Source organism: Artibeus jamaicensis, unplaced genomic scaffold (genome assembly GCF_021234435.1).
Source record: "Artibeus jamaicensis isolate MK-2021 breed Jamaican fruit bat unplaced genomic scaffold, CSHL_Jam_final contig_525, whole genome shotgun sequence".
Classification (NCBI taxonomy): domain Eukaryota; kingdom Metazoa; phylum Chordata; class Mammalia; order Chiroptera; family Phyllostomidae; genus Artibeus; species Artibeus jamaicensis.
In genome coordinates this window covers 10,580,910-10,704,819 of record NW_026521874.1, presented here as the reverse complement: position 1 = coordinate 10,704,819, position 123,910 = coordinate 10,580,910, and the positions used below count along the sequence as shown (strand labels likewise).

General features: G+C 54.2%; 3 protein-coding genes and 1 long non-coding RNA gene across 9 annotated transcripts; 3 read left to right on the top strand and 1 right to left on the bottom strand.

The window, feature by feature from the left end:
* Positions 1-7,769: 7,769 nt before the first annotated feature.
* PXN (paxillin) lies at positions 7,770-52,506 on the top strand. 6 transcript variants are annotated; one of them, XM_037156149.2, is made up of 15 exons: positions 7,770-7,927; positions 41,127-41,353; positions 41,631-41,746; positions 42,161-42,297; positions 42,397-42,598; positions 43,355-43,490; positions 44,961-45,851; positions 46,734-47,009; positions 47,224-47,535; positions 48,021-48,122; positions 48,346-48,516; positions 48,599-48,772; positions 49,277-49,358; positions 49,471-49,619; positions 50,443-52,506. In XM_037156149.2, exons 1-15 carry the CDS (start codon positions 7,915-7,917, stop codon positions 50,707-50,709), a joined length of 3,255 nt encoding a protein of 1,084 aa, XP_037012044.2. In that variant the 5' UTR covers positions 7,770-7,914; the 3' UTR covers positions 50,710-52,506. The 6 variants fall into 6 exon arrangements, with proteins under 6 accessions (XP_037012044.2, XP_053525759.1, XP_053525757.1 ...); XM_053669783.1 differs by lacking the exon at positions 7,770-7,927 and adding an exon at positions 39,467-39,597; XM_053669784.1 differs by lacking the exon at positions 44,961-45,851.
* LOC128628073 (uncharacterized) lies at positions 32,577-37,156 on the bottom strand. The gene is made up of 3 exons (XR_008392412.1): positions 37,060-37,156; positions 35,317-35,398; positions 32,577-33,315 (listed from the first exon to the last, which is right to left on the bottom strand). It is a non-coding gene; the product is annotated as an uncharacterized LOC128628073 (long non-coding RNA).
* A 3,136-nt stretch (positions 52,507-55,642) lies between the features above and the next one.
* RPLP0 (ribosomal protein lateral stalk subunit P0) lies at positions 55,643-59,332 on the top strand. Its single transcript, XM_037156262.2, has 8 exons — positions 55,643-55,721; positions 55,989-56,090; positions 56,947-57,122; positions 57,229-57,316; positions 57,518-57,664; positions 57,780-57,965; positions 58,597-58,737; positions 59,097-59,332. The coding sequence occupies exons 2-8, from the start codon at positions 56,037-56,039 to the stop codon at positions 59,259-59,261; spliced, it is 957 nt and encodes a 318-aa protein (XP_037012157.1). The 5' UTR covers positions 55,643-55,721; positions 55,989-56,036; the 3' UTR covers positions 59,262-59,332.
* Positions 59,333-60,582: 1,250 nt separating this feature from the next.
* On the top strand, positions 60,583-115,295 carry GCN1 (GCN1 activator of EIF2AK4). The gene is made up of 58 exons (XM_037156121.2): positions 60,583-60,621; positions 64,773-64,875; positions 68,196-68,259; positions 69,044-69,175; positions 69,629-69,737; positions 72,044-72,142; positions 72,237-72,371; positions 73,175-73,243; positions 73,373-73,481; positions 74,691-74,765; positions 75,045-75,173; positions 76,226-76,276; positions 76,619-76,717; positions 76,926-77,099; positions 78,350-78,502; positions 79,692-79,784; positions 81,274-81,349; positions 81,501-81,660; positions 82,654-82,843; positions 82,938-83,062; positions 83,718-83,896; positions 84,354-84,447; positions 85,557-85,670; positions 85,788-85,986; positions 87,151-87,306; positions 87,764-87,945; positions 89,087-89,167; positions 89,542-89,685; positions 90,605-90,729; positions 90,864-91,053; positions 91,264-91,334; positions 91,982-92,147; positions 92,481-92,675; positions 93,680-93,926; positions 94,318-94,439; positions 94,769-94,883; positions 95,848-96,027; positions 98,158-98,378; positions 100,227-100,295; positions 100,499-100,637; positions 100,726-100,922; positions 101,118-101,260; positions 102,323-102,440; positions 102,532-102,747; positions 103,861-104,025; positions 105,370-105,531; positions 105,803-105,895; positions 106,096-106,239; positions 106,330-106,599; positions 106,844-106,957; positions 107,431-107,661; positions 109,278-109,471; positions 109,573-109,687; positions 111,559-111,655; positions 112,035-112,183; positions 112,650-112,757; positions 113,903-114,121; positions 114,609-115,295. The coding sequence occupies exons 1-58, from the start codon at positions 60,604-60,606 to the stop codon at positions 114,732-114,734; spliced, it is 8,013 nt and encodes a 2,670-aa protein (XP_037012016.2). The 5' UTR covers positions 60,583-60,603; the 3' UTR covers positions 114,735-115,295.
* Positions 115,296-123,910: the final 8,615 nt, after the last annotated feature.

The window sequence follows — 123,910 nt, the reverse complement described above, 5'->3', positions numbered from 1 at the left end:
GAAAGGATGTGGTCACTAAAGTGGGTGACCGGCATCAATTGGCTCAAAGTGGCACTGGGGTCCAGGGACCTCACGGTCTTGATACAGACGTCAAACAAGTGAATACACATATAAACTATTAGGTAATTACACATTATTTCAGTGCTCTGAAAAAATAAACGGAGATACAATGAAGCCATCCAGACGACCAGCCAAGTTCCAACAGCAGCAACTACTGACCCCTGAGTACTGTGTGTGCTAGATCCCATGCAAAGTGCTCAGTATGCTCCACTGTATTTAGTCCTCACAGAAACCCTTCTTCCCATTAAAAACACACACACCACATACACAAACCTATTAAGTATACCCGACATTCAATAAACTGCACATACTCAAAGCGTACAGTCCGATGCTTTGAAACACGTACAACCATAAAACCATTGTCGCAATCCAGATAGTGAACGCATCCACCACTCCCAAAAGTTTCCTGTGTGTTTATTTTGTAATCCATTTGTCTTTCCCCAGTCCCCACCTCCCTTCTGTCACTATAGATTAGTTTGCATTTTCTAGAGTTCTGTACAAATGCGATCTTATGTGCTTTGTTGAGTGTGACATAGCATATAGGTTTAGTGCTTCACTACACATAATGTCCTGGAGGTCCATGCAGGTTGTTGTAGGTATCAAGAGTTCATTCTTTTTTTCCTGCTGAGTAGTAGTCTGTTAGGGATGGGGAAACTGTCCCCATTCATTCTTCCAGCTGGTTGAATAATTCAGATGACATACAGCAGATGAACTGGAGAAAGTCAGGTTTTAGTACATGTGCACCAGGAATTCACACTCGTCCGAATCCCCGCAATTCCATTGTACGGAAGTTCCAGACTTTGTTCCACTATTTCCCCCATTGAAGGACCTTGGCATTGTTTCCAGCATTTTGCTATAATGATAAAGGTGCTAAGAACATTCCTGTACACATTTTTGTGTAAGCATAAGTTTTTAAGTCCCTGGGCCGTATGGTAAATTGCATGTTAAGTTTTGTTTAAAAAAATACCTGATTAGCCTTGGCTGGTGTGGCTCAGTGGATTGAGTGCCGGCCTGTGAACCAAAGGGTTACGGGTTCCATCTCCAGTCAGGGCACATGCCTGGGTTGCGGGCCAGGTCCCCAGTTTGGGGGCACACAAGAGGCAACCACACATTGATGTTTCTCTCCCTCTCTTTCTCCCTCCCTTCCCCCTCTGTCTAAAAATAAATAAAATCTCTCTTTAAAAAATGCCAGATTATTTTCCAGACCAGCTGCACCATTTTACATTCCATCTGTAGTCTTTTATAACTGATTTTCAACCTTTTTCATCTCATGGCACACATAAACTAATTACTAAAATTCTGTGGCACTCTAAAAATTATATTTCTTGCCAATCTAACAAAAAAAAGTAGGTATAATCTTCATTCACTCACACCAGCAGGCTATTATTGTGTTCACATCCCTTGTTCTCCGGAACGCAGGGTAGGTTTCCTGGGATCAGGGCCTGTGACCAGGACCTGTGGTCTCAGGAAGTCAAGAAGTGCTCCCTGACAAGCCAATGTGTCAGAACCCAGCACATGTGATGGACAGAGTGAGTCACTGATAACTGTTCAAAGGAGCATCCTGGAGACTCTACAAGAGTTGCGGGTTTGTGCCGCCCAGAGGCTGAAGTTTCAAGGAGCTATAAATACCCTTCACAGTGTGGTCTGAAAATGCACTCCAACTGTTTCTTTCCACTTCAGCTGTTAAGCTGGTTGTCAAAACAGCCCTGAGAAAATAGAAGAAAAGGGTTTCCTCCCAAGGCAACTTTCGTGGGGATGATGGTCTGGTGATTTCCGTAGGTGTAATTTTTCTTAGAATTCATAACAGCAAGTAAATAAAATAATGACTCATTTGTAAGCAAACACAATAAAGGATGGGAAAAAAAAACACCAAAACGATGAACAAATAGCTGAAGAAAAGCAAAACAATAAAAAAAAACTGTAAAAGTTACAGAACATACCTGTGATATTTTGCTCTTGGCTCGACTGGAATCTCCCTTTTGGCTGGGTAGTTTGAGTCCCAATCACTACTTTTTTCAATGGAAGTAAAATTTCACATAACATAAAATTAACCCTTGTGAAGTGGGTTCATGTGATTTTTACATAGTATCATTTTCTGTTTCACAACCTAACTTTTTTTCTGTGCACAAAATTATCGGGTGTTTGTATATAAAACCTAAACATTGCGTGTATGAAGCAGCCATAAGTCCCCTTGCTGTGATCCCATTTCCACAGTTTAAGGAGATAGTCGCAGAGAGGGAAATTATCCCTTCAAATTGCTCTATTTGCCAGCGGAAGACACGTCCAAACTGATGGAGAATTTTTATAAGTTTAGTTGAGCCAGACCAATGACCTAGGCTGGCAAGCAAGATCCCAAATGCTCCCGGGAATGAGTTTTGCAGCTTCTTTCTATGCTTTTGAGATTAAGGAGAAAAGTAAGGAAAATTACATGAAGGTGGGAGGAAGCAGTATGGGGATGGGAATTCAGGATAGCTAAGATTATGTGCTCTCTTGAGCGACTGAAGGGGGGAATTTCAAAGGTGAGTTACTCTAGATGCCCAGAAACAATAGACAGGGCTCTCTTAAAACCGTTTCCTAAAGAAGTTACAGGCCTGGGGCATGGCTCCATACCATGACCTGCCCAGTTAGGAATTTATGATCAGATCACCGTATGCAGTGCCTTTCCATAGAACCCCTTTTTTTGGTCCACTTATTCATATGTCAACATAATTATGAAATAGCCTCGGGGTATACTCCACATACAGTTCTGCTACTTTGTTTTTGTTTCCGCCAAACAGTAGCATATCATGGACACGTTTTCCACGTCAGCCCACAGCTCCCCTTACGGCTCTAGAGCACTGCAGTTAACCACTCTCCTGTGGGTGAACGTTGGGTGGTTTTTCCGGTTCTGAACAATGCCGTGCTAAACATCCTTGGATGTGCATCTTTGCCGACTAGCGGGATGTCTCTAGGGGAATTTTGCCCATTCGTGGGGTGGTCCTCGGGGAAATGTCTGTAGGGTTGTCTGCACCAAGGCCATGCATACTTTGCATTTAAAGAGGTGTCCCTCGCCGCCTCGCTTTGCCCCACATACACTAAAATTGGAACGATACAGAAATTAGCACGATGACATGCAAATTTGTGAAGTGTTCCATATTTTTTTTGGGCTTTATTTTGGCATCATGAAAGTTTTTTTTTTTTTTTTAAGATTTTATTTATCTTTAGAGGGGAAGGGAAGGAGAGAGGGAGAGAAATGTCATTGTATGGTTGCCTCTCATGCATCCCCTGCTGGGAACTGGCTTGCAACCCAGGCGTGTGCCCTGACTGGGAATTGAACCACAGTTGTTTGGTTCACAGGCCTGTGCTCAATGCACTGAGCTACATCAGCCAGAGCTTGGCATCATGAAAGTTTTGAGTGGTGCAATGGATGACCTAGACAGAGACCTCCCCCAACACCACCACCAAATTCAGAAGTAGCAAAGCCTTTTCAAGGCATTGTGTCCAAGTCAGCTAGAAAACTTGAACTTGCCAGGGGACTGTGAAACAACCCCCATGCTCCCCTTTATGAACTGCACCTGGATTTTGGAGTCAGACAGTCCTGGACTTGAATTCTGACTTTGCCACTTTGTACCTGTGTGACATTGGCCAGGTGACTTTAATTATGAATCTCAGTTTCCTAGCCTGTAAAAAAGGCTTAACCCCCATTGGATCTTTGCAAGGATTAAATGAAATAATAATGTAAAATTATTTTAATATAATCATTATTAAAATTACTAATAATATCCATGACATTGGTTCTGCAGCCCCTCAATCGCTGGATAAATGCCCAAATCTATCCTTCGCTGTCCTAGCCCTGAAGTTTCACCTGGGTTTTCCCATTTGTAGCTACAGCTTCTCAATTATTTTCCTGCATTTTGGTTGCTGTTGTTGAATCCACATAACATTTTATCATCCGGATTTTACAATGAAGACCACTGAGGCTCAGTGTAATGAAGCCATTTGCCACAAATCACCCAGTTTAGTATCAAACCTGCAGAACCTTATGCCCATTGTACTGATGAGAAAACTGAGGCTCAGAAAGATGAGGTATTATGCCCAGGGCTGCACAGTTAACAGGTGGCAGAGCTGAGATTTGAACCTTTGTCTGTCTTGGGACTTCCAGACCCTAAAGGGTTTCCCCCAGAGGGCTGGAGTGCCTTCTAGGACCCATTTTCTGGGTCACCTGGCTCATCCTTGAGACAAGCAGGGGAGTCTGGAAACTTAGTTTTGCACCCCTATTCTGGGGCCCGCCGCATGTCCGTTTTCCAAATGAACATCAGTCCCTCCTTCTGAAGTGCCCTTCCCATGGCCTCCTCTTCTCCAAAAATCGGGTCAGAGTTAGCTCTTTTCCAGGAAACGCTTTTCGAGCCTCACTTGAATTACTCTTGGGCAGTTGATTCATGTTGATGTCTGCGGTAGCATTCTTACAATGCAGTTGTATTTTGTTTTGAAAATGCAATTCGTTCTGAGTATAGGTGAAATTGCATGTGTGGTTCAAAATTCAAAAGATTCCAGAGGGTATTTAGTGAAATCTCCTTCCCCCGCCGCTGACACCTGTTTCCCCACTCACCCCACCCCTGCCCTTTGCCAGGTGACTCTGAATTTTATTTTTCAGAGCTCCTCCAGCATGTATAAGCATCTCATAAACAAATACATTGTTTCCCACTTTTCTCCATAAAGGCACCCATGTTACACACACTGTTCGGTTTTAATGTTTTAGATCTTAGAACTGTTTCATATCAGTGCCTAAAGAGCTTCCTCGATCTCTCTGTGGCTACATAGTTTTCCTTTGTAGAACTGATTGTAATATATTTAACCAATCTCCTATGGATGGACATTTGGGTTGTTTCCAGTTCTTTGCTCTTAGAACCAGCACTGCCGCTAAGCACCCTGTCCTTGAGCCTTGTCATCCTAGAAAAGCTCTGTGAATGGCCTGTGACAGAAGGAAGAGGTTTGGGCTTGGAGCCAGGTTCCTGGGGTTTGCATCTCAATCCTGCAGCTACGGAAACCCCACAGCACAGTCCACTCCTCTCTTTGTACCCCTGTATCCCCAGCCTTTCATTCTTTCGAACAGTTTACTGAACAGCCTCCATGCTGGATACTGGTGAACAAGCAGCGAACACCATAGGCACAGTCCCTCATCTGAGTGCTAACTTTTTAGTGAGGGAGGGACAGACAAATAACAAACAAATAAATACTGAACATAATGTCAATGTCAAATAAATCAATCAGGATACGGGGACAGGGTCTGATGAGGGATGCAAAGAGTTTAGAGAAAATGTTCAGGACCTGCGGACGTGATGCGTGAACTGAGACTACAGTGATGAACAGGAACAGCCGTGCCAAGATCTAGGAAGAACATTCCAGAAAGGGGCTCACAGCTGCGAAGGTTCCGAAGTCAGAACTAGTTTGCCGTGCTCAAGGGACATAGTGAAGACCAGTGGGGCTGGGATGTAATGACCAGGGGAGACCGGAAGAAGACAAAATCTGACATGGGGCCTTTGAGACCGTTGCAAAAAGTCTAGATTTTACTCTGAGGGCAACAAAAAACGCTGGGGCATTGAAGCAGGGGAATGAAGATGAGACTTAATATACATTTTTAAAACATTATCTGTGACCCCACTGTTCTCCTCCGAGGTGAGTGAATGAATTATTTCCCAATCTTAAATCTTCAGTGTCTTCTATTAAACTGTGAAACGAAACGGACTGTGGTTTGCACAATGCCTGCCAGGCATCCAGCAAATGTATACTGAGTACCTTCTGCCATACACAGACTAAGTCTGTACACTTGGTGAGCAGGAACAGACAGGGTTCCTCCCTTCTGTGTGTTTAGCCTGATAGGAAGAGAGACCTTACCTGGTAATCCTGCCACGGAGGGTAAAGTGCAGCCGTGAGGAGTGTCCTCAGAGAGGTGCTGGGAGGGCAAGGGCAGAGTGACTGCCTAGTTGGGGAGCAGTCTGGGTTCTTGAAAAAAATTTTTTAATTTATTTATCTTTAGAAGGGGAGGGAAGGAGAGAGGAAGAGAAATACCAATGTATGGTTGCCTCTAGTGCGTCCCCTGCTGGGAACTGGCCTGCAACCCAGGCACGTGCCCTGACTGGGAATTGAACCACGGTTGTTTGGTTCACAGACCTGCGCTCAGTCCACTGAGCTACACCAGCCAGGGCTTTGAATTTGTTTTAAAAACTATTTTATTTATTTATTTATTTTTAGAGAGAGGGAAAAGGAAGGAGAAAGAGGGAGAGAAGCACCAATGTGTGGTTGCCTCTCATGCACCCTCAACCTGGGACATGGCCTGAAACACAGGCATGTGCCCTGACTGGGAATCAAACCGGGAACCCTTTGGTTGACAAGCCGGCACCCAGTCCACTAAGCTACACCAGCCAGGGCTGGGTGCTTGAGTTTTAATATAGGAGGAGGTGGCAGCTGCAAAAGCGAACCTCTTGTTTCTGCCTTCAAAAGAAGGAGTTTGCTTTCCAGCTCGAGGAATGACAGCTTCTAGACCCAAGGCACTGGGTGCCACACTGCTCCTGGGCAGCCCCAGCCAGTGGCTGAGCATGGTGGGGAATGGGGCCTAGATGCTTCTGCCCAGTAGGGACTCCTCTCCGACTTTCTGTTGCGGGGCTCCCTGTTTGTCAGACCTGGGTCTCTCCTGAGCCAATCCTGCTTCTTCCCCTGTCTCTTTTTTTTTTTTTTTAAAGATTTTATTTATTTATCTTTAGAGGGGAAGGGAAGGAGAGAGGGAGAGAAACATTAATGTATGGTTGCCTTTCATGCATCCCCTGCTGGGAACTGGCCTGCAGGGAACTGGCCTGCAACCCGGGTATGTGCCCTGACTGGGAATCGAACCGCGATTGTCTGGTTCGCAGGCCCGCGCTCCCCTGTCTCTTTCACAGGCCTAAACGCAGCTCTCTCTCAACGTCTGCTTCCCAGAGGACCTGGCCTGATACAGAGGGTCTCAGGGGTTGCATTCTTTTGGGAAGGGGCGCTTGAATCTGTGCTCACAGCTCATTTATATATAAAATCGACAAACCACCATGGCCCATTCCAAAACGTGGGGAAGGGCTAATAGTAATAACTGCCTCTATGAGAATTAATTCAGGTAACAGTTATATGGTATCCGGCACTCAATACATGGAGCTGTTATTATTACCGGATTTCTGAGTCTGTAGGAGCGGAGCCCTCCGGGGTCTGGAGTGGCAGTAGGTGTTCCGGGACTCTGTGCCTGGCGCTAGCTGTAACCTCCCTGTAGTTTTTCTTTTAATGTCTAAGGTGGGGTCCCTTCTGCTCCATGCAGAGTTTTGGAACTCTCACTCTGGAGAGGGTGGGCATGTGGAACATTAAAGGGATTGAATCTGACCCCAAAGGCCGGGCTTCGAGTTACACTGCCATGGGCTCTGATGGGTGGACAGACACAGATCAGACCGAGATATCCAGACAGGCTGATGAGTCTGTCATCCAGACTTTGACAGGACAGACCGACTGGAGGACCTTAAGGCGGGCTGGGCCGCAAGGGGGCGCCGCCGCCCCGCCCAGCTTCGCCCCCCTTTGGGCTGGGCGCGCGCTCGCGGGCTCGGAGGGGACCGGGCGGGCGTGCGCACGGGGCGGGGCCAGCATGCTCGCGGGGACAGCCGGGGGCGGGGCATACGGCGGGGCGCGCGTGCTCGCGGGGACAGCCGGGGGCGGGGCGCGCGGCGGGCGCGGGCGCGCGCGGCGGCAGCGCGTTCCGTTCCGGGCCGGAGCTCGCGGCGGAAAAGTTGCAGGGCGGAAAGGAACGTCCCCGGGACGGGCAGCGAGCGCGAGGTCGAGTCGGTTCCCGGCTCCCACAGCCCCGCCATGGACGACCTCGGTGAGTGAGTGGGAGGCCGAGGTTGGGAGGCAGCGAAGGGCGCGCGGCCCTGGGCCGGGCGGGCGCGAGCGACCGGCCGGGGCCGCGGGATCTCACCCTCGGCGGCTCGGGTCTCCGATCTGGTCCCGGCTGGCCGGGGTTCCGCACGGCCGGGATCCCGGACCGGGCCTGAGTCCGGGACGAGGCCGGCCTCGCCGCGGTCCTCACAGCCGCCACCCCCGGCCTCGGGGCCGGCCCCACCTCCGGACCCCCAACCTCAGGAACCCACCCCCATCTCTCATACCAGCCTCAGGGACCAGCTCGCACCTCAAAAACCCTCCCCGTCCGCTTCAGGGGCAGAACCCTCACTGCCTGGGCCAAATCGCCTCCCCAGCCGTGGGACCCTCACTGCACAGAGCGCTCCCCACCCCCACCTCGCAGATTGGCCGATTCGGGGAGCAGCCGCCTAGTTTACAGGCCGGCCCTTCAATTCCAGGGCGCGCTCCCACCCGCTCCAGGACCGCTGCCACTTCAGCGATAACCTCTCCGAGCCCATCCCTTTCGGGTGACTAGTCAGACTCACAAGTTAGAGAGGAGCTTCGCCCCTACAAAGACAAGTTTCCCGCGTGCCCCACTAACCCCCCCGGGCCAGGTCTGGGCGCCCTGTTTCACGGACGGGTTGCTCCCTTTCACTGACTCCTGTCTGTGGGCCACACTAACCCGGGGAGACAGGATTCGCACCCCACTCCCAGACGCTGGTGAGATGAAATGCCAGGGGAATGAGGAGGGAAGTGGGCCTCAAGGTATGGCCGTCTTTGAACTGATCTAGGCTGGCAGTGTCCCTTCCCTCCACCTAGCACCAGGCCGTGCTGGAAGCCACACGGGAAAGGAGGACAGGATGCCCGGAACAGAGTTGTACTGTTTTCGTGTTATTGGAGCTCCAAAAGCACTCTTTTCACTCCGGTCTTGATTTGCTGTGAGGGCAGGGAGAGTGTCTCCTGGAACCAGACACTGCAGCCAAGGGGGTTGGTGCCAGGGTTCTAGGAACGCCTTGGGCGGCGTGAACCCTGGAGTGGGAGGATTCACTCTCCCTGCCCTTCTTGCCTGGAGCTGGAGGGCCTCTGAGCTGGGGAGGTAAGGAGGGGGGGAGTGTCTTCTCTGTAGGAGCCTTGTCTTCCCTCTGGGGACTGTGGGTGCCTTGTGCGACCCGTGCTTCCTCTGTCGCAGGCTCTGAGGAGGGGATTCATCCACTCCTCCACTGATGGGCCTCCCCCCAGGGCACAGGGCACTAGGCTAAGGCTGGCTCTTTGTAGGCACTGGAGTTCCAGGGGGCCAGGGAGGAGGACTGGGACTTCCCTGCTGCCTGGCTGCTTCTTTGGGATCATGTACCCCGGCCCCTGACCCTGACGCCCCCATCTTGGCTCTGGGGATGGTGTGTGTCCGATCCTGCCTGTTTGCAGAGTGCGATGGCTGCCAAGCTTAGGTCTGTCTTCGGGGCGGGCTTGGCACCCACTTTTCCAACACACTCAAGGTTGGCATGGCTTCCGGGCAGGTATTTTTTTTCACATAAAAATAAGTAAGCTGAAAGGAGGCTGGGAGATATTTTTAAAACCAGGATCTGAAAGTCTCCAGGTTTCTACACAGTTCCTGTGCTGTTTGAAGGAGAAAGGCTTTGGAGGTTTGCAGCTGAAGCCCTGAATTCCTGTCTTCAGCCAGTCTTCCACGTACGGCCAGGAGACTGAGTTAGTCTCCGAAGGGAAGGAGAGAGTACTGGCAAGGGGCACCGCAGGGCTTCAAACTTGCCGTCCGTGGCGTTCTCCCCCGTACTTCCACTTGTGCTGTCCTGGCAGCAGCCTTTTATAAGAGCCCCTCAGGGGCACTGCTGTCATTACCACCTGCCTTTTACAGATTGAGAAAACTGAGACTAAGAGAGGTTGATTCACTTGCCCAAGGCTGCACAGCCACCAGACGACAACCAGGACTGGAAGCCCAGATGCCAGCGCCTAGATGTGCAGTAGTTTGTACCGAGAGTCCCTTCTTCCTGAGGGGGGAGCGAGCCACACAGGAAGGAAGGGTCCCAGCAGGGTGAGGGCTGCCACCTGTAACTTCTGTCGCCCTCTGCCACCTTGTGCCACAGCCTCTCCAGTTATTTGGATCCCAGCTGCCCGGCTCGGTGGCCTAAGCTCCCAGGCGGCCAGCCACGCCTGGCTGACCGGAGCCTGGGGTGGGAGGAATGAGGCGTGCAGGAGGGGAGAGGAATTCGCCTCTGTGCTCAGGCCCCTTCAGCTGTCTGGCCGACTGCTCAGCACCCTTCCTGGCAGCTGTTTTCCTTAGTTAGGGTGGACACAAAGGCCAGGCCTCTTGTTTTCATTTTCCTCCTGAGCGTGCCCTCAGCTGGGGGCCTCTGCGGGAGGCTCTGGGTCCTTGAAACAGGGAGGAGCTGATGGGCATCCTGTGGCAAGGCCAGAGGGGGCAAGAGTCCGCGCTGGGGCTTTGCTTTTTGGTCTTAAAAAAAAAAAAAACCTGGGGATGCCCTGGCTGGTGTGGCTCAGTGGATTGAGTGCCGGCCTGCAAACCAAAGGGTCGCCGGTTCAGTTCCTAGTCAGGGCACATGCCTGGGTTGTGGGCCAGGTTCCCAGTTGGGGGCATGCAAGAAGCAACCACACATTGATGTTTCTCTTCCTCTCTTTCTCTCTCCCTTCCCCTCTGTCTAAAAATGAATAAATGAAATCTTTAAAGAAAAGTTGGGGAACTCACCCCTCCCCGTGGCTGCTGGTGACAGTCTCACCATGTGCTACTTAATAAGTTACAAATTTATAGGTGTTCGGGCAGAAAAACATAGACACAGCCTTTCCCTGTGTGTTCTCTGCTTTGTGCTGGAGGGTGGCTTTTCTATTACTGTTCAGACGCTGGTTTGGCCGAGAGTTCGCCCTGTTCTCTGGCCGGAGTTTCCTGGACAGAGTCCCACAGCTCTGGGGTGTGCGCGGTTGCACTTTCTGACCTGACTCCTTGCACGCCCCTCACTCCCATCCCCGGCTTGCGTGGGGGCCTGTGCCCACAGCTGTGGTCCACCAGTGGCGCCCTGATTGACGGGAGACAGGCAGTGGAGGAGGTACTCGGTGAGTCTCATCGCGGCCTCTGTGAGAGGGAGGTGTTGTATCTCCGTTTTACAGCAGATGCGGAATCTGGCAGGGTCGGTGGGGGGGGGCGGGTGGAGCTGGGATTGGAACCCAGACTGATCCCATTCAGGTCCTGGTACTTTTCATCATCATCAGGTAACAAGTGATCAGTGACTCACCGGGGGAGATGAGCCATGGGGTCTGCTGAGAGATTGCTAGTTACCTTTAACATTTCCACCCTGGGGGCCATCCCCAGAATGTGGCCTCTATGGTGGTGTTGGGTGGGGGGCGTCCTTATGGTAGAGGCCAGGGCAGGCAGGCCTTGGTAGCTCTGCTGTCCTCCTCTCCCAGGGGCACAGCCAGCTGTTGGCAATGCCCAGCCACCGCCGGAGTCTGGACATGTCTTCTCTGGGCTTCTCAGCAGTCTTGACCCTCCAGAAAACAGTGGCTCATTGTCCTTGGAGGGGTGCAGCGGCTGGGGGGGCTGGGGAGCAGGGGAGTTGCCTGGGGCATTCGGGGCTGTGGAGCCTCCCTGTTTCCATGGAAAGTCTGAACTTGAGGCTCGCCTGTCTGTGTGGTGCCTGTGTGTGTTAGGCCAGGGTCAGGGCGCCCAGCTGCTGGGCCTGTGGCAGAGGTCCTCCTGGAGTGGCCGGCACTCCCCGGGGGCTCTGCGTCAGTGCCAGAGCGGCTCTGGGCTCTCCGCGAGTGAGGGGCAGAGCTGGGATTCAAACCCTGGTGTGTCTGATTCTTAGCAGGTGCCCTTTCTGCTGCGCTAAGTTGTCTGTTGCCTGGGCAGCCATAGCTTGGTGTGGAAAGGTTTGGGGTTCTGGGGGCCATAGCCCCACCACCGTGAGTTTGGGGTCTTCCAGGGGAACGTCTCCATCTTCCTTTCTTCCAGCTTCCCTCGCGATCGCCCTGCGTTGGTAAGACTGGGTGGGCCCTTAGCTGGAGGGGCCGGTGGAAGGACAGTTACCACTGATGCTCTGAGCAGCCCTTTTCCTCCATTAAACAAAAGTTGATTCTAGAGAAAGGGGGAGGGAGGGAGAAAGATGGGGAGGGAAACATTGATGCGAGAGAGAAACATCCGTTGGTTGTCTCCTGCATGAGCCCCATGACCAGGGACTGAACCTGCAACCCAGGCGTGTGCCCGGAGCAGGAATCAAACCGGAGACCTGTTGATCAGGCCCCTCTTCCTCCGTTTAGTCGCCAGGCATGAAGTGTGTCTCCCGCCAAAGCTCCCCTTGGGCCCTTACCTTGTTTCCAGATCAGAGTTGTTCAAAGCACTTTCTCTCAGCTTCATTCTCATTGTCTCCATTAATTCTAAGCCTCTGTAGAACACCTTTCTTCTTTACAGTGTTTGCAGAACTCTTTCCGATAATATTTATTGAGCGTTTGCTACGTGCAGACACTGTGCTGGGCGCCTTACCTGCATTGTTCTGTGATTGTTACTACCCCCCATCTCGTAGGTGATGACGTAGGCACAGAGAGGGTGAACCCACTCGCGAGTGGCAGGGCTGGGATTAGACCCAGGGCTGAGATTTTCATGCAGAGTTGAGCTTGTAACCCGTCCTTATGCTTCAGTTCGTGATACCGGGTCAGATCTCGTTTGCCTGTTGGCTCCATTGCTTTCCATTCTCCGTTCAGAAGCCCACATCTGTCCTTCTCCTCTACTCCGTGGCTTCTTCTTTCTCCTCCTTTGTGCTTTCTTGGGGACCCAGGACGGGGTGCTGGGTGCCTATAGCAGTATCTCTTGCTTGGTGGAGGGCCTCACTTCTCCACCTGTCACCAATCCAGTCACCCGTTACCCTCCAGACAGAGTTGCGAGCCTACCGCACAGATGTGCAGGAGAACCTGGGGTGGTCCTTTGTGGTCTCTCTTCTGTTTGTCCCTTCTGGGTAGAATCGGAAGTCTCTTTGTCACACTCCCCCTCCCGCATACGAACACCCTCCTGTCTGTTCAGGTGTTCGTTCATGGCTGCCAGGAGGAAGTTGTCCACGGCCTTTCGGGTGGAGAACTGAGGTTGTCCTGTGGGAGAAGAGAGGGAGAGGAAGAAGTAGGAAGCTGAGTTTTCCCAGAAATCTCGACCAAGCAGCGGGTCGTAAGGGGCACCTGGGGTGGTCTCCTCACCTGGGAGAGGCCCGGGACCTCCACAGCCTCCCACGCCCACTTTGCCTTTTCAGGTGTGGTCTCCTTGGGACTCTCACATCTGGCCTGGAGCATGCCTTCGAGTCCCGATAAAGCCCTCCAGCCAGCGAACGGATTGCCTAACCCGCGGGCGCAGGGCCGGCCTCTCCAGGGAGGCCTGGACGCTGGGCCAGCGGCAGGCAGAGTGTGCGGTTGGCCTGGCCCTTCGGAGCCCTGGTGGCCAATTTTTCCCTTAGAGACGGCCTCTTAATGCTTCTTTCTTGTGTGGTTGTGGCATTGTGGTTTTACGGCAGAGCACTGTTGATGTTAGGTGCACACTGAAGTATTTGGGAGTGAAATGTCACGATGTGGGCAACTCAGTTTTAAATAATGTAACAAGGGGGGACTGCGTGAGTGTGTGTACAGGGTGGGGCGGAAGTAGGGTCAGGGTTCATACGGGAAACGCTGCAGCAATTAACATAGTTAACAGTGAATGATTCGAGAGGAGACTCTTCCGCGTACTCACAACTCTACACCTACTTTTGCTCCACTCCTGTATATATGGGGGGGGCACGTGTTTTTATACAAAATGGCAAAATGTGAATTTCGAATCTGGGTGGAGGGTATATGATGCCTGCTTTAAATGTCTTTCCGCTTCTCTGTGTTTAGGTATTTTCATGGTAAAAAGTTAGAGAAAGGAAGGAAGCCTTGCTTTCCCACAGCGGGCTCAGAGTCGTTCGGCCAGGGGGTGCCTGTGGTGGGCGTGAGTGACCCTGGGCCCGCGGTGACTGCACGGCTGGTGTAAAGATCGGCCGGGCAGAGACACAGCCAAGCAGGCCTGGCATGATCGTGACCGGCGACTGTCAGCTGCCACGGGGCCACACGGCCACCATGACCTTTGCAGAAAAAACACAGGGCCAGCCATGGCCAGGGAGCTGCCAGTGTTTGCAGGTACACTCTGGGGTGTTTTTGGGTGTGGCGACCAGGGTCCGGGCCAGGGAGGCACTGGGGTTCCGAAGGGGCTGCCTGGGTGGGGAGGCAGAGCCGGTCTCCACAAAAGGCAGAGAACAGCCCGGGGCCGCGGGAGCCTGGGGGAGGGGATGAAATGCTATTCAGTCTACGTCATAAACCTCTTATCTGTGGCCCAAGGAACGCCACTAGCCTGTGGGCAGCGTGGGCCTGGGCGGTCCCAGGCTCCTGCTTACAGCGGGGACCAACCTCTCGCTCGCCAGACTTCGGGCTCCCTCTCCTGGAGTCCCCACTCCTAGCCAGGTCCCTCTCGTCCGGTTCTGTGCCGACTCAGAGCCAGGCCGCTTGGGTCTCCCATCTGTGTGAGAGAAATAGCTGGACTCGGACACCGGCAGCCCCCTTGGCCTTGAGGGCCCTGCTGCCCACTGGGAACGTTGTGGGCAGCTGGCAGGCCCTGGGGAGGAGAGGGCTTTGTGCAGAGCTCCTCTTGGACCCTCACATCTGCCTGTCAGCGTCCCAGGATGCAGGGGCTGGCCGCTTGGTGGGGCTCCCGGGATCTCCCTAGTGTGGTCTCAGCGTGGTGTGTCATGGCCTGACTCTGCCTGTTTCAAAAGCAGCATGATGTGTGTTTTATGGGGGGAGGGGTGGTGCCGGGAGGAAGCTTTATGTAATTCTTGGCTGGGACTCAGGTAATTGTTTTAATGAAATGGAATGCAGCTTATTCAGAACTCACTTGGCAGAAGCAGCCATGTTCTGTTCTGTTTTCTTGCTGGGGAGAGTGGTACACACACTTCCAGCTGTTTCGGGTAGTGGAGCCCCCAGATGAGCAAGGGCAGGGTGGGCGGGGCCGCCGGAGAGCGCCTTTCAGTCAGCCCAGGGACCCTCCGGCCTCTCCATTCTCCGCCGGCCCTCAGTCTGCGTTTTCTCGAGCGAGCTGCGGAGAACTGGGCCTCTCGCTGCAATAGAACGCCCTGTGTTGAGAAGGCTGTGCCGTGGGCCCAAACCCTGCCTTCCGGAGGTCAGGCGGCCCGCGCGCTGAGGGTCTTGGAGGTGTCTGGCAGGGAGCAGGCGGACCCCCAGGAGGCCCTCTTTGTCCATTCGCTCTTTGCTCCACCCCCCACGCGTCTTTCTCCACCTCCACACCTTGTACAGCCCCAGCACCCTCCCACCCCATGTCTCCCATCAGTCCATCTGCAGGTTCACCTGGACCCTTTTTCTTCTGGTTCTCTGGTTTTACTTTTCTGATTTCCTTGGTTTGCTCCTTTTTCTGTTTTTAACACAGTCGGGGCCCTTCTTCCCTTTTGCTAGGCACACCTCCCCTGCTTCGGTTGCCGTATCCCCCCTCCCTCCCTGAAGTGCCGTTTCTTTTGCTCCCCCCACAGCTTTCGCTGGGCTCCCTGTCTCCCTCCCAGGTCCCCAGGTCAGTGTATCTACTCGCGCGACCTCTTTTCTCGCTGTGTGTTGGCAGCTCCTAAGTTTGTGTTTCCACCCCTGACGTGGATTCCATTGTCCAGAGCCTTCCGGTCTGCAGGCCAGCAAAGACCCGACTCACTTCCTTCTCCCTCTCTCCTGGAGGCCTCCCCTATTGTCTGCTGTCCCCTCTCTCCCTCGGCCTGTGTGAAGCCACCGGCACTTAGTGTCACACTTCCAGGTTTGGGCAACATTTTCATGGGCTTTGTCATTTTCGATGATTCTGAACCACCCTTTGGGGCGGATGGCAGTTTTCCCCATTTTACGGATGAGGAAGAAAAACTGAAACCCAGGGGACTCAGAGGAAGGGGACACACCCAGTGTCACCACAGATGAGGGTGCAAGAACTTTATCTTAGATCTCGTGCACCCAACCCACCGTCTTTTTGCTTCTTTGTTCTGGACACCTCCAGGCAGAGGCGAGAAATGGCAGCTGGCTTTGGCCGGCAGACCCGTGTTGCTTGGCCTTAATGGTGTTTAAAAAGATCCCGAATTAGCTGCTAACATTGAAAGCATCAGGTGATCACATCTACAAAATCCGTATGTCGTTTCTTTTCTTCTTTTTTTAAAATAGGATCTTTAAAAGAAAGTTGTATTCATTTATTTTTAGAGAGAGGGGAAAAGAAGGAGCTTGAGAGGGAAGAGAAATGTGTGTGTGAGAGAGAAACACTGATTGGTTGTCTCTCTCACGTGCCCTGACCGGGGACTGAACCCACATCCCAGGCACGTGCCCTGACTGGGAATCGAACCCTGACCTTTCACTTTGTGGCACGACCCCCAACCCACCGAGCCACACCGCTCGGGGTGGCCATTTCTTTTGCAAAGCCGGGGCTGGCTACCCTGGTTGCCCCTCTTCCCTGCACCACTGGGTTGGCCTCCCGGGGTCCAGCCACCACCTCGGCTCCATTGTCTGCAGAGGGCCCAGCTCCTGGGCGCGTGTTCCTACCTGGTCCTGATTTGGGAGGTTCTGAGAATGCTCTCTTTCTGCCCTATAGTTACAGCAATGACACAGCTGTTTGCCAAGTCTGGGGACTTCCTTGAACTGTATCCGCTGAGTTAGATTTGACTCCTGACTGCTCCGAGCGCTCACACCTCTGCCTGCAGTCTGGACTCGTGTCCACGTTGCTGACGGCAGCCTCCTCCCCCTTCATCTCCCTCACCCTTCGCCTTTACGAACTCAGCTTAGCCTCCTTCTGTAAGACTTCTTTCCGGGTAAAACCCCTAACCTCTTGACCCTCCCACTTTGGTAAACTTCACCGATTTATCTCAATCAGCTTCTTCCCTTTCGTCCCTCCCCAGCCCATAAGCCCCCTGAAGACAGGGATCTTTTCTACCTTTCAGGTGTCTCTTCCCACCCAGTATGGCTTGGGTTCTCCCTGCAGCTGCTTAGTAAATGGTGGCGGTTAGTGATTAAACGGGCGTGGACCAGGGTACCTACTCTGATGCCCAATCTCCAGCACACGACGTCCCCTGGAGACGACAGCAAGGAGGCCTCTGGGTTCCAGGCGGGTGGGAGGCAGCGTGGTGCCCGGACGGAACGCAGGCTCCGCTGTCCGCCCGCCTGGGTCCGTATTGGTGCTGCCCCTTGCCGACTGTGTGACCGTGGCCCATGACCTCTCCCCTCGAGACTTGGTCCCCTGATCCGTGACACGGGTGCATTTCCTGAAAAGGCTTTAAAGTGCTCAGTATTTCTCCTCCTTGGGGTAATCTAGGCATTGCTCTGGGGGTTTGACTTTCTCTGTCACCTCTCCACGAAGCTGCTGCTGGCATTTGCTGTGGCCTTGGTGGCGAGCACTGAACGCAGATGGACCTGGTTGGCCGTTCAGCTGGGCCCCGGAAGGCATCCGACTCTGGTTACCTCCGGGAGGGTGTGACGTGGGACTCCTCCTGGCCCCGCGGGGTCGGGTGTCGGGGGCTCTGCTCTGCAGGTGAAACGGTCGTACCCCAGGGCCAGCGGAGTCTGTTGGGATTTGGTTTTGTGATGTTTCGTCTCCCCTGAGCCTCTTTGGTGGCTTTGAGGAGGAAGTGGCTGGGGGAGGAGGTTGCTCGGTGGCTTGGTTTGTACTAATCACTCACGTAACACTAATATTAGAACTGCCGCAGAGGCCCCGCGGGGACCCGCGTCCAGTGCAGCTCGGGCTTCTCCCAGAACCCGCAGGCCTCCTGCGGTCAGGGCAGGTTGTGGAGGCTGCCCCGTGACACCCGTGAGGCCTCTCAGGGTGGGGCCAGGCCAGTGCGGCTCCTGGCAGCATCAGGAAAGGAACGGCTGGTTTTCTGGACCACGAACTGTGGTCTTTGTCAGCACAGCGGGCTCGGCCATGAGCTGGAAGCCCACCTGGTGACGGGCTGTGCTGCCCGCTCTGTGCCCTTTTAGGGGCGGTCCATCCGTTGGCATAGCCCTGAGCCCCGTCCGTCCGGGGCTTGAAGCGGCTCCAAGAGTCCCGGCCAGGCCTTCCCTCCCTCCGTTTCCAGGAACGTCCCGCTTCCTTGGGTGGAAATGGGCGTGTCCCACGGCCTGCACACCGCCTGCCCCGGTTTCCTCTGGATTTGCCCTCCCCCACTCCTTGCCCCCTCACTCCCCGCCCCTCCATGGACTCCTGGCTCAGCTGGCCCTCTGGGGTGGCTCCTGGTCAGGGGTGAGTGCCAGGACAGTTGAGTCCAGCTGGCCCCTTGCAGTGGTACCTGGGACACCACGCTGCGGGCAGACCCCACCTGGGTGCCCTCCTGGGCTCACCTGGTCACGGGAAGCCCAGCTTGGAAAGTCCTCTGGGCTCACTGGTGGCTGTGTGGTTTCCTCACCCTCCTGACAGTGTCGGCCCGGCTGCCTCTTTGGGGCAAGGTCGCTGTTGGGATGGGCGGGGGGCCCTGTTCCCTCCCCCGTCTCAACACCTCGGGTGGCCTCTTCTGCTGGGTCCCGAACTTTCCAAGACTTCCTGCCCCTTTTCTCTCTTTGGAAGTCAGCACTTGACGTCTTTTTCTTTTTTTTAAATCCTCACTTGAGGATGTTTATTGACTTTGTGAGAGAGAGACATGGGTCTGAGAAACACTGATCAGTTGCCTTCCACACGCACCCCGGTGGGGGCTCGAACCCGCAACCTAGGCATGTGCCCTGACCACGGAGCGAATCCACAACCTTTCGGAGTACGGGACGACACTCCACCCAACTGGGCCGCCTGCCCGAGGGCAGCACTGACGTCTTCTTTGCCTGGCCTGCTGAGATAGTCACGCAGGAAACAAGCTGGGGGGAGAAGAGGAGTGTTACCTGGGGGTGGGTGGTTGTCATGACTTCCTGTGGTCACTTCTGGTCATCTGTTTCCAAACATCCTGTTCGTGCCCCGAGAGCAGCAGGAACACTGACCCGGAAGTAGCTGTTATCTGCCTGACCTTGACAGAGGTGTGAGGGCCCTGGGCGGTCCTGGTCCATCTGCCCCCGGGACCTTTGGCTTCCTGATCACCGGCTCTTGATGGCGTTACTGGTAGCAGCTCCTTTTGCTGTCACTGGCTTGGGCTTCCCCCCAGCTCTGCCCTTTTCTCTTCTGCCCACTTTTGTTGCTGGGGAGAGTGTTCCTCCGAATGAACGTCTTGTTGGGGAGTTAACAGGCAACACTCGCTTCTTTGTGGCTCTGGTCTGACTCAGTCTCTCCCGGACCGCTGCACTTCTAGGGCTTGTTGGGGTTCAGAGTGTCACCCACCACTGTGGTTGGGGTCGGGAGGTGTCTCCAGCCATCACCTTTTCAGTTAGAACTGCTCACTTTTTATCTGTTCATGTGTTATGACTGTAGAAGAAGTTCGGTGGCTTTTTAAACATCTGAAAATTAAGAAATGTAAAAACATTTGAAGATCACTTACGAGGTTCCACTCACCCATTTTACAGATGGACAGACTAAGGCCCTCGAGGAGAAAGCACTGGCCCAGGACACTGCCGCAGAGCAGGCCTGTGCTTTTTCCTCGTTCTGTCCCTTCTGGGGGAATATCCGGGGTCCTTCATTTCTAGAATTACAGGTCGGCCACAGTGTAACCTCAGGCCTTGTTTTTTTTTTCCCTAGAGACCTCTTGTCATTTTGTATCTGATATCATTTACTTTTGTTCAAGTCTTTATGTCAAAGAAGATACATGCTTTTTGTAAGAGAAAGAAGGGGAAAAAAAGGCACAAAGTCCTGCCTTCCTTTCCCTACCAGGCAGCAGGAACCATTGTTAATAGTTTGGTGTGTGTGTTTCCCAGCCCTTTGTTACACATTGTAAACACAGAAGCGTGTGTGTGTGTGTGTGTGTGTGTGTGTGTGGCTGATACACATGTCCTTCATTGTTTTAACTAAGGTGAAATTCACATCACATACTGTTGTAACCTGAACAAGCCGTGGCATGTAATACATTCAGTGTGTGTGGCCATCGCCCACCTGGTTCTAGAACATGTTCATCACCCCCAAAGGGGACCCTGCACCCCATGTGAACTCTCTTCCCCGTACTCCTTCCTCCAGCCCCTGGCAACCGTGAATCAGCTTTCTGTCTGTATGGGTTTGCCTATTTTGGGCATTTTACATACATGGAGTCATATAAGACATGGGCTTGTGTGACTGGCTTCTTTCATTTGGCATAATGTGTTTGAGCTTCATACATGTTACAGGGTGTATCATTGCTTCATCCTTGTTAATGGCTGGGTAATATTCCATTGTAGGGATGTCCATCTGTTGGTGGACATTGGGGTTGTTTCCACCGTTTGGCTGTTGGGACCAGTGCTGCTGTGGACATTCCCGTTCAGATATTTATTTGAACACCTGTTTTCAGTTCTTTGGGGGTTTATATCTTGTCACTGTTTTTCAAGTTTACTTTCCTAGATTGTAAATGGCTGTTGAAAGGTCTCACTACGTTCACGTTCCTTTTAACATTTAACGTTTTCCCTACTGATTCTCAATGTTATGCATGTTCGTTGTAGGAGATTTGAAAACCACAGAGGCACACAAAGCAAACAGGAATTACAGACTTTGAGAGGTGACTGTCCAGTCCTGCCCGCAGTGAATACTTCACTGCGTTTCCATAAAGTCTTTTCAGTGTCTGTGTGTTCATGCAGTTGGAATAGTGACTGCCAGCATCGACGTCCTTTACTCTGTGCTGGACTCTGTCGCGTGCGTCCCCTTGTTTTGTCCTCACACCGACCCTGCGAAGTAGGTGCCCTTATTGACGCGGCTGCCGAAGCGCCGAGAGGATGCGCGGCTTGTCCGCGGTGAGTGCCTGTGAGTGGCCGGGCCGGGACTGGGGTCCAGAGTGGCTCCGGTCCCCTGTGGCCGCTTTGGTTGTGTTATGGACACCTTCCGACTGCCAGTCTGCGATGCCACTCAGGGCCAGTGGGAAAGACGGGGGCCAGGGGACAGGCTGGTGAGTGTTCGTGTGTGTGATTCTTGTACGCGATTGCAATGTGCTTGGGAGTGCAGTGATTGAGACCACGGCCAAGCACGCGTGTGAGGGGTGGAATTGAACACGGCCTCCCACCGAGATTCGTCAGGGACCGAAAGCCACTGGGGAGTGTGGTGGGAGCTGGTGGGTCTGGGTTCCATCAGAAGGAAGGGGCCCTTTCCCACTCTGTTGCCGCCCTCCCAGTCCCCTCGGCTTCAGTGAGCAAAACCCAGGGTCCCTCACCTTCCCACACCGGGGCCTCTGTCCACCCTCCGTCCTGCTGCTCCTCAGCCCATGGGCTATTCGCTTATTTCTTCTCTGGCTGTTTTTGGAAGGGCTTCCCCTCAGGTACTGAGCTTTCTCAGAGTTTGAAACCTCGAGCTGTGACTGTAGGTTTGTCTCCTCTTCCTTTCAGTTCTGTCTGTTTTTGCTTCGTCTGGTCTGAAGCCTTGTCATTGGATGTATGTGCGTTGAGGATGCTACATCCTGACCTTTTTATCACTACGAGATGCCCCCTCCATCCCTGGTAATGATGCTCCTACCTGGAAGGCTACCTCGTCTGATGTTAACAGAACCGCTCCAACTCCCTGTGTGTTACTGTTGGTGTGGTCTGTTGTTCTCCATCGTTTTACATGCATCAAACCAGCAGGAACCACCTGTTTGTGTCTTTATATCGAAAGTGTTTCCTGTAGCACCGACGGGTGTGGCTCCATGGGTCGGGCATCACCCTGCCAACTGTAAGGTCACCAGTTCGATTCCCAGTCAGGGCCCATGCCTGGGTTGTGGGCCGGGTTCTCAGCTGGGGCGTGCTAGAGGCAACCAAATTGATGTTTCTTGTGTAGATTTGATGTTTCTCTCTCTCTCTTTCTCCTTCCTTTTCCCTCTAAAAATAAATAAATAAAATCTTTAAAAGAAGCAAAGTGTTTCTTATAAGTAGTCTATATTAAATCTTGCATTTTTATCCAGTCTGACAATCTTTTCCTTTTAATTTGAGTATGTAGACCTTCTAACATTTAAAGTAAGTATCTGTGTGACTGGGTGTGTGTCTAGCATCTTAAAATTTCTTTTCTATTTGTACCATCTGTTCATTAGTCTTTTTTTCTTTTGCCGCCTTCTTTTGGATTCATTTAATATTTTTGAGGATTCCATTTTCTCTCTGCTGTTGGCTTATTTAGCTACACCTCATTGGTTTGCCATTTTTTAGTGGTTGCTGTATGGTTTTTAAATTTTCTAAATTGCATTTATTGGGGTGACATTGGTTAGTAAAATTATACAGGCCCTGACTGGTGTGGCTTAGTGGGTTGGGTGTCGTCCTGCAAACGGAGGGGTCACGGGTTCCATTCCCCATCGGGACACATGCCTGGGTTGTGGGCCAGGTCCCCAGTAGGGGGCGTGGGAGAGGCAACTGATGTTCTTTCCCTCTCTTTCTCCCCCTCTTCCCCTCCCTCTAAAAATGAACAAAAATGTTTTAAGTAAATAAAATGATACAGGTTTTGGGGGCACATCACCCATACATTGTGTTGTGTGTTCACCACCCCAAGAGGTTGCTGTGTGGTTTTTGGTTTAACTTGTAGTCGATCTTAAAATCATGTCACACGATTTACGTATGATGTAAGAGCCTTACAGCAGTGGGTTTCCATTTTTCCCTCCGGGCGTTTGTAATTGTCATAAATTTTATGTCTACGTATATCATAAAACTCAGACCACATTTTTAGCCTTTTATATTTACCCACAAATTTACTATTTCTGGCATTCTTTGTTTCTTTATAAAAAGGGCCTTTTAAAGTCGAAAGAAATGAGCAAAAAAGTTTGCAAAACAGTATATTTTGGTCTTCCTGTCCCTTTCAGTTTCTCTTCCAAACCCTGTCCTCCTCCCCTTTCACCTGGCCAGTTGTCTCGGCGGGCTTCCCTCAGCACCGCTGACCTTGGGTCCGGCTCACTGTGGCTCAGTCCTGAGGATCGTGACGCCCCCGGCCACTCCCCGCTGCAGAGCCCCTGGCTGGTGTTGCTCACACATTCCACGGACGGACGGACGGACGGACGCAAGTTTCAGAAAAACCTTCCCGTTCCAGCTCCCGTCCCAGCTCCCGTCCCCTGCCCCTGCTGCCTCCCCTGCCCCCACCCCACTGCCCCATGCGAGAGCTGTGACAGATGAGGTGGCAGGACACCGGGCTTGCCATTCCCCCTGCGCTTGCTAACGCCTCTCCTCCGCCTCCTCCTCCTCCAGCACCGAGTAGAAGTGCCGTCCCGTCCCTGGTCCTGACTCTGCCTGGGACCCAGACTCCCTCCCAGCTGCCTCACTCCTGTGGGCCTCGCCCCCTCACTGGCTGCCCCCCACCCACCCACAGAGGGAGCCAGACAGGCCACACATGAGTTCAAACCTTAGGTGCCCACGGGGGGCTGCTGTGCTGTGGCCACAAAGTCTTGTGGAGTGTTCCTTTGAGATATACATATATACATATATATATATATGGCTAGGAGTGGTACAGGCTGGGGGAACTAGATCACAGCTGAGGGGGTTTCTGGGTGAGAGGAAACAGGGAGGGCCTGGACCCTGTTTGTGCTCATCTGCGGCTGTCCCCCATTGTGGTTTGCCTGTGGCCAGCCATCGAGGAGACCAGAGGTGGCTTGGGTGCAATGGCGGGGGCCAGATCTCCACAGCACCTGGGCTCGGACGGGGGGGGGCGGTCATTCATCCAGTTGTTGTCCACAGAGTACCTGTGTGCCAGGCACTGTCCTGTTCGAAGACTTGAAGGTAGACAGTACAGCCACACTCCCAGCCCTTGCAGAGCTGTCCCCGGCTGGTGAGACACAGGCATTTGCATAGACAGTTTCCACCAGTTTGATAACGTGCTCTCAGAGGAAGCGAGCAGGGCTTTGGGAATTCAGAGGAAAGGGGTCTTGAACCCTGTGTTGGGAATGTGGTCAGGGAGGGCTTCCTGGAAGAAATGGCACCCTAAACTCTCTGCTGTGCATCTTAATTGAAAAAGCCCTAAACTGTCATCCTTTGTATAGTTAATGAGCATTTCCTTAGTAAGATTTGGGATTCTCCTGCAGAAGAGGCCTCCAGAATAAAAACTACACATTCCCCTTTTGTAGGTAGGCAGGGTGGATCTTTTTATTCCTATGTTGCACAAGAGGCGGCTGAACTGTGATAAGTCCCGAGGGAAAAGAAAGGACTTGCCCGGTGAGGAGCCAGGAAGGTGGTCTCGGCGGAGGGAGCATCACACGCAGAGGCACGGCAGCCGGGGCTCCCGTGTGCGCGCGCCCAGCTCGCTGGCTGGTGACCGTCGCCCTGTGTCCTCCCGGTTGATTTTACAGTTAAACTCAGCTTGAGCCACAAGACCGAGCACAGTGGCCAGCCTGTACTTCCTCAGTGGAATGATGAAGGTTCAGGGTGGCTGTGGTGTGACCACTGAGATAGGGCCAGCCTCTGGGGCTTCTATTAACCCCCAATCAGATACTGAGCTCTGTCTGTCAAGCTCTTCCTGGGCTCCGCGGGGCTGGGACCCTGGGCAGTTCTGAAGGGCATTTCCATAAGGCTCCTGAGACTGTCCTGGGCTTGGAGGGTGCATGGTGAGTCCCCTTCCTTTCCCACCCCCCCCACCCCCCTGTGCTCATTTGTCAGGAGGAACTTGTTTTTTTTAATTTATTTGTTTATTTTTAGAGAGAGGAGAAGGGAGAGAGAAAAACATCAATGTGGGGCCACCTCCTGCACGCCCCGCGCTGGGGACCCAGCTGGCAACTCAGGCATGCACCCCGATGGGGAATGGAACCTGCAACCCTCTGGTTCACAGGCCAGCACTCAATCCACTGAGCCATACCAGCCAGAACTTGGTTTTCTGATCATGGGCTTGGCTAATCCCTCTGGTGGAGGGGAGCTGTCAGGGGAGGGGCAGACTGGAGAGGCAGAGGGAGGGAACCCGGGTGGTCCTGGGCACTTGGAGGACGCCTAGAGCTGGCAGCCTGCGGTGTACGCTCCCCCGAGGCCAGGCCGGGAGGACCACTTGCTTTCAGAGGGAAGAGCAGGCTGGAGCGGCAGCTCTGTACTGGTGCCCGAACCGCTGCTTTCTGGGCCCCCACAGCTTCCTCGGTGATGTGGCCCGGGAAGAAAAGCAGGCCCTGGCCGGCCCGTGTAGCCCTGTGGCCTGCCTGGCCTCCGTCGCTGCCCTTGTCACCCTGACCCTCCCGTGCACTTTCCTTCCTTCCTGCTCCCCCTCCTGACTCCCCTGTCTCACCAGGTGCCTGCTCTGTCCTCTCACAGGAAGCGGACGTGGGAGGCATCCTGGGCTCCCCACTCTTTCTCCACCGCCACCCAGTGACCAGCTCTTGTTGGTTTTAGCCAGGTTTATTTAGAGCATTGTCACTCTTGGTCTTCCTCCGGCCCCGCCTCTCCCTGCCTCTCCCGCACATGCTGCCCAAGGGGTCTTAACACTCAAGCCTGGCCCTGCTGGCCTGGCCGGCAGGCAGGCAAGCAGGCAGGCAGCTTCCCAGGGCTTGCCCTTGTAAGGCCAGGCCCCACTGCCGGCCCTGGGGCCCCGACTCCTCCTTCACCAAGTTTCGGCTTGTACCCTGAGCTCCAGCCCCTCTGTCTGCCAGGCTGCCCCTCACCTCTGCCCCTGCCTTTTAGGAAAGTCTCCCCACTTAGTGCTTCCTGTGGAGGACCCTGTGTCTTTGTCTCCCCCGTGCCCAGCACTGTTGGGGACACCACTGGCAAGGATGCAGCACCAGAGAGGGTGGGACGGACTGGAGGAGGCATGTGGGACAGGGACGGGTGCCGGTGTGTGGCACTCGCCCTTTTTCAAGGTGGGCCCTGGACACGTGAGTGAGGCAGTGCCCGCTCGCTTCGTGCGCCCTCCCCAGTGGCGTTCTGCTGGAGGGAGAGTGTGTGCCGCCAGGTCGCTGCCCAGCAGGCCCACTCCAGAAACGGCGGTCCCCCGGCCTGCGGCCCTGAGTGGTGAGACTTGTCTCCAGGGGACCCACGGGTGCGCTGTTGGTGTTGTCCCGGCAGCGGTTTCCCCTTGCAGACCCCCAGGCACTCTGGACCCTGACACGGCCGTCCCCCCAGCGCGGTGCCGTGGGGACGCGTGCACACCGTTCTGCAGACCTTGCAGGTGGCCCACAGTCCTGGGGGGGGCCTTCTGTGGATGCCAGGTTCCCGCCTCTCTGGCTTTGGAAAAGGGGACGAGGAATCCTCATGCCCCCGGGTAGGGAACTCAGCTGAGTCAGCGGGGGCTGGATTGCTGGGCCAAGTGAAAGCTGGCACCTGTCCTGTCTGACACTCGGAGCCCCGGATGCCCGTGCAGTAAGCCCAGGGTGGCCCATGTCAGTGCTGCCCCAGAGGCTGAGCCCTCAGCTGAAGTAGGAGTTAGAGACCTCGGGTGGGTGGACATGCACGGCAAGGACCTCGCTGGCCCTTCTGTCTCTGGGCTTTTCCCTTGGAGTGCGGTTGCCAGAGCAGATGGCGCTGTGGGGCGGGGAGGTGGCCTTTGGACCGGACCTCCAGCAGGACCGGCAGTGCCCTTCCTCCCATTGGCTTTGTGTACTGCGCTTCCCACACTCCGAGCACGGGGCCCCCGGATGCTTCCACTTGGCAAATCTTTGAACTTGGGCAGGGCTTTGAAGCAGGGGAGAGAGATCAGTTTTAGTCGGGTCCCGCACAAGCCTGTCAGCTTTTTACCCACGAAGTCCTTGTGGGCAGAGAGCAGTGGTCCAGTCCTGGTATATGAACAAATGGACGTGGGGGGCAGGGGGCAGAGTTGGGGCCCCCACCCAGCACCTTTCAGAGCACTTCCTCCGCAGTTGCTCAGGGCTTGTGCTGGGTGCTCTTTTTTTACCCCTTGGGGCAGGCAGGGACGTCACCTGGAGTCGCCCGGTGAGGCAGGCACTAATGATATGTACGGACCGTGTGCTTGTGATACACCAGGCCTGCTTTACGTTCTTTATCTTACTTGGTCCTCCGGATGGCTTGAGCAAGCCTCGGGAACCCTACCGTCCCTGTGGTGTGAGGGCTGTTACTACACTCTTCTGTAGACGGGGGAACTGAGCTCAAAGAGGCGCAGCGTCATCAAGTTCAACTGCAGAGTCCATGCTACACTTGTGTTGCAAACTGGCGGACCTGCTGGAGCCAGGCAGGCCTGTGAGTGGATGGAGTGGGCCAGGCAGGAAGGGACCTAGATTTCGCGCCGCGGTCAGTGGTTGCCCTGCAGGGAACTGGACCGGTGTTGCTGGCTCTTCTGACTGCTGCTCCTGTCAAGCCAGAAATTCTAGCTTTCGTGTGAGAGCCGCTAATTTCTTAAGACTAACTCAGCACAAGCATGTCCAGGTGGCAGGGGTGGGGTTCAGTCTGCAGGGCTCGGGCTGGTGACCTCTTGCAGTCTTGATGGCGTCCCTCACCCACCCCTGCTGCCTATAGCGTCCCCTCTGGAAAGAGAAGAATCAGAGTTCATTGCTGAAAGAGGCCTTGGGAGATTTCTACGAGCCGACCTGTAACCATTTACAATTCCTATTTCACCGAAAAGGCAGGGCGGGAAGTGAAGGAACCGCAGAGTAAGTGGGAGGGAGGGCAGACTGTGCGCTTGGCTGTCACCGCTCACGGGCCGAGCAGCCCGGGCTCTGCCGCCAACTCCCCAGGGGCACCGCTCGCAGCCACCGGCACGTCCTGCTGTCCGCCACCCCACACTGAGCTGCCCTTGGCTCTGAGGGCAGCGTGCGGCCCCTGGGATCTTCCCTCAGAGGACCCGGACACTGGGGAGAGTGTTGTGGCAGCTCTCGGTGCTTGTGTTTTGAAATTTGTCCCCAGGAGCCATTGTTCCCAGCCAGAGCTATCGGACTCCTCTTACCCCCAGCTGCTGCCTCAGCGGGGTGTGGAGTAAGACATGCGGGGGCCAGGCGCCCCCCCCTGTGCTTGCAGGCCACCCCTGTCAAGGGAGGTGCCCGCGGAAGAAGACATTAGAGTTCAGGCCTGGCGTGGAGGGGTGGACGGGGGCAGAGACTTCCACTTTTGAAAAAAGTTTTTAATTTATTGATTTTAGAGAGAGAGGAGGGGAGAGTTAGAAGGAGAGAGGGAGAGAAATAATGGGTTTGCTGTCGCATTTATTGATGCATTCACTGGTTGATTCTTATGTTTGCCTCGACCAGGGAGGGAACTTGCAACCTTGGTGTCTGGGGACAGTGCTCTAACCAACTGAGCTACCTGGCCAGGACCGAGACCTACACTTTTAAAAAGGAGAAAACAGTGGTGTCAGGGAGGGCAGTAGCCGGTGGCGCTCGATCAGCTTACTGACTTCCTTGGTGACCGCTTCCTGTGTGGGCATAGAGATAGGCAAGAGCAGAGGTGGTGGCCCCACTGGCAGTTGCGTTGCGATCAGAGGTTGCTGGTTAAACACGAGACTCCCTGATTTTCTTTGTGGCTGTTCAGGGACAGAGGCACGGGATTGCTGGGCCTGTCCATCCTTGGGAAGTTTAGACCAGCAGCATCCAGGGCAGCAGCCCCCTCAGTGCACAGCGCAGGCACTGTGCGTAGGGAGCCGTGGGATTGGAGGCTCCGGACTCGGGCGGGCGTGCCTGCCCCTGCCCCTGCCCCAGGGGCCCTTCTTAGCTCCTCAGAGTGAGAGAGCAATTCCATGCAGACACTGCAGAACCCGAGGGCCAGTGGAGGTCACCCAGATCTCCCCCTCAAAGCACTGCTTCTATTAGAAGACAGTCCCCACTATTTACAGTCCAACTTCCAAACAGATTTTTGGACTATTGTATGGGTGTACCTTGGGGGCTTCCTCTGTGATGTTTTTGGCATCGTGGCTGGGCGTCTCCTCCAATTAAATCCAAATTAGGATTGAGGTAGATACCTCCCCCACCAGTCTCCTGGTGTAACCAGCTGGCCCCGTAGGTGCAAGCCAGCCATGCTGCACCGTGCCAAGCTGGGGCCCGGACCCTCTCTGCAGCGTGAGCCCCAGGGCATAGGCCACTTGCTCAGTTCTCCCACGAGGCTTGCCATCTGCCTGGCTCTCTGCCTCAGCTCTAGGGTGGGTGGGCTTCTTGCAGGGAGATGACAGGGTCTTACTTTGGTTCTGTTCCTGGCCTGTCCTCCTCTGCACTGTGATGTCCCTTCATGGGAGTCCCGCCGGCAAGACAGCCCAGGTTTCCCTGGACGCTTTTTGTTTGAGAAAAGTCTGTCTTTCCCCTTTTTTTTCTCTTGTGGTTTCCTAGTGTGACTCTGGTTAGCCAAGGCCGTGAGGATTGCAGCCACTATCTGCTCCCTCCCTGTCTAGGAAGAGGCGGTTTCCCAATGCGGAGAGTTGGCAAGGATCTGGGCTTCGAGGGAAATTTGTGCCCTGACCGGTGTGGCTCAGTTGTTTGGGTGTCATCTTGCAAAGTGAAAGTTCACTGGTTCTATTCCTGGTTTGGGCACATTGCCTAGGTTCTGGGTTCTGTCCCTGGTCAGTGTACATGTGAGAGACAACTGATCAATGTTTCTCTTTCACATCAGTGTTTCTCTCTTTTCTGCCACCTCCCCCCCCCCCCCCGTAAAGGATGGAAGGAAGGAAATCTTTTAAAAAATATATTCTATTTATTTATCTTTAGATGGGAAGGGAAGGAGAGAAATATCAATGTATGGTTGCCTCTCATGTGTCCCCTGCTGGGAACTGGCCTGCAACCCAGGCATGTGCCCTGACTGGGAATCAAACCACGATCCTCTGGTTCGCAGGCCCACACTCAATCCACTGAGCTACACCAGCCAGGGTGGAAATCTTTCTTTAAAAAAAAAATTTATGTCCTCAGGGCAGTGGCCGTAGGCACCCTTCCTTTGTAGTGGATCAGCCAAACCATCCCGCCAGGGCCTCAGGGCAGCCGGGCCTGCCGCCTGCCAGCAAGGGGACCAGGGGCTGGGGGTGGGAGGGGTGAGCACAGGCAGGAGGGCCTGAGAGAAGGTTTGAGGCTCCCGTGGGCACGAGGGGCCCTCCCCAGACTGTGCCCTTTCTCAGGAGGTGCCGGACTATGTGACACCAGCTGTCACGTGGCCCTGGGAGAACTCTGTCTTGCCCAGAACTGAGCAGCTGACTTCCAAAACTTGTGAGGCCGAGACAGCCAGGGCTGGATGGTGCACATGCCCCTGGGGAAGTGAAAGTGTCACGCAGGGTCAGCTGTGGGACGCGCAGGGCAGCCAGTCCCGGCTCTTTTCCTCTCCATCTGCCGGAGTCCGAGCTCTTGACCGTCTCGGACAGCGGTTCCAACTCGTGCTGCGCAGTAGTAACCTGCACCACAGATGACACTTCGGACAGATGCGAGTTGTGGGCTGCCCATCCTTCTTCCTGAGGCCACGCCTGGGGTTCTTTGCCCTTCTGAGCTCTTTCTCTCGCATGAGAAAGCATATTGGGCCCTGACTGCTGTGGCTCAGTGGGTTGAGTGCTGGCCTGCAAACCGAAAGGTTGCTGGTTCGATTCCCAGTCAGGGCACATGCCCGGGTTGTGGGCCAGGTCCCAGGTTGGGGGCATGTAGGAGGCAGCCACACATTGATGTTTCTCTCCCTGTCTTTCTCCCTCCCTTCTCCTCTCTCTAAAAATAAATAAATAAATAAAATCTTTAAAAAAAGGAAAAGCATTTTGGAACACTCGTGTGTGGGGCTGATGGTCGTGGGATAAATCTAGAACCTGCTTCGGTCTACTTTCTTTTTTTTCCCCCCCTCAGTCTGTTTTCTAAAATTAAAAGCAAATGAGTTGTGCCCTGGCTGGTGTGGCTCCGTGGACTGAGCACTGGCCTGCAGACGAAAGGTCACTGGTTCACTTACCAGTGGTGCCATGTGCCTGGGTTGTGGGCCAGGTCCCCAGTTTGGGGGCGTGCAAGAGGCAACTGATTGATGTCTCTTGTACATCGATGTTTCCCTCCCTCTCTTTCTCCCTCCTTCCCTCTCTCTCTAAAAATAAATAAAAAAAGTCTTTTTAAAAAAGACCAAGTGAGTTGCAGATGTCGGCACTTGGTGGCCATTTGCTCAGGACGGGCGGAGGCACCCCTCGCGGCCGGTTTCTCTTGGGGCCCGAGCTTCTCTTCGTTCCTCTCAGCGGAGCCCTGACCGCCTATGGCCTCTGCCGGTTTCCGAGGGGGCCAAAGAGCCACTGGCCCCTCTGTGCCCAGGCCCGTCCCTCATCCAGTGAGAAAGCTGCCTGGCTGCAAGTGGGGGTGGAGGTCAGTGCCCGGGCTGCCCTGCCTTGCATCACGCTGCTCTGACGAGGCCGGTCACAGGAAGGAGACACTCATGCACGGGGACCGCACAGCAGCAAGTTGGCCTAGAACTTGAAGCTTCAGCCTTCTCTGAATCCTCGAGCTCCCCGTGCCACCTGCAGGGAGGGGCTCATCGGTGGGGTGAAGGGGGAGGGTGAAGAAGAGAGGGACGGGGGAGAGGAGGGAGATGAGAACCAGGGCCCTGACGCAGTGGTGGGGGGGCACCCCTGTGGCCGGCCTTTTCGGATTGCTCTGGGACTCTGGGGACCGGAGAGTGGTGACAGGCAGAATGAGGAAAGGCTGTTGACAGCCGCTCTCCGTGGGCTGTTGAGGAAGGAGAGTAGGCCCCGCAGCCAGGCAGAGCTGTCCTCCCGGGGGACGGTGCCTGCCTGCAGAGCCCACTCACTGGACAACCTCGCGCCTTTGTCCTTATCTGTAAAGTGGGGGTTTGGCCAGGGTCCTGCTAGATGCTCGGGAAGGGTTATGTCACTCTCCTCCCCCTCCCCCGTCTGAGCTTTCTGGCCCTGCAGCCCTGTCTCTCAGCCCTTTGCAGCCCTCTGCTGGGCTCGGGCCTCCGTGGCTGGGCAGAGGTGGCCTTCTCCTGGGCTTCCTCCTTGGGGAGGGCGGAGGCTGAGAGCTTCCGTGCAACTTGGGCAGCTCCTTCCGTTTTTCTGATTTCAGGTTCAAGACCACAGGGCTCCCCCAGCTGTGACTTCCCAGCAGGCAGGCAGCAGAGCTGGGGTGGCGGTGGGCTGTGGAGCCCAGACACCTTGCTCTCTTGCCTCTTTCCTTGCTGGAGAGGGAGTTGGAGGCTTCTGGGCTCAGCTGATGTTCTCCGAGGAGGACTTGGAATGAACCCGAGGCAGGGATGGGGTGAGGTCAGTGGTTTGCTCAGCTAGGAGGCCTGAGTGAGTGACGGACTTGTCACAGCGCCCAAGATTTCTGGCCTCCGTCCCTGGCTCCACCTCCTCCTGCTCCTGTCCCCAAGGAAGATGAAAATCAGTGATGGGATGTATTTACTGTCTCCTCTGTGTCACTGTGGGAGGGCAGAGGAGGCTCTCCCCAGCCTTCACGGTGGCTCTCAAACGCTTTTTCATTGATCCCTCACTGTGTGCTCTAGGAGGTGTCTGAGTAACAACAGCCCAGAATGGTCTAGGGAATCGCCACCCCGGCTAGGGAGTGGTGGACTTGAACCTGCCCATCTCAGTTCTTGGAGGCCAGCTCTGTCCACTCGGCCACACTGCCATGTCGGTTAGGGTGCCAGAAGGGTATACGGCCATGTTACTGTCCCTGTTCCCAGTGCCAGCAGACAGCCCAATCTGCAGCTTGGACAGGGGTGGCTTTGTGGTGCTGCTTAAAACTGCTCACCAAAGTGCACGTGCAGCAGGCCTCCCTGAAACCTCACTTCTCATCCTACAATTCATCTGCATTTTGCATTTGACTCCATGGCCTTGCTTGTTTTCACTTAACAGTTTAATTTAGCCGGGCTTGTTTTAAGTTAAGGCAGTGGTTTAAATTACTTGTTCCTGAGTACATTGGATCCCCAGAAGGTATTCTGGGTCTATCCTGAGCCAGTTCCTGTGCCCCGCTTCCATCTGGCCCTTGGAGGCAGGGATATCCTGGTAGTGGATGGGGTGGGGCTCGTTCACTGTTGTGAATGAAGGCACAAGGCTGGGGAAGGGAAGGAGGGGCCCAGTTGGGCGGGAGAGGCAGGCTGCAGTGAGGGGGCCCAAGGAAGTGGCAAAGGCTTGTTGGGGGCCATGTTCTGAGAAGCTCCAGACCAGAATGCCAGCCCCAGGGTTCCTGTGTCATCTGTGGGCAGCGGGGGGGCCGTCCGTGGCAGGGCCTTGTGACTCCTCCTCGCTTGGCACAGGTCCCTTCGCCCACGAGGGTGCTCGTGCTGGGGATCCAGTGAGGGGGAGGGAGGTGTCCGTCCACAGAGGGCGTGCCCGTCTAGTGGGAGAGGCGAGAGTGACGGCGGGCGGGTGCAAAATCGTTGGGCATCCGAGACTTTCAGACTGCTGCATCGGAGGGGAGAGCCCCAAGCGTGGCGCTGCAGCCCAGTGGTTCAGGACGGGGCCGAGTGTGGGTTCAGGGGCCTGTCCAAGTGGTTGCCTGCCTGTTACAAAAAGGAAGGGAGGAAAGTCAGGGGGAGAGGCCTCGTGAAGGAAGAATCGAGGCGACTTGGGGACCAGTGAAAAGCGGGAGCCATTAGGGGCGCTGTAGGAGAACTGGGGGAGGCAGATGAGAGAGAGCTAGGGAAATGACCCAGCTCCCTGAGGCCCGGAGGCCCTGACCTGCTCTGTGGCCACCTGGGGCTGTGTTCATTGGTTAGAACCTGACTGGCAAAGAGTGGGTGGGTGGCTAGTGCTATGAGATCCACAGTCAAGAAAAGACTACAGCTCCTTGCTGCTGCAGGCAAACTTTTGAACTTGAACTTTCCTTTCGGGTCTCTGTAGGGCACATGACTCACTTCTGATCCCCTCTGAACCCCTGCTGGTGATTAGCCAGGGGTGCGAGGCCTGTGGAGCCTCCCTGCTTGCTCTGCCACAGGCTGGCTCGCCTGGAAGAGCCCAGACTGCAGGGCTGGGCTGGACGGATTTGCGAGTTCCGGCACTCGAGGCTTCAGGGTTCTAGGCTGTCTGTCTTTTTGTTCGTAAAGCCGTGCTTTACCCATTGAGGGAGCCGTGGGATGGGCCTGGAGATGGGCCCCAGACATGACCTTAAAAAGTCTGGAGTCTCTGGGTGACCTGAAGAGGTAGCTGAAATCTGACCAATGAAATGCCTTCACCGTGTTCTGGGACCTCTGGGGGAGGGTGGGGCCCGCTGATCCTGGACTGGGAGGGAGGTGAGTTATTTGCAACAGAAAAGAGGCTGCTTGCTCCCCTGCCAGTCGGGACCTGTGCCTCTGTGCCTCTAAGGGTGGGGGCGGGGAGGTGGGTGAACCTGGGCGGCTCCTCCCACCTGCTGCTGCTTAACCTCCTGGAGCCTCATCAGACTGGGAGCCTGGTCAGTGGGGGAGGGGGTCCTGGGTGGGTGCGAGGTACTGATGGGGCCTGGCCTGGTCGGGCTTCTGCCTGGCACTCACGGTGACCTCTGGGAGTTGCCTTTCCGCCTTTATTCTCTCGAGGCTCTGGTTACTTGTGCTCTGTGACCTTGGGCACGGGCCAGGCACCCAGTAAAGAAAGCCAACTTGCGGCGCACACTCCTGTTGTGTAAGCCCTGCAAGGAGGGGCTCCTCCTCGGCAACAGGAAACCACTTCCCACAGCCTGCGGGTCGCCCAGGGAAGGGACAGGCCGCCTCCCACCTCCCTCGGCAGCAGATTGGAAGCCTCGGCCCTCTCCCCTGGTTTCCGGTGTGTCACCGAGCCTGCACTTCCTTCAGGGCCGAGAGAGGAGGACGCAGTTCCTGCTGAGTGAGGCATGAGTCAGCCCAGGGAATGGTGGCTGAGTCTTCACTACCTCCAGGCATGGTTATTAAATATTCAGACGGCACTTCAGGATTGATCGGTGCCTAGCCAGCTCCTCAGGGAGTGCTTGCTGTTCCTGCCTGGGATAGCAGTATCCTGGATTTAGACAGTCCTGTAACTCTCACCAGAAATCGTGTTATCTCTTCCTCAGAGCTTGCTACCAGCAATGGGGACGAAGTGGGTTCTGCCCATGTTACAGAGAGAGAAGATGACCCAGAGGCCTGGTGTCCAGCTGGCTGGGCCTGGACTCCGGGCTGTCTTGTGTGCTTGCTGCTCCTTCCCTGTCTTCCTCTGACTCGCAGTCCCTCTGCCAGTCAGCCATTCAGTCTAGCTGCTGGGGCCATGGCATGGAGCAAGACAAGGCCTCTGCTCTCTAGAGCTGAATTCTTGGAGAGGAGACAGTCAGTTGACAGGAACCCAAGTTGGCAGGAAAGTCCCCTCCAGGAGATTGAGTTCCCAGCCAGTGTCCAGGCCCTGCGTCCCCAGGCTGGGTGGGGGAGAGCCGGTCTGGCCTCATTGTGGATTGGCCCTTCCTGGTCACAGGTCTGCCTTTGCTCCCAGGACAGTGATCAGGATAAATATACCCAGCTCCCCATTCCTGGGGAGTTACTCACAGAGCAAAAGTACCCCACTGCTGCGGATTGGATTACCTCTGCTCCGGCTGCTCTGCACTCCTGTGCTCCGGGCTGGGGGAGGGGAGAGCCATCTTTTCCTCCTGCTCTCCTTCCTAATCTGGAAGAGTTTCAGGAAAGGGGCCGAGATGAGACCATCCGCAGGCGCTGGCCCTGCTGTTTACATAGCTCCTTCCTTAGGAAGGGCCCAGCCCCGCTCCCTGCCTCAGTCCCTGAGCTCAGGCAGCAGTGAGGAGGCTGGGTCGCGTCCCTGACACTTGCGGCCACCGACACCCAGCAGGCCCTCAGCAGCGGGGCCCCAGACCTCCCTTCCTCCAAGTTCTGAGCCCAGCGAGATAGACAGGCGAGATAGACAGGCGGGAAGGCTGGGCCAATCCAGGACCTGTGGGGAAGGGCCTTGCTGAGCCGGTGCTGTGTCTCTGAGAGTCTGGGCCTTGTGTGAAGTGCGGGATGGACAGCGGGCCCTGGGTTGTGGGGATGGCCCTTGGGCTCCGGCTCTCTGGGTGCTGTTGCCACTGCTTTCTTCTGCTTGTAAGCTCCTCAGGACGCTGACAGTCCCTGCCGGGGGCGGTGACAGCTGAGTTACACTGGCCTGCAGAAAGAAGGCGAGGGACCAAGTCCTGAAAATATCTTGTTCTCGCCGTTGGCCTGTCCTAGGCCTGTCGAGGTGGGGTCTTCCGGATGGCCAGGGGACCCCGTCTCTTCCAGTTCTGCCTGGGGCTGCCGAGTGGAATAGTGTCGAGGGGCCCAGCACTGGGACAGGTATGACAGTGAGGTCTCTGGGACCCGAAGATGCCCCACACCTACCCGTCCCGTCCCTGGAGCCCTGGCAGGGGGGCTTCTCCAGGGTGACCTTGGTTTCCCCAGAATGGTGCCCCTAACTGCCGGGCCACGATTACAGCGTCCTTTGCCCCCAGGAGTGGGGTATGATGAGGGGTGCTTTCTTGGTCCCCTCCAGGTCTAACCACCTCCCTGGGAGGGAGCTCCTGTCTGCTGAGCAACCCCCACGTACCGAGCGTGCGCCCTGTTCCAGGGCTGTGCTGAGCAAGCACTGTGTATCTGTTTCCTTTTGTGATGCTCATTCCTGTGAGTAAGGGGTGGGATTCCCATCTGACAGATGAGGACACTGGTGCATGAGAACAGTTAGGTAGCCCGGCTGGGCAACTCAGCCACTGAGCTGGGCCTGAACTCGGACTCCCCCTGTGCGAGTTCTAACAGGTTGGTATGCTCAGAGCCTGGGAGGAGGAATGGCTCAGGATCCCCCCTCCCCTCCCCTGTGCCACACACTCACACACACACGATCCTGGGTGGACCTTTATCTCACTACTTTGGTGCCTGTTCAGCTTTAGACCTCTTGATAGTCTTTATCTTGTACTGAGTAGTGGCTGGGGCTTGGGTGGGAGGAGGAAGAGGCAGGCCAGTCTTGTTAAAGAGCTCTGACCTGTTTTTATATACTAGTTAAAGTTATCGATGGAGAGAATTCTTTGATTCTCTTTAACTTATTGGGTGCCATGTGTCAGTGGGTCAGCCTGAGTCCCCAGAGCCAGAGTCCAAGGGCATTCCCAACCTTGGGAGGATGAGGGCCCCCCCCAGGACTCCCTCCTCTGCCCGGTACCCTTGGGGTGGTGGTTGGTCCTGGAATGCGGGCAGACTGGCTCTGCCCTTCGGTCCCCTCCAGGGGCAGTGAGCCTGACACCAGTGTCTTAACCCACTCGCTTCTGCAGATCCGGCAGCGCGCGACAGGCCATTAAGATTACGCACCATGCGTGGCTCAGCGGCTGGGGGCCGGGGTAAGGCCTGTTCTTCTCGGCCTCGTCCAAGTGCTCCCGTGCCGCTCGGCCGCCTACCCCGGGACAGACTCCGGGGCCTGCAGCCGCTGCAGCTCTGAGCGTCAGGCCAGGCACCGCCGTGGGTGCGTCTGCAGAGGTGGTGCTGGCAGCCAGGGCCTGCAGCCAGGGCGTGAGTCCGGTGGATCTCCGCAGCTGCGTCACTCTTGGGTCGCACCTTCAAATGATAGTGTGCCGCAGGCACGGGCGGGAGCGGGAGGCTTGGCACCTGGCCCGCCTCTTGCTCCTCCTTGGACCCTGCGCTGGTCCTCCAGCTCAGCCCAGCTTCCGGGCATTGAATCTTACCCTGGGCCTGGGGGTGGGGGCGCAGGGTGTTGGGCTCTCGGGGCTTCCTCAGCCCGAAATTCCGTGATTGCGCGAGGTTACCTTCGGTTACTCCCGGCGGCAGGGAGCCGGTGGACCAATAGCTCCCTCTGGCGGGAAACAGCGGAAGGTCTACACCCCTTCGTCGCCAGGGTGTAGCTGAGTGGCCTTTGGCCGGCTGGAGACTTGGCAAGCAGGGTTCTTGCCCGTCTTGGCCCCCAGTTTGGAGAGGAGAACCTCTCTCTCCACACAGACGTTGGGAGGGAAGTGCCAGGGCCTTCTTCACGTGGCCCAGAGAGGCAAAAAGTTTTCAGAATCTAGGTGGTTTCCTCCAGAAAGGGTCTGGGAAGCCCCCGGGAGAGCTTCCTTCCGTAGCTGGACTGGTGCATTCCCGGTGGCTCTGACTTGCTGGGAGGGTCTCCTGCCTAGAGAGATGCTGAGGAAGTTGGAGGCCTTCCCTAGCCTGAAGAGTGAGCCCTGGCTGCTTTCCTTACCATGTACATGTTCCCCTTCTCTGGACACCTTCTCTGGGGTCTGAGTTGGGCGAACCTCTGAGCCTACCGCTAGGGTATTCAGGGGATGGGTTCCAGGCAGTGGCTGTAACTGAGAACCGGGGGACCCCTCCCTCTGGGGCACTGCCTGCAAGTGGACTCCTCTGTGCGGTCCTCCTTCCGCCACCTCTCTTTACTCAGGCAGAGAAGTTGGCTGAACTAGGAAGGACACTTTGGCCTGTGACCACCGCACAGCCGCCAGGAGACAAGCAGGCCCCCTGCACCCAGAGGGACGCACCTCGGTGGTCGTAGTGAGCCCCATGGCTGCCTCCTGTGTTTCCAGCTCTCTTCCCTGAGGTGTCTATAGAGGGTTTTGGGGGACAGTGACACCACACCCTGTCCACTCACTGAGCAGAGAGGAAGGGTGGCGCAAGAGAAGGGCGCTACACCGCGGACCCTGTGACTGTGTGGCCTCGCGGGGTTCCTCTCTCCCGTTCAGAAGTTTGGACAATGGTGTGCCTTTCCCCTGACGTCCCTTTCAGTGTTTCTTTATTCGTTTGCTTTTCTCTGTAAGGCCGCCCTGTCTGTGCCTTGCCCGTAGCTTGCCCGTAGAAGTCGGAGGAGAAGTCCATGCTTTGCATCCTACCCTCATCTCTTTGAGGAAGATTTTTTGCCCCCCTGAATTTCACAAAGCAAATAAGAGCTGATGCTGGCAGCTTCCTGTGCGTGCCAGAGCATCTGCCCCTGTAAACCACGCCAGCCGACTGAGGAAACTGAGGCTCAGGGAAGCTACGTGATTCTGCTGTGTGGCCATGGATGATGGAGAGAACAGCTGGGGCTTGAGCTCGGCTCTGGTTCAGCTCCAGAACTTAAGCTCTTTGGTGCCTGCACAGCAGGACTGCGCCTTCAGACCACCAGGTGTATCCGTGCCGGAAGAGCCCACTGAAATCATAAGCCAGAATCCAGCCCATAGACCAGTAGCCCAGCCGCAGAGCCGTATCTCGAGTGACGAGGGAAGGTGTTAGATGAGAGGGCCTGGCGTCCCAGGCTCAGATGGTCTGACGGGGAAGGTTAACCACCTGTCTTCTGTTGAGTGTTTGGGGCCCAAGAAACCCAAGTTCTTGTCCAAGCTGTGTCACTTCAACTTGCTTTGGCCGCTGAGCCTCAGTTTTACCATCTGAACTAGTGTTGTTGAGAGAGGTAACCCAGGTAGAGCTCCTGGCATGTGGTGAGGGCTCACACGTAGCCACTGCCCTTGCTGTCCCCATGGGCTGTGCTTGTCGCCTGCTCAGGGGAGCCCTGCGGGGTTTCCCGTCTGACTCCGCCCACGATGAAGAAAGAGAAACCCCACCCTTGCTGGACTGGGCCAGAGAAAATAGGGACTCTCTGTGTGAAGCCAGGCCAGCAGGTGTGGCTGTGGAGAGGCCACTGGGATTGGCCCCAGACGCTGGTTCCTTTTCTGCTGTTACCTAGACTCTGACTCAGTCGAGTTCCGGTTTGCTAGAGGGAGGAAGTCAGATCTCTTCCAGGACCTGGAGTGGGAGAAGGCTGCCGGACTGACCTTCCTCGGAGTCAGGAGATCGGGGCTAGGCTTCGGGGTCTGGGAGTCTGGGCCTGGGAACAGGCTTCCCCCCCGAACCACTGGGTAGGAGCCAGCGGTAGGTGTGGCTGGCCCTGGGGGAAGGAGACCTAGGCAGGCAGCTGGGAGGAGGTGCGGGCCTTCAGACCAAGCCCCGTGAGGGCCTTGCTTCCCTGTTACTTTCTTCCAGCCGGGGTGGGGTGCGGGACAGGGCCACAAGGAGGGATCAGCCTGGCAGCCCTGAGAGCTTGGGCCCCGTCCTTTGGGAAGTTGTACCCCTTAAATATGGCATCAGCTGGTGCTCACGGCAACCTCTTGCAGGCCAGATTTTTGGGCTTTGGGGCTTCCGAGGAGGCAGGCTGTCCTGGCAGTCACTGGCTTTGTGATCTGGGGCGAGTCCCACCACCTCTTGACGCTGCTTTCCCCATCTGTGAAGGAAGGATCAGAATTCCACCTCATGGGGCAGTAGAAGGATCATTAATGCAAAAGTGCCCAACACTGCCTGTCACTAGTGCCTGTCACTAGGAAATGGCAGTAAGTGCAGCCACAGCTTTCTCATGTTCTTATCCCAAGGGCCAGGGACTGAGTCCCCAGTAGGTCACCAGAGAGGTGAGAGTGAGCAAGCCCCTGAGCGCGGCAGGAATGAAGGTGTGGCCGTGGGGCCAGGCTCTCTGGTTGTGGGGCCGATGGAGGTCCTGGGAGGGAGGGGTAAGGAGAAGGGAGGTCCGCAGTTGCTACCCCTGCTCCTCCTGCTGTGCCCTTCTTATCTGGAGGCTGGGGGGGATCCAGCGCCCCTCTGTCAGAGCAATGGAAGCTTGCACCCGAGGGCTGGTTCAGCTCCTTTGCTGCTGCTGGTAAAAGCAGAATAGGGGGGCCCTGGAGCCTCTGGGGCCCGGCTGCTTGCCAGGCTTCCACAGAAACAGCCTACCAAGCAGTCTTGCCACTGTGCGTCCCATCCCCACCCCTACCCCCATGCCGCACTCCACCCTGGCTGGTCCAAGGAGGTAGGGATCACTGCAGCAGCCTAGTCCCAGCTCCCACCTCCCCACGCACCTCACGCCACAGCCTGAAAGGAGCCTGGAGCCTGGGGTTCTGCTTCTAGGTGGTCGGGAAGTCAGGTACCACCCCAGGGGCTCCCCCAACGTGGAAGCTGAGAAAGCTTAAGCTCTTAAAAATGAAGTGGGACCTGGCCCTGCCCGGCCCCTCCCAGTGACGCGGGGCCCCTCCCACCCGCTCTCCCCGCCTGGCCCTGAGTTCCGTAGGCAGGCATTTCTGACTCCCAGCCAGCCAGCTGCATGGCCCTGTCCCTGGCCGGAGGGAACGCAGGTACCCAACTCCCAGAGGTAGGAGAGCCTCAAGGGCAGCCCCAGGAAACCCCCAGAGCACCTTCAGTTTGGGGGCAGTGTGAAAAGAGCAGCTTTGGGAGCTGGTTCTTAGCCAGGCCGGGCTGAGCTGGTATCTTCCTGACCTGAGGCTAGTCATTTCTCCCATGGGCGGGGCAGGTGCTCCTATCATTAACTCTGGGTGCAGGCAGGGAGGCCACTGCCCTGGGGACTTAGTTCCCGGGGTCCCTGCTTCTTACCCACTCCCTGGGCCTTTTCTCTGCAGACGCCCTGCTGGAGGACTTGGAGTCCACCACCTCCCACATCTCTAAGAGGCCTGTGTTCTTGTCTGAGGAGACCCCCTACTCCTACCCAACTGGAAACCACACGTACCAGGAGATTGCTGTGCCGCCTCCTGTCCCTCCACCGCCATCCAGCGAGGCCCTCAATGGTGCGCTCCTGGACCCGTTAGACCAGTGGCAGCCAAGTGCCTCCCGATTCGTCCACCAGCAGGTAGGTGGGGGCGAGAGGCCGAAGCTCCCAGAGGCTCTGCGGCTAAAGGAGCTTGTCTGGCAGCGGCGTGGGGAGCCTGGGGAGCAGCGGGCTCAGGGGAAAGGGAGAAGGGCAGGGACCGTCGGGCCCTCCCCACCAGACGCCACGTGAGGGGGCAGTGACCAAGCGTTAATCACCTGCCTCCAGTCAGCGTGGAAACTCCCTGGTGAGACTGCCCGGGAGCAGCAGCCTTCTGGGGGTGCCCAGGGGGGGCTCTGAGCACTTCTCCCTCCTGCAGCCTCAGTCCCCGCCGCCCGCGTCCGGCTCCAGTGCCAAAACGTCCAGCGCCTCCGTTCCCCAGGACAGCGTCGGCCCTCCGCGTCCCCGAGTTGGTGAGGAAGAGCACGTCTACAGGTACTGCCCCAGCCCCTGCCCTCACACCTTCTCTTGCTCGGAAAGCCTGGGGCCCGGCCAGGGCTCAGGCATGGCCGCAGTCCTGTGGAGGTTATGCCTCGAGGGTCCTTGGACGAAACCATAGACGGCCCCGAGGCTCCCGGCCAGCCTATAATGCCCCTTGACTGGCCTGGTGGCCCTGTCGCTGCCACCTGCTGCCTTTTCCATCCACACAGCAGCTGTTACGTCACCCCAGGTAGCTGAGGAGCTGAGGCAAGACTTCCTTCCTCCCCTCTTCTTACCACATCCCTTCCCTACTCTCAGTCCTCTTCCTGCAGAGACACCGTGTCTCCTCTCCTTATTCTCCTGGAGAATTTGGGGGTCGCTCGAGCTGGGGAGCATCTCTCAGTGTGACCTTCCCTTTGTCTCTCAAAGCTTCCCCAACAAGCAGAAGTCGGCTGAGCCTTCACCTACCATGATGAGCTCCTCCCTGGGCAGCAACCTTTCCGAGCTTGACCGCCTGCTGCTGGAGCTGAACGCTGTGCAGCACAACCCCTCGGGCTTCCCCACAGGTGGGGCTGGGTCTCTGGGGCGGGGCCTGCCAGCCCCCCAGGCCTGCCTTCTCCCCGGAGGGCTCGGGGTTGAGTAGCTTTCTCTCTCCCCTTCCCAAGATGAGGCCAACTCAAGCCCCCCGCTGCCCAGGGCTCTCAGCCCTCACTACGGCCTCCCGGAGAGTAACAGCCTGCTGGGCGTCCAGGCCGGGTCCCTGGTGAAAGAGAAGCCCAAGCGGCACGGGGGCCGCGGCCTGGAGGACGTGCGGCCCAGCGTGGAAAGCCTTCTGGACGAGTTGGAGAGCTCGGTGCCCAGCCCCGTGTGAGTGCCCGCTCCGCCCCCACGTCACCCCTTCCCTCTGAGAGGGCCTGTCGTCTACCAGGCCCTGCTCTGGGCACCTGGGGGAGGGGAGTGATGAGCCACACAGTGACGAGACACCATTCCTGCCTTCCACCGGCCCCCACCCGTCAGGAGAGCGAGCCGCCACGCCTGCCACAAGGGCGCTTGTAGCTTAGTGGCTGTCAGCACAGATTTTGGAGCCGCACAGTGGGGTCTGGACCTTGGCTCTGCCCTTGTGAAGTGTCTCTCAAGCCTTAGTTTTTCCGTCTGTAAAATGGGGTCAGGGGTGTGGGGTAGTGGGGCTAAGGCCACCTGCCTCAGTAGGGCGAGACCCAGTCCTACGTTCTGGCTCGTAGCAGGTAATGTGGATGGCGAGTGCTTTCTAAGTGTCAGCTCTTCTCAGTGTGACCTTGTCATTGGAACGATCGCACATGTGCGTGCAGCTTATTTAACTGGCCAACTTGAACTTGGGCTGGAGGACTCGAGGCATCTTCCTGCAAAAGTTGTCATTTGAGCAGCCCTCTCTTCTCCCATGTTGGCTCACCTCCGGGCTCCCCCCACTGGCTGACAGCAACCCCCTCTCTCCCAGAAGAGACCAGGAGCTGGCGGGCCTCCCCGGGGTGGGGGGTGGCCGGATCCCAGTGTCGGAGCTGACGTGTTGGTCTCCGGAGGCGGGGAGGGCAGCTCTGGGGGAGCGCAGGCTGGGCCCCGGGGTCTGATGTCCTGCCTGCCCCGCAGCCCCGCCGTCACCGTGAACCAGGGCGAGGTGAGCAGCCCGCAGCGGGTCACCCCCAGCCAACAGCAGACGCGCATCTCGGCCTCCTCTGCCACCAGGGAGCTGGACGAGCTGATGGCCTCCCTGTCGGATTTTAAGGTGCCCCAGGCTCCTCTTCCTTCTCCTCCCATACCTCAATGTGAGGAGCTGGCGCTCGGCCCCTCAGCTTGGGTGTCTTGCCCTGAGCCAGGGACCCCGCAGTGCCCTGGCCTTGCCAGGGAATGGGGGAGGGACGGCCAGGCCCGGCTGGTGGGGACTGAGCTGCTTCCAGTCCTGCGAAGGCAGAGAAGTGCTCAGCAGGGACATTCCTTTCTCGGGGTGCTCCCGGCTCCCAGCCACCCAGGGCAGGGGTCAGGAGGCTAGGACAAAGGGCCCTGTGTTGATGGCTGGTCTTGGTGGGGGTGGGCATTCTCTTCTGAGTCATGTGGGACTTGGGATCCTGCGCCTGAGAAGTCGTTTGCCCGGAGCCCCACTCCCACGCCGGCGGTCCTCATCGCGTCCTCTTTCCTTCTGTGCCTGGCTTCTCCATCCCCACGCCTCCTTCTCCAGCCTCCTCTCCTACCCCCTCTTCCTCCACGGGCCTCTGAATCCCACGCAAGTTCTGTCTGTGGGAAACCTAATTCCTCAGGCTACTAGGCCAGTCCCACATGTGGCGTCTCTCGCTGCCCACCTCCCCCCGCCCCCACCTTGGACCCTCCCCAGGCGAGCCAGGCTGGAGACGTTTCATTGAGAAGATGCAGGGCCTCCGTGGGGATTAATATTGACTGACTCCAGCAGTTGCTGACTGCACTTTGCATGTGGGTCGGCCTTTGGTGCGTGACTTAGGGAACCCGAGAAGGAGCCGGTGGGCTGTGTGCTCTCGGCCCTGAGGGTGTCTCCAAGCCTCCCTTCAGCTGGGGTTTTGTGCGGGGTGGGGGGGGGGCGGGGGGGCTGGGGAGGGAGGGAGGACAGCCGCAGTTCTGAGCAGCCAGGGTCAGAAGCAAGCCTGTCGGCCCCGGCATTGGCCGAGGGGAGCCACGGCGTAGCGCCCTTTAGAATGGTGCTCCTTTCTGAGAGCCAGCCTCGCGATGCCCGCGGGCAGCTGAGCTGGGTCTAGCTGTGCACCTAGAGCAAGGTCTGGGGATGTGGGGGAGCTGCGTCTTTGTCTGGGACGGGCCGAGCTGAGAATTGAACCAAAGCTGGAAGAGCTGGAGCGGCGGCCTGCGGCTGATTCTCCCTGATGGGGCCTGGGCCTACCTCCCCGGCCACCTGTCTGCGGTGGCCACCTCACCCTAGTCTTTTTTCCCTCTCACCTATTCTCCCTGGGTGGCTGCACGGGCTTTGCTCAGAGGCTGCTTCCTGCTGCCTGGGCCTGATGGGGGCCAAGCACACGGGGCCGAGGAAAACCTCGCGGGTGCCCGGTCCGCTGCAGGGCCCGTCCTTGTGCCTCACTCTGCAGCCACCCCGGTCAGTGTAGAGGGCGGCTCTCGGAGCCCGAGGCCCAGCCCACCCACTGCAGTGAGCTTCTTTCCTCACCTCTCCTCTTTCTTTCTCTCCTCCCCTCTGCCTTTTGTCTTTCTCCTCCTCTAGACCAGCTCTTCGGCTGTGGCCTTGAACTCCCTGGGGCTGCTGCCCGGCTCAGCTCCGTCCTCACACCACATACTTTCTTCCCCTTCTCCTCCTCCTCCCGGACCATCCGTTCCTAAACCCTCCCCTCGAGGCCACGGTCACACCCCAAAGGTCCCCAGCGTTGAGGATAATGATCATGGAAAGGGCCTTTTAGCTCCTGTGGCCCCCAGTTGGCTTGATCTGGCTGGTCTTGGGGTGACAGCTGGCTGTGGGTTGACAGCTGACACTCCCAACTCAAGGTCTTCCTCTGCAGAGGGTTCTCTGGGGCCATCTGACACAGAGAGCCAGGTTCAAGTTTGCAGGGACATACTAAACCTCACCAGTGAGCTCTCCAGGGCCCCCCCAGGTAACATTCGCTGCACTGGTCCCCAGCAGCCTGGAGACCTCCAAGGGCTGTCGGCCAACCCTGCGAACCCAGAGGAGGCCTTGGCTGCCACACAGGAGCAGCCGTGGGTTTTGGGGGCACCAAGGCCCGAGACTCCCCGTGGAGCTGTGCCCAGCTTCCAGGAAGTAGCCGAGCCCGCTCTTGTGGCTGTGGACCGTCAGGCCGTCTTCCCAGATACCTGGAGTCTCGCGAAGGGAGGTGGACAGCTGAGGGAGAGGGCCAGGGCGAGGCCAGAGCCAGCGGGGCCGGGGAGCAGGTGCCCTGCCCCAGTCGATGTGGAGCAGTTAGGTGGAGAGACGCCCACAAGGGGAAGCCTGGCCAGGCCAGACCAGGGGCCCGAGACACACCGGAGGCCAGAGGGCACCACCGAAGCTGCTGCTGAGGCCACGAGGGAGCAGCCGGAGCTTCCACGTGCTGTGGTCGTGGACACGCCCAAGACCACCGAGAGGATTTCCACCTCCGGCCAGGCAGGCTCCAGCTTGCACGGCTGCTGGGCCTGGCCCTCCCTGGGCCTGAGTGTGGGCTGCTCCTGGCTAACTGCATGCCACCTCCCAGTCTGCGCATGTCTGCCTGAGCAGCGATTCCTGAGATACCGTGGCCTGTGACCCTGCCACCGGGCCTCGGCCGTGGTCTCTGTGGGACCCTGGGCCTGGGAATCTCTCTTGGTGACAGCCTGCTTTTTGTTTAAGGCTTTTTCCTTTGGATGAACTCCCCTGACACCCAAGGTCATGTACTCGGAATGGTTAAAAGCATGAGCTTTGGGACCACATAGGACTCACTACGAACCCTGATCCCCGACACTTGCTGCTTGTGTGACCTTGGGCAACCCCCCACCAGCCTCAGTTTCTCATCTTTCAAATGAGGGTAACAATGAACCATTTCTCCCCAAGGTTGTCCAGAGGGTTAAATGAGATGATGCCTGAAATGTGCTTAGACTATAGCACATGGTCCTCAATACGCCATGGCTGATGTTACTGGTAGTATTTGCTTCTTGCTTGATTAAAACTTCGTACCCTTTCCAAAAACAAAACAAAAGACCAAACCCACTACAAACCAGTAGGTTATAAACAAGAAGCAATAACCCTTCGAGGCAGCCACAGGGTTGAAATGTCACCCCATTTGAAGGATAGAGGAGCTGAGGTCCCTGCAAGTGAGTTGTCTTGCCCAAGGTCATTGCCGACCTGGAGTTGAGTGCCGGCAGTCTGCCCTGCCCCTGCCTCCACCGCACCTCAGCTTGGCTCTTCTCTGGCGGTTTTGTTGAGCCCTCCCTTGCCCGGGCACCTGAGTGTGGACTGAGCAGCATCGGCAGAGCCCAGAGTGGGGCTGTGACGGCTTCCCCTCCCCCTCAGATCCGCTCCGTGATCAGGAGGAGCCGGGAGACGGGCCACGCGCACCCCATGTCCCGGGAGCCCTCCCCTCGCCGCCGGCTGGACCCCGCCACCCTGAGCAGGACCCCTTCCCAGGAGCGGCTCATTGCAGAGCTGCAGGGTCGGCTGGGCCTCCAGCCCGAGGCAGAGGAGGCTTCGGGGGCTGCGGAGGCCTCCACTGAGGACTGGATGACAGAGGGCGTCGTCATCACTGTGCAGCCTCGAGGGCGGCGGGCTGAGGGGCAGCTGGTAGAGAAGGTAGTGGGGGGATGCCCAGGGCCGGGCCGCAGCAGGGCAGCTGGCGTCCTGATCCCTCCCCAGCTCTGGTCGGAGGGGAGCTTGGGGTGTGTCTGTGTGGGTGGGTCAGTGTGGGAAGGCCCTGGGGAAGCCTGGGTTTGCCGCCTCCGTGCCCCTGCTTGCTGAGCGGGTGTTTTCTCCATCTTCATCTGCCCCCTTCCTGTCTTCTCCCCAGGTGGTTTTTCCTCCCGGCTCTCCCATTCCCCTGAGAAGAACCTTCCCTGTTCTGCCCTCTCCTCCCCCTCCTGTCCCTTTGCTCCAGCATCGCAGCGATGCCGTGGCCAGCTGCTCCTCCCCCCAGCCCAGCCTGCCTGCCCCGTCCACCCTGGGGCCCTCATCTCTGCCCTGTTGGTCTCCTGGGGTCCAGAATGCTGGGGCAGGGCCGCAGGAAGAAGTGCGGGGGCCCATCTCTCCCCTTCCTGCGCCCCACACTGTGAGGTCCGTGGGCTGCCAGACGGACGAGGACCCGCTCTTCCCCCCGATGCAGGCAGGCCCTGGGGCCCGGTCGGCACGCATGCACGTACAAGCCCAGCGCAGCTCCCCAGTCCGGGCCCTCACTTAACCTGATGTCCATGCTCCCGCCCCCCAGGATGTCAGCGGGTCTCTTGCTTGCTCCTTCCTCCTGCCCCTTGGTCCTGCCCCAGGCCCATCTGAGGAAGCCAGTCCCAGAAGGGAAACCAAAAACGTGTCCCTCCCCTGCAGTCCCCAGGCCTAGTGCCTGGGAAGCCTCTTCTCTCTGGTCTCGGTCCCCTCCCTTTCCGGGGCCCCTGCCTTTGGTTGGCTCACCTTCCTCGCTCTCTTCTCTTCCTGGGATACTCTAGACTTTCTCCTGATTTCGGTACTGCCAGTGGGTGGGGGGTGGGGATCCTCTCATCCTTAATACCCTTTTGTGAAATGGTCCAATGACATGGCCTCTTCTTTCTTCCTTAACTAAAAAAAAAAGTCTCACCCTTGTGTTCTCCCCTGTTTAAGGCCCAGGGTCTGGAGCACAGAGCAGACGGAGAGCTGTGCTGGGCCGCCGGGCGGCCTCCAAGTGGCAGGCAGAGCAGCCCCGAAGGGCGGCACGAGGGAGGGGTCAGTGCCAGGGCTGGGGTCTCAGTGTCCTGCTTGCTGTGTTTCCCTGGCCTCGGTCAGGCCAGTGTGTTGCCCTGAGCCTCTCTGACTGCAGGGACGTCTTTTGGGTGCCACCGCCGCTCCAAGGGCTCTTGAGGCCCCTGTATTTCCTGCCTCCATCGGCCCACGTGTCCAGACGGGAGAAAAGCCCCGGCTCTGAACCGTCCTTTATCTGTCTCCACAGTTCATGGCCCAGGGGAAGACGGGGAGCAGCTCTCCCCCCGGCGGACCCCCAAAGCCCGGGAGCCAGCTAGACAGCATGCTGGGGAGCCTGCAGTCCGACCTGAACAAACTGGGGGTCGCCACGGTCGCCAAAGGGGTCTGCGGGGCCTGCAAGAAGCCCATCGCGGGGCAGGTGATGTGGGGTGGGCTCAGGGCCGGGCAGGGCGCTTCCTGGCTGGCCAGGGCCTCCGGTTGTGACCCGCCTCCCTCCCCAGGTCGTGACGGCCATGGGGAAGACGTGGCACCCCGAGCACTTCGTCTGCACCCACTGCCAGGAGGAGATCGGGTCCCGGAACTTCTTCGAGCGGGACGGGCAGCCCTACTGTGAGAAGGACTACCACACCCTCTTCTCCCCACGCTGCTACTACTGCAACGGCCCCATCCTGGATGTGAGTCCTGGGCTCCGTGGCAGGGGCGGCGCCGGCTCGTCACAGGGTGCAGGAGCTGTCCTCTGAGGCTCACAGAGGTCCTGTCACCCACCCGGGCTCCCGTGGCTAGGAAATGGCGGGGCTGGGATTCGAACTCAGGCCTGATGCACAGCAGCCCTCAGGCAGGTCAGGCCCCCCACGTCCCATCTCCCGCCCTCGCCAGGCTCCCTCCCTCCCGCTGGGCCGAGACAGGGAAACGCCCAGCCTTGCTGAGCCTTGGAAGGTAATGGTGTCCTGTGAGGACACAGGAGAGGGTGTTCGGCACGACACCTCCTTCAGTAAATCCGAGCTCTCGGTGGTACTCAGTGCAGTGAGGAGAGGCCCCCATCTGGGCTACATTTGCTCTTTCCTGGGCCGGGGGCTGGGGGTCGGGGGGAGGGAGGAGGGCCTTGCTGGTGAGTCGTGGCGGGATCTGCCCCGTGGGCCGGAGGCCGCTGGACTCTGACCCCGCACTTGCTTTTGCAGAAAGTGGTGACAGCCCTGGACCGGACGTGGCACCCCGAGCACTTCTTCTGCGCCCAGTGTGGCGCCTTCTTTGGGCCCGAAGGTACTGAGCAGCCGGCTGATTGGCTGCATGGGGGAGGTGGGGCGTTGCTGGAACTGGAGCTGGGGGGCTCTGCCTGTGGCAGCCCTGACCCCGCCCCGAACCGCGCCCTCAGGGTTCCACGAGAAGGACGGCAAGGCCTACTGCCGGAAGGATTACTTCGACATGTTCGCACCCAAGTGTGGCGGCTGCGCCCGGGCCATCCTGGAGAACTACATCTCGGCCCTCAACACCCTCTGGCATCCCGAGTGCTTCGTGTGCCGGGTGAGCGGCGTCCCTGCTCTGCGTCCGAGGGGCCCCGGCAGGGGGGACAGAGGGGCTCCCCCGCTGTGCTCGCTGATCCAATTTGGAGGCCTTGTTTGCGGTATTATTGGGGCGAGCAGTCTGGGGCTACGTTTCCTCAGGTCCAGTGGGTCCTGGGCCAAGGCTTGTCCTGAGGCCGGGAGAGGCCAACAGCAGGGCGGCTGTGTCCCCGGCTGTGTCCCCAGCCTCGTCCTGTGTGGCGGCCCCTGTCATGTAGGAGGAGGCACGTGAGAATTAAATGAGATGACGCAAGGGTTTTGCAGTCTCAGCAGAATCCACCATCGGTTTCAGACTGAAATCTGGGAGGTAACGGGGGGCCATAAAGGTTATCGGGGATCCAGCAAGGGCCCTCTGACCCGATGGGTTTGGGAGACGCTGCTCACCGCCGGACTCCTGAGGGCCTTTCATGCCTAAGTGTGGGTGTGCATCTCCACACAGGGGTGCGGGGTGCAGAGTTGGACCCTCTTGGCAGCCCCCAGGGCTTCAGGGCACAGCGTTACAGCCTTCCGTTTTGGTGCCAGGAGTCCGACCTGTGTCTCCAAGTCCAGGCTGCACAGCGTAGTAACTGTGTGACCTTGGGCAAGTCACTTAACTTTCAGGCTGGCGTTGCCTCCTCTGTTGGGAGAATTACGCTGCGTTTGGCTCTGCACTTGGCACGTAGGGAACGCGTCACAGGTGGGAGAGTGGTAACCACAGCTGTCTCCCGCCCATGGAGCTGGCCGCTGCCGCAGCCCCCTGGCCCAGGCTGAGCCCCCTTTCCTCCGTCCCCCCCCCCTCCTGGCAGGAATGCTTCACGCCCTTCGTCAACGGCAGCTTCTTCGAGCACGACGGGCAGCCCTACTGCGAGGTGCACTACCACGAGCGGCGAGGCTCGCTGTGCTCCGGCTGCCAGAAGCCCATCACGGGCCGCTGCATCACCGCCATGGCCAAGAAGTTCCACCCGGAGCACTTCGTCTGTGCCTTCTGCCTCAAGCAGCTCAACAAGGGCACCTTCAAGGAGCAGAACGACAAGCCTTACTGTCAGAACTGCTTCCTCAAGCTCTTCTGCTAGGTGCCCTCATCCCTTCATCAGCCCTGCCCCCTGGCCCAGCCCCCCCAACTGCACTGTGATCCAGAGGCCTCACCCAGGCGTGAAGGGCCAAGCCCTACTGAAACTGGAACCCGTGTCCTCGGCTGTGCAGGGTGGCAGGGGGGCCTCAAAGGGTCCCACCTGTTTTCTTTCCCTCTGCCGGAGCCTCTGGGCCTCTCACTCCTGCAGCTGCCCCCCAGGCTGCCAGCTCCTCCTCCGGGAGATGGGGTTTGCAGGGCCCACCCCCGCAGGCCCGCCTGGCCAGGCCGGCACCCCACACTTGGAGCCACCTCTTACTCCTGTTTCGGCAGCGGAGCCAGGGGTAGGGCAGGCAGGGTCAGATGGGGTCTCTTTTTATCTTTGTTTTCCTCTGACCAAATCATTCTTGTTCTGAGAGTATCAGGGGACACCGCTCCCTCCAGACCATGCCAGCATAAATCCGTCCATCCAAGGGTCGAAGTGCCCAGGGGCCACGGAAGGTTCCTTGTGCTCCTCCTGCAGGTCCAGTCTCCCCAGGCCTGGGCGACCGCCCCCCGCCCTCCGTAACTGCTCTGATTCTACTGAGACAGGCTTCTCCAGCAATAATGTTTTCTAGTCACTTCCTCCGTCTCTGGGGACGGCATAGGCGGGGCCTTTCACCTCGTGCCTGGACACTGTACCGACTTTGATAGGTTTCTACACTGAGGTTTGAATTCATATCGCCTGAGTTGCTTCTACTTCTCTAGCCAAATGATTTTGAAGAGATTTTAAAGACATCCCCCTTTTGTAATCCCCTCCTCGTCCGTCGCCGCCGGTCCCGTAGGCGACAGTGGCTGTGGGCCAGGGTTTGCCTCATGCTGAGGGCTTGGGGCGGGGAAGCCATTTGTATTTTATTTTTTCTCAGCATAAGCAGGTGAAGTGGGAGCAGCCCCGAGGCTCCCCTTCCTTCACCTCATGGCTCACCAGGACTGTTTTATAAACTGCTGTATTTTGAAACCCCTTCCTTACTACCCAGGCCAGCGAGGTCTTAACCGAAACTGGCCTAAGGGTGCCTTGCCCTTCTGAGCCTAGGACTGTTGAACCTCATCCATCAAGTTCCTGAGGGAGGAGAAGGGGAAGGTGTACTTTGGGGGTGCTAAGCCATTAGGAGCGTCTGTTCCCCCGTGACCTAAAGAACCCATGGAACATTCTTGGCTTCCTCACCGCTTCTGTGCGGCTCCGTCCTCCTCGGGAAGGCTGGTGTCTCACTTTGACCATTGGTCTTGTTGATTCCACTGGGCGTCACTTCCCCAAGTTTCCTGCCCTCCTTGGAAGCTGGAGGTCTGGGGCACAGGGCCCAGGTTGCCGCAAGGGAGCGAGATAGGATTCCGGGCAGAGGGCCAGGATCCCGCTGAAGCCGTGGGAAGCCCCTGGAGCTTTGTCCGCCAAGGATGAAGCAGGAGCCGGCAGGCCTGGGGTTTCCTGGTCAGCAGAGAGGGGCCCTGTGGGGTCTAAGGTGAGGATGACCCAGACACTCTGCTAGCCTCACAGCAGAGGCCAAGTGTGCTGGGCTCTCTGGGGAGGTCAGCCAGGCCCCTCCAAAGGTCTGACGTCTCCACTTCTACCCATAGGCCTTACTGCTCAGTTTACAAGGACCCACCCAGACCCTTCCCCCAGGGGAACGGGGTTCTGCGGTCCACCCTCTGGGTCAGTGGTTCTTTGATGATGTGATTTTAATTTTTCTCTCTGTAAACTTTTAACCTGGCTCTTCCCCATTTCAATTCCTGTGATTTATGCCAATAAAGTTTGCCATTATTTTGACCTGTGTTAGTGCCTTTTCCTTGTGGTTTGAGATAACAGCTCAGTCCCAGAAGAGAAACCAAACCGGCCCAGGCTCACGAGGACCGTGTTATCTTACCTGAAGCAGAAAGCCCCGGGGTTGGGACCCCTGCCCGCAGGTCCTCGGGGCTCCCCGTGGGAGCTTTGTTGGTCAGGGAGGCTGAGGAGCAGCTTGGTTTGGCCCTGCCTGGATTCCCCAAGGGCATCCTCACTGGAGCCTGTGTGTGGTCTTACACTCATTTGCAGATGGGGAAAGAGGTTCAGAGAGGAGAACCAACATGCAGCGGGCAATCTGAGCAAGTGCAGAGACAAGATGTATGAACCTAAGGCTTGCCACTGCCTGTGTTCCTGCACTGACCGAGCAACCCCCACCACGTGCTGGCACCACACCGTGGGTGTGGAACCCTCCCGGTGAAGGGGGCAGACTAACAGTTGGCGGTTGGGCCCTACTGCCCCCTGGTGGTTATATTGATATTTGCAGTCTTCCTCGCTCTTAGCCAGAATTTAGCCTGCTCTCTGCCCCTCCTCCTCTCGCCATACCCCACGCCTGGCCTCCTCGAGAGCTTCCTGAACAACTTCGTTCCTCCCAGAGCTGTGGCTTCAGTTTCCGTGGTTGGAATGGCCCTCTAAATGCCTCATGTTGAATTCTAGGCTGAACCCTGCCCATTTCACAGTGAGCTCAGAAGATAATGTCAACCAAAGATAATTACTTGGCTTATTCTTCTAGCCCATGTTGCATTTATTTTATTTATAGAAATGGATATAGTACAATGCCCCATAATTTGCTTCTTCATTCAAGTGTCCTCTGAGTATTTTCCCATGCCCAATAAATACAGATTTGCATTTTTTAATGGTTTCATGGTATTCCATTATATTGATGTACTGAAATTAGAAGTACTTCCATCAGCAGAGCTGGGATGTCCTTGGGAAGGTACCTGTGAGTATGGATATCCCCGGGAAAGTGTGTTTAGGGGGAGACAGTCTTAGGGTTTGGAAGGGGCTTGAGCATAGTGATGCCCACGGGCTTTGAACTTGCTCCTAGATTTCAGTTCTGAAGCCATCATTAGCTGACTGAGGGACTCAGGCGAACTATTTAACCTCTCCGAATTTTCTCAGCAATAAAATGGAAATACTAAAACGGTGCCTCTGGAGGGGGATGTTGCAAAGACTAATGACTGTAGTGTGCACAAAGTACCTGGCACAGTGCTGAGCATGCAGTAATGCCTCACCGTTCAAATAGGATCTTAGCAGAAATCATCGCCAGCAAAATATAGAGATTTCTAACTTGTTCAAGTGCAAAGGGTAAAGATAGGGAGAGACACCTCTTCTGCTGTAGCATCTAAGCTCATTTATTTAAAAAATATTTTTAAAGAATATTTATTTATTAAAAAAGATTGTATTTATTTTTAGAGAGAGGGAAAAGGAGGGGGAGAGAGGGAAAAGAACATTAGTCCATTGTCTCTTCATGCTCCGCACTGGGGGCAGGCAGAAATCCAGGCAATGTGTCCTGATTGGGGTAGAACCAGTGTCCTTGGGGTTTGCAGGAGAAAGACCAATTCACTGAGTCACACCAGTTAGGTTTTCACATTTTTTAGAGAGAGGGAAGAGAGGGAGAAAGAGAAGGGGAGAAACATTGATGTGAGAGAGAAACATCGATTGATTGTTTCACCAGAAACACCAGATTGCCAGCCCAGACATGTGCCCTGACCAGGAATTGAACTGGTGACCTTTCGCTTTTCAGGATGATGTCCAACCAACTGAGCCGCACTGGTCAGAGTGAAAAATATACTTATCAATGTAGTACAATTGTTCAAATAAGTGTTAAATGAATGTATAATAAAAGAAGCTAACATTTGTAGTAACAGTGTTACTACATTGTTCCCACAATGTTCCTCCTGCATTGCAGGAACTGTTAAGTCTTAACAAATATCTCATGAAATTTCCATAACTCTAGAATGTGGATACTATTACCCTATGTTACAGATAAGTAATGAGAAACAGAGTCAGCAAAGTGAAACCACTTCCTAAGGTGACATAGATGTGAACTAACAGAATGTGGAGATCCTGACCACGTGACTGCAGACCATGCATTCTTACGTTCAACAAATGTTTACCACATGCTTACAGTTGGTAAAAAAAATTCTGCCTTGGGACCCTGGCCAAGTGGCTCAGTTGGTTGGAGTGTCTTCCTGTGCACTAACAGGTTGCCCATTCCATCCCTGGTGAGACTTGATACCTGGTTGGGATGCATAAGGGAGGTAACCAATCGATTGATGTTTCTCTCTTGCATTGATGTTTCCTTCTCTCTCTCTCCCTCAAGAAAAACATCAATAAATATATCTTCGGGTGAGGATTAAAAAAATCTGTCTTGTGGAGCTTGCATTCTTGCAGAGACATTAAAAAAACAATGTAATAAATTATATAGTGGTTAGAAAGCGTAAGTGCTACTGAAAAAACAGAACAGAGCAAGGGGGGAAGGGAGTGAATTGTTTTTTAGAAATTTTAAATAGGGGTACCAGAGTGGGCCAGGTTAAGCAGGTGAGAATTGAGCCAAGACTTGATGGAGGATTGTGGATAACGGCAAGGAGCCTTCCAGGAAGACGGAGTAACTGGTTCAAGAGCCCTAAAATGGGAAGGAAAATAGGAGATGCGATTATAGGGGTAGAGGGTGGGGGTGATGATGTAGGGCCTTGTAGGCCAGTTAGTGTTTTTACTTTGTAGAAAATGGGGAGCTTTTGAAGAATTTTGAGCAGATGAGGAAATGATGTTTTTAAATGATCCCTCTCTGGTTTTGTGGGGGGAAGAACCAACTGTTGAGGAAACAGAGACCATTCTCTTCCTAAGGCATGTGCAACTCTTTCTCAGCTCCACGTCATGTTCTAGTTTGCGACAGGGCAGGTGCCGGGGGAAACGTGAGGTCCACAAATTCTCGCACCTACACAAAAGCAGCTCCGGCCCAGCAGAGGGAAGCAGCTCTGGAAAAGTTCCTGCAACAGTAAGAACGTTCTTAACTTCCGTATTTAGAGGCGGCTTCCGGTAGGCTGGCAGTGATATCACCCAATGGCTATCGATACCGGTTGTGCTTCGCCAGCCAATAGCTGGGGGCGCTGTCTGAGGCTTCTGATTGGCCACTTTGTTCTCCTATAAATAGTGCCCTTGGTGTAGGGCCTTCCTCTCTCCAGGCGCCCTCGTGAGAGGTTCGTGCGGCCGCCAAATGGCGCCGGGGGACTGGCTGCGGGAAGGAGGGGTGTTTTGGCGGGCAGGTTTGGAGTTCGTGGGATCCATTCTTGTGTGGCCTGGGGCTTCGGCAGCGGCTCGCGCTCTCCGAGTAGTGGCTGCGGCAACCCAGGCCAGGCCGGCGGGCACTCACATGTGGCCGGTTCCATATAGGCCTCTTGCTTTGAGTCCGGCGGGGCGGTGGGGATGTATGTCTGAGTTTCTGAGCTCCTTCTCTCCGCCATCAGTGACATCGTCTTTAAACCCTGCGTGGCAATCCCTGACGCACCGCCGTGATGCCCAGGGAAGACAGGGCGACCTGGAAGTCCAACTACTTCCTTAAGATCATCGTAAGTGCGGGGTGGGTCGAGGCGCCCAAGGTGCTGCCTGCGCCGCTGGCTCATAGGGACAATCAGCTGCTGAATTGGGCCACGTTGGGCAAATCTCATTTAATCTAATGAATTTACAAAGTTCTGCCTGCTACCGCTGCGGGCGGGTAAACAGGCTCAGGCTGTTTTCGTGCCTCCTGAGATAACTGAGTGGCATCCAGTCCCAGGTTTGGCATCCAGACAGCGCTCATCTTACTTTACTCCTCTGCTCCCGTCTTTGGGACCGTCTCACACGGTCCCAGAGCAAGTGCCTCAGTCCAAAAAGGCAAGTTGCTGCATATTTAGGACTTGTCAGTCAAGACACCCACTTATCTTTTGGAATGAGGGGGCCCTCCCTACCCAGAAATTCTGACAGCGCTGCTGCCTGATCGTGGAGCTTGGCCTATATCCTTGCCCATTTGTCTTGAAGGCTTTCAGTGCTGATTTAGCAGGACCCAGAGTCTGCAAGTCAGTTCTCACGGTATTTACTTTACATTGTGTTTTGAAAGCTGTAAATCCAGCCTTACTGGGAACGGTGTTTTTTCTTTTAAGCCACTTTAGTGGATCAGAAACATATCTTCTAATTGGGAAAAGTTAGAAATGAGGCCTCAATTAAAATTTTTCTGGTTGAATGTATGAAGCCCGATCTTGGACAGGTCTGGCCGTGTTACACCTCAGGTGGCTCCAGTGGGAGGTGTCAGCCAGTGTCTGAGTCACTTCAAAAGCACAGAAGGACGGGAGTGAGATGGAAACCAGTCGTTGTGGGGTTTAGTTTCTCCAGATGTTTTTTCTCCTTTCTTCCTCTTAAACTTGGCTTGTCTCCCGCTGCTTTTTGTAGCAACTTCTGGATGATTATCCAAAATGCTTCATTGTGGGAGCAGACAATGTGGGCTCCAAGCAGATGCAGCAGATCCGCATGTCCCTCCGCGGGAAGGCAGTGGTGCTGATGGGCAAGAACACCATGATGCGCAAGGCCATCCGAGGGCATCTGGAAAACAACCCGGCTCTGGAGAAGTCAGTGAATTATCTGGCCAACTCTGTCTTCCTGTGCCCTTCTCCCTTCTCCTGGAGGAGAATGGTGCTGAAAGTTGACCGCCTGTCTGTAAACTTCTCTTTGTAGACTGTTGCCTCACATCCGGGGAAATGTGGGCTTTGTGTTCACCAAGGAGGACCTCACGGAGATCAGGGACATGCTGCTGGCCAATAAGGTAAGAGGAGAATCGGGTTGGCTTAAGAGACCTTATCAATATTAGTTGCTTAAAAGCAAAACGGAGAGGGAGGGGGGAGGTATATGAGGACTAAATGGTGATAGAAAAATACGATAAAAGAATAAATTAAAAAAAGTAAAACTGATTATTCTCAAGTTGTATCTGTGGAGCGAGAACCGACATTTCTTGTTCTTTGTTCAGGTGCCAGCTGCCGCACGTGCCGGTGCCATAGCCCCATGTGAGGTCACCGTGCCAGCCCAGAACACTGGTCTGGGCCCGGAGAAGACCTCCTTCTTCCAGGCTTTGGGCATCACCACTAAAATCTCCAGGGGCACCATTGAAATTCTGGTGAGTGGACCTGGCTTGCCAATGCCAGTCAGGCCGGTAGTGGGGGCTCCCCTCGGTGGTGGTCCTTCCACAGGATGTTCGGGTATTCACTGCCAATGGTTACCTTTTTCTTCAGAGTGATGTGCAGCTGATTAAGACTGGAGACAAAGTGGGAGCCAGCGAAGCCACGCTGCTGAACATGCTGAACATCTCCCCCTTCTCCTTTGGGCTGATCATCCAGCAGGTGTTTGACAATGGCAGCATCTACAACCCGGAAGTGCTTGACATCACAGAGGACACTCTGCATTCCCGCTTCCTGGAGGTACTTGCTGCCCATTCCAGGCCCTTGTTACATGGATGGTTGAGAGCATGTCTAGCTTTGGGCTGAATCCCGGCCCCTCCATGGAAACCAACTATGTAACCAAGGACAGTCGTTTACTCTGTCTGCCTCAGTTTCCTCACCTGTGAAATGGCATTAATGATAGAAGCATGTTGGGGAAGAATGAATTCATGAGTAAATATAGCCTCAGAAAACAGTGCTGGGCACATAGTGAGGGCTATTCTAGGGCCTGCAGTCACTCTCAAGCTGCTTTTTGGCTTTGGCTAGTGGATGAAAAATTCTCATCTGGCAGTAGTTTCACATTCTTCTCTCATGGAACTCAACAGTGGTGTTAACAGTTTATGTATTTTATAAAGTGGTGGCTTTTGCAGTAATTACCATTGTTACTGTGTAGGGAATACCCACGTTGGGAATATGGGTAAAAAGCATTTATAAATGGCTGGGTCTGAATTGTCTTGCCCATGACCCTTGCTCATTTCATATGAGATGAAGTATCCTGTGTGACACTAAGATGCCAGCCCAGCAAGTCCTGTATGCTCTGATCTTTGCTTGGACTTCACTTTCTTTTCCCTAAGATGCCTCACCTGAAATAGAATTTTCCCTCCTCCCTCAGGGTGTCCGCAACGTTGCCAGCGTGTGCCTGCAGATTGGTTACCCAACTGTTGCTTCGGTGCCTCATTCTATCATCAATGGGTACAAGCGGGTTCTGGCTTTGTCTGTGGAGACTGATTACACCTTCCCACTTGCTGAAAAGGTAAAAAGAACCCAGCATGGTGGGCCTGGCATTTGGGGGGGGGGGCGGCGGTAAATGGCAGCCTGCTGAGTGAGTGCTTTTATGATTGTGTTTTACATAGCAGATATGGTTTTTTGGAGTATACTTAAGGGGGTGGGGGCAGGGGAGGTGTGTCCTTGGCTTTATAAATGACAAGAGGCCCTAAGAGGGGTTAGTTAATCAGTAAGGGCTGGGCCTGAGCTCACTGGGCCATGCCGAAGCTGTCATCCTGCCTGATCACTTTCAGGGAAGCCTTGGGAGTTGTTCATTATACTAGAGCTCTACAAGGGCTGACGGGCTCTTGGTGCCCATTTCGACTGAATTTTCCCCCTTGCTTTCAGGTCAAGGCCTTCCTGGCTGACCCATCTGCTTTTGTGGCTGCTGCCCCTGTGGCTGCTGCCACCACTGCTGCTCCTGCTGCCGCCGCTGCAGCCCCAGCCAAGGCTGAAGCAAAGGAAGAGTCAGAGGAGTCGGACGAGGATATGGGATTTGGTCTGTTTGACTAGTCACCAAAAAGCAGCCAGCTCAGTCAGCTTTATTTGTGAAACAAGAAAATAAAGGCTTACTTCTCTTAAAAGTCTCTGGAATCTTCATTTTGTGTATTTTCAGGTTTATAGCATTGTATGCTAAAACTAAAACCATGGTGAAACCATAGAGCTTTATCTGGAGTTGGCATTTGGGTGTCCTCTTTGTAACTGTAATGATGGTCTCCTAACGTCCAATACTTTTTCTAAGCCCAGCCAGCTTTAACTGTAAATTTTTAAAAAAAAATTAAATTTGCCCTAGCTGGTGTGGCTCAGTGATTTGAGTGCCAGGCTGCAAAACAAAAGGTCCCTGGTTTGATTCCAAGTCAGGGCACACCTGGGTTGTGGGCCAGGTCCCCAGTTGGTGAGCAAGAGGCAACTGATCTATGTGTCCCACACTGATGTTTCTCTCCCTCCCCTTTCTCTAAAAATTAAATCTTTAAGAAACTTACTAGGATGATATTTTAAAATTCTACTTGAATCTCCATGGCTGTGGGCCATGAGTCAAGGTTCCTCTAGTTCTTTGAATAGGTTTAATGATACTGAAGATACGCACTCAGTCAGTTCCAGGGTTTTTCAAAATGGATGGTGACAGTTATTAGGAGATAAAACATCTGATTGTTGCAAGGGTAGTTGTGACTACATGGATGTATTTGTTGTGCGTTGGTCTCCGGTCAAAAGTTCCAAAGCATTGCCAGTAGAGGGCCAATAACTAAGCTGTGCAGACCCCATTGTCTATAGAACTCGAACAACCCTCCAGAACCACGAGACCTTTTCTGCTGCCTAGCCTCCCACCCTGTAGCCTTGGTGTAAGCACCCACCCTGGAGCATTCAGCATTTCCCCCTGGACAGGCTCAGCTCCTGAATCCTTGTTTTCTTAACACCTCCGTGGTGCACCACTGGGTTACAAACTCTTGAGGCCAAGACACTAGTTCCCTGTCTCCCTTTTACCCACTTCACTTCCTGCCATCTAAAAGACTAGGTTTCTCCAAAAAATAAGACCTGCGGACTCCATGGCTGCAAGGCGGTTTCACTGAATTAAAAATCCCCTAGACTCATCTCCCACGAGGCCAGGTGGAGAAGGGCACCGGGATCCCCGGGCTGAGGAGCAGGATCTGGGGAGGAGGCTCTGATAGTCCGTGGTGGGCCCCGAAACTGGGTCCGTCCGCCTGACTTCCGAGCCGGGGCCGTGCAGCCATGACCGCCGTTCCGCCCGAGGGCGCCAGGCCGTGGTCACAACTAGCTGCGAGCCTCGCCCTGCCGCGTGGGCCGCGCCGTGACCCGGAAGCGCTCCGGAAGCGGTTCCGGAGTCAGCGCCGGTAGGATGGCGGCGGACACGCAGGTGAGGCGGGTGGCTGCGGGGCAACGCGGACAGCGCCCCCGGGTGGGGCCGCACGTGTTGTTTGTCCAGGGGTCGGGAGTGTCCAGGCTGCGGAGGGCGCGGCCGGTGGCCGCCCCAGGCTGTTCACTCAGGGCTCCAGGTCCAGATTCGGCCCGGCCCCCAGCTAGGGCGGTGCAGACCTAACGAGGGCTGGAGAAGTCAGGGGCTCTGGCCTGGGCCTGGGGACTTCCCCTACCCTAAAATAGCTGAAGTTCATCTTTTGGAGACTCTACTCCAATTCTCCGATGACCCCCAACAGTGAGCCTGGCCAACGCCAACTCTTGCTTAAACTTAACAATTGAGCAAAACATTTATGCGCAGGGACTTACAACATAGTATTTGGATTCACACCGAACAGTTTGAGCTCCAGCTTGTCGATTTTTGAGACCCTGGGCAAGTGACTTAACTCCTCCAAGTCTTAGTATTTTCATCTGTCAAATGGAGTTAAAATAATATCCATCATATAGGGTTGTTGTGAGGACTCAGTGAGGTACAGTAGAGCTCCTTATATGTTGGTTGTTAATATTAGGTCCAGGGTTGGATTAAGAAAAATCTGTTAATACCCAGGAAGAGTCTTTCACCCTTGGGTGTTGTCAACTCCGGGTACCTTGTACTTCAGGGAAGGACTTGAGAACACCCCAGCCTCGTTTGTGGTTGTGTTTTAGAGTGAAAAGATGATATTAAGGGAAAAGAAGCAGGTGTCCAAAGGACAGCCTGGCTCACGTGGGTCTTCAGGGTGAAGAAATTGACTATGATATGGTGGCCCCAATGCCAGAGGCTGATCGAAAGTCTCCTGTGCAAGGGGCACGTAATTTGTTTCAAGTTGAGTTATTTTGAAAGTTTCTCAGGTTGGGGGAACACTCCGATGTTTCTTATGTTGAAAGTTTGACATTCTAAAGTGCCAAAAAAAAATATCTCAAAAGCTATATTGTTCAATATGGTAGCCATTAGCCACATAACTAATTTAGCCAAATAGCTACATGAGTTAGTTTACATTCATAAAAGGAAAAAATTCAGATTTTGTTTCAGCCACATTTCAGTGCATGGGTAGCCACAGGTGGCTAGTGGCCACTGTATTGCACAGTGCCAAAGAACATGTCCATTGCCACAGGAAGTTCTAGTGGACATGCTACTCTGGAGAAGCCTGTGAACTTTGAAGCTGTTTGCATCTGATGTCACCAGGCAATGACTCTTCTGAAGGATCTTGGTATTGTCATGGAAAGACAGCTGTGTGGGAATTCTAGTGTGTTGCCAGGATTCTCTGAGTTAAAGTAGAGCTCCTTTTATGGTAATAGTCAGTAGATTGTATACATTGCGTGCGTGTTTGCCATCTCTTCAAACCTCACTAAAACTAATAAGGTTTTTTTTTTTTTTTTTTAAAAAGCTCCACAAAGATTGAGGGAAAATACTAAGACTTGGAGGAATTAAGTCAAATTGCTCCACAAAGATTGAGAAGTAGGCAACAGCAGCTAACTTTTGGGAGCTGGAAAGTGGTGAGTGGGAAGGGACTTAGCAGACCCCAGGAAAATGAATACTAAGGCACAACATTTAGGAACAAGGAGAACCAGCCCAACTCACACTGCATGTACTCATATGTGGTGGAATCTCTGACAGGTTGGAAATTGGGGATATCAGCTAACTTCCAGAAGTGGGAGAGTAGGAGGGGCTACATTAGGATTGATTGACAACCATTTTCAGATACAGTCAGATCCCCAGCTTTCTTTCTCCACTTTTGTGAAAGACTGGACGTTTCTCTTCTGGAAGTGTAAAACAGGACCCCTGGGAATACTAGCGCAGGAGGTCCAGTCTCCAAGGAAATCATCAAGACAGTTATTCAAGAAACATTCACTGAACTGAAGGATGTGTTCCAGACCAAAAAGGCTCAGCACAGTGCATGAAAATAGACTCATAATAGAGCACATCCATGTGAAATTTTAGAGAACTGGACGCAAAGAGAAGATTCTGAAAGTTTCCAGGGGGCAAAAATCGGGTTTTACACAAGGGATCCAGAATCAGAAGGACATTGGACTTCATAACACTGAAAACTAGAACTCAGTGGAGAAATGTCTTCAATCTCCTAGAGGAAATGATTTCAACCCAGAATTTGGTGTCTAGACAAACTTAAATCAACTAGGAGGCCAGAACATTTTTGAACTGGCAAGGACTTCATTAAAATGGAGGCTGTGCTTCACCCAGACCCGAGGAAGATTACATTTGCAGGGCCCCAGCTCTAGCGGATTACCTGCCAAATTGGAGCAGGTCGAAAAGCTCCGGGAGAGACTTCTTCAGGCACTGAAGTTTGGTAGACTGTCTGATTTGCTGCAATGTATTGAGATTTAGACGATTAGAAAATTTGGGATTGAGTTACTTTTAGAACAGCTAAAATAAGGCGAAGGGAGGTGAGGTGGGAAGAGGCCATTATGGACTTGAAGGTTAATTTAAAAAGCTGTGCGGCATAATAAACACAGTTTATTAGATGGGAGGTAACACCATATGCGTGTAACGTTACCACTGACTCCTGAGCTAGGCTGTCTTGTGAAACTGAGGAATTATATGGGGAGCATATCGGGGGTGTGCGTGGTGGGCTTGGAGGGAAAAAGAGACCTATGGTAAGAAAGGTGATAAAACTGAAAGATAAAGAAGTAGCAACACCAGCAAGTTATTTGGGAATATGGAGATAACTACTAAAATAGCCAGAACTGGCGAGAGTGGGAGCCCTCGGGGAGTAAGAGCAGGGCTGGTCTTGATGGCAGACCTCCCAGGACTCTGACTTTGACTCTTTGATTATGTGCATGTATGACTGGAAAGACAAAAGTCAATATTAAAGCAATAAATCATTTACACAGAAGCCAGTATTGGACATGAGTTTATTCACTGCCAGTAGAATTATAGCAGGGATAGAAGTATAAGGAAAATTGCATTATTTCATTGTCTGCACCCATGAATCTTATTTTACTCATAAGGCCTGTGGGAAATACACCTGAAAAGATGGTGGCGCTAGGGTGCCAGTTACCTGGGTGTAAACACACCCTGCTCCACGACCTGCCCACTCTGTACAACACTGCTCGGGAGAATATGGAGGAGCATTTATAAACGGCCCTCCTGTGAGTCTTAGGCTCATGTCCCATGCAGGGCGTGCAGCTGTGGTGCTTGGGATGGGGCTCGAAAGCCAAGGACTGGTTGGCATCGGTTTATAGCCTGTTGGTTTCAGGTTTAGTTTCAAAAATGCAGGTGCAGTGGCTCTCCAATCCAGTTGTGCAGTGACTGACTTCCCTTCTCAGAGTTACTTCCTTTGTCCCTTGTAAAATGAGGATGCTGCTGCCTACCTTGAAGGCTGATTGGTAGTACTAGCAGCCAGCTCTGTGTTTGGGATGTGAGTAAATGCTCTGCGTATCTCGTCTCACGTGTATGTAGTCCCATGTGCCATAACAGCCCCGAGGTAGGTGCTTTTATCTGCATTGTATAGATGGAGACACTGAAGACCGAGGAGATGATATAATTTGAGTGAGTGTCCACAGGCAGTAAGAGGCAGAGCTGGGATTCATTCTCAGCCTTTCTTCACCCTTCTGCCACTATGTTTACGCCCCACTGTTGCCAGGATGCTGGTGCGCCCCTTGTGGGATGTTAATGTATGATAATGTAAAGGGAATGTACATGGCATGTAGAAGGTCCTCGCTGTCATTTGCGTAATTCTGCACAGATAGTTTCTGTCCTGAGGTTCTTCCCTTTTGTCTTGCCTCTTTTTTGTTCAAGTGTAAGTGAGTTACAGTGACCAGTTGGCTGGCTGCGATAAAGCAGTGCCCCTCAATGAGGGATGGTTTTGCCTGCTGGGAGACATTTCTGTCATCTGTTGAATGACATCTGGAGGCAGTTTGGAGGGAGCGGGATGCTGTAACTGGGGTCTGCTTGGTACCTCCCGGGAGTGCTGATAAAGATGGCCCCTGCCACAAAGTTATTTGGCCCCGAGAGTCAGTCGTGCGGAGGCTGAGCAACCCTGGGTCGGAGTGCTCCTCCCTGAATTCTGCGCGCGCGCGCACACACACACACACACACTCACTCATCGATTAGTGGTCTGACTGGTGGAACTTTCTCTGTGGGCTTGGTCTTCACAGGTCTCCGAGACACTAAAGCGTTTTGCAGGGAAGGTGACAACAGCCAGTGTGAAGGAACGGAGAGAAATCCTGAGTGACCTGGGGAGATGCGTTGCTGGAAAAGGTATTTGCTTTCCACCCGTATGGCCTAGAGAGGATTCCATTTCAAAGTAACTTGTTCTCTGTTTAGAACCGTGGCCTTCTTTCCCTGTCCTGTTAACCACTTCTGCCTTGACTTTCTGTATTTGCTTGTTGTAATAGTTGGGTTAGTTTATCCATTTAGGTACCAAAGGTTTGAACAGTTTTAACTATTTTAATTGGAAACAGTTCTAAAAGATAGTAACAATCTTGCTTCTTATTTTTTAAAAGATTTTATTTATTTATTTTTAGAGAGAGGGGAAGGGAGGGAGAAGGAGAGGGAGGGAAACATTAGTGTGAAAAAGAAACATCGATCTGTTCCCTCTCGCATACCCCCAACCGGGGACCTGGCCCTCAACCCAGACGTGCGCGGAACGAGAATCCAGCCATTAACTTTTGGGTTCTCAGGTTGGCGCTCAATCCACTGAGCCACACCAGCCAGGGCCCAGCTGTCTTTCTTAAGTAATTTACCAGGTGCAAAAACACTTTCTTTATGACTTGACACATCATTTTTCCAGTCGGTGTTCTATGGAACTCAGCAAGATGATTGGCCAGTAACGGATTCCAAAATTGAATAAGTGTGGGAGGTGTCACACTTGTTAATGCCCACTTGGGAGGGTCACAGCATGTTCCAGGAAGGTGTTTTAATTTTATTAAACTTTCTTTTATTTCATATTTTCCTTGAACAGCCCCCTGCCCCCATCTCTTTTGAAAACCTGTTCTGGGTCTGGGGAACACGTTTTTGGAAATACGAGGCACGTACAGTCATCCTGATTTTGTTCCGTAACTGAGGGCTGTCCCTGCTACCTGCTGGAGTGTGTAAGACTAGTTTGCCTTTATCCAGTCCATCCCAGTTAGTTTCTGAGTTTCCTTTGGCGTGTTTCGCAACACAGCAGCGTTTGTCTGTGTGTGGTCCCTAGGCCAGCAACATCTGCGTGTCCTTGTAACTGGTTTGAGATACAAATTCTCAGCTCCACCCCAGCAACACCAATTCAAAAGCCCTGGGTTGGGGGAGAAGGGAGCCCAGCATCTGTGTTTTAACAGACGCTCAGGGTGATTCCTGTGTTTCTGAGGTCCGAGAGCCCTGGCTGTAGAGAGTTGGGTCTCCCTTTTCTTCAGCTCTCACCTCTCCTTAGTCAAGAGCTCACTTCCTAACGCTCTTTCGCCCGAGCTCTCATTTGCTGCTTCTGATCTGCTGTTGCCTGGTAACATACCCAAGCTTGTTAAAGTGGCATTCAAGTGAAGTAAATTGCTGTTTGTGAGCTTCTAAGAGAGTCTCCCATGTCTTGATGCTTTAGTGTCTGACTTTTATGGCACCTTCAGAAGTCTTTCCGGTCATTCTTCCCAACAGGGTTCTGGTTAGACAAGGCCGTCATGTGACAGGTTACTATCTGTACACACCTTCTGAACCATAGTGGCTGTCTGGCCCTGCTAAGGGACTGCTGGGCACTATACTTTTTCACCTTTTACTGAGTAACGGGTATGGTGTGTGTGTATCTTTCAGGGAGATTTTACTGTTCAATCGCCCTGAAATGCTACAGTTTAGGGTGGGTGATATTTCTAAAATGTTTCTACTTTTTGATATACAAGCTGATTGTGCAGGTTAACGATACTGCATGAAATCATTAGTTTTCAGTTTTCTAATCTTCTGAGTCTCAGTGGGAGCCATCTTGTAGTGACCATTCTGGCTTCTCCTTTTGTTAGGGAAGCCGGTACTGAGTAAGTTAACCGACGGCAGGGTGAGATATGTTCGGTCCGGTGGAGGAGTGGGAGGCTTTCTCAGAGCAGGCTGACCCCAGATGCAGTTGGTCAGCAGGCTCAGCCCAGCCTCGCCTGGAGGCCTCTCTGACACTCCCCTCAATCCTGCTGTCATGTACTTGAACCCTGAGACTTAGAGATGCAGTGGGTCCTGTGCTTGATCTTCCTGGTCACAGGCCTCTGGTGCAGCAGTCAGCGATGAGGGGCACGGCTCTGGACTCAGACGGGCTCATGTTCTAGTCGTGGCTCAGCCACTTAGAGGCCGTGTGAGCCTGACTCCTTGTTTCAAGCGTGGTGATAGCAGTAGCGCCTCCCTCACAAGGTTGGGGTGAGGGGTGAGTGTGAAGAACGTGTATGGATGGAGCGTCACGCAGTGCCTGGTCAGCTATGGTAAGCTCCTGGTGTATGTTAGCTGTTACTGTTACTGTTCTCTTAGCTACAACCTGTCTCTGATCCTGGTCACTCTTTCCCTTGGTTACTGAAATGGCCCCAAATCCAATGGGCCAATACAGGATTCCGGGCCTGGGGGAACTGGCCCCGCCCCTCCTTTGTTTCCCCTCCATGGGGCACACCCCTGAACCGTGAGGCGCTCTGCCAGCCTTCCCTGGGCCTGCTGTTCTCGGTGCCTCCATGCTGGTCTCACACTGCAGCTCACACTCCTTTCTACTCGGACCCTTCCCCTTTTCCTCTGCATGCTTCCGCCCGGCATGCAGGACCTGTCCCAGGTAGGCGTCCATCATTCAGCACTGTTGTTCAATCAGGCGTTGCTCTTCCACTTGGCAGGCCTGCTCGGTTCCCTGTGTCTTGGTTTCTTCATCATAAAGTGGCCTCAGGCCCGGGACACGTCTCATGGGGATTCAGTGGGCTGCCGTGTGGGGAGCGCTCAGAGCAGGGCCTGGGACCTTGTGCGCACCAGGGAAGTGCTGGGAGTTACGGTCGCTCCTCCTGCGTCCTGAACGGGCATCGTGCATTTCCACCCCGCACTTCGCTTACGTGAGCGCCACCCGGCACGTGCGTCTCCTCCTTTCTGTTTCTCCGTAGCCTGCTGATCTATTAGGCCAAGAATCTGCATTTTAAAACACTCAAGGTACAGATGTTTTTCCCTGTTCTGATCCCTCCTATGACTTTAATTTTTGCCCTGGGTTTTAAAACTGTTGATTAGAAGGTACATGAAGAAAAGTGCATGTTGCGTAAGGAACAGCTCACAGAATGATCCCAAACTGAACACTCTCATGTAGTCAGCATCCAGACAGAGAAGCAGCAGAGCCCCAGCATGCCAGCATCTCCACTCGATAGCCTGTTCCATTTCGAGGCTGTTTGTATTGCCTCGGTTTCATTCATTTAACAAATGTCCACCCGAGAGCTTTTCTGTACCTGGTGTTTTCCTAAAGGCCTGCTTTGTCATTGCTCTTTCCTCTTGGGAGTTCTCTTTTGAATGAACAGAGTGTGTCCAGTGGGCAGAGATCGAGTTGGACACAATGCCTGGCTGAAGCAGATGCTCATGAAGCGGTTTTTATTGACTAGTCTCTGTATAATCCTTGGTTTCAGATCTGCCAGAGGGAGCAGTGAAAGGGCTCTGCAAGCTGTTCTGCTTGACGCTGCATCGGTACAGGTGAATCCCAGCCCGAGGCCCAGAGTCCAGAGCACTTTGTGCCGGCAGGTAGTGGTAGAGGGTAGGGGACAGACCCCAGGGTTCAGAGTGTGACTGCCTGGGTCCAGTCTGGGCTGTGTCACTTCCTAGCTGTTGGATCCCAGGCAAGTCATTTAACCTCTTTGTGCCTCAGTTTCCTCACCTGGAGACAGAATGATGCCATTACTTACCTCATAGGTCGTGGTTAGAAAGCATGAAGTGCCTGGAATAGTGCCTGCCACACTGCGAATGCATCAGCCACGCGTGCAAAGCACTCGGCCTAGTTTGAGGCCCATAAGTGTTCCTTAAATGTAGGTGTTGCCCTTGCAGTCTTAATGGCTCATTTGCCCTTATTATTTTATATTTTTAAAATATTTTATTTATTTGAGAGAGAGGGGAAGGGAGGGAGAAAGAGAGGGAAACATCATTTGGCTTCCTTTCCCACTCCTCCAGCTGGAGACCTGGCCTGCAACACAGGCATGTGCCCTGACCAGGGATTGAAACGGCATCCTTTTGGTTTCCAGGCCTGCGCTCAATCCACTGAGCACGCCAGCCAGGGCTCATTTGCCCTTGATTAGCTGCTTCCAGAATTTCTGGAGGAGGTAGATTTATCTAGTTATTTCCTAATCCCATCGTCTGTGATCCTCTGGAAAACAGTGCAACCTGATTTTTCTGAAAAGATCAGGAAAATATCAGCGCTTGGCCCAAGCCACCTTGCCTGGCCCATGCCCACATGTTCATGTATCTCCTTCGTTCCTCCTTCTAGAGATGCGGCATCCCGCAGGGCCCTCCAGGCCGCCATCCAGCAGCTGGCTGAGGCCCAGCCAGAAGCCACTGCGAAGAACCTTCTGCACTCCCTGCAGTCTTCAGGCATTGGCTCCAAAGCGGGCGTCCCTAGGTAAGTTTTAAAGGTGGCAGGTCACAGGGCTGGTGGAGTCTTACGTGGGAGAACCTGATGCAGATGAGCTGCACCGAGCAGGTGTGAGCGTGCCTGTCCCTTTTCCCTTTGCGACTGCGAATGGCACCGGCCGTCTGCCTTTGGAATGGAGGGAGGGGCCCGCATGGCAGGAGGGGAAACCAGATGCCCACCAGGCACCGAATGGGAGAAACCATCTTTTTGGTTGTGTTTTATAGTAGTGAGTGCACAAAGATGGTAGTTTGGCCGATGAGACCTGCACCCTTTGTCCTGAATTGTCAAAGATGATTTCTGGGAGCTGGTTCCAAGTTCTCAGTTGAAGGTCAAGGGTGGGTCCTACCCTCCGAGCAGGGCCTCACGGTGACCATTTGTCCCTAAGGTGGAGGCTGCTGCTCTGCACTCACCTCTTGCCTGCCCTGCCCTCTCCCCCTGCAGTAAGAGCAGCGGCTCGGCCGCCCTGCTGGCCCTGTCCTGGACCTGCCTTCTGGTGCGCATTGTCTTTCCCTCGAGAGCCAAGCGGCAAGGGGACACCTGGAACAAGCTGGTAGGTCCCTCAGGTCTTCAGAGTCATGTTGGTTAGCTCTGGACACAGTTGGGATGTGTTCGAGCACCTTCTCTCTGCCAAGTGGTCTTCTTGGTGATGGGTGGCCAGGCACTGTGGATTGTCCTGAGGTGCGTGATTCAGTGGATGGGCATGAGAGCAACGTAATACATTCATCTGTTTGTCAGTTGTCTCTGAGCTGCTCTGTGTCAGGCATGGTGCTAGGCACTGGGACTGTGGTAACAGGTGAGAGAAACGTGGTCCCTGCCTTTCTAGCGTGTGTGGAAGACGAGGCAGCTAGACAGGGGCAGGCAGCCAGAGTGCACGTAAACTGGTGAAAGCACCGATGTAAGTCATTCGGGGTTTTTTTGCTCATCATTCTATTCCCTGTGTTTGGATTTCAGTGTTGAACTGGCTCCTGGGATGGAATTCTTGCCAGGTGTTTTGGTCCTTAAATTCTCTGCTCCTTTCACGTTGCCTTTTCACTCACCAGAGATGGCCCAGCAGGCCAGGTTGGGCGGTTCTTCTGATTGTCTAGATAGGCTTAGTGGAAGGCAAGAGGAGCGGTCTTACAGTTTAATGAGAAGAACTCTGAGGACCTTGATGTGGGTCTGTGTCTTGGCCATGAGATTTGGCCAAGTACTTAACTTCTGAGCCTATTTCCTCACCTGCAAAATGGGAAAAAATACCACTGGTCCCATCTACCTCAAAGAGCCATCGTGAAGATGGGCTCAGACCGGGCGGACAGAGCTGTAGAACTTAGGGCTGTGCAGGCAAGTGAGAGGTGGCCTCAGAAATCCAAGAGCAGCCAGCTGGTCAGACGTACCGGTGGCCTTGTCCCCGGGAGCTCACCCAGCGTACGCCTTGGGATGACCGTGGAGGGGCTGTCGGTCACCACTAAAGGGTAGGGACACGGAATCCTCTCAGGCAGTGGCCGTGCTGGAGTGGGACTCCCTTCACAGTGTGGGTTTTCACTGATAACAAAAGGCCCCCTTGTAAGATGGTTCATCCTGGGCTCCCTCCTGTGCTTGTCTCCAGTGAATTCTCATACTGTTATCTGGGGTAAGTATGGCTGTGGGTTAGTCGGTGGGAGGGTGAACCCCAGAATGTTGTGTTTATGGGAACAAAACCCAGGAGCTCGGACCACGGCTGTCTTTTCTGTGTCTTGAATGCTTTGCTCGCGGCTGACGTTGACAAGTTATAGTTGACTCTGTCGCTCAGTTTGGGGCCTCCTAAGTGCCGGGTGCTCGGGCTGCAGCAGGGGGTGCGACAGAGGGCCTTGCTGTCGTGGCGCGTACGCTCTTGTGGAGAAGGTAGACGACAAAGAGGCCCACGAGTAAATGAGGACCCGTGACGTCCTGTGGCGGGAAAGTGGGCAGAAGGAGAGAATGCGGCGGAGGGTGACGTGGGAAGAAAGCTGCTCTGAGGAGGTATCTGGGCAGAGACCCGAAGGCTGCGGGAGAGCCAGCCAAGCCTAGGTCAAAGTTAGAACGTTCCGGGAAGAGGGAACAGCAATATAGTTCTGAGTGCAGTATCAGCAGGCTTGTTATTTTAATTAAAAATTAAATTTAAGTTCTTTTTAGTTAATTAAATAAATGGCTCAGAGTTCAACAGGCATAGAAGGATATGCTGGTTTCACTGCCAGCTCCTGTCCCTGCCACCGAGGACCCTGCCATTACAAGTTCCTTACGTGCGCGGACCCATTCTCCGTAGCCACGACCAAATAGATGTTAGTTGAGTCCGTACTGCGCGCTGTGTCGGGATTGCAGGGAGCCGCACGCAGGCCGGGTCGTCTCGCTGGCTGGTCTTCCTCTGCTGCCTCTCAGTGCCCAGCAGAGCGCCTGCCATTTAGTCTGTGTCCGGTAGGTGTTTGTGGCGCTGACACAGTGAAAGTTAAGGCAGGCAAACGAATATGTGAAAGAGGACGCGTGTTCTTTTTCTGGTGGCGCTGAACCTGTCTGGAATTATGTATTCATTTGTGTGTTTACTCGTTTAATATCCTTTTCTTCCTCTTGACTATAAGGCACATGAAAACAGGGACCACGTCTGTCTTGTTCTCCCTGTGTTTTCATTGTCTGACTCAGAGTAGGTAGGTGCTCAACAAATATTTATTAGTGAACTGCCTGAGTGACCAGATGTAATTCCACGGGGGTGGAGGGAACAGGGTGTGTCTGGGATCGAGTGGGAGAGGCCTAGTGGACATGAACCTAGGACCTGGCCGGTGCGACGGAGGCCTTGGCCAGGCCATGAGGGCCATGAGGACTCCATTCCCGTTTCACGTCCTGACCTCAGCCTTCTGGTCCCGGCAGGTGGAGGTGCAGTGCTTGCTCCTGCTCGAGGTGCTGGGTGGCTCCCACAAGCACGCCGTGGACAGCGCTGTGAAGAAGCTCACCAAACTGTGGAAAGAGGTGACAGGCGACAGCAGCGGGCAGTGGGCATCGCTTCTTCTGCGCCACCCCCCGGTGCTGCGTGGCATACCTGCTTTGCACTCTTCCTCCTCAGAGCCCTGGCCTGGTGGAGCAGTACTTGTCAGCCGTTCTCAGCCTGGAGCCCAACCAGAGCTATGCAGGCATGCTGGGGCTGCTGGTGCAGTTCTGCACCAGCCACAAGGAGGCGGACGTGGTCAACCAGTACAAGGCACGTGGGCTCACTGCAGGGCAGGGGCGACCTGGTTTTGTCGTGGTGGCCCCAGCTGCTGGCCCCGTCTGGAGCTTGTTAGTTTTCTCACTCAGGACCCCAGCCTTTCACCGGATGTATGAACTTTGAGAAGTTGGAAAGGTTTCACTCTAGCTGTGGCGTGGGGTGAATCCTAGCATAGTTCAAGATGATAGTTTGCCTGTTCATTTTGCCTGTGGTCATTTATTCTCCCTAAGTTGAGTAGCAGCCAGGTTCCAAGCACCGTGCCAGGTGCTGGGGATGCAGTAGTGAGCATGGGAGCTGTGAATCCTGCCCTAATTATATCTGAGATAAGCACTACAAAGGGAAAATGCAAGAGGCCATGGTACTCTGTAACTGGGACCTCACTTAGATTATGCGTCTAACACATCTCTAATGGAGAAACTTAAATGGCAGGTAGGCTAAAGCCTATTTAGCAAGGTCAGGAGGCGAGAAGTGTGCATTTTGGGCAGAGAGAACAGCCTGTGGGAGGAGGCCAGTGGGGTTGGAGTGTCTTGTTTGGGGTGGAGAGGTGTGTGAGATGCAGCTGGCTGGGTACCAGGCAGGCCGCGTGAGCTATGCTGTGGACTTTGGACTTGATCCCAGGAGTGGTGGAAAGCTGTGAAAGGTTTCTAAATGGGGAATGGCACCCCTGTGTTTGACACTATAAAATTCGGGGCACTGATTTGTGTTATTTGGGAGACATTCCCACTAGAGGGATCTCTTAGGCCAGGGATGAGAGACTTCAGAACGCCAGGGTCTAACCAGGCTTTTGTATTCTCTAGAATGCCCTGCTGGACTTCTATGTGAAGAACATCCTGATGAGCAAAGTGAAGCCTCAGAGGTACCTATTGGTGAGTGAGAGGTGGGGCTTGCTCACCTGGACAGCCTCAGCCCCATTTTCATTGCTGTGACCCAGAACTGTCCTTCATTCTTGGTCTGTTCCCGTGACGGCTGCGTCCCTGACTCCTCTCTCTTTGTAGGACAACTGTGCCCCTCTGCTCCGATACATGTCCCATTTGGAATTTAAGGATCTGATATTGCCAACCATCCAGAAGTCCTTGCTGAGGAGTCCAGAGAATGTTATTGAAAGTAGGTTGCCTCTGAATTGGGCAGTGGCGGGGGAGTTGCCTGAGGAGCAACATCCGTGATACTTGGCAGCAGGAAGCGTTGGGGGTGGGGGTCAGGGGTGTGTTCCTTGTTTACCTCATTGGGACTTTTGGAGAGAGACCAGGGACCCTTTCAGAACGTGTTGAAAGTTACCGGCCTTTTTGCTAGAAGAACGTACAAAAGTAAATCAGCTTAGAATGCTGCGTACAGTTTTAGGGTCCAGGAACCCTCTGGAGACCATTCAAGTTAAGAACCTCTGCTCTAGGTAGTTTGAACTTGGTGTGGAGTTGGCGCTTGAAACCATAGGATGTGAGGGTTCAGTCTCCGTCCTTTTTTTCTGTTTAAGATTTTATTTATTTTGTTTTAGATGTGGTTGTTAACTGTGAGTTTGCTGTCCTTTCACTGTTCATGTTTTTTGTCTTCTTTTTCTTAGACTTAAAGGTCAGCTAGATCAGGAGCGGAAACATAGAAATGAAGATCTCATGGAGGGTTAGCAACAGGGGAGTGGGAGGAGGAGAAGCGGGGAGAAGGTACAGAAGATAAATAGCATAGACAGTAGGTAGAAAGTAGATGGGGGGAGGGCAAGAATAGTATGGGAAGTGTAGAATCTAAAGAACTTGAGACACATTGTCATAAACTAAAGGGGGGAATGGTGGGGGAGGGGTGTGCAGTGTGGAGGGGAATAAAGGGAAGGAATAGAACAACTGTAATGACATAATCAATAAAATAAAAATTAAAAAAAAGATTTTATTTATTTATTTTAGACAGGAAGGGAGGGAGAAGGAGAGGAAGAAGAACATTGGTGTGTGAGAGATACATCAGTGGGTTTCTTCTCACACGTCCCCAACTGGGGACCTGGCCCACAACCCAGGCATGTGCCCTGACTGGGGACCGAACCGGTGACTTTTTGGTCTAGAGGCTGGTGTTCAATCCCCTGAGCCACACCGGCCAGGGCTGCCCTTTTTAATCTTGCTAAAGAGTGTAGGTGGTTTTGCCGATTGGGGTGGGGCAGTATGCAGCCTTACAGCAGAGCGTAGGGACAATGGTATGGCCACCCGTGTGGCCGTTTGGAGGTGAAGTGTGGTCACAGTTCTGTATGGCTAGACGGCGGGCCTCATGGCATTTGTGGGGAGCAGGGCAAACTGAGTGTTATATCTGAGACTGACATGGTCAGTACTTGGTCCCCCTTAGCTATCTCCATTCTGCTGGCATCAGTGACCCTCGACCTCAGCCAGTATGCCCTGGACATCGTGAAAGGACTAGCAAGTGAGTATCCCGACTCCTCACCAGCCCCAAGAATGGCACCATCGGCTTTAGTTGTACTTGTCCCAGTTATTATAGAAAATGGGGAAGGGAACAGCTCAGGTTAGAAACGAGGCTTTAACCTCGATGGCACTCGCATAGTTTCTTCCCTGAGGCCCTTCAGAGTGAGCACTAGAGCTAGGATTGAGGCGCTGGGGGCCTGGCAAAGACAAAGATACACGCCTGGCCACTGAGCCCTCGGCAGCTCCTGAGCTGCGGCCGTCTGTCCGTCCGTGTGTGCAGGTCAGCTGAAGTCCAACAGCCCGCGCCTGATGGACGAGGCCGTGCTGGCGCTGCGGAACCTGGCCCGCCAGTGCAGCGACTCTGCGGCGACGGAAGCTCTGACCAGGCACCTGTTCGCCATCCTCGGAGGTGAGCAGGGCCTTGTGGCCGGGGGCTGGCTGAGGTGTGGTGCCCGGCATTCCCCCTGCACTGGGACCCGCCGGGGACCCGGTGCTCCGAGTCTGCTCGTGGCAAGGCTGGGTGGGCAGGAGGAAGTGCCAGGCAGAAGGCAAATGTGTGCGGTGACAGAGGCACGCACAGGGCAGTGTGGTCGGGCATCTCGGTTTGACTTCTTTAGTACGCGCATTACTGTGGGACAAAGCTGGAGGGAAATATACCATAATGTTGATGATGTCCTGGGGAACATTGGCGATTTTTAAGTGTTTTTCTTCATATTTTTTCTGTTCCTCAGATATTCTGTAAGGATATTTATTTTTTAGTCAGGAAGAAAAAAGGTGGTAAATACTGGGTTGGCCAAAAAGTTTGTTTAGTTTTTTCCACATGATGACCCTACTAGCGCTTAGGTGTCTTTAACTTCATTAGAAACAATTTTGTTAGGTTGTATTGTGACAGCTGTCATACCAGTGTGCATTTAAGAAAACATAACAATTGGTGAATTTTTGTGCAGCCATTTTAATATTGAAGATGGAACAAAATACACATTTTTAGCATATTATGCTTTATTATTGCAAGAAAGATAAAAATGCAACTGAAATGTAGAAAGAGGTTTGTGCAGTGTATGGAGAAGGTGCTGTGACTGATCAAATGTGTCGAAAGTGGTTTGCAAAGTTTCTTGGTCCTATTGACATTTTAGCCAAGTAAGTCTTTGCGGTGGGGCCGTCTTATGCATTGGAAGATGTTTGGCAGCACCCCCGGCCTCTGCCCACTAGAAGCCAATAGTGGGAGGTGGCCAACACAGTCAAAATACCCAGATCAATGAAGTTAGTGGTGAAAATTGAAAATGTGTCTTTTATTTTACGGAATAAATAAAAAGACTTTTTGGCCAAAACAGTATTATTTTAAACCTCGCTTCACATTAGAAAGGCTGCTTCTGGATACAGAAACTGTTCCTTCATGTCACACATGATACCCTTGGGAAACGGGCAGATGTGAACTCGAGTGTTTGCCATCTCGCCTCTCAGGCTCGGAGGGAAAACTCACCATTGTGGCCCAGAAGATCGGCGTCCTCTCAGGTACAGAATTTCCACAGGCCCTGGCAGTGTGCTGGTGGATGAGGTGTAACGTAACTGTTAGGTGAGGCGAGTCCTTCTTTGGAACCTGACCCCTCTGGCATTCTGGGACACCCCAGCCTGGCTCCCAGGACCCTGCTGCCCACCCGTTTGGCGAGTGGGCCCTGCTGAGGTCTAGTGGGCGGTGTGGCGTCTGTGAGAGGCAGGATGTTGGAGGGGGACAGGAGGATCAGTGGTGGCCAGAGGAGAGGCGTGGCGGCTGGGGAGGAGGGCAGCGGCAGGAAGACTCGTGTGTTGGTGGCTTCGTGCTGAAGAGGACTTGAGCGGGGCTCTCCTGCCTTCTAGGGATCGGGAGTGTCAGTCATCACGTGGTGTCTGGGCCTTCCAGTCAAGTCCTGAATGGGACCGTGGCCGAGCTGTTCATCCCATTCCTCCAGCAGGAAGGTAACCCTGTGCAGTGTGGGCCGTCTGGGCTCGTCCTCGCCCTGGTGTTCATGGTCAAGGCCTGCCGTGGACCCCTCCTGAGGGCACGCCTGCCCGAAGCATCGCTGCTCCCGCTCCCTTGTGCTGCCGCTGGCTTTTCGTGCTGCTGGCTGTGGTTTGACGCGTGTCTGAGGTGTCGCACTGACTGGACTTGTGCTTCTCGCCCTAGTTCACGAAGGCACCTTGGTGCACGCCGTCTCTGTCCTGGCTCTCTGGTGTAATCGGTTCACCACGGAGGTACCCAAGAAGCTCACCGAATGGTTCAAGAAAGCCTTCAGCCTTAAAACCTCCACCTCTGCGGTGAGGCACGCCTACCTGCAGTGCATGCTGGCCTGCTTCCGAGGTGAGAGGCCCCCCGCAGAGGCGGCCCGTTTTCAGGGCATCTCACCGTTTCAGACTTTCCCTTTCTGACCAGCTCGTTTGCATAATTTCTTCCTGCGCCTCTGGGGGCGTCGGCTTAGTCGTCCTTATATCCCAGAAGTCGCCCAATCTTCATAACAGGTTCTGGCTTCTCCCTCTTATTGGATCTTTAAAGGACAAGCTTTTTTCTGAGAGGACCCAGAATGGAACCTGCCACTGCAGTATCTGGAATCATGAAGGGATGATTGTGATAGGACTGATTTAAAAGGTCCAGTGTATATAAACTGTGCTCTGGATCGACTAAAAACAACCTCTGCCCTTGCTGCAGTGCTGACAGACCCGTCATTTGGGCATCCGCCCCCTTCCCAAACAGCTAGAGAAACTGTCAAATCTCTGTAGCTTGATCGCAAGGGAAAAACCTCTAATATTGAGTTCCACCTCTGTGACTGGCTTGTATTCTTTTGTTTTAAAGTTTAAACTTAGGATGCGCTGGTTTAAAGAAATGGGGAGACTCCAGAGCCGCCTCTAGACAGCGGCCACCCTCTGTCCTGTCCCGTCCTCCTGTGTCAGTTCGCCGTTTTGCTGTGTTGATCACCCTTGATTTCAGATTGGGCAGCACAGACTTAGTTGAACCTAATCTCTTCAGCTTGAGCTAGTTTTGCTCTATGCTTTTGAAATAAACATAATGTTAGCTTTGAATTCAAATCCTCAACATTATCTGGATGAAGTACTTGTTTCGTTATGAAATGTTCAGATGCACTGGCTCAGTAATGAACATGGGTTTAGCTATAGTTTTAACAGGTTGCTGCTTTTTCTTCTAAGTAGGTTTAGCTCATAGGTCAGCAGGTTGGTTTCGGATTTGGAATTTGGGTCCAGAAGCCGCCTGGTCTGGGGGGAGAGCTCCAGGAACAAGGCAGTAGGTGTGGGGTTGGGCCTGGCTCTCTCTCAAACTAGCCGTGTGGCCTTGGGCACCTCAACCTCTCTCTGTCTGTCTCCTGATCCATCAAGTGAATAGCCCTGCTGTTGGGTTAGGAAGGATCCTTCTAGCTCTTACTTGGTGGTTGTAGAGTTTGATTTAAGCCCCACATTCTGATTCCAGTTCTTCATGGTGCTTCACGAGGTAACTGAGGGTTTTAGTCAGCCAGCCCAGACCTGGGTGCGTGTCCCCTTCTCTGGTACCTCCCGCTCCCGAGGGTCAGGGTGTTCTGCACGGGGCTGGCACTCTCTCCACAGGTGACACGCTGCTGCAGGCCCTGGACCTACTGCCCTTGCTCGTCCAGACAGTGGAGAAGGCAGCCTCCCAAAGCACCCAGGTCCCCACTGTCACCGAAGGGGTCGCTGCAGCCTTGCTGCTCTCGAAGCTCTCGGTGGCCGACGCCCAGGCTGGTAAGAGTCAGGAGATGTCCAGGAAGATAGCAGAGGAGGGCCTCTTTCAGAGCCCCCGGGAGGAGTGTCTTGGTGTTTGGGGTTTTACGGGATCAGCTTGGCCACTTTTTATAAATCAGGTCGCCCACAGGGCAGCTCGTCATCTGCTGGGGTGAGCCTAAGAGTCACGCTGGGTGACGGGAGTGCAGCCAGGGCTTCTGTCATTGTCCTCCTTCACCCTGTTGCTCCAGTGCTCTGGGACGGGGGCTTGCAGACCCGGGTTTAGTAGTGGAACTTTTTAAACATTAGTTATACATTATAGGGTGTCACGTGAGAAGCTTCCCTTTAGCCAGCCTGTCTGTCTTCCAGCCTCTAAGTTGCCCTCCCTGGACAGTGGCACCGGGTTCATCTCCACAGATGGTGTGCTGGCAGTGAGACACGCCAGGCACTTACTGTACACGGCGGCACGTTCTCTCCCGGACATAACTTGGAGAAGAGCCTCCTTGTTCTTTTTTGTGGCTGCATGGTGTTCCATGCTTTCTTTAAGCCATCTTCTACTCTACACGTGGACAGACCTGAGCTTATTCCTGCCGTTAGAAGCCAAATTTAGCCCTTTTCACATAGTATCTCGGGCCATCTGTATAAATGCCAAGGCACTGGGCTGTCTGGGCATGACCTTGCTTCTGCAAGTTTCAGGCTGCCTTACTCTAGTGGCAGAAAGGAGCTGCAAAAATATACCTGTCATTTAAGGCAAAATGTGGCATTAATGCAGTTTTGAAGGAGGGATTCCTTTTAGTTTAGGGGCTGGGTATCAAGGCTTCATAAAGGAGGAAGCATTTGAGCCAGGAACCAGAGGCTGGGGAGGGTTTCGCCAACCGGGAGGGAGCAGCGTAGTGTGGGTCAGAGCAGCCCCAGTGGGGGAAGGGCAGGGAAAGCACCATGTGTGAACCTCAAGTCTTTCCGCCTGGTGCTGGACTGGGTGGGAATTCCAGATGGGTAGCAGGGAGCCACTGAAGATTTTCATATGGCTACTAGAAGGACTGGTCAGTTCTCAGGCTGGGGAGGACAGAGAGCCTAGCAGTGACCTGCCCCTGCAGTAGAGGGTCTTTCAGCAGAGCCAGCCGCAGCAGCTTCAGGATAGGGGGGACCAGTCCTAGTCCCTGGTGGGTGTGGTGAGTTGTGTCATGGGGGGGCCTTCTGTTTTGTGCAGAGGCCAAGCTGAGCAGTTTCTGGCAGCTGATTGTGGACGAGAAGAAGCAGGTGTTCACGTCTGAGAAGTTCCTCCTCCTGGCCTCAGAGGATGGTGAGTTACTGCCCCCTCATTTGAAATCAGGTTCGGGACTAAATTTCACTGGGGGGTCTTCAGAGCAGACTCTTCCCTGACTGCCTGCTGTTTTGACCAGTCGGCTTTACAAAACCCTGGACCAGCGTGATCTGGCCAAGAGCTTGCTGTCACGGGAAGGTTATGGAAATGGGGAGGGTGGGGGGAGGGGGAGTTCCATGGAGACAGAGCACCGATCGCTGGAGCTGTGTGTTAGGTGTAATTGCACCTACCTGGGTAATCGGTGCTGTCTCGGGGGTTTTCTTGTGTTGATACCGCAAAGCCCTGAGCAGCTCGGTGGAGCGTGGTGAGCTCCACTCTGCCAGGAGATGCAGGAACCGCTGGTTTCTGTCGAAGGGAGTGAGCAGTGTACCTTCAAATGTGTGTTTGAAATTCTGGGTCTCCTTGGGGATGTTTGCCTCTAATTGGTGATTTGAAAGTGCTTTTGACCCATAAGTCACAACATCCTATTATTGAGCTACAACTGTTATTCACTTCTTGACTGAAAATGAATAGTTTTGTGTAGGAGATACATTCATGTAACACAAAAACAAAGGATCCAAGAGGATCTGCCCTGAAAATTAGATCCCTGCTTCTATTTCTGGTCACCCAGTATCCTGTCCATAGAGAGAACCGATTTCATTAATGTCTGTGCATCCTTGACATTTTATTTTTATACCAGTAAATATCTTTTATGTGTTAGTTCATACCTTTTTTACACAAGTTGTAGCTTCCCTACTATATACAGGGTGTTGTCTGGATTTGGAAATCACTCCACGTCAGTGTAAGATGAATGCTTCATATTTTCAGAAGTAACAGTAGTTTTTAATTAATTAAAAGAAAGTGTATACTTTTCCTTCTTCCACACATGTGTTCGTAGTAGGCAAAAAGAAGGAAATTCTAATGAGCTTTTTCATTCCATATCCAGTGATAATCACATGTACATTTGGGTGTTCATTTTCCAGTTCTTTCTGGATTTGTTCTCCTTTAAAAAAAAATCCTTTTTTGAAGAAAGGGAAAACATTGATATGAGAGAACATCGATTGGCTGCCTTTTGTATGTGCCCAGACCAGGGGTTAAACCTGCAATCTGGACATGTGCCCTGACCAGGAATTGAACCCATGACCTTTTGGTTTGTGGGATGACACCCAACCAACTGAGCCACACTGGCCAGGGCTGTGCTCTCTATTTTATTTTATTATTTATTTATTTTTTTAAGAAAAAGATTTTATTTACTTATTTTTGGAGAGAGGGGAAGGGAGGGGGAAAGAGGAAGAGAGACATCAATGTATGGTTGCCTCTTGTGTGCCCCCTGCTGGGAACCTGGCCTGCGACCTAGGCATGTGCCCTGACTGGGAATTGAACCAGCAACCCTTTGGTTTGCAGGCCAGTGCTCAATCCACTGAGCTACACCAGCCAGGGCTGTGTCCTATATTTTAAAACCACTTCTGCTGTTTCTTTCCCCTCCCAGCCCTGTGTACCATGTTGTATCTGACAGAGAGACTCTTCCTTGACCACCCACACAGACTCGCCGGCAGCAAAGTCCAGTACGTGAGGCTCGCTTACCTTTCCCCTCGGGCCAAAGGAGGCAAACCTGGCAGGAGCCTGAGAAATGGGGGTCCCGGGGGCTGGGAGGGCTGGCTGTGGAGAGCCCTGCGCCCGGCCTTCCTCCAGGATGGTCTCCCCCTGTCCTTGCAGGCAGTACCACCGGGCTCTGGTGGCGGTGCTCCTGAGCCGCACCTGGCACGTGCGCAGGCAGGCCCAGCAGACGGTCCGGAAGCTGCTGTCCTCGCTTGGGGGCTTCAAGCTGGCGTATGGACTCCTGGAGGAGCTGAAGACTGTCCTCAGTTCTCACAAGGTGAAGGCATCTGGGCTGCAAGCTGGGGCTCTCAGACCCGCCTCTCCAGCCCTGCTCGTGCCGTGGGTTTCGGATGGGCTGCTCCTGGGTGGTTCTCACTCATTTACTCAGACTCTGTGATTCCAGAATCTTCCGCCCCTTCCCTTAAGCTCCAGTAATACTGAGTTCATATACAGTTGACTCTTGAACAGGGCGAAGATTAGGGGCACTGACCTCTCTCAGAGCCGAAAATTCGAATATAACTCCCGTTGGCCCTGTGTATATGTGGACTTCCATATGGGGAGTGGACCCCTGAACAGCCGGTCAGCATGGTTTGAGCTCTGGGCCGGTGGAACTGCGTGGGTCCAGCTGCAAACCCATGGTGCTCGAGGGGCCGCTCTAATTCCTTTTCTTTTCCAAAGACTCGATTTCTTTCCATGCTGTTTGGTGTATAGCTCAACCTTTTTATTCCTGAGTAATTGAGTGTCACTTAATATTTTTAAAGTGTTTGATAATTTTTTAAGCGTTTTCTGCCATTTTCCCTTTTGATTTTTCAGTGTCTTTAAAAGGCAGATAGGCCTACTGCCCTTGTTTTGTATGAGCGGTCCGGGTTCTAGGAGCTGAAATGATTGGCATAGTGTCTCAGCTGTTGGGTGACAGACCTGGGAGTTGACCCCAAAGTCCCCAGTCCTCTTTCAGTGCCCTGTGTGCCCTGCCTCCCTCCCTACCTGAGCCTCCCTGCAGGTGTGGACCTGTGACAGATTTGTGGTCTTGGGCTAGGCCTCCCGGACCAATTTCTGTGGCCTTCTTCCCTCGCCTGGTGCAAAGTCACGGGTGCTTCCTCCTTCCAGGCACATCTCACGGCTGGCGGGCCCCAGTGTAGGGAGCTGGGCATCAGCCTCCACTCGATCATGGACCCCTAAGAACAGCACGAGTGGGAGGCAGCCGTATCCCTGCACGTCAGGCCCACACATTGCTCTGGGTGGCGGGGGCTCATGTGCTGTCTTCACGCAGGTGCTGCCCTTAGAGGCTCTGGTGACTGATGCTGGGGAGGTGACTGAGACGGGCAAGGCCTACGTGCTGCCGCGGGTCCTGCAGGAGGCCCTGTGCATCATCTCCGGTGTGCCAGGGCTGGAGGGCGATGTCGCCAACACGGAGCAGCTGGCCCAGGAGATGCTGATCATCTCCCACCACCCATCCTTAGGTTCGCGGCTGGCGCGGGCGTGGGAGGGTCAGGGCTGTGTTGGGCAGGGTGTGAGTGGCCCGGCAGAAGGCCTCAGATTGCCCCTGCTCTTCAGTGGCGGTGCAGTCTGGACTCTGGGCAGCACTTCTGGCCAGAATGAAGATCGATCCCGAAGCCTTCATCACCAGGCACCTGGACCAGATCGTTCCCAGGATCACCACGCAGAGTCCCCTGAACCAGGTGATTGGCATAGGAGCTGGTTTTCAGAGTGCCCACAGCGGAATTCGAAGAAACAGGTGGAGGTGGAATTCGGGTTTGGACCCTTGGGTTTCCAGTGACAGAAAATGCAAACTGGTTTGAGCACAAAGGGGAGTGTACTGCCTCATTTAGCTGCTAAGTCCCAGGCTCTGCCTGGACGGAGACTCAGATGTCATTCTCAGGACATGGTGGTGCCCCTTTTACTCTCTGTGTATCTCTTCCACTTGTGTCTCTCTGCCTTCCATGACGTGGGCTTCACTCTCCTCTGGTAACAGGACAGCTGCTAGAATTCCAGGCTTACAGCCTGTCCCCCATGGGCTCCAGTGGACGGAGCCTTCATTTTGCAGTCATTTCAGCTGGCCTGGGGTCTCACTGGCCTGGTTGACCGACTTGGGTCCTCTGCTCATTCCTGGCCTGGTCCTTTTGGTCTGGGTTGCATGCCCATGCCTGACAAGGAGTACATGTGTGCTGAGGAGGCAGGCACCTGCTACAGCTCTCCACTGCGTGGGCCGAGCTCAGCAAGAACGGGCAGGTGCAAGAAGAAGCAGAGTCGATTGCTAGGGGCACTTCGGTGGGTGGGACCCCTTTCCCGTGCCAGCCTTGGTGCACACTGACTGCCCCTGTGTTTGTCTGGCAGTCTTCCATGAACGCCATGGGCTCCCTCTCCATCCTGTCCCCAGACCGGGTCCTCCCGCAGCTCATCAGCACCATCACTGCCTCCGTGCAGAACCCCGCCCTGCTCCAGGTGACACGGGAGGAGTTTGCCATCATGCAGACCCCTGCCGGGGAGCTGTACGACAAGTCCATCATCCAGGGGTGAGATGCCACTCGTGGCCTCTGTAGCCATTTCTCCCCAAGCCTTAGTTTTCTTGTGTGTCAGATGGAGACGGTGCCTCCTTTGTAGGAATGAAGGAAACTCCCCATTCGTTGGGCAGGTGCCTGCTCTGTTCCAGGCGTGCATTTAAGCAAGAGCATTTTGAGTATTCAGCACTTTGCCAGTGCATACTACGTAAAAGCTACCTGGGATTTCACGGCTGGTGGGAGGCTGATGGGACTTGTGTGTTTTATTTATTTATTTATTTTTGAGAGAAAGAGAGAGAGAGATCGGTTGGTCCACTTATCCATGCACTCAGAGGTTGATTCATGTATGTGCTCTCACTAGGAATTGAACCACAACCTTGGTGTATTGGGACTGTGCTCTTAACCATCTGAGCCACCCGGCCAGGGCAGGGGGCGGTTTTGAGGCTGGCTGATTACCTGCTCTTTGTTTCAGTGCCCAGCAGGACAGCACAAAAAAGGCCAACATGAAGCGAGAGAACAAGGCGTATTCCTTCAAGGAGCAGATTATTGAGCTGGAGCTGAAGGAGGTGAATACACGTGGGCATTGCACAAGGGGTGCTGGCCGAGCTTGGCGGCCCCAAGGGGTGGCACTTCCTGTTGCACGTATGCTCTTCCCTTGGGTCATTCTGAGGCCAATGGCACGCTACTCTGATGCCCCCTACCCCTCTGGGGGGCATCCCACCTCCCCCTTTACTTATTCTCTCTTAGTAGCTTTCTCTACTCCAAACTCAAGGGAAATGTTTTTCTCTCTGCTGGGTGCCAGTCGCAGTTCATACATTTCCTTCACTAAGTGCTGTTACTTGAACTCATGCCTCTCCACCCAGCTCCTTGAAGGCTGGGGCAGCCCCTGGGAATCATGAGTCGGTGGCTGTGTTCAGCTGGTAACAGAACATGTGCTGTGCTTCCCTTGGTCTTTATGAGTCTGGGTCCTTGTCCTCCACACCTCGGCCCACGTGCTCATACTCCTGCTTCTCAGAGAGGTGACTGGCCTGCTCATTCTCTCCAGGGGAGACCCTGCCCTCCCTCTAGCTTACTGTGCATCCTGCTTGTTCCTCTGTAGCGTTTCCCGTGATCCGAAGTTGTCCTGTTTACGTAGTAGCTTGCATGTTCATTGGCTGTCTTCACCCACTACACTGTGTGCTCTGTGAGGGCAGGGCGTGGTCTTACTCCCCACGGTGTCCCCGCATGAACGTGCGTGGCCCAGTGCAGGTGCTGCGCAGGCCGAACTTGCTGAGTGAACGAGTGCTCTCCTGGCCTTTTCTAGCCCTGAGCTTTTCCTGGGGGAGGGATGGGGCGGGGGGGAGGCTGAAGTTTTGATTCTGAAGCTCTGTGGACCAGAATGCCCTTTTTAGCATATTGAGAAACTTTTCATTTCTCTAACATAAAAAGGCTTTCCTTGTGTTTGTCAGTAGAGAATCCAGTAAAAAAAAAAAATCGCTTCTTTGCTACTGTCTCTGTTTTGTAGGAACCGGGTGGCTGTGGACTTCCTGGGAGGTGGGGAGAGGAGGCCACCTGCTGGCCCAGGTCACAGACTGGGAGCTGGCGTAGTGCTGACTGGCACTGAGCTGGCCCTCTGTGGTGGGGAGGGAGGTCTGTCCCCTGGAGATGGAATTGCTGTGCAAATTTTTGCCTTTAGGAGATAAAGAAGAAGAAAGGCATCAAAGAGGAGGTGCAGCTGACCAGCAAGCAGAAGGAGATGCTGCAGGCACAGCTGGACAAGGAGGCGCAGATCCGGAGGCGGCTGCAGGAGGTGAGTGGCTCACGCCGCCACACTTCCATTTGTGAGTGTGCTGGATGCCCCAGGCCCGCTTCTCGCGGTCCTGGAGCAGGGCCCCACTGACCTGCCTCTGGGGTGATTTGCTTGCAGCTAGACGGTGAGCTGGAGGCGGCGCTAGGACTGCTGGACACCATCCTGGCCAAGAACCCGTCCAGCCTGACCCAGTACATCCCTGTTTTGGTCGAGTCTTTCCTGCCCTTGCTGAAATCTCCCCTGGCCGCTCCCCGGATCAAGAACCCTTTCCTGTCCTTGGCTGCGTGTGTCATGCCCCCTCGGCTCAAGGCTTTGGGTCAGTTCTTTTTTTCTGGCTGTGAGCATGGCCCTGGGCAAATTGGGAGGTAGGCAGGGGTGCCCCTGAATGTGGTGGGGAGCTGCGTGGTGACTTAGGCTACTGACTTTTGCTTCCACGGGAGCAGCCCTGGGAGCCTGCAGCAGCATATCTGTGGGGGTGACACGGTGCCTCCCCTCTCCTGGTTTGTGCTGCTCTGCCTTCCCTCCAAGGCCCGGGTGTAGATACAGCCCGTGTGACCTTTCTGTTACAGTTTAAAACTAAGGAGTCAGGAATTCTGTGGCAGCAGGGGTGGTTTGGTGCCACGTGGCTGGTCAGTGCAGTCCCGCGCTCCTGAGCAGCCACGTGGCAGTGGCGAGGGCGCTCTGGTGTTTAGCTTCCCGTTGGCCCTGGTGAAACAAAGACCAGGTAGGGTGGCTGGAGTTGAGCAGACTTCCTTCCTAGCCTTGAGGGATTGTTCCCCTGGGTGTGCGTGGAACGGGGGAACTGTACTGAGTGGAAAGGGGTTCTGGAGAAATGAGTTTTACAGAGAACAGACTGACGGTCGCCAGAGGGGTGGGGTGTTGGGGCTGGGTGAGAAAGGTGGAGGGACTGAGAAGTGCAGGTGCGTAGTTACACAACAGTCCCGGGGACATAAAGGACAGCATAGGGAAAGCCGTCCGTAATACTGTAATAACTATGCACGGTGCAGGTGGGCACTGGGAATACCAGGGAAACACTTTGTAAAGTGTGTGATTTTTAACTGCTGTTCTGCACACCTGAAACTAATGTAAAATAATACGGAATGTCAACTGTAATTGAAAAATAAACTTCAAATATAATGAGTCTGGAAAGCCATTCTGAGTCAGTGCGTATGGAGCCTGCCAGAACCGCTACCTGGCTGGCGGGGCTTGGCACGTGGAAGGTGGGGGCACCGGGAGCTTTGCTGTTGCCTGAATAACCTTGAGGGGCTCGTGCCTGCCCTTAGCGTCAGCTTTTCACACCTTAGTGTCAGCACAGTGCCTGCCTGCCTGCCTGCCTTCGGTGCAGTCGTGATGAGATGAAAGTTCAGGGCAGGGACTTTCTGGCACGGCAGAATTAAGTCAGAGGGACAGGGCACCTCTGCGCTGGTTTGGGTTCTTCCTGTCTGCGTGGCTCATCCTGGGTCTCTTTTCTCGGGTGCAGGCACCCTGGTGAGCCATGTGACTCTGCGCCTGCTGAAGCCCGAGTGTGCCCTGGATAAGTCCTGGTGCCAGGAAGAGCTGCCAGTGGCTGTGAAGAGGGCGGTGGCCCTGCTCCACAGTCACACCATCACCAGCAGGATGGGCAAGGGTGAGCCAGGTAAGGACGGCGTCAAGGACGGGAGGTGGTGGGAGCTGGCACAGGGGATGAGTGAGCTGCCTCACCCCCTGGGGCTTTCTGAGGCTGTGGCCATTGGCAAGCCTCCCCCCCCTCCCTGGCCTTGGTTTCCTCATCTGAAAAATGGGGGAGTCGGATCAGGTGGAGGATTTTTGAGTCCAGTCCTGGTATTTAGTGAGTCACGGTAGCCCCCACTGACAGTTTCCTTTTTGTCACTAGAATCTACTTGTCTACTTTAACTCTCACGTCCTGGGCAGTGTTTGGGTGGGAGCAGGGTTGGCTTTAGAACTGGGCTGCCAGCTGCCGTACCGTGTGCTTCGGGGTGTCGGAAAGGGCCCGCAGCCTTCCCCGCTTGCCCTGAGGATGGAAAGCGAGGCAGCAGCGCCTGGTGCCCTGCCCTGCCTGCAGGGTCAGGATGGTATCTGCTTGTTGCTCACAGATGCTGCACCCCTGTCCGCGCCAGCCTTTTCCTTAGTCTTCCCATTTCTGAAGATGGTGCTGACCGAGATGCCCCACCGCAGCGAGGAGGAGGAAGAGCGCATGGCCCAGATTCTTCAGATCCTCACTGTCCACGCCCAGCTGAGGGCCTCCCCCAGCAACCCGCCTGGGCACGTGGACGAGGTTGGCAGGGGAGCTTAGCTCTCCCTGTGGCCGGAGGGGTGTCGGGAGGTGGGGGCTTTCGACACTTCCTGGCCCGTCGGCAGTTGTGGTGGGGCAGTGGAGTGTGTGTTTATAGAGCCTTTGGTGGGAGAGCCCAGGTGTTCTCTTCCTGCAGCTCTCAGGGCCTCGGAGAAGCGTGCAGGCCTCCTGTGGCTGAGAGTCTCCGCCCTGAAGAAATTGAAGGGTTTTGTACTAACTTATCATGTTTGTCTTGTTTCTAACTCAGAAGATAGTACAGGCTCCTCTCCCTTTGATTTGCTTATAATTATGACCTTGAACATCATTTATTGAGAGGTTTTCTTTTTAATAGATTATATTCTAAAAATTTGCCAAAGCAGTGCATGCGTATTTTTAAAAATTCCAACAATAAAGAAGCAAAAAAAGAAATGCCACTTCCAGAGGTAACATTTGCGATCCACTGGGGGCAGACCCTTGTAGACGTTTCTCAGTGCACACGCAGAACTCATGCCACACTCATGGGACTGCCCACGGCAGTGCCTGTGGGTGGCCCTTACTGATTGTAGGGCTGCATGGGGTTTGGTACTGCGGGGCACCGTCTTTTAAGGTTGTTTCTGACTTTGCCTTATTTTGAACTGCGCTGTGGTGCGCCCCCTTGTACGTATATGCCCCTTGCACACCCTCGTGAGCATCTCCATAGGACAGTCTTGGGTGTGGGACTGATATGTTCCAAGCTCCAGCTTTACCAGGTTCCCTTTTCTTCAAAGTGAGTGCAGCCTCAGACAGTATTAATCTCACCAACAGTGACTGAAAGAAAGAATGGTATCTCCTTTTATTCTGCATTTCTTGACTTACTTGTCAAGTTAAGTATCCATGTGTTCATGGGCCACCTGTGTTTCTTTTCCTGTGAATTTCAAGGGAGTTTCAGAGTTAATTAATTCTTGAGTCCCTCAGGATCATCATCGTTCAGCGGGGTTGGCTAGAGTGGGTTTAGCTGTAAACCTGCCAGGGTTTCTGGTGTGGAGTTGGTCGAGAGACCCAGAATGCCACGCGGTGGGCAAGCGGATGCTGTGTTATGTGCCACGGGGCTTGGTTACAGCCCTTCCCCACAGCCTCACCTGACGTACCTGCTCTTTTTGCCCAGAATGGCCCGGAGCTGCTGCCTCGGGTGGCCATGCTGCGCCTCCTGACTGGGGTGATCGGATCGGGCTCTCCTCGCCTGCAGGTGACTTGATTTTCAGTTGGCTGTGGCTGTGACTCAGTTTGTGACTCTGACCGTGGGTCCTGGTGTTTGGGGTTGAGTCCTACGTCCCTTTCCTAGCCCTCACTTTTGCACTTGAGCAAAAGGGCTGCTTTTGAGAGGCACCCTTACTGTTTTCAGCTAGTAAAGAGTTCAGCTTGGGTTCTGCCACTGGCCTTGCCCCAGAGCTGGGATCTTAGCCCTAGGTGGGATGTGGGGTGGGTGTTCTCTGTTCAAAACCCCTCTCTGGGTCCCTAGCCCATTGCCTGCCCCCCTGCCTGACTCCGTGATAGTAATACTATGAAGTAGTAACTCTGTACTTTGCGGAACTGAGCCCAGAGGATTGATGTTGTCCTTAGGTTCTGGCTTCAGACACCCTGACCACCCTGTGTGCCAGCAGCAGCGGCAAGGAAGGCTGTGCCTTTGCGGAGCAGGAGGAGGTGGACGTGCTGCTCTGTGCCTTGCAGTCCCCATGTGCCAGCGTGCGGGACACCGCGCTCCGGGTGCGTGCTCGCTTCCTCGAAGAGCCACTATGGTGTCCCTTGTGCAAGGGTTTGGCTGATGGGAGAGGCCTCAGATTTGTACCGCTGTGTTTGGGAGGCAGAGAGAAGAGGTCTCGGGGTGTGTGTCGGTGTCATTCTTGGAATCGGAATGCCTAAGCAGTTTTGCTGCACGGCTGTCTGATTTTTTCTTCCTTGGAAGACTTCACCTGCTTTGCAAACTGGGATGTGGATCTTAGTGTTTTTATAGGACAGCTGTGATTCATAGGGTTAGTTTATCCTGCTGCCTCACATGTGGCTTCTCCTAGTATTTTTGGACCAAAAAGTAAAGGATCCATTTGGGACATGAGACAATGGTTCCCAAATACCAGGCTATCGATGAGCAACAGAGCTCTCACTGGCGCTTGGTAGGATCTGAAGAATGATGGCAGAATGGTAAATTTTAATGTGAAGTGAAGGTCCTTTTGAGATTTTGTCTGTCTGGCATATTTAGACTTAAATTTAAAATTTTTACATTAAAAAAGATTCTACCACCACATACTATCATTTCACAAAAGAAAAGCTATTGAAAGAAAAAAAAAGAAAGAGAAAAGCCGTCTGAAGAGACAGAGCAGCCGGTAGTGGAGCTGGTTCCTGGTGTTCCCCGGATCAGTGGTGTCTGGTGAACTTTCAGTGTTGATGGAAATGCTTATATCTGTGCGGTCTAGCGTGGTAGCTGCCAGCCAGCGTGTTGCTGTTGAGCACTTGAAATGTGGCTGGTGCGATGAGGAATCAGAGTTAATTTTAACTGATACAACTTTGAAGACCCACGTGTGGCTGGTGGCTGCGTCCTGGACCGCACAGCCCTAGAGGGAGGCGAGGAGGCAGGTCGAGGCTCCTCGCAAGGCTGTGCCTCACGTGACTCCATCCCACTGTGTTGCAGGGGCTAATGGAACTCCACATGGTGTTGCCAACGCCTGACACTGATAAGAATGGCCTGAATCTTCTGCGGAGGCTCTGGGTGGTCAAGTTTGACAAGGAGGAGGAGATCCGGAAGCTGGCGGAGAGGTGAGAGGCGCCTTAGGAATCAGCTGGGCCCGGCGGGCTCAGCCTGTGGCGAGAGAAGGGCTGGGCGGTGGGGTTTGGCAGGGCAGGCGAGACAAACCCTGGTCTGACCGGCCCCGGCCCTGTGGTCTGTGCAGGCTCTGGTCGATGATGGGCCTAGATCTGCAGGCAGACCTCTGCTCCTTGCTGATCGATGATGTCATCTATCACGAAGCAGCTGTGAGGCAGGCCGGGGCTGAAGCCCTCTCTCAGGCCGTGGCACGCTACCAGCGGCAGGCGGCCGAGGTCATGGGCAGGCTCATGGAGATTTACCAGGAGAAGCTCTACGTGAGTAGCCTCTGGGCCCGGAGGTGGCTGAGTGGTGTGAGTGTGGGTCGGACGCTGCTCAGCCTCTGACTTGCTCCAGACAGGAGTCTTGGAGCTCACCGTGGCGGTTCAGGGTGGCTGTGATGATCTCGGCCTCGCACCCAGGGTGCTGGCTTGCGCGGCTTGGCTGGGAAGAGCACTGCAGTTCATTTGTCATCCTCTCTGTCGCAGCGGCCACCCCCAGTGCTGGATGCGTTGGGACGAGTTATCTCAGAATCGCCTCCGGATCAGTGGGAAGCCAGGTATAACAGCTGTCGCACTCTTGTTCCACTCAGAACTGCCGAGAGGTAGCAGGTTGGCTGGGCTGGGTGATGCGAGCAGGCAGCACAGATTACTTGAACAGTGGACGAAAAGGACAAGCCCTCCCTGTGAGTCAGAGAGACCGGAATTCAAGTGCTGGCTTCCCCCAGGCTGTGCGGCCTTGGGCACGTTTGTTCTTTCCTCCAGGCCTCTGTGTCCTCAGAGGTCCTTGGGGACCTTCTTACTGCTGTGTAGCTAAAAAGAACAGTAGCACTTTGCCTTTGTAGAATGTGTCCATTTCCGAGTGTCTTCACATCTGATTCCTTTACCTCCCTTCCCAGAGTCTGCCCTGGAGGTGGAGGGGCAGGCGTCGCACTCACGTGGGGAGATGGAGGCAGAGTTGGTCCCCTGCAGGTGGGAAACTCTGGATAGATAGGTGGCAGGTTTCTGTTGGACAGGTGGGCTGTTCCAGACCATTGGGTAGACCAGTGGGTGAGCTCTGGCCAATGGGATTATGCCGTGCTCTGCCCTGCACAGCAGGGTTTGCGGTTGGTAGGCTCCCTTCCTGTGACTCACGGGGACAGATGCCGGCAGCAGAGGGACCCGTGGCTGGCTCTCATCCCCTGACACACTCCCATTCCTTTCCCAGGTGCGGCCTGGCTTTGGCCCTGAACAAGCTCTCCCAGTGTTTGGACAGCTCTCAGGTGAAGCCACTCTTTCAGTTTTTTGTCCCTGATGCCCTCAATGACCGAAACCCTGATGTGCGGAAGTGCATGTTGGATGCAGCCCTTGCGACACTCAATGCCCACGGGAAGGTAACGATTCCAGCCAGCTGCACGCCGGGCAGAAGGCTGAGCTAAGTAGGGGGGCACACGGGGAGGCGGAGTGCTGGCAATCCTGGTGCGGCACTTGCCCCCATGGAAGATTCCGTTTGTATTTATTTTGAACTAAGAAAGACCCCCCAGAGGGAATTAGATTCTTCAGAGCCTGCTGCAGTCCTGCCGGAAAACTGGAAACGCTGCTGGCACTGCGGGTGGGCTTGTCAGGATGGCTGTCCCAGAGCAGGTTTGGGCTTGGTCCTCGGGCAGAGACTGCTATCCCTGTAGGGCTGCTGTGGAATGAAGCCCCGGCTGCACTTGGCTTTTCAGGAAAACGTCAACTCACTGCTGCCGGTGTTCGAGGAGTTCCTGAAGAACGCACCCAACGACGCCAGCTACGATGCCGTGCGGCAGAGCGTGGTGGTCCTGATGGGCTCTCTGGCCAAGCACCTGGACAAGAGTGACCCCAAAGTGAAGCCCATCGTTGCCAAGCTCATCGCTGCCCTCTCCACCCCATCCCAGCAGGTACCTGCCACTTGACTGCGGGTAGGCAGTGGGATGCTAGGGATGGAGCTGGGTGTCAGGCCCAGTTCTCTGCAAAGACTTGTCCTTCTCTTAGAGCACAGCCTGGCTTACAGGCAGGAGCACCCCCAAACGGGATTATCTTGGTTTTTTTGTTCTGGTAGACCTCCTAGGTAGTTTCAGTTTTTCTATTCATTTTTTAACAATCTTTTTTGCACTTGGTATAAACTTGGCATTGGGGATACAAAGATTAAAAAAAACAATGGTTGCCTCATGTTGAGCTTTTCTGTCTGTTCCTTACATGCTTCAGTGGCCTTTTAATTCAGCCTCCAAGCCACAGTGCAAGGATTTTTTTTTTTCTTTTTGAAAAACACATTCACATATATTTTCTGCAACTTGCATTTTGGACCACCCAGAATGTCCTCATGAAATGCGGGTTCACAGAATTGTAGTCAAATACGTTGTCAGAAAACCTGGCCTGTAAAGGGCCGGCCTGGGCCCGGGTGGCAGGACGCTTTGCTGCTCTCGAGCTGGGCTGACTGCGCTGTGCCTGGGAGGTATGAGTGCCAGCGTGTTCTGGTTCCATTTTCGATTTGGTCCTGGCCCTGCCAGGCCCAGCCTGACTTCTGGGTGACTTTGACAAGGTTGGAAACTGGGAGATATGGGCCGGTTTCATGGGGGCACAGTTGCATGCTTTTTTCTGGATCTTACTCTCAGTGGGTTTAGTCTTCCTGGAGTTTCTTACCCACTCAGGCCTAGGTTCTCCCTTTAGACCAGAAGCAGCACCGTAATGGTTGCTGTTCTTGTCACGGACAGGTATAGTGAGCAAGCTGATGGAGGCCATGTCATACATGAGTGTGTTACACTGTTCGCTTTTGTGATGCCTTGTGTTTGATAGGCAGTGTCCAAGATGGGGCTTGGGGACGTCCAGTGGGGGGGTGCTGTGCAGGACTGTGTCGGCCACCAGGAGAGGCTGTGGTTCCTGACAAGGCCGACCCCTCCCTCAGGTCCAGGAGTCTGTGGCCAGCTGCTTGCCGCCCCTTGTGCCAGCCATCAAGGAGGATGCAGGGGGAATGATCCAGAGGCTGATGCAGCAGCTACTGGAGTCGGACAAGTATGCTGAGCGCAAAGGGGCCGCGTACGGGCTGGCGGGCCTGGTGAAGGGCCTGGGCATTTTGTCGCTAAAGCAGCAGGAAATGATGGCAGCGCTGACCGATGCCATCCAGGACAAGAAGAACTTCCGCCGGCGAGAAGGTGAGCGTCTCTGAGCTTGGTCCCCATGGCTACCGGAGGTAGGAGTCGGCCTTCCCTTCCCCTCCGAAGGGTGCTGTTTCTAAGCGTGCTGCAGAGGGGCAGCTGTGTGTGACTCATGCCGTCTGGTTCTTGCTTTTGTGGCCTGGACTTTCTGACTCGGTGATGTCTTAGCTGGGAGAGATTTCGCCCTTCTGGCTGTTAGTGCCAAGAAGTGACGGATGCTCCCTTGTTCCCTCCTGTTTCTGCTCAGCCACATCTGTGCTGGTGAGGGAGGCAGGGTGCTGCTCCTTCACGGGGCAGCCGCTTCAGTCCCACAGCTGCCCTGAGTGTTTCCAGAGGGTGAGGAGGTGGCGGGGAGGTTGCCCCAGCTGCCCTGCCTTCTTTCCTCCAGGAGCCCTCTTTGCTTTCGAGATGCTCTGCACCATGCTGGGGAAGCTCTTCGAGCCGTACGTGGTTCACGTGCTGCCCCATCTGCTGCTGTGCTTCGGGGATGGGAACCAGTATGTACGTGAGGTAAGTCCTGAGGCTGGCTGCCCGTGAGGCCTGCTGGCTGCTGGTGTGAGACTTCGCAGGGAGTTGGTTGAGGGCTGTGCTGCCAGAACCCCCGCCTGTACCTCGGACCCCAGTCCTTGGTACAGACGGCCCTGATTCTCAGTAAGAGACTGAAGCTTTGTGAGGTGAGAAACCTCGGCTCTCCTCCTCAGCTGTGTGTGCAGGCCACGGGGTCCGACACAGGAGACCCCCCGATAAGTATTGGTTCCCTGGGAAACAGCGGTCTCGAGTCAGGCCTTGACCCCTGCGTGGGTGAGGAGGCCCCTGAACGTCTTTTCTCTGCCCTCGAGGCTGCAGATGACTGTGCCAAGGCTGTGATGAGCAACCTGAGTGCTCACGGCGTGAAGCTGGTGCTCCCCTCCCTGCTGGCTGCCCTGGAGGAGGAGTCCTGGAGGACCAAAGCCGGTAAGGCCGCTCCCTTCTGGGTCTTCGTCTCAACTTCCCACCCTGAAAACTGCTCTCGAGGGGTTCCCGGCAGCCACAGCGCCTGTCCTATGGGTGTGCTCCCCGGCCTGGGGGTAAGGCCGAGACTCTGTGACGTTAGGCAGCCCAGCCCTTCACTAGTCTATGTTCTTTGCTGAATATAGAAAGACCAGGCCCCCAACAGCAGCCACAGCGCTAAATCAGGAAATCCCAGAGTTTTAAAGCTAGTCTGTAGCTGGTTTTGTAATTTTTAAATCTTTCCCCCAGCTCCCTGCCCCATTACAGCCCTTTTAAAAGTTGTAATCTGCCCGGGCTTTTGTGGCTCAGTGGATTGAGTGCTGGCCTGCAAATCAAAGGGTCGCCTGTTCAGTTCCCAGTTGGTGCACATGTCTGGGTTGCAGGCCAGGTGCCCAGTAGGGGGCGTGCAAGAGGTGACTACACATGGATATTTCTTTCATTTTCTTTCTCCCTCTCTTCCCTTCTGTCTAAAAATAAATAGGTAAAGTCTTTTTTAAAAATTGTAATCTTATCTGGAATCCTAATGTGCAGAGAGATAGAAGCAGAGCTACTGTGGTCTGGGGAGGGTCGAGGTCTGGGGCCTCTCACTTGGCTTCCCCCTCAGGCCTTCAGGCTTTGCCCTACAGTTTGAAAATCACAGACCTATGTCAGTTCCCTCATTGGGGGATGAGGAGACAGGCCAGAGAAATTCAGTTGAGTAAATTGGCCATGGAGCATGGCCAGGACTAAGCCAGTCTCCCTGGTCCTGGTCTCTGCTGGAGCCGGTCCCCTCTGCTCTCTGCCCTCTGCCCTCTGCTCTCTGCCCTCTGCCTGGGGCCTGTGTGAGTGCAGTCTGCAGAGGAGCAGGCTGCTTGCCCCTTCGCCAGCCCAGGCAACTGTTGGCCTGTGCCGAGTGATTTGGTGCTGGACGTGTGTGTGCCGTCTGCAGGGTCGGTGGAGCTGCTCGGGGCGATGGCGTACTGTGCTCCCAAGCAGCTGTCGTCCTGTCTGCCCAACATCGTGCCCAAGCTCACGGAGGTGCTGACCGACTCCCACGTCAAAGTGCAGAAGGCCGGACAGCAGGCGCTGAGGCAGATCGGCTCTGTCATCAGGAACCCGGAGATCCTGGGTAGGCCTCTCCCGCAGCGGCCAGTGGCCCTGGCTCCTCCCCTGTCCCTGGACACTGCAGGGAGCGTGCATTCATTCAGCAAAGCTTTTTGCCCTCTGAGGACAGATATGTTCACAGTGAAATAAACTGAATTCTGGGAAGCTTTTTTTTTTAGAATGGTGAACAGAAAGTAGTTTGGAAGTGGTGGGTTTTCCTGCTTGTCTGGAGCAATTGTCATTGGTGGCACAGGTAGGGAAGCTGAGGCGTTGGCTCAGAAGCACCTTGACGGAGGGAGCCCTGTGCGCTAAGCCGAGCCCTGAGGTCAGTGGACTCGAATGACAAGCTCTAGACTGTAGCAGCAGCATCCAAAGTGTCAGGATCTGTGGGAACTTTCTAATCTAGCTCATGCCAGGAGGCGTGTGAGAGAGGGGAAGGGTAGGGACAGTTATTCCCCTTAACTGTGCTCTTTACTGTGGTTCTTTCTTGAGTGATAAGAAGAGGTTGATTTCTAGAAACAAAACCCAGCCAGCTGCCTCGACCAGCACTTCACGTGTTGAATTTCAAGCTGCAGCATGGAGTCTCCGTGCCCGTCCAGTGTTGCTCAGCCCAGGCATCACTGGATTTTTCTTTCATTCAGAAAATGATGGGTTTTTTGTTTGTTTTTGTTCTTGTTTTTTAAGGGATGAATAGGTATACTTGGGTTTTGTTGCTATTTTTTGCAATGTCCAACAGCCCTGGGGATATCTAAGGCCCAGAATAGCGTCATCTCCACCAGATGAGTAGAAGTGGCTTTGTTTTGAGAATCCGGCCTGTTTTTTTTAATTGAAATATGATTTGCATAATATAAAATTCACTTAAGCATCACCACTCTCTAGTTCCAGGACATTTTCATCACCCCCAGAAGAAATCCCATACCCATTAGCATTCACTTTTCATTTCCTCCCCTACCCCCAGCCCCCGACAAATCTGTTTTTTGCTGTGGGTTTGCATATTCTGGACCTTTCATGTAAATTATACAGTATGTGGCCTTTGTGTCCAGCGTTTTAGAGTAATGTTTTCGGGGTTCCCCCATGTTGTAGCCTGTATCAGTGCTTCATCCTGCTCTGTGGCCCAGTAACAGTCCATTGTACACGCAGACCGACCACGTTTTGTTTACTGGTTCATTGATGGACATTTGGGTTGTTTCCTCTTTTTGGCTGTTGAGATCAGTGCTGCTGGGAACGCTTGTGGGCAAGTTTGTTTTCACAGACAAGGTTTTGGTTCTCTTGGTTAGATACCTAGGAATGGGATTGCTCGTCCCATGGTGCCGGACGTTTTGAGCAACCACTAGACTGTTTTCCAAAGCGACCGTACCCTTCGGCACTCCCGGCAGCAGTGCCTGAGGATTTCAGTCGCCAGCACCGTTATTATCTGCAGAACCAGCCCTGCTTGCAGCCACCTCAGTGGGTGTGAAGTGGCGTTTCCTTGTGTTTTTGATTTGCGTTTCTCTAATGACTAGCGATGTTGAATGTCTTGTGCTTATTAGCATATCTTCTTTGGAGAACTGTGCAGATCCTCTATTTTTAAATTGGATTATTAGACTTTAAAAAATTGTTGACAACCAACATGTGGCTTTATAATGGTTGAACTTCCTGGGCTTGTGGGAAAGATAAACCAGGCTTTCCCCTTGAAATTCCTTCTGCGGGCTGATGGCGCTGAATTTGAGAGCTCATCTTTTCTGGACGTAGCTGCTCTGAGCATGGTGTGCTGTACTCCCATTGCTGGTTTTGATGTCTCAGAAGTTTTTTCACAAAACCACTTGGGGCCGCTGCTTTCAGCATAAGGTCCACGGTGCCTGAGCAGCAATCTTGTGAGACCCAGCACTGTGACGCAACTCAGTGCCCACAGAAGCCAGCCCGCAGGGTCCCACCGGCGCACAGCCTCACCCTGCAGAGGGCCGGCAGCTGCTGCCTCCGGGCCAGCTCCTCCTCTTGCTGTTGCAAGGACTGCTCTTTGCAGATAGGCTGGCTTCCCAGGCTGTGACTTGAGGGGCTTCTGGCAGCAGTTACCCCGGACTCCCTTCACTTCTGATCGCTCTGGTTCTGGGGACCCGGTGGCTTTGCCAAACCACAGACTCTTACAGATTAGCCTCTCTTCTGTTTGGCCACGCAGCCATTGCCCCAGTCCTGCTGGATGCCCTGACGGACCCCTCCAGGAAGACCCAGAAGTGCTTGCAGACCCTGCTGGACACCAAGTTCGTCCACTTCATTGACGCGCCGTCCCTGGCCCTCATCATGCCCATCGTCCAGAGGGCCTTCCAGGACCGCTCCACAGACACGCGGAAGATGGCAGCCCAGATTATTGGCAACATGTACTCCCTGACAGACCAGAAGGTAGCAGCCCAGCTGGGGCTGGTGCAGGACGGGCCAGCGGACGCTGGTTTAGGGCTCAGAGTCCCTGCACAGGAGGCATGGGAGGGGTGTGGGCACTGGGTCTCTGACTGTGTTTGGGAGGAGATGCTGACCATTGTGGGGCGGAGGGTGGAAATTTAGGTTCTCTGGGCATCTCGCAGCGCAGTGTTTGGGTCCCTATCAGCTCAGGCCCAGGGGAGGCCCCTCACTGTGGGCCCCTGTTACAGACAGAAGCACAGGACAGGTCCAGCCTCACCTTTGACCTTTCAGGAGTGTGGGGAAAGTGGCTGATGCTTTGACTGCTTGCAGCGTTTTCTTGTTTCCAGCATTTTCTTCTGTGAGCTTCTTAGGAAACGAGGCAAGATGGACCTTGTTTGCTTACTTGCTTCCAAGGCCGTGCCCGTGTGACCACCGTGCTCAGCTCTGCTTGGCTTGCAGAGCTGCGGGCGCAGGAGTCAAGTGGGAGGGCGTGTCAATCCTGGAAAATCTGGGAAATAGAAAAACGGGAAAAACAAAAATCTTACCCATAGTCCTCTAGCACTAAAACAATTCCCATTAATGTTTTTATTTTTTTTTAAAGATTTTATTTATTTATCTTTAGAGTGGAAGGGAAGGAGAGGGGGAGAGAAATATCAACATGTGGTTGCCTCTCATGTGTCCCCTGCTGGGAACTGGCCTGCAACCCAGGCATGTGCCCTGACTGGGAATTGAACTGTGATCCTTTGGTTTACAGGCCTGTGCTCAGTCCACTGAGCTACACCAGCCAGGGCTAATATTTCTTTCCTAAAAAAATATTACATTTGCAAAGTGATATTTCTGCCCTGGCTGTGTGGCTCGGTTGGTTGGAGCATCATCTCGTGCACCAGAAGGCCATGGGTTTGATCCTTGGGCGGGGCACACACCTAGGTTGTGGGTTCGAGCCCTGGTTGGGCCGCGTACAGCAGGCAACTGATGGGTGTCGCTCTCTCACATCAATGTTTCTCTCTTTCACTCTCTCTCCCTCTCTTTCTCTCTAAAAATCAATAAATATATCCATAGATGAGGGTAAAAAATTATGTCCCTGAACATCAACTTATTTCCAAGCTATAATGAGTTACTCATAAAACTGTTTTTAATAATTATGTATCCAACAAGTTTATATACTGTAAGTTATATAATTTTATCATTGGTCATATAGTATCCAGGGTTTTTTGCATTTTAAATGTTGCTGTTATGAACATAAGGCTTTTTCTATATTTAAAACTGTTCCCTGAAGCTGAATGCTATATTAAGAGATGTAAACCTATTAAGGTGAAGGAAAGGAAGATGAGCCCTGACTGGTGTGGCGCAGTGGGTTGGGTGTCATCCCCCAAACTGAAAGGTCGCTAGTTCAATACCCAGTCAGGGCCCATGCCTGGGCCCACTCGCCGATGTTTCACACATCAGTGTTTCTCTCGTCTTTCTCCCTCCCTTGCCCTTTCTCTAAAAGTAAATAGATAAAATCTTTATATAAAAAATTAGAGGGAAAATGATAATGCAAATCTGAAATGGAAACGCCAGAAATAATTTCCCGAAGATTCCAGAGGTGGGGCAGGCCTTGGTTTTCAGAGAAGGGCAGGAGGGGTAAGAGCACTGAGCTGTAGCTGGTGGCTCTGCCGACTCTTGCAGATGGGCCCGAGCAATGGCAGGGGCCCTTCCAGGGACCAGCAGTGCCCTTCCCCCTCCGCCTCTGGGAGCACCCCTGCCGAGTGCCCCTCGTCAGCGGAGTTGTGAGGGCAGCGTCCGTGGCGGAACAAGTCCTGGAGGAAGCGGGGCCGGGGCTCCACCTCAGTCACGTCTGTGTTTGCGCAGGACCTGGCTCCTTACCTGCCGAGTGTGACGCCAGGCCTGAAGGCCTCTCTTCTGGACCCCGTCCCAGAGGTGAGTCTGGGAGGAGAGGGGGCAGGAGCTCTTTACTGTAGCCCAGGCCCCAGAAAAATTGATTCCTGAGAATTTCCCATAAGCTGCTTTTTTGTTTGTCTGGTGAAGGGAAGGAGACCTGAGGGACCCCTCCTTGTGCCTGCCTGGTCACCTGGTTTCGAACCCTCAGCTCCTCCCCACCCCTGCTCTCGGTTACCTGATAGGTGCGGACGGTGTCTGCAAAGGCGCTCGGGGCCATGGTGAAGGGCATGGGGGAGTCGTGCTTTGAGGACTTGCTGCCGTGGCTGATGGAGACGCTGACCTATGAGCAGAGCTCTGTGGACCGCTCCGGCGCCGCGCAGGGTGAGGCCAGCGCAGGCCCAGGGGCTTCCCCAGGAGTGCTGTCTAGGGGCCTCAGACCTGGTGGGTTCATTCTGTCTTACTGTTGCAGGGTTGGCCGAGGTCATGGCTGGTTTGGGGGTGGAGAAGTTGGAGAAGCTGATGCCCGAGATTGTGGCCACAGCCAGCAAAGTGGACATCGCGCCCCACGTCCGAGATGGCTACATCATGATGTTCAACTACCTGCCCATCACCTTTGGGGACAAGTTCACTCCTTATGTGGGGCCCATCATCCCCTGTATACTCAAAGTAGGCACTGATGACCAGGCCCTGGAGATGGGTACCGAGGAGGGTGGGATGCGTGTGCCCTCCTGGTGAGCGAGGGCTGCCTGCCGACTGGGGCTGGCGACAGCAGTCCTTACCCCGTTGCCCAGGGAGTCCCGTCTCTTTTTGGGTCTGGGTGCCTGGGGAGTCAGCCCTGGCTGATCCATCCCCTGTGCACAGGCTCTTGCTGACGAGAACGAGTTTGTGCGTGACACCGCGCTGCGTGCAGGCCAGCGGGTCATCTCCATGTACGCGGAGACAGCCATCGCCCTGCTGCTGCCCCAGCTGGAGCAGGGCCTCTTCGACGACCTCTGGAGGATCAGGTGCGAGCTCGGGCGGGAAGGCCCGGGGACCCCAGCTTTGCACTCGGGGAGCTTCTATTGAGAAATAAAGAGCAAAACGTTGCCAAGGAAATCTCAGCTTTTTCCAGACCCTCACTTTTGACCATTTGGCGATTCTCCAGTTTCCCATAGCAATGTCCTCATTCAGATTCTTTCTGTAAAAGCTTGCCTTTAGTTAGTCCTCTGGTTGTATTACAATTTAAACACAAATACTTTTTAATCTGGAAAGTTTTCTTCTGGGAACTTATTTCAAGGACGAATTTGGTCAAGTGTTTAAAGGTGTAGATAGAAGGATGTCTGTTGCAGTATTGTTTATCATTTGAAAAATCGGAGATTGGTTTAAAAAAGCTGCAGGACGTCCACACCGTGAACCTTTACTCAGCTGTTGCACAGAGTGGCGTGAGAACCGTTGTCCGCTGACACAGAAGGCTCCCTGGCCTGCAGCCGCCAGGACAGTGGCGCCTGTGCCGTAGGCTTGCTTCCCGCATTGTGCGGGGCACGTGTCTTTGGTGGGGGCTCCGTACAGGGCACCACTGGAGTGTCGGGGTGGCTGCCTAAGTAGTGGGGGCTTGGGTGATTGTTTATACGCAATCTCTTTCTATATTTTTCTGTATTTTTGGAATTTTACGTTTGTGACTATCACTTTTTATGATCATTAAACCTCACTTAAGTTGAAGAGAGATACTGTTTGCCATCTAGGCCTGTTCTGGCGTGTCCAGTCCAGGTGGTCAGCATTCCTGGTCTCCTGTTAGTGCTTCACTCTGTGCTGTCTGTCTCTTTAAAATAACTTCTTGTAGAAATTTTCAAGTATTCTTTTGAATAGTACTTATCACTCTTTTTCATTACTAAAGTTCATGAGTAGAAAACTTGGCAAGGAAATTCATGGGAAGGTGTAAAGAAATGACTCGCCTGTAACTCATCTCCCCTTCCAGAATAGCTGCCTTGAACGTTTCCGGTGCCTTTCCTCACAGTCTCTCTGCCTGGTGCTTGGCTGAGCCTCAGACTGCCCGTTGCAGCTGGGTGACTCCTTGGCTTCCCTCTCAGGTTCAGCTCCGTTCAGCTCCTCGGGGACCTCCTTTTCCACATCTCGGGCGTCACTGGAAAGATGACCACGGAAACCGCCTCTGAGGACGATAACTTTGGGACGGCCCAGTCCAACAAGGTGCGTGCCTGGAGTCCCTTCTTTGTGCTGGGTGCTTATGCTGCGGGGGCTTCACTGCCCCACGTTCTCTGTTTTTCTCTGCCGGCTGCAGGCCATCATCACTGCCCTGGGGGTGGACCGGCGGAACCGGGTGCTGGCAGGGCTGTACATGGGCCGCTCGGACACCCAGCTGGTTGTGCGGCAAGCATCGCTGCACGTCTGGAAGATCGTGGTCTCCAATACTCCCCGCACCCTGCGGGAGATCCTGCCTACTCTCTTTGGGCTGCTGCTGGGTTTCCTGGCCAGCACGTGTGCAGATAAGAGAACGGTGAGTCTCCTGGGCCTCGTTTCAAGACCTAGCAGCCCCTGAGGCCTCCTTTCAGAGGCTAGGAAGACGGGTCTGTAGAGACTGGGAGAGCACCTCGGGTCCTCTGTCTAACAGGGAGCATGTGTTTATTTACTTGGTCATCCAGCAAATGCTTATTAAGCAACTGCTGTGTGCTAAGCAGGGTTGTAAGACCAGGGATGTAATGGAGAAGAAAGGCGGCCACACTTCTTGTCTTTGTGGAGCTACTACAGTCTGGTAGAGGAGGTGGATGTTAATCAAATACACAAACAGGTGTATTACGCAATTGTGGCAAGTGCTACATGGTGCTGCAAATGCTTATAACAGGGACACTTAACCCAGCTAGGGCGTTAGGAAAGGCTTCTGTGAAGAAATGGTGTTTGAAGATGAAAGATTAGTAACCACTACCCAGGTGAGGAGTTGATAAAGGACTATTCCAAACAGAGGAAGTAGTGCTTTAGATACAAGGACAGGATGTGCAAAGGCCCTGTGGTGGGAAAGGAACATGCCACCAGTAGGGGCTGAGCCAAGGCCAGTGGGTCTGGAGTGAGAATGCAGGCAGGAGCAAGCATGGTGTGAGATGCAGCTGATGTGCTGGGCTGGGGAGGGCAGTGTTCACGTTGGGAGGAGGGGCCCAGCCTGGCTGATGCTCACTTCTGCCCGTCCCCTTTGGCCCACTCCCAGCCTCTATCCCTGGCAAATAAACTGAGTATTTGGCTCTAAAGAAGGGTTTGCATGAGACCTCAGAGGAACTGGGTTTTTTCCTGAAGCGTTGGTTCCATATTCAGCTCCCCTTGGGCAAGGGCACAGGGTTAAGTGACTTCTAGGCTGCAGTTCTCAATCCAGGGAAATTGGCTCTCGACTGGAGAGCACATGCTGAATTTCCTGTTCATGTGAGGTGCCGGCTGTTGCTTTAGGTTGTGTAGGCGTGTACAACAAACAGATCATCTCATTGTGTAGTGGTGTGGGGGCTCTGCAGGGGTAAAAGCATTTGAAGAAGTCAAGTCAGTGATTTGGATAAAGTCTAGGGGGTTCCAGGGCCTTTGTTCTGAAGTCTGCAGGGAGGTGATGTCCTGGCCCGATCTCTGCCGACAGATTGCGGCAAGGACATTAGGAGATCTGGTCCGGAAGTTGGGGGAGAAAATCCTCCCTGAGATCATCCCCATCCTCGAGGAAGGCTTGCGGTCTCCGAAGAGCGACGAGAGGCAGGGCGTGTGCATTGGGCTGAGCGAGATCATGAAGTCCACCAGCCGGGACGCTGTGAGTATCTCCTGAGGGCGCTGCGGGCCTGGTGTCTGCAGGCGACCTTACTCGGGGCTGCTGGGGAGGTCACGGGAGAAGCTGCACCACTAGGGACGCTTCTCGTCACCCAAGTAAGAACACGAAAACTGCACTCCAGAGGGCACTGCTGGCAGGCTGGCGGGGCCCCGTGCGGACTGGAGTTTCCTGCCCCTTTACTTTCCTCTCGGATTTGCTGGTTGAGAACCAAATGATTTCGAGGCTTTGAGTGGCCTTCGGAAATTCGAGATGGTCTTTTCCTCGCCGTTCTAGAGGTTGCTCTCAATTAATCCCTTTGTGTCAATATATCAGTTCGGGTAAAATACGTGGTACCCTGTGCAGGGAAAGGGGGGTGTGCATGTGTGTGAGGGGTGGGGAGCAGTGTGAGCAGGAAGGCTGTGCACTTGTTCTTAGGAGCAGAGTAGACGAGAGGAAGTACCTGGCGGTGGGAGTGTATCGTCTCCAGCAGTGGTGCTGTTTCCGTAGTAGTTCAAGGGCTTTGGGGGTCCTTTTCACTGACCTCACTTACTGTCTGAGGTCACTGATCCCTGAAACCTTCCTGAAGGGTGGGCTGGGTGTGTACACAGGCTCTCAGTCAGGAGGCAGGCACTGCAGTGGTGACGTGGTGGCTGGTCAGAAATGTGAGCACATGGCCAGTGGTTTAGCCGGGACATCCTCATTGGATTTACTGGATCTGTCTCCTGTGTGCATCAGTATAAATACTGTGTTTGGGGGTTTTATTTGCATTTGGCAAAGAATACAGATCAGTTGTCACCAGCAAGTTGTGATTTCTTGAGCAGCTACTGCGTCCCCAAAGACGGAGGCCTTGCCAGTGGCAGGCCAACTGTAACTGGTCTTTGGTTTGCAGGGAGCTTTGCTCTGGTGGAACTGGTTACCAGGGCAACAGAGCTGTCCTTGGCCCCATGGTAGCCCCAGGACTCTATAGAGGAACAAGTCTTTGAGTTTGCCTTGAAGAAGAGCTTGGAGTTTTTCCAGAGGATGGGCAAAGGAATGAGTTGGGCGAGGGGAGGCGATGTCAGGCAGCCTCGCCTTGGGGAGGAGCTTGGAGCTCCTATAGGGGATGGAGAGTATCTGGAGGACTCAGCTTAAAAATCCGTTATTAACTATGAAGTCTGGGTTTAGACCCCTCACAGGTAGATTACACACCCTCTCTGCTGTTTTGGATTTGCACGTTTTCCCAGAAGACAGCCAAGCTCAGAGAAAAGCCGTGGGGTGGTTGTGGCCTGGCTGGACCAGAGGTCCTGCCTGCCCTCCCTTGTGCCCCCTGCCCCCACTCTGTCAGGTGCAGCGCACGTGCTGTTGCAGGTGCTGTATTTTTCTGAGTCCCTCGTGCCCACGGCGAGGAAGGCTTTGTGCGACCCTCTGGAGGAGGTCAGAGAGGCGGCGGCCAAGACCTTCGAGCAGCTGCACTCCACCATCGGCCACCAGGCTCTGGAGGACATCCTCCCCTTTTTACTGAAGCAGCTGGTGAGTGGGTCTGCCGCACACCTACCAGCTTGGCTCTTACTGTCTTTGTAGAAGCGAGTCGCAAGGGGCTTATTACGCCAAGGCAGCCGTGGTGTGGGCCCCGGCAGGGTGGGCGTGGGAGCAGCAGATGGGGTTCTGTGCTTCTCCTCTGACAATGTGGGTGCAGTGCGGGAGGGAGTGGAGCGGAGAAGGAAGTCGACGGTGGCTGGTCCAGACAGCAGAAGTGGGACAGCAGCCAGCTCCTCAGTGTCCCCTCTGACCCCCACTGTAGGAGGACGACGAGGTGTCAGAATTCGCCTTGGATGGTCTGAAGCAAGTCATGGCCATCAAGAGTCGTGTTGTGCTGCCGTACCTCGTGCCCAAGGTAGCTCCCACCCGGTGGCAGTCTGCCTCTGGCCCGGAAGCTATAGCTGCTTCATTGTTCCCGGGCCTGCCGTGGAGACCCGTGCTGAACTGAGATATTGGGGGGAGGCGGGCGGTGGGTGCCCCTGGAGTGGGCACCGAGCCCCGAGCAGGGGGGCACGGGCAGCGTTCCTCGCGTTGACGGCATTCGTCACTCTACAGCTGACAACCCCTCCCGTCAATACGCGGGTGCTGGCCTTCCTCTCATCTGTGGCAGGCGACGCCCTGACCCGTCATCTTGGCGTGATCCTCCCTGCGGTCATGCTGGCCCTGAAGGAGAAACTGGGGACTCCAGACGAGCAGCTGGTAAGTGTCAGGGTCTCTCCCGGCGGCCAGCAGCAGTCCCGTCTGGCCTCTCGGAGCTGAGCTCAGCCCTGGCGTTCCCTGTGGTCGTAGGAGATGGCCAACTGCCAGGCCGTGATCCTCTCCGTGGAGGATGACGTTGGGCACCGGATCATCATCGAGGATCTGTTGGAAGCCACTCGCTGCCCCGAGGTGGGCATGAGGCAGGCCGCCGCCATCATCCTCAACATCTACTGCTCCCGCTCGAAGGTGGACTACAGCAGCCACCTGCGGAGCCTGGTCTCGGGCCTGATCCGCCTCTTCAACGACTCCAGCCCTGTGGTCCTGGAGGAGAGCTGGGATGCACTGAATGCCATCACCAAGGTCAGGGCGCTGGTGGCCCCACAGCCAGCTTTTGACTGTAGGCAGTTCCTGACACTTACAAGACTGCACTCCTAAAATGACCCCTGTATAGCTGTCACCTGGCTTCAGCGTCTCTCTGTTCACGGCCACTCTCCTTCCTACTCCCACCCACGCCCTTCCCCCTGCTACGCTATTTCGAAGTGGTCTCCATAGTGCTGTACTTAGAGCTCTGACAGCCTCTCCGCTCTTCCCTGGTTTCCCACAGAAGCTGGATGCCGGCAACCAGCTGGCGCTGATCGAGGAACTCCACAAAGAGATCCGGTTCGTAGGGAATGAGAGCAAAGGCGCGCACGTGCCGGGGTTCTGCCTCCCGAAGAAGGTGAGCCAGGGCTGGAGAGCAGGGCGCCAGGGACCCACAGCCTCCCTTGGCCTTCACCCTCAGGCCAGGTCGGCCAAGGGCAGTGGGGCAGCCAAGGCAGCCATGCGCTAACCCGACAACGGTCCAGGTGCTCTTCTGCACCATCACAGACTGCGTGTTCCTTCTCCGTGGTGGTCATAGGGGACAGGGCTCGTGCCACCTTCGGTTTAGGCCATGGGTTCAAGTCACAAAGGTGACAACAGTGCATGCACCTGCGTGACAGGCCTGGTGGGACTCTTATCTCCCGGTCACCAGTCACCATTCAGTCAAGACTGTCCCCAGCTAGCAGCCTCTCCGGCTGTGATCCGGGCAGCCTGACTCAGTCTCCCGTGGAATTGTGGAGAGGGTGGTGACATGAGCGTCTTGCTTTGGAATCTCAAAGGCCCGGACCCAGTGCCTTTGAGGTTGGACTCTCACATGCGATCTCTTGTCAGGGAGTAACGTCCATCCTTCCAGTGCTGCGGGAGGGGGTCCTGACTGGCAGCCCGGAACAGAAGGAGGAGGCCGCTAAAGCTTTGGGCTTGGTGATCCGCCTGACCTCAGCCGAGGCCCTGCGGCCCTCCGTGGTCAGCATCACCGGCCCTCTGATTCGCATCCTGGGGGACCGGTTCAGCTGGAACGTGAAGGCTGCTCTGCTCGAGACCCTCAGCCTCTTGCTGGCCAAGGTGAGCAACTGATGGGTTCAATCTCTTGGTCCATTTGGATCTTGGAGAATAGGTCTGTCTGCAGGAGACTGGTCCAAGGTGTCATGTGGCAGAGTGACAGCCTGTTGTGGAGAAATGGCACAGTAGAGGTGTCAGGAGCTTGGATTCTAGACTCACACTACACGGTGCTCAACTACAGGCCCGCCGCCGAAGAGCCGTGTGGCTGCAGTGACCGTGGGAAGGTCCTTAGCCTCTGAGCCTCCCTCCTCACTTACGGCTCAGGGAGCACTGGTGCCGCCTGCCCGTGCCGGGCTGTGAGACGGGGCCCCGGAGGGAGTAACGCTGGGCACCGTGCCCCACACATTCTGAGCACTCGATGCACATTTATTGCTCTTGTTTTGAAGACCTACTGGTTCAAAGGAAAAAATCTGGGGCCACGTAAATACAACTAAAGTGTTATTCTTGTATGTTTTCGCTGTTATTCCATTCTTTCTCCTCATAAAGGGAGAGGCAGAGATTCCGATGAGAGAATGAAAAGGAATTCTGAGAGCACCTAAAGTAACTCTACTTTTTCCCAAAAGTGTAAGAAGAAGCAAAGATCCAAAATATTAGCCATTTCTAATGTTTTGGGGGGCAATAATTATAAGCTCTTTAGATTTAAAAAAGGATAAAGAGAACCAAGATTTATTATAAAAAATAATGAATAACTTGAGGTTTGCAAACAGAAGTGAGCTTAATGTGTTTAGCATTCTTTTTTTTTCCTTTTTGAAGAAATGTGTGGGGAGCAACTTCCCAGCTAAAAATGGGGTTGTGAGCATCAGCCTCAATCTGTAGAAAATTGAGCCCCTTTTTTAAAAATTAGGTATCATCCTCACTTTGCTCTCCTGCCTACAAATGGAGCCCTCCCCTCACAGAATTTGTCCCTTAGGCCACGGGTGAGGTGGCACTCATAGGCAGATGGCTCCGGCCTCAGTACTTGCCGCCCCCGCTCCAGTGTGCCTCCCAGCAGGCTGCAGCCGGCTGACCCTGGGATTTCCAGACCTGCAGAGAGCTGTCCTGGCTTTCCCATGTAGCAATAAGGAGACCTTGGACCCGTCTGCACTTTGTCACTAGGATACCTGTTTTTCTGTAGATGGACAGGGACTAAACTGGATTTCCCATGGGAGGGGCGCACCTGTGTACAGGGATGCCTTTCAGAGGTCATTTGTCTCCTAGGACCATGCTGGGGGCTAAACATCAGGTGCTTGGTAGATGGTACCCATCCTTGTGCACTCAGTTCGTTCCCCTGTCTTTGACCAGAACAATTCTTCAGCAGTGCAGACAGCGCCTGCCTGCCTGCTCTGTGATGTGTTCGGAGACACAGGCTCCGAGTCACTGGCCCACGTGGACAGGTCTCCGCTGGGCCAAGCTGATGGCCCCCTCGGTGGTGGTTCTGTTCCCCCTCGCCCTGCCACTTTTCCCTGTGCAGTGAAGGGTGCTGAGAACAAGAGGGCACAGAGCATGACCTGTCTACCTTGGCTCTCCGGTCTTATGGATGCCTGCTCCTAGCCGGTGCTGGTTTGTGACGTCACTTTTGTGCCTGTAGCATGCCTGGACTGCACTTCAGCTGTGCTGTTGGGTGTGGGTTTTTCTCACAGGTCGGGATCGCCCTGAAGCCCTTCCTGCCTCAGCTGCAGACCACTTTCACCAAAGCGCTGCAGGACTCCAACCGGGGGGTGCGCCTGAAGGCCGCCGATGCACTGGGGAAGCTCATTTCCATCCACATCAAGGTGGACCCTCTCTTTACAGAGCTGCTGAATGGAATCCGCGTCATGGAGGACCCGGGTGTCAGGTGAGGGGCCGGCAGGGCGGTGCCGTGGCCAGGCCAGGCCTGTCGGGCGGGAGCGGTTGTGAAGGAGAGCCGGGGTCTCAGTGGTTGTGTTCGTTCTGCAGGGACACCATGCTGCAGGCCCTGAGGTTTGTGATCCAGGGAGCAGGGGGCAAGGTGGACGCGGCCATGCGGAAGAACATCGTCTCCCTCCTGCTGAGCATGCTGGGCCACGACGAGGTGCGGCTGCGGGGCTGCTGGGCTCTGTCCTTCGGTCGGCGGCTCTGTTTTGCATTAGAAGCACTTGGTACAGCTGCCAGCTGGTCCGTAGTGGTCGCCATTCCTGACGTTCACGTCGTTCTTTATGGTTCACTGCCCGGTGGTTGTCGGGGGTGAGGCGGCAGGACTGATGGTGACACTGTCTTACACGTGGGTGAGGGAAGGAGGGTCCTCAAGGCTTAGGTCGCTCGAGAGCTTACTCTGTGATTGTAAACAAGTCACTCTCCCTCTCTGTCCCTCGTTTCCCCGTTTATAAGACAAAGTTCCATTTACTGGTTTAGAAAACACTTGCTGAGAAGGGCTGAACCTAGAGCTAACATGTGGTCACAGCCTTCAGGAGAACGTGTCTGGTGTCTGTCCCCATGGGAGGTTGGAGCTCTGTTGGAGAGGGAGACACTTGCCTGGTCCACCCACACCCTAGCCCGTGGCAGAGTCAGAACCAGAGCCGGAGCCCTGCGACTCCGGGTTCTGTCCCAGTTCTGTCAGTGCAGCCAGCCCTTCCTCCCAGTCTGGAAGCGTTTGTTAGTGACCCACTGGCTGCGCAGCACCGTGGCAGGCCCAGCGGGGCTGGGTCTGTGGGTAAGGATGTTCTCTCCCTCTGCTGTGTGGCTGAGCTTGCATCTGTGGGGCTGGTCTCCGGGGAAAGGCCTCTGGGCTCATGCGTGCACTGCGTTGCGTGCCCGCATGCAGACCGGCCCTTGCTGCCGCCGCACCTTTCACGGCTCCTCGGGTCTGGTCTGGCCCCCCAGCCGCCACCTCTCTGCCTTCAGCCGCCTTCTCGGGGGTTCCCCAGGGAGGCTGCCTTCTTTTACTCACAGTCTGCCAGGGTTTTTACAGGGCCCTAGACAGTGGAAGTAAAAGTGAGTATTTAAACCAATTTGCATTTCACCACAATGGAGCTTAAAATAGACCCCGTCGGAGAGAGTGGGCGTCAGAGAGAGCCAGCTTTAGCTCTGCTGGGCACCTGGGCTTCCGCTCGGAGCTCAGAGGCCCAAAGTGCCGGCAGACAGACTACCCTCCTCCCGCTCAGAGGCCCCCCTGGGTTGAAAGTGGCAACCCAGGGTACCACCCTGGCATTAGCCTCCCCACGAGTCGAGTCGTCGAGTCCCTGGTTGGTTGTTTGGTTTGTTTGGGGAGAGGTGTGTCAAGTTGGTACTTGTTACTGCAGCACAGAACCTCAAATCCACTCGCTCAGTGTCCCGTCATTAGCTGACTAGGGAGCAGCTGTTTGTGAATCTGACTTGGATTTCAGCTGAAGGTGCTTGGCCTTTACCTGTCTTCGTTGGGTGGATTAGTGGCTTCAGTGTGACTTCCTGTGACAAAGCCTAATATAGGTGGTAGTGGCACACCAACATAGAGAGATAGCAGTGATCCCCCTGGACACCCAAGATTGTTGGGGGGGCAGTAAGAGCTCAAGGGGTTCTCCAGCTGGGTGGGCAGGGGCCTCCCCTCTCCGTGCCCCTCCCCCCCCTGCCTCTCAGGGCTGTTCATAGTACTTGAGGTAATGTGTGAAGCACTCAGACTTTCTAAGAAGCAAGGTGCTACGTAAATACAGTCATCACTGCTGTTATAGTGGCGATTACCAGGTGCCCACACTGGAGTTTCATAATTAAGCGGGGTGCCGGGTGTGTAGTTTTTACTCTGCATCAGGTGGCGGTGGTAGTGAGTGGCAGCCCTGGTTGGGCAGCAGGGGCACCAGAGCCTGGAGGAAGGGCAGCGCTTCGAGTTCCTGAGTTGCTTGTCTCTCTCCGCCCTGGGCACTGTCTCCCGGGTGACCGTGGAGCCGGTGGGATGGCTGGCACCACTTTTCAGTCCCTTCTCTGCTTTGTCAGGACAACACTCGTATCTCCTCGGCCGGGTGCCTCGGGGAGCTGTGTGCCTTCCTGACCGAGGAGGAGCTGGGCGTCGTTCTTCAGCACTGCTTGCTGGGTAGGTGCTTTGTGCACTGGGGACTTGGCATTTAAGCCTGTCAGCCCTGGGAGAGAGCCGCGGACACTCGTTTCCCCTTCCCCTCGGAGGGTGTTCGGGCAGCCGGACTGCCCTCTTGGGACTCCAGGGGTTAAAGCAAAAGTTTCCAGTGCCCCTATAGCCCTGAGTGTCTGCTCGGAGGACACAGCTGGAAGTCTGGCGTGGTTTGCGAGAGCCGCTCCTTAACATGCCACTGTGGGCAGGGAGGCCCGTGTGCAGTGTGGACTGGGGTTCCCACCAGGATGATTTGGCACGCTAGTCTTGGAGGTGGGGCAGGCCCGTGGCTTGGAGGGGACATGCTGTTCAGTGCCGGGTGACCCCAGTGTGCCTTTCCACTCAGCGGACATGTCTGGCATCGACTGGATGGTTCGGCATGGGCGGAGCCTGGCTCTCTCCGTGGCTGTGAACGTGGCCCCCAGCAGACTCTGCACAGGCAAATACAGCAGTGAAGTTCAGGACATGATCCTCAGCAATGCCATGGCAGACAGGGTAAGGCTATGTGGCAGCCGGACCAGGCCGCCTCTCCCCCAGCCAGATACCTCTGCCAGAGCCTCGCTGACACAGCACGAGTTGGGCAGGTTCCCTGGCTGAGTGTAGTCAGAGGCATGGGTTCAGGTTTTACATTTGCTGGTAACTTGTGCCCTTGGACCAGTAATTGCTCTCCCAGGCCCCAGTTTCATCATCTAAACAGAGCAGTTTGGGTTGAACTGTCTACAGGTCCTTTCCAGGGAGAAAGTCTCTGATCCCTGTTCGAAGAACCAGTGACGTAGCCTTTGTTCGTCTGCCTCCAGCCAGGGCAGGATTTGTTGAGGAGTCTTGGGTGTGGGGTCAGGTGGCTGCTGGTGCAGAGCCCGGATCCTGGAGATTCCTGGGGAGCTGGTTGTGCCTTGCCCCGCTGCTCCAAGGAAGGAAGGAGCGGGATGCTGCCCTTTGCAGCCTTTTCCTCCCTCCACAGATCCCCATTGCGGTGAGCGGGGTCCGAGGCATGGGCTTCCTGATGAAGCATCACATTGAGACGGGAGGAGGACAGTTGCCTGCCAAACTCTCCAGCCTGTTTGTTAAGGTGAGTGGGGCCCACCGGCCTGTGGGCAGGCACGTGACTGAAGAGCTCCGCAAGTGAGCGCCTGGAGTGGCTGCTCGGGGAGTTCTCAATGGGGCCCGTGGTGCATCTCCGAGCCCTGGGGGATGGAACGCAGGGTGGCTGTGTGTGCATTTCTCCCGACCTTCGTCAGACTCTGAAACAGACCTGTGATCCCATTTGAGAACCAGTACTTTTAAGCACTTTTTCCTGGGCATCCCAATTTTGTAAAACCAGGGACATACTTTCCTTAGTGGGTGGGGCACACACGCCGGGAAGCCAGGCAGTGGGGCCCCTGCAGCTGTGTAACACAGCGCACTTCTCAAACGTTATTGTGTGCACGGTCAGGACCAGAACCTACGTTTCAAGAGATGTGACCAAGCTTGCGATTCTGCCTCTGTAGCCAGTTCCCAGGCAGTGGCAGTGTTGCTGGTGCATGGACCTTGCTTTGAGCAGTGAGGGCCCGAAGGGTGGAGGCCCCACCCTGCAAACCCCCAGATCCCTGCTAAGTGTTTTCAGGGGCTCTGCAGGCATCACCCAGAAGGCAGCTCCTCATCAACATTCGTTTACTGAGGGCCCACTGTACCCCTGGCTGGGCTGGACCCTGGAAGGATAGAGACAAACCAGGCAGGCAAGGTCTTGAGTTGGGGATGCACAGAGAGCCTGGGGCGGTGGGCTGACCTAAATGGGGCTGTCAGGAGAGACCTCTGAAGGCTGACATTTGAACTGAGACTGGAAGTGTGGATGCAGAGGAACCCACCAAGCACAAATCTGGGGCAAGCACATCCCAGACAGCAGGGCCCGCAGTGCAGAGCCCTGAGGTAGGACGGTGCATGGCACGTGGAGGAAGTGAGAACCCAGCAGGGGCCGAGAGTAGCAAGCAGAGGGGAAAGTGGCATGAGATGAGGTAGAATCCAGCCAGTAGAATCCATGGCAGACAGGGTAAGGCTATGAATTCCACCCTGAGTCCCACCCTGTCACCTTCCCATGGGAGGGAAGGCATTGAAAGGGAGCAGTGGGGTCAGTTTCCTTGACAGAGAGACTGTCATGGTGGGAGGGGGCAAACTGGGGTTTCTTTGAGAAACAGACCCGATGTGCCTGCCCGAAACAGCCCGTGTGCCTCTTCACAGTGTCTGCAGAACCCATCCAGTGACATCAGGCTGGTGGCTGAGAAGATGATCTGGTGGGCAAATAAGGACCCGCTGCCTCCCCTGGACCCCCAAGCCATCAAACCCATCCTGAAGGCTCTCCTGGACAACACCAAGGATAAAAACACCGTCGTCAGGGCCTACAGTGACCAGGCGATCGTCAGCCTCCTGAAGATGAGGCAGGGCGAAGAGGTGTTTCAGGTGGGCGCCTGGGACTGGAGCGCCCCCGGGCGTGCCGTGGGGCACGTCCTGCAGGTCTTCTGGGGGACAGTGTCAGGCGGCCCCTCTTCCATGCCCCCCGTGTACGTGGGTGTGGACGGTCTGACTGTGACCGGGTGGCTGGTCTAGTGCCCGAAGACAATCCTCTCTTCCTGTTTTTGTCCAATCAAATGTCACGTGGCACCCACACCTACGAAACACGTGCCAGCCGGGCTGCCCGTTGAAGCCCAGGTCCCTGTTCGCTCAGCCCCAGGCCTGCGCCGTTGGTAGAGCGCTGAGCCCCCACGAGCTCGCCGTGTGAGGGGTGCGATGAGTAGTGGTCTTGGCTTTCCCTGGGGTCATCTGATCGTACTTGGCCGGGTCGCCCTCTGGTTCTGGTTCTGAGGTTAACACTCATTTTTGTCTTTGGTTGGAGTGACCGGAAGCCTTATTTTCTGACTCTGCCCCCTTGTTTCCATCCTTCCCACAGTCCCTCTCCAGGATCCTGGATGCAGCCAGTTTAGAGATGCTGAACGAGTGCAATCGAAGGTCGCTGAAGAAGCTGGCCAGCCAGGCCGACTCTACGGAGCCGGTGGACGACACCATTCTGACCTGAGGGGCCTGGGCCCTGCCCGCTGGGCCCATGGGGGCATCTCGGCTCCACCTCTTTGTTCAGTGTTTTCATTTTTGAAAATACGCTTGTTCCAACGGGGAGCTTAGGAGATGGCATTCCCAGAAAGTATTTTAATATATCAACAGACCACAGCCAGAGCCTTAAATCAAACCCACACACGACTGAAGACGGCCTCCCCCACTGCCTCCCATCCCCCTGGAGTGGAAAGAGCTTGTGGGGGGGCCTCACCAATGGAGGCCCAGAGCCGACCGTCCAGGCCAGCACGGCTGGTCAGACCTCTGCTGCTTCTGGGCTCGGGCTCGGGCTCCAGAGCCAGTGCTGCCAGCCCGTGGCCTAGATCCTGAGTGGGGCGCCAGACTGCGTAGGTTTGCCCAGTGTGGTGTGTCTTGGTGTGGCTTTTCCGTGTTGTGTGGCCCAAGTAGATCTGACCTGTCGGGTGAAAATGATACTCATGACGCCTTGGAGTTCACAGGTCAGGGCAGGGTGACAGGTTTAAAGGCAGGTTGTTTGAAGGAGGAATGTTTAATAAAGGCTTTGATTAAATCTTGACATAAGCCGATTTTTAAAACCGTCCAAACACCCATTAAACACAAGGCTTCCTGCCTCAGGGATAAGGCAGCCTGGCGGCTGTTTCATTAAAGCAGTGGTAACACTCTGCCTCTGGGTGTTCTCACTTCCTATCGGAAGTCGTGTAGGTGTCTGTAGACTTCTCTGTCCTGGGAAAGGTGTGCACACAGGCCTGCGACCTCACCTGGTGTGGAGAATGAGCCACTTCCCTGCTCTGTCCTGACTCAGGGAGGTGGGGAGCTTCTGTAGCCAAGCTTTAAAGAGCTCGCTGTGCCCTCTGCAGAGTGGGAACCCCTTTCCTGCAGGCAGGGGACTTGCAGAGGAAGGCAGAGTGGAGCTCAGCATCTGCTTCTTTATGAATGACTTCCTTCCTCCTGGTTCTTGGAAGGCTCGTGATCCCTGTGTCCTGTCTGGTGGCACACACCCTACTGGGCTTAGTGACGCAAGTTTTTCTGGGCCGTTTCTCTGGTCACAGTATGAAATAAACCTCTATTAAAATTATGGATCAGAGCTGTAAAAGGAAGAAACGTCAAACATGGTGGTAGCAAACTCCCTTTGTAAAAGGTCGAGTGCCGTACCCAAACCAGCCAGGCTTTGCTTATTACTAATGTGGCGGAGGTAGGAAGCCCTGTGACTCAGCACTTCTGATGGATAAGACAAGGTGACCTCCTAAGATATTTCTGATGAAATCCTTGCTTTTGATGCCTAAGCCTCACATGTCACAGGACTTTCTATTTCCTTGCAGCAGACCTGGTCTCAGCTGGCTCAGTGTACTTGTAGTCCCAGCGCTAGAAGGGGCGACAAGAGGTCAGCTGAGTCAGTCTCCATAGCCAAAGCGGCCAGTGGTTTCCGCTTTTGGTAGTCATGGCAACTAACTGTTCCCTGCTTCTGGGATGCAGATGGTCATCGGCATCTTCCCGGCTGCCTGGGGCATATGTCCAGCAGGCTGTCTGTGTATGTGGTCGGTGCTGCCGGTTAGCCGTGGGGAGGTAGGTGAAGTTTCGGGGTGAGGGGCTGCAGGCTGGGAACCTCTGTTAAGCCCCTGCGGGGGTCTTGGGTGTTTCCTCCGGGATCTTCGCGCTGTCCACCTCTGGTGTTCAGTCCACACTCTGACATTGGGAGGGGCACCTGAGGTCCTTAGAGGTGGGAGACATTTCACAAAATCTAAAGGAAAAATGACAGGTTCCAGTTCCAGAAACTGGAGGACGAGCACTGTCTGGTCAGGGTGGGTGGGCAACTCGAGGATCCCAGGCATGGCGAGTCGCACTCCCTGAGTCTGGAGGAGGGGTGCAGGCCCCCAGGAAGGGACCTCTGCAGGGCTGTCCTGGACGCGACAGTGGAGCCAGTGGGAGGGCCTGGTCAGCCCAGACCGAACACCCTGGAGGAACTGGCACCTGGCACCAGAAACGGCACTGCCTGCCCTGGTGGTTGGTATGGCTGTGCAGCCCCGGGCAAGTCCACCAACTCAGCTCAAGACTGAGTTGGCCGGTCTTGTCGCCTGTACATGTGAATTTGGAATTAGGAATGGAAGCTCTCAAGATTCCTTAATCTCCAAGTTGTCCTTTAGGGATTAATAGTGATTGTAACAGATGACATTTGGCATTTTTTCATTTTATCTTCTCAACCTATGAGGTGGCTTGTCTTGTTATTCGTGTTTCCCAGAGGAAATTGAGGCACAGAGAGGTCGCTTGCCCAGGGTCACGTGGCTGATAAATGGCAGCCCACCCCCAGAGCTCAAATTCTTAGCCTTTCTCTTCCTTCCGTGCTGGCTGGTCAGGCAGGAGCATTTTTCATTCTTCGGAACAGTGTTTCTGAGCCTTTCATGTCTGGGCCCACTGGCAGGGAATGCTCAGGTGCCACCCTGCAGCCGCTTTGGGTGACTGGCCCCGGGCTCTTCCTGCCCCAGGCCTTGGCCAGCTGCTCTGCTGCCTGGTCAGCAACACCTCACCCCGTTCCCAGGACACTTTCTGGGAAGGTCTTTAAGAGACATTTGTGGTTTCCGACTCTCAGTGGCCCCCCGGAGAGAGGACGCCTCTCCTTCTCTGCCATGGTCCTGAAAGGCAATGACAGGGCAGGCCCTTAGCCAGCCCAGGGGGGTGGGGGCGTGGAGCAGCATTCTCAGTCCTTCAGCTCATCCTTGGAACTTCTGGGATCCTGAGCGTCAAGGTTACTTTAAAATGTGAACCAAACCTACAGGTTAAGTTGCCCCGGTCACACCGCCGTGGTGCTAGGGGCTCAGGAGAGTGTCGAGGACATGCCGGAGGGAGCTTTCATTTGCAGGAACTTGGAGACACTTTACTGAGGGCAGATTTTGAAACGAGCTGGCAGTTAGGAGTGTTTTTCTCGTAAGTACGGGTCTGCGTGGATGTGTCTTAGATTGCCTTTCAGCCTTTCTAAATTAGAACAGGGAGAAATAAGCAGCCAAACTCAGAAGATCTAGGTCCTAAATATTTTCGAGGCCTCGTATAGTGTACTGTGTGCAGTGGAGCTGCACAGATTTTGAGGTCAGGTTTGAACCTTAACTTTACCGCTTCAGAGTCAGCCAGGTGACCCACAGCATGTTCCTGAGGCTCCCTGAACTCCCGAGTCCTCCTCTGTCGCGTGTCTGCACAGTGACAGTCCAGTCTCGCAGGCCCATCTGCGGTGAGTGACGATGCACCGTGCCTGGGCCGGGACACAGGTGCTCATATGCAGCTGCTGTGAGTAGTGTGCGGTGTCAGCAGAGAAACGGGACACTGGCTGGGCACTTGTTCCCACCCAGGGTGTGCCACCAGGACGGCCCTCATCGTTGGGGTGAACCTGCTGGGCCCAGGATTTACAGACGTGTTGGTGACTGTTTTGAGCCTGAAGTTTGAAACCCTAATGGAAGCGTTTCTCCGGAGGAGTCTGACTGTCGAAATGCCCCGAGAGCACACTCAGCGGGCCCTCTCCGTGCCCGGGCGGGGAAGCCGCACCGTTGCCTTCAGGGCAGTGCTCTGGGGAGGGACCAGAGGGACTGGTCCTCATTTTCGGAGGAGGAAAGTGGAGGTGCAGAAGGGAAGGAGAATCTAAGGTTGTGTAGCCAGTTAGTTGGCTGCCTAACTGGAAAAACCCATATTTCTTGATATTCTGGTCACCAAGCCCCAGGGCCTTTCTATAAAAAGAATTTTGGAAGGTGAATTTAACAAAAGAAACTAACCAAGTTCTTGACATGTGGCTCTGCGGAGTGACTGGATTCCACTTTTTTTTTTTAAAAAGATTTTATTTAGTTATCTTTAGAAGAGGAGAGAGGGAGAGAAACATCAATGTATGGTTGCCTCTCATGCGTCCCCTGCTGGGAACTGGCCTGCAACCCAGGCATGTGCCTGAATAGGAATCGAACCTCAATCTTTTGGTTCACAGCGCGCTCAATCCACGGAGCTACACCAGCCAGGGCTGGTTCCACTTTTCAGAACAGGTGGAGCTGTCACTTCCCCAGGTGGTTCCGAGCTGCCCCTTGGTTCTGTTGGGAGGTCCCCTGCAGCCTGAGGGGGGACAGGCAGTGTTGGTGGTGACGCAGCTCAGGCAACTAGGGAGACTGGTCCGAGGGCCACCACCCCAGTGTGACTTCCGGGCAGAACTCTCCTGAGTGGGCCTGAGTGGGACACACCGGGCACCTCCTGGTGCTGCTCAGAGGTGGCGCCTGACCACAAGCTACAGGAGACCCTTCTGACCGTGCAGATTCCCATAAAAAAGGGGGGTGGGTGGCTGGGGTGCAGCCATATCTAATCCAGCGTTTCTCAAACGCTGTGGCCTCAGGGCCCCTTTACATTTAGAAAAATTGTTGAGGACCCATTCTTAGGCATCACAACTGGTCAACTTTAAAAGTGTTATTAATTCATTTGAAAATGATAAATCCATGACCTGTCACTAGGAAGAACTGTTCATGACCAATGTAACTTGTTCTCTAAAACAAAGACCGCGTTAGTGAGGAGAGCGGCATGGTTCACATTTCTGCACGTCTGTTTGGCGTCTAGTTGCCGACCCCCGCTTCTGCAGTCCGTCTGCTCAGCGTCACATGCCACATGGGCTCCGGAACACTCCCCTGCAGACTCGTAAGTAATGAGTGGGGAAGGCAAACGCTGTCTCAGCGTTCTGCAGTGTTCTGGAGTTTTCTGACTTCATCGATTCTTTGAGAGGAGCTTAGGGAGCCCCAAAGTCCCCAGACCGTACTTTGAGAGACCCCAAATTTGGCCCTTTCCTCACGTAAAGCAAACTTGAAAGAGTTCCATCATATTATTTCTGATATTCCTTCTTACTCTTCAAGTTCTGTGTGTGGCTTAATTTTAATTCAATAGACACCCAATGCCTACCATGTGTTAGGCCCCAGAGGATACCAGGATGACCCCACAATCAAGGTACTTAATATCCACTTGATTTTGAGACCTGTACCTAAGGGCAGGGCAAGGCCATTGCCAAGTCTCTAGGTATGGCATCAGGCACGCAGGTGTGGGATAAAGGGCCAGTTTACAGTTCCATTAAGGGAGACCCCTGTGTAGATTCCTATGTTCCTGCCCCCCTGGGCCAGCATTTTGGATGGCACCCCGTCTCGACTCAGAGTCCCTGCCATTCATTTCACTTGCCCTCTCTAAATTCCCATTTACATCCACTTCTGCCTTCTTCTAGGATTGCTTCCTTTCTTGGTACTTATGCTCAGGGACTTCAGACTCCACTGCTGACCTGTCTGAAACCTGGGTCTCGCAGGTCCCTCCAGGCCCCGGCTGTGCTGTCCCTCACCTCCCACTGCTACCCTCAAGGGACTGCTGGCCCTGTCTCCATGGCCTCAGCTGGAGGCTCCCTCCTCCTCTCTGCCTCTTAGCCGCCTGCTGGCGACACTGCACTTCCATACACCTCTCTCCGTCAGCTAAGCTCTCCCAGGTGCCCTTAACTCATCTTCAGCCCTTGCTGCTCAATCCTTACCCTTCCCTGGCTGCTAACCCTCTACCTCTGCTATCCTGAGAAATTCTTCATTCAACACCACTGTTCTCACCACCCCTTCTTCTGTTTTCATTCACTGCCAAACTTCTTGAATGAATAGTATATACCCACCACCTCCATAGTGTCACTGTCTCTATTAACCTCTGCAAACTCCTTTCCCCTTGCTTTCGTTTTTTAATTCAGACACGTTTATTTGCATTTTGTACCATAACATAAGCTCCATGCAATCAGGGATTTTAGTCCTATTTACTGCCCCCCCCCCCCAGCCCAGTGTCTGGCACACAGGAAGCCATAAGCCTCTCTGAGGACGAGGCTTTGTTTTGCTCATCTGATACCCTAAGTGCCCGGCACAGTGCCAGGCACCACATAAACACATGATATTCACTGAATTAGCGAGTGAGTTGTCAGGCCTGTGATTTTTTTTAAGTGCTGCTTTGGTTGTTATTTGCATATTGCCTCTGCATCTGTCCCTTCCTGCTGTTACCTCCCACCTGGGCTTCAGCAAGAACCTCCTTAAAAGTTCTGCAGCTGAAGTCCATCCTGCATGCTTTCACCAGATTGCTTTCCCAAAATAACATTTTGATACTGCTTCTTTGCTCAAAAACTTTCCGTGCCTTCCCAGTGTGGTTTCTAATGCACAGACAGGTGGGGTTGCAACAGCTCATTTGTAAGTTAGCTGTTCAGAACAGTGGAGCAAAGTTTCCCACCAGCAGTGCATACTGGCTCTCACCTCAGGTCATGGAAGTTTATATATAATCTCCTATCTATCTCCCTACCAAAACATAGCTCCATTTGTCAAACTGTAGGACTTTTTAAAAGATTTTACTTGTTAGTGTTTTGTTTTTTTTTTTAGAGGGGAAGGGAAGGAGAAAGAGAGGGAGAGAAACACCAGTGTGTGGTTGCCTCTCACTCACCCCCCACTGGGAACCCCGCCTACAACCCAGGCACGTGCCCTGACCAGGAATCAAATCAACGATCCTTTGGTTCGCAGGCCAGCGCTCAATCCACTGAGCCACATCGGCCACGCCTAAACTGTAGTTTAAATAAATGTAAAATAGTGTTTCTACAGGAAATGTAATCAGAGCTTCATTTGGGGGATGCCAAGCACATATCCTGGCCTATAGGGAATTCCCCCTCAAAGCTAAAATTGATGATTCGCACAGGCTGTGACAGTGGCTGTTTAATACACCTGTCATTCAAAGCTCTAAATTGTATCAGGAACTCTCTTCCCCATCAATCTTGCTCAAAGTGATAGCGCTCCTCCTCTGAAGTCTAGACTCCTTACTCGACAGCTATTTTATCTGTTGCATTGCCTTGTATTTTACATTCCTCATGAGTATCTTACTATGATGAGACTGTAAGCTCCTGGAGGGAAAAGGCTCTCTGCTACTATCTGCAGCATGTAACGAACAAATAGCACTCATTAAACAATTTGTTTCTAAATAACTGAAGGAATTACTCTTATTGCTATCCAGAATATGCATGCAGGCAAGTCAGGAATCTGGCCCATCTTCATGATGGCCAGTTCCGCTCGACTTCTCAAAAGTGTCCTGCAGCCCTAATGTCAGAAATGGCTGAAAAATGCATGAGTCAGTGTATGGTGACCTTAGTTAACAGCACTAGTTACTCTTCATCACATGCCTAAACAGGCATTCTTTGGAGATACTGTGGGTTCAGTCCCAGGCCACCACAATATAAAGCAAGTATCACAATAAAGGCAGTCACACAAATTCTATGGTTTCCCAGTGTCACATAAAAGTTATGTTTATGTTTAAACATAAACATGTTTATGATTACATATGTAGTGTAGTCTATTAAAGAGTGCAATAGCATTATGTCTCAAAAATATGTTATTACTAAAAAATGCTATCATCTGAGCTTTCAGTAGATCGTAATCCCTTTGCTGGTGGAACATCTTGCCATCAATTTGTAAAAAACATACTTTCTGTGAAGGGCAGTTAAACGAAATACTATGCCCTTAGGTGGCAGGTGACTTACAAACAGCTCTAATCCTCATAAGTATCCCATGTGGAACCTGGGGTTCTGACCCAGGTAATGTGACCTATCCAAAAGCTCAAAGCCTTTAAGGGATGGAGCCAGGATTGCAAAGCCAGCATATGAACCAAAGTTTCTTTGACTCCACGGCAGGTTCAGAAGATGGTCGGAAGTGGTCTCCTGCCTCACTGGCTGGTCAGGGTTGGGTGTGCTTGCCTGGCGGCTACACGGAGGCTTCCTTCTTCCCTTACACCTCCTAAATAAAACAGCTGGGTCAAAGGGGATCCCACTAACTTTTCCAAGACTAACTAAAGACCATTTCTCAGTAGTCATGTGAGCAGCTCTTCTCTCAGCTAGTACCATTAGATTCCCTGTTCTTCTGATATAACCATACTGATGCTCAGCTCCTGAAAAAACAACTGAAAGCTTGAGGCAGACATGGCATGTGCTGGCTGGGTAGCTCAGTTGGTTAGAGCATTGACCCGATAAGCCAAGGTTTCAAGTTCAGTCTCTGGTCAGAGCACATACAATAAGCAACCAACGAATGCATAAATAACTGGAGTAACAAATTGCTAATGATTCTCCCCGAATCAATCAATAAATAAGAGGGTCTTTCCTGAAACATTGTCATAGTAACAAGAAATTATAATCACTAATGCCTATCAACAGCAGAGTGATAAAATTATAGTGCCACCATATGGAGTACTATAAGGAATAATGTCTAAGTTTAGTAATAAAAGTCTAAGTATATTGTTAAAGAGAAAAGGGGGCCATGGTTGGGTAGCTCAGATGGTTAGAGTGTCAGCCCAATATGCCAAGGTTGCAGATTGGATCCCTGGTCAGGGCACATATGAGAAACAACCAATGAATGCATAAATAAGTGGAACAACAAATTGGTTTCTGTTTCCCTAAAAGTTAAAAAAAGAAAAGGCAACTAAACAAACATGTATGTGTTTGCATAGGACTAGAAAACTCTCTGAAGGACATGTATTTATTCAACATTCATTTAAGCATTTTGAGGTATCCAAGAAACATCAAGAGGTTACCCATGAGAACTGGGTCTGAAGAAAAAACAGTAACTTGTACTTTCTGGTACACTTCTGTATATATTTTAAAAACCATGAGTACTACTTTTTGTAGTCAGAATTTAAAAGTAAGTTTGATATAGTAGGAATATCTAACAGGTTCTTGACTGGAAAGGGACAGGTTACTCACAGATCTCTGCAATTTGATCATGAGGATGGCAGTAGGACCATCCTATTTTTAGGACAGGTGGGAACTTACTCTAAAGCTGGAAAAAAAAAGGGGGGGGCTGATGATAAAGCGAGTACTTCTCAACTTCTGACGGCCCTGCTCTTCCTAACCATTCAACTCTTAAGCTGTGTATCTACCTGGAGGTGGGGTTAAATTTGAAGCCCAAGGAGCTGCTGCTTTCAGTCTCGGGCTGCATCTTACACACTGGGTCATTAATCTCCCAGACACAGCGTCAAATTGGACGAGATTCTGAATCGACTATTCTCCCCATTTTTACCAAAAAGGCAATTTAGGCTCCAGGGGTCACAGGGCGAAGATCTGATTTCGACGCACAGCCAACCTCCTAAGGCCACACTCCTAACCCGCTAATCTCCGACAGGCGATAC

Coding starts and splice junctions, on each gene's coding strand:
- PXN (XM_037156149.2), top strand. Junction 41,354..41,630: donor CCCGATTCGTCCACCAGCAG/GTAGGTGGGGGC, acceptor TCCCTCCTGCAG/CCTCAGTCCCCGCCGCCCGC. Junction 48,517..48,598: donor AGAAGCCCATCGCGGGGCAG/GTGATGTGGGGT, acceptor CTCCCTCCCCAG/GTCGTGACGGCCATGGGGAA.
- RPLP0 (XM_037156262.2), top strand. CDS start 56,037: ATGCCCAGGGAAGACAGGGCGACCTGGAAGTCCAACTACTTCCTTAAG. Junction 56,091..56,946: donor ACTACTTCCTTAAGATCATC/GTAAGTGCGGGG, acceptor TGCTTTTTGTAG/CAACTTCTGGATGATTATCC. Junction 57,665..57,779: donor GGGGCACCATTGAAATTCTG/GTGAGTGGACCT, acceptor CTTTTTCTTCAG/AGTGATGTGCAGCTGATTAA.
- GCN1 (XM_037156121.2), top strand. Junction 90,730..90,863: donor ATCCGGAAGCTGGCGGAGAG/GTGAGAGGCGCC, acceptor TGGTCTGTGCAG/GCTCTGGTCGATGATGGGCC. Junction 100,638..100,725: donor CCGCTCCGGCGCCGCGCAGG/GTGAGGCCAGCG, acceptor TTACTGTTGCAG/GGTTGGCCGAGGTCATGGCT.